This window comes from Eschrichtius robustus, chromosome 2, assembly GCF_028021215.1.
Source record: "Eschrichtius robustus isolate mEscRob2 chromosome 2, mEscRob2.pri, whole genome shotgun sequence".
NCBI lineage: Eukaryota > Metazoa > Chordata > Mammalia > Artiodactyla > Eschrichtiidae > Eschrichtius > Eschrichtius robustus.
The window spans coordinates 55477118-55584393 of NC_090825.1; the positions used below are offsets into that span (position 1 = coordinate 55477118).

The 107276-nt window shown below is 36.6% G+C and overlaps 2 protein-coding genes across 6 annotated transcripts; one reads left to right on the forward strand and one right to left on the reverse strand.

The window, feature by feature from the left end:
* Positions 1-5999: 5999 nt before the first annotated feature.
* On the reverse strand, positions 6000-9597 carry LOC137756790 (small EDRK-rich factor 1). The gene is made up of 3 exons (XM_068533322.1): positions 9400-9597; positions 8502-8610; positions 6000-6265 (listed from the first exon to the last, which is right to left on the reverse strand). Exons 1-3 carry the CDS (start codon positions 9404-9406, stop codon positions 6193-6195), a joined length of 189 nt encoding a protein of 62 aa, XP_068389423.1. The 5' UTR covers positions 9407-9597; the 3' UTR covers positions 6000-6192.
* A 4401-nt stretch (positions 9598-13998) lies between these two features.
* On the forward strand, positions 13999-99101 carry BDP1 (B double prime 1, subunit of RNA polymerase III transcription initiation factor IIIB). Of its 5 annotated transcripts, none has more exons than XM_068535473.1 (39): positions 13999-14398; positions 16658-16934; positions 18894-19003; positions 20536-20595; positions 22380-22508; positions 23839-23972; positions 24969-25063; positions 33887-33941; positions 36660-36803; positions 38972-39253; positions 40132-40279; positions 44417-44575; positions 47440-47599; positions 49260-49351; positions 50245-50440; positions 51365-51498; positions 53603-54647; positions 55356-55543; positions 55996-56218; positions 59042-59220; positions 59943-60147; positions 61453-61589; positions 63397-63598; positions 63856-64046; positions 64884-65271; positions 69453-69578; positions 74159-74195; positions 74679-74771; positions 76078-76303; positions 76656-76810; positions 81945-82095; positions 82304-82484; positions 84631-84685; positions 85080-85257; positions 86010-86214; positions 91044-91083; positions 92870-93134; positions 94754-95000; positions 98391-99101. In XM_068535473.1, the coding sequence occupies exons 1-39, from the start codon at positions 14187-14189 to the stop codon at positions 98520-98522; spliced, it is 7236 nt and encodes a 2411-aa protein (XP_068391574.1). In that variant the 5' UTR covers positions 13999-14186; the 3' UTR covers positions 98523-99101. The 5 variants fall into 5 exon arrangements, with proteins under 5 accessions (XP_068391574.1, XP_068391575.1, XP_068391578.1 ...); XM_068535474.1 differs by having other exon boundaries at positions 76081-76303; XM_068535477.1 differs by having other exon boundaries at positions 76141-76303.
* Positions 99102-107276: the final 8175 nt, after the last annotated feature.

The window sequence follows — 107276 nt, forward strand, 5'->3', positions numbered from 1 at the left end:
AGAACACTCTATGACATAAATCACAGCAAGATCCTTTTTGACCCACCTCCTAGAGAAATGGAAATAAAAACGAAAATAAACAAATGGGACCTAATGAAACTTAAAAGCTTTTGCACAGCAAAGGAAACCATGAACAACACGAAAAGACAACCCTCAGAATGGGAGAAAATATTGCCAAATGAAGAAACGGGCAAAGGACTAATCTCCAAAATATACAAGCAGCTCATGCAGCTCAATATCAAAAAAACAAACAACCCAATCCAAAAATAGGCAGAAGACCTAAATAGACATTTCTTCAAAGAAGATACATACATTGCCAAGAAACACATGAAAAGATGTTCAATATCACTAATCATTAGAGAAATGCAAATCAAAACTACAATGAGGTATCACCTCACACCAGTCAGAGTAGCCACTGTCAAAAAATCTACAAACAACAAATGCTGGAGAGGGTGTGGAGAAAAGGGAACCCTGTTGCACTGTTGGTGGGAATGTAAATTGATACAGCCACTATGGAGAACAGTATGGAGGTTCCTTAAAAAACTAAAAATAGAACTACCATATGACCCAACAATCCCACTACTGGGCATATACGCTGAGAAAACCATAATTCAAAAAGAGTCATGTACCACAATGTTCATTGCAGCTCTATTTACAATAGCCAGGACATGGAAGCAACCTAAGTGTCCATCGACAGATGAATGGATAAAGAAGATGTGGCACATATATACAATGGAATATTACTCAGCCATAAAAAGAAACGAAATTCAGTTATTTGTAGTGAGGTGGATGGACCTAGAGTCTGTCATACAGAGTGAAGTAAGTCAGAAAGAGAAAAACAAATACCGTATGCTAACACATATAGATAGAATATAAAAAAAAAAAATGGTTCTGATGAACCTAGGGGCAGGACAGAAATAAAGACACAGACCTAGAGAATGGACTTGAGGACACGGGGAGGGGGAAGGGTAAGCTGGGACGAAGTGAGAGAATAGCATTGATATGTATACACTACCAAATGTAAAATAGCTAGCTAGTGGGAAGCAGCTGCATGGCACAGGAAGATCAGCTTGGTGCTTTGCGACCACCTAGAGGGGTGGGATAAGGAGGGTGGGAGGGAGATGCAAGAGGGAGGGGATATGGGGATATACGTATACATATAGCTGATTCATTTTGTTATACAGGAGAAACTAACACAACACTGTAAAGCAATTATTATACTCCAATAAAGATGTTAAGAAAAAAAAACAACAAAAAAGAAAAAAAAAACCCCAAAACTGCAGGGCATGCATTCTTTTCAAGTGCACATGAAACACTGTCTAGGAGAGATCACATTAGTCCACAAAACAAATCTCAATAAATATAAGGAGACTGAAATCATATCACGCATCTTTTCTAACCACAACAGTATGAAACCAGTAATCAGTTATAAGAAGAAAACTGGAAAACACATAACATGTGGCGACTAAACAACTTTTTACTAAACCACCAATGGTTTAATGAAGAAATGAAAAAGGAAATAAAAAAAATACCTTGAGACAAATGAAAATGGAAACACAATTTTCCAAAATCTATGGGACACAGCAATAGCAATTCTAATTGGGTAGTTCATAGCAATACAGGCCTGCCTCAAGAACAAGAAAAATCTCAAATAAACAATCTAACTTTACATATAAAGGAACTAGAAAAAGAAGAACAAAGCCCAAAGTTAGTAGAAGTCAGGAAATAATAAAGATTAGAGCAGATATAAATGAAATAGAGGCAAAAAAAATCAATTAAAAAGATCCGTGAAACTAAGAGCTGGTTCTTTGAAAAGATAAACAAAATTTATAAACCTTTAGCAAGACTCATCAAGAGAAAGAGGGGCCCCAAATAAAATCAGAAATGAAAGAGCAGAAGTTACAATTAATACCACAGAAATACAAAGAATCATGAGACTACCACAATTACACCAACAAACTGGACAACATAGAAGAAATGGATAAATTCCTAGAAACGTACCATTTTCCAAGAATGAATCAGGAAGAACAGAAAATCTGAACAGACTGTTTACTAGTAATGAAATTGAATCAGTAACCAAAAACTGCCAACAAATAGAAGTCCAGGATCAGACAGCTTCACAGGTAAATTCTACCAAACATTTAAGTAACAGTTAATTAATACCTACCCTTCTCAAACTGTTTCAAAACACGGAAGAATAAGGAATGCTTCCAAATTCATTCCATGAGTCCAGCATTAACCGATCCAAACCAGACAAAGACACTATAAAAAAAGAAAATTATAGGCCAATATCACTGATGAACAAAGATGCAAAAATCCTCAACAAAATATTAGCAAACTCAATTCAACAATACATTAAAAGGATCATACACTATAACCAAGTGGGATTTATCCCAGGGATGCAAGGGTGGTTCAATATCTACAAATCCATCAATGTTATATACCGTATTAACAAACTGAAGAATAAAAATCATATAAGTAGATGCAGAAAAAGCTGCTGACAAAAATTCAACATCCATTTATGATAAAAGCTCTCAACAAAGTGGTTACAGAGGGAACATACCTCAACATAATTAAGGCCATACATGACAAACCCATAGCTAACTTCATACACAATACTGGAACGCTGAAAGCTTTTCCTCTAAAATTGAGAACAAGACAAGGACACTCTTGCCACTGTTATTCAACATAGTTAGACATCCCAGTCAGAGCAGTCAGACAAGAAAGTAAATAAAAGTCATCCAGGGACCTCCCTGGTGGTCCAGTGGTTAAGACTCTGTGCTTCCACTGCAGGGGGTGTGGGTTTGATCCCTGGTCGGGGAACTAGGACCCACATGCTGTGCAGCACGGACAAAAAACAAACAAAAAGTCAACCAAATTGGACAGGAAGAAATAAAACTGTCACTATTTGCAGACAACATTATACTATATATAGAAAACCTTAAAGATGCCAGCAAAAAGACTATTAGAACTAAAAAAAAAATTAGTATAGTTTCAGGATACAAAATGAATATACAGAAACCTGTTGCATTTTTATACCTTAATAATGAATTAGCAGACAGAGAAATTAAGAAAACAATCCATTTAGAACTGCATCGAAAAGAATAAAATACCTAGGAATTAATTTGCTCAAGGAGGTGAAAGACCTGTGCTCTGAAAACTGTAAAACACTGATGAATGAAATTGTAGGCACCTCAAATAAATAGAAAGCTATTCTGTGTTCATGGATTGGAAGAATTATTATGGTCAAAATGTCCATAACACCGAAAGCAATCTACAGATTCAATGCAATCTCTATCAAAATACCCATTGCATTTTTCACAGAAAAAGAACAAATCTTAACCTCAAATAGCCAAAGCAATCTTAAGAAAGAAAAGTTGAAGGTATCGTGGTCCCTGATTTCAAACTATACTACTAAGTTACAGTAATCAAAACAGTATGGTACTGGCACAAAAACAGACATATAGATCAACTGAACAGAATACAGAGCCCAGAAATGAACCCACACTTAAATGTACAATTAATCTACAACAAAGGTGGCAAGAATACAAAATAGGGGAAAGACAGACTCTTCAATAAGTGGTGGTGGCAAAACTGTAGTTATATGTAAAAGAATGAAACTAGACAACTTTTTTACACCATGTATGAAAATAAACTCAAAACAGATTAAAGACTTAAATGTAAGACATGAAACCACAAAGCTCTTAAAAGAAAATATAGGCATTATGTATGATATGTCACATCAGCATTAGCAGTATTTTTTTGGATCCATCTCCTCAGACAAGGGCAACAAAAGCAAAAATAAACAGGGAATTCCCTGGCAGTCCAGTGATTAGGACTCTGTGCTTTCTGTGTAGGTTCAATCCCTGGTCGGGGAACTAAGATCCCACAAGCCACATAGCACAGCCAAAAAAACCCAAAAAAAACAAAAAACAAAAATAAACAAATGGGACTACACCAAACTAAAAAGCTTTTGCATGGCAAAGGAAACCATCAACAAAATGAAAAGGCAACATCCTGAATGGCTGAATGGGAGAAGATATTTGCAAATGATATGTCCAATAAGGGGTTAATATAAAAAATACAGAGAGAACTTATACAACTCAATATAAAAAAAAAAAGAAACAATCTGATTAAAAAATGGTCAGAGGATCTGAACAGACATTTTTCCAAAGACATACAGATGGCCAACCAGTCCATGAAAAGATGCCCACCACCACTAATCATCAGGGAAATGAAAATCAAAACCATAATGAGATATCACCTCACACTTGTCAGAATGACTTTTATCAAAAAGAAATAACGAGCGTTGGTGAGGATGTGGAGAAAAGGGAACCCTTGTGTACTGTTGGTGGGAATGTAAATTGGTATAGTCACAATGCAAAACAGTATGGAGGTTCCTCAAAAAATTAAAAATATCTGAAGAAAACAAACACACTAATTTGAAAAGATTTATCTGCCCCTACGTTCATTGCAGCACTTACAATGGCCAAGATATGGAAGCAACCTAACTGTCCCTTGAGAGATGAATGGATAAAGGAGCTATGGTGTATATGTACACATATACAATGGAATATTACTCAGCAATAAAAAAGAAAGAAATCTTACCATTTGTGACAACATGAATGGACACAGAGAGTATTATGCTAAGTGAAATAAGCCAGACAGAGAAAGACAAATACCATGTGGTTTCACTTACATGTGCAATCTAAAAAACAAAACAAATGAACAAATGTAACAAAACAGCAATTCATTCACAGGTACAGAGAACAAACTGGTGTCACCAGAGCGGAGGAAGGTGGGAAAATGCACAGTATAAGGGAAAAAGATTAAGAGATACAAACTTAGCTATAAAATAAAAAAGTCACAGGGACATAATGTACAGCGTAGGGAATATAGTCAATAATATTATAGTAACTTTTTGTGGTGATGGTGACTAGACATTGTGGTGATCACTTTGTAATGTATAAAAACATTGAATCACTATGTTGCACACCTGAAACTAATATTCTAAGTCAATTATACTTCAACTAAAAACAATAAACATTAACATATCCACAAAAAAAAAAGGCACTCTTAGAACGCAAAGAGTGAATCCTAATGTAAACTATGTACTTTGGGTGATAATGATGTGTCAATGTAGGTTCATCAGTTACAGCAAGGGTACCACTCTGGTAGGGGATGTTCATAACGGGGAGGCTATGTATGAGTAGGGCCAGGGGGTAGATGAGAAATCTAAATTTTTTTGCAACCCTAATTTTGCTCTGCAAAATAAACTCTATTAAGAAAAAAAAAAGGCAGGGGCTTCCCTGGTGGTGCAGTGGTTAAGAATCCATCTGCCAACTCAGGGGACATGGATTCGAGCCCTGGTCTGGGAAGATCCCACATGCTGTGGAGCAACTAAGCCCGTGTGCCACAACTACTGAGCCTGTGCTCTAGGGCCCGCGAGCCATAACTGCTGAGCCCACATGCCACAACTACTGAAGCCGCATGCCTGGAGCCTGTGCTCTGCAACAAGAGAAGCCACTGCAATGAGAAGCCGGCGCACTGCAACGAAGAGTAGCCCCCGTTCGCCGCAACTAGAGAAAGCCCGCATGCAGCAATGAAGAACCAACACAGCCAAAAATAAAATAAATTTCTTTAAAAAAAAAAGAAATTCTTTAAAAAAAAAAAAAAGCACTTATTCCAGAAAATTTTAAAGCTGTAAGTAGAACTCTTACTGAGACCTCATTTAGTTTATGTTCATTTAGTTGCTATTCCAGGTGGTTTGTACTATTTTTTGTAAATTTTGCAAGCAAACTAGTTGATTACAAAGCAAAATTAGATAAATGTATCTCAAATTCTATTATACAATAAAGTTGACTTTAAAGATATACTTTAACAAAGTTTATGACAAAGATTCTAGATTTATATATAATATCCTGTTACCTGATCATATTACCTCTCTAATAAATTGTACAAATGCTCACTGGTGATAAAAAACAACGTTCACCAATATGTCACACGCATGGTTAGTGCTTTATTCTTTGAAGAATGGTTCTGAAACATCACACTAAGTCAGGCTGAAAGGTAACGTGTAAAATAGTTGTATAAGGATATAACATATGTACTGACTGTTCACGCTACAAAATCTTGATCATAGAGCTTATGATACACTTAGTTAGCAGCAGCACCCAGGTTTTCCAATAGTCATCATTTTTCTCTTGTCTGCATAGACTTCTTCTCATTGGCTGCCTTCTGCTTTTGTTGCATGATCTCAGAGTCCCTATATGGGGGAAAAAGGTTGTAAGTTGTTACAGAAAAACTGATTTTATGTTCTCATTTGTTTTCTATAATAATCCATTCAGTATATTAGAAAACAATTTAAAAGAAGATATAAACTTTCATGTCTTTCCATTTGCATGGACAGAGATAAAATGGGAAGGTGAAGAATGGAAAGGCTTTGAAGTCAGATCTTATTTTGAATACAGTCTGTACTGTTGTCATGACCTTGGATAACTAACCTCCAAGTCTTTTCAAAATTAGAGTAATACATATCAGGTTGTTCTGAGGAACACACACACACACACACACACACACACACACACACACACAAGCACACCATCTGACATGAGGCAGCTATATGTAGAAATAATGGCAATTAATCTTGGTTGTCAACAAAGTTAATTCACTATAAATTTTTTCGTGAATGAAGGGGCATTTCAGAAGTCTTCTAGATATCCTAAGTGGTACCTAGGATTAGGACATAGATGTTATGAATCAATTCAGTTTCTTACAAGCCAAAAAGCAGGATATTCAGGGCATTTTCTTAACCCTTTGTGTCTCTGGCTGAACCTTCACATACTGTGAACTAAAACCAGATTACTTGGGCTGGATGGTCCACGAGCCCGTATTAAAAAATATATTAAATGTCTATGTATTCAACACCTACTATGTGCCAGGCACTTTGCTGGCTCTGGATTAAGTCCCACAACAACCTTGAGTTATTGTCCCTATGTTTCAGATTAAAAAAAAAAAGTTAAAGGCTTAGAGCTAAATAATTTGCCCCAAATCACATAAAAACTAAGGTCTGTCCAATTTCAAAGTCCAGGCTCTTTCCTATGTTGTTATTGCATATATTTAGTATTAGATTTTAATTCAGGATGAGTAGCTCTGTCCATGTTAGTAAGACATTTCTGAGAGGCCAACAGCAAAAACAAGGAATGAGAAGAAAGGAAAAACAAGACAGCTACAAAAAAAATGAGGTGTCCTGAATAAAAACAGTAATAGTTATTTTTCTGTTTGTAACCAAACTCTGCTGTGCTTGCTGTATGATCTTAGTAATGTTATTGAAGTTCAGAGCCCCAGTCTCTCATTGCATGTATTGGAGCTAATAGCACTTTTCATGATTATGATGAATAGAGGTAATAAATATAGAGCATCTAGCACAGAGCTTTGTAAGCAGTGGGTAGTCATTGAGCAGTGACTATCACTGAGCCAAGCTACACTAAGTTTCCCAATAAAAATATTATTTCAGGGTTACTGATCTGTACCATTCCACTGATTGGTTCCCTTCTACTCCAATGTAAGTAAACAAATTTAAAGCAAAGCTTATCACTTTAACAATAAATGTCATAGAAAGACAATGTGAAGTGATAATTAAGGGCTTCAACTTCATTAAACGCTGACTGCATATCAGAATCACCTGGGGAGCTTTTAAAGTCAGGTTTAACTTAAGTATAATAAAATTTACCTAGAGCACCTTTTAATGTCCAACCCCACACCAATTAAATCAGGGCTGGGTGTAAGGCACAGGCTTGAGCAGACATCAAGTTTTCCCAGGTGGTTCTAATGTGCAGCCAGCCTTGAGAACCACAGAGAAGCCACGATGGAGCCTGTGTAGTCAATTCTTCACCTCGCCTCCAAGTTTCACATGAACAACAAAATTTGATTTTAGAATAAAATGAAATTTGGCTAACTTTTTTTTAGAAAGATGAATGTTTTTTTTAAAAAAATCTTAAGCTGTAGTCTCAAAGTATTGATATTTCTGTAGCAGTTTTGTATTGTCACTTGTATGTCAAGACAGTGCACCTGCATTCTCTCCAATCCAATGGATCTTCAGAAGTCAATATAACTACATACACTTTGTGTCTCTTTCAGAAGTTATCAATATAATTGGTGACCTGTCATCCAGACTAGTATGAGTAGGATGTCTGCTTGGAAAATGTTTACCCTCAGCACCTAACAATGTCTTGCACATGGAAGCTAAATGAAAGTCTTATGGTTGTGGTGGAGTTGCATGAGATTCTCTGCAAGACAAATTATAGCTTGAGAGCTTTAAATTCTTCATCCATGGGTTGGGATAATGACTACCGCTTATAATTTTAGTATGCCTGGCACACAACAGATATGCAGCTGTTACCCCTTCCTGCAGGCCTAGTTCTACTAAGGATTTAAAAACTGCTTTCCATTCTCCAAAATGAAAACTTCTGCGACTTGAGAATTCCTTTAGTATAACTCACCTCTGTTTCCTCTGAGAGGCACTCAAGCTATCCTCTTTTCTTTTTCCCTTACTAATTTCCTGGGATTTCTTCATGTTTTTCTGGCGGGCAAGTTCTCGTTGATTTCCGCCTACAAAGAGAAATAGTGATGTTATTTTTCCATCTTCAAAATTAATAATTCCATTCTAAGGGTCTTATTTAAATGCATCTGAAGTTTGCTTTTTAAGAGATAAGCCAGCAGAGTACTGCACTGAATGGTGTTCCGGGGATCTGACGACAAGGAGGAAGATTAAAGGTAAACACTGAAGTTCCTGACAGTTTTATGATACCAGTTAAGATGTTAACTGGCTATAAACACCAGATCTCTTAAAAGAGGCGTTCCAATCGTCTGCCTCTGTGGGCCAGTATTCCAAAATAAGTTCTGGCTTTTGAGAGGTGTGGGTGGAGAGAGAAAGATACACCACAGATTACACCTCGCACACGTTGGCCCACCATAATTCAACTGTTAAGCGAGCATTACAGATGCCTGTAAAACATTACCTTCGAGGGCCAAACAAAAGAACTAGAGAGGAGACTTACAGCTCCCTGTCCTCGTTAGGCCTCACGACCTTAAGTATTAAGTACCAGCTATAAACCACCTCCAGACCAGGATCCCTCCCGGGGCTCCACACACCTCACCACCGGGGAGGTGTTCCTTACCGTGTAAACTCGCACCCGAGGGGCAGGCACCTGCCCGACCCTTCAGGCCGGACCGGAGCCAACCGTCCCTCTCCCTCTGCTGACTAAAAACCGGGTCACCACCGCGCCGGACGGAAGGGGTTTCACCAGCTGGCCTCCGCCTGCCCGCCCGCCGCGCCTTGGAGCTCGACTTGCTCGCCGGACGCTCCCCGCCGCTTCCCCTACCCGTCCGCATACTCACGGGCCATGCTGACCACCGGACCGAGCCTGGAAAAGAGCGACTCGGAAAAGCAACGACTTGCTCGCACGCTCAGCGGCCGTCCCCACCCGTCGATCTGGAAGCCTAAGCCCGCGCGGGCCCTCAGCAGGGATATACGCCTGTGCTCGGTGGACGGCCCAACCCAACGAGGCCAGACAACAGCAGACGGCGGGGCCGGCGAGTGACTGCGCGTGCGTGGCCGGGAGGGCGGGGCGGTGCCCGACTAGGGCCCAGGAGCCGCGGCTCCGGGGTTAGTCATCCGCCCCCGGGGCCTTTCGGCCGTGCAATTTTGCTAGAGTCGAGAAAGCAGGCCCTGTGTCTGAGCGAGGCATAGACGTGTGTGGATTTTCCCTCTGTGTACCGGTCACTGGGACTTAACCAGCCCCTATTTTTTTGATAACGACGTTAAACGCTACAATATCTAACTTTTCGAAAAGGAACGTTAGCTTTTTTTCATCCCGTTGCAGAGGCGGGAAGGGGAGGAAGGGGACAGAACAGATTGAGGGTTAACTCTTTGAAAGCCAGTGTTGGCCCTTCATATTTTCCTTCTTTATTCACGCACCAAGCCTGCAAGGTAGACTTCATTGTTCTCATTTTATGAAACAGGCGGCTGAGACTCTGAGACCAGAAGCGCTGACCTAATAGGTAGGGACGGGTAGAAATAAGATTCAAATTTAAAACGGACTTCAAAGTCTGTTCATTTCCCGTTTGATCCCAGTGCGCTTGTCACTCGACAGTACTTTAGGAGTTCTGTGGCTCTGTGCCTGGGTTGTGTGATGGGGAGAGAATGCTAGGGAATGCAGTCTTACCACGAATTCAGAATAGCCCAGAATAACCTTAAACCTATGTAAAAGCTATGGAGCACCTGCCATTGCTAGAAACAGATGTGTAAAGATGCTTGATACTTATTTTCTTCGTCTATTCCGTTAATTATTACAAACTGAGAAATGTATAGAGTTAGTCTGGACACCCTGAAATAACCCTTTTTTTAAAAAAGTTTTTAATTTGGAAGATTTCAAACATATACAAAAGTATAGAAAATACTATAATGGACCTCCAAGTGTATAAGACCAAGCTTCAACAATTTTTATTTCATCTCATAAAAATTACCTGAGGGTTCTGGAGATGGAATGTCTGGGTTGAAAGCCCAGCTCTCCCAATGAGTAGTTATGTGAACTTGGGAATGTCATTTCATTGCATTAAAGCTTCCTTATTAGTAAAATGGGGAGGTAATTGTACCTCCTTCATTAATCAAGTTAATATATGTGAAGTAGTAAGTGCCCAGCACAGGATAGCACTCAACATATTAGCTATACTTGTCATCACTCTTTCAACCTCAGAGAGCCTTGCGTGCTTATCACTCTCCCTACGTCCCACCCCTCCTCCTCAATACTGCTTACAGGCCAGGTGTCTCCGCTTAGGGACCTCTTCTGCAGTAACTTGAGCAGGCGAAAAGATTGACTTTCTGGCCAGGCTCTTTATAAAGAGACCATCTAAAGAGGAAGGGAGGGAAGGAGTTTGGGATTGAACTTAAGTAGAGTTGTTTCTGTGTGTGGTCTTAAGAGTCTAATTGAGCTTTTTCTTTGCAACTGAAAATATAGTTTTTGAGTTGTAGGGTTACACATGATGTATGCCATGTATACAAGAAATGTTGGGTGTGTTTGCCAGAGAAAACTGGAGACTTTTAAAATTACTATGATGCCGTTAAGACTGTACAAACTAGGAGGAATTATGTGACCACCCAAGGTCACACAGCTAGCCGTGAGCTGAGCCACGATCAAAACGTGAGTCTCAGAATTATTTTAAAATGATGAATTGGGCGATTGGGATTGACATGTATACACTGATGTGTATAAAATTGATGACTAATAAGAACCTGCTGTATAAAAAAGTAAATAAAATAAAATTCAAAAATTCAAAAAAAAGACTGTACAAACTTGGGATGTGTAACAAATAGTTTATGATTTTATGTTAAATAGTAAAATTGAATCTGACTCTGTTCCCATCCCTTTACAAATGGGAAATTAAATCCTAGTCATTATTTACTTCTTTACCTGCAGAATTGTGGGAATACCATAGACTCTTAGGTGAAACAGAGAGTTTGGGGAAAGGCCTTATGTCTTCAGTCTATACCGGAATATGTTGTTTAAAGCTGTATGGTTCTGGCAGTAGCTCCAAGATTCCTGAGATATCTGCAGCAGGGGTTATTTTTCTCAACTCCTTGGGCTTCCTTAGGTGTGTTTGAGGTCCTATTCCCTCTCCAGAGTACTGGAGGGAGCCCACAGACCTCCATTTCCTTCCCAGTCTTGAAAGAATCTTTTCTCTCTGTACTTTCAGCCTTGCTTTCCTACTCTTAAAAACACTTGTCTCTCTTCTTTCTCCTTCTGGATGACCTAGCAATCTCTTCAGTCAGTTCGGGATTTTATTTCTTTGACATTTTGTCATTAATGTAGCAGGATGTTCTTGTAGAATTTTCTTCTCCTTCCAAGAAGGAAGTCAGGCCTTTGTTTTCCATGAATCAGGGGAATTGTATTACTGGTTCAAACACTGGCCCATAATCTCTAGAGTCAGCCTCATCTCTGGACATTTTCCCTCTCATCATAGAGGACTTCCCTAACCACCCTACATAAAGTAAGCCAGCCTCCCATTAACCTCTGTCATATTACCCTCTAAATTTCTTTCATGGCATTTAATAATTCTTAAATTATCTTGTTCATTTGTTGAATTTTCCTTTCCCACACAGAATGTCTTGCTTATTGCTCTGTTGCTTCCTCCTGAAGCAGATTAAGAATGCTCACGTTGGGCTTCCCTGGTGGCACAGTGGTTGAGAATCCGCCTGCCAATGCAGGGGACACGGGTTCGAGCCCTGGTCTGGGAGGATCCCACATGCCACGGAACAACTAAGCCCGTGAGCCACAGCTACTGAGCCTGCGCGTCTGGAGCCTGTGCTCCGCCACAAGAGAGGCCGCGACAGTGAGAGGCCCGCGCACCGCGATGAAGAGTGGCCCCCGCTCGCCGCAACTGGAGAAAGCCCTTGCACAGAAACGAAGACCCAACACAGCCAAAAATAAATAAATAAATAAATAAATAAATTAAAAAAAAAAAAAAAAGAATGCTCACGTTAATTCACAAAGTTTTGGGACTAGCCTGGTGGTCCAGTGGGTAAGACTCTGAGCTCCCACTGCAGCGGGCCCGGGGTTCGATCCCTGGTCAGGGAACTAGATGCTGCATGCATGGCACCAGTTAAGATCCTGCATGCCACAATGACGATCCCAAGCGCAGCAACTAAGACCCGGTGCACCAAAATAAGTTTTAAAAAAATAAATATTTTTAAAAAGTTCCATGTTTCTCCCCAAATGAGCCTAATAACATATTTTTAAAAAATTTTACCAAGTTTTAACCATAATTTTTTCCTTTTTTTCTTCTTTTTAAACTTTTGGCTGTGCCGCGGGGCTTGCGGGACCTTAGTTCTCTGATCAGGGATGGAACCCATGCCCTCAGCAGTGAAAGTGCAGAGTCCTAACCACTGGACCGCCAGGGAATTCCCATTAACTATAATAATTTTTGAACAGGTATTACATTCACATTAAAAACTAAACAAGGATATACAGTGAATGTTCTTTTTTCCCACGATGTGTTTCCTAGAAACGCAGTTCCCTTCCTAGGAGTTAACTATTATCACTTTCTTCACACTTTAATTTCTAATCTATGTTCTACTCATTTTAGAATTAAAAAAAAAATTATTTATTTATTTATGGCTGTGTTGGGTCTTCGTTGCTGTGCTTGGGCTTTCTCGAGTTGCAGTGAGCAGTGGCCACTCTTCGTTGTGATGCGAGGGCTTCTCATTGTTGTGGCTTCTCTTGTTGCGGAGCACGGGCTCTAGGTGCGCGGGCTTCAGTAGTTGTGGCACGTGGGCTCAGTAGTTGTGGCTCGCAGGCTCTAGAGCTCAGGCTCAGTAGTTGTGGCGCTCAGGGCTCGAACCCACGTCCCTTGCATTGGGCAGGCAGATTCTTAACCACTGCGCTACCAGGGAAGTCTCTCATTTTAGAATTTTTAAGCCTTAGGGACGTGCTGGTGAACAGGCAGTGTTCTACAGGACCCTCTTAAAAAAAAAAAGCCAGCAATTTGTTTTTGTTTGTTTTTTGGTTTTGCCAGCATTCTCCCCCCCACCCCCACCCCCACCCCGCCTCGCCGCGCAGCTTGCGGGATCTTAGTTCCCAACCAGGGATGGAGTCCGAACCACCCCCTGTGGACGCGCGGAGTCTTAACCACTGGACAGCCAGGGAAGTCCTACGGCCAGGGATTTTAATAGTTCCTGTAAAAGTTTGGGCTGAAGGACTGACTACCTCCTTCCGCTCTTTTGAATAAATCCTAAGGAGCCCTGGAGAGGTAAGAGTACACCGTCTGGTGTCTCAATTTCCGGTTCGCAGGTAACCCAGACTCCATAACTTGACGGTTACCATGGCTCCGGTGCTGTGCGTCATTCCGCGGCGCTGGATGATGACGCAATCAGTTCCGGCGCCCTCTGAGGGCGGGGGAATAAGGTACCGGGGGGAACTTAGCTATTAGTGTAGCAGGGTCATGAAGAAGAGGCGGCGGCGGGAGATCGGAGGCGGCGGCGGGGGCGTGAAACTGCGGTAGCTGTCCGCTGGGCTGCTGGTGTGGCTTTGTGGGAAAGGCTTAGTTCCTAAAGCCCTCTCCGGGCAGCGGCCGGGGCTCGGGGTTGAGAGCGGCCGTGGGGTCGCCTCCCCGGGCCCCCTGGCTCCGCCATGTTCCGCAGGGCACGCCTTAGTGTGAAGCCCAATGTCAGGCCTGGAGCAGGCGCCAGGGGCTCCACCGCCCCCAATCCACAGCGTGAACGAGAGGCTCCCAGGCCGCCGGAGCCTGCAGCGGCCTCTGTCCCGAAGCCAGCGGAATCCACAGATGTGCCCCCAGTGGACTGCGGGGAAGCGGAGCCCCGAGAAAAGACTCCCAAGAGCAGGTAAGTACTTGCAGAGGGGAGCATTTTCATCTGCCCCGCCTCTCCGGGCGTGTCACCTGGAAGCTGAGCAAAGAAACTTTACCGTAGAAGTACCCCCTCGCTTGTACTAAGCCTGACAGTTGAGGCCGAAGAACACACTGCTAACTGTAGTTGGTCCCTCTAACTACGGTGTGGCAAGTGTGGATTTTGTTACAGCGTGTAGATTCTCGGGGAGGGGACCATGTCTTCAAGTGGTGGTGGGAGGAATCCAGGTCTAGCAGTCCAAGAAAATCCACACGTGGTACTATTCATTAGAGCATTTAGATTACTCCAGTTTTCATTCTTTTGGAGTACTTTACGGGAGTAAGTTGTCTTTTTTTAAATCTTGAAAACATTTATTTTTAAAAGAAGTGCAGTGTTACTTTGATTCTGCTGATTTATGTCAATGGAAAGGAAGTCTGGTTACTTATTTTGATTTGAGGGTGTGCCCCTTTAACTATGGTGACCATGTTTTCTGAACAGAAAAGCATGTGTCATGTACCACATTTAGATTCAGGATTCTTCTTCTTAAGTTAACAATTTATGGACTTTGCCCAGGCAGAATGTACTCATCTGCAAAATGGGGATAATGTAACTCTTGCTTCGGAGAGTTATTGTGGAGATTAGAAATAACTGATATAAACTGTCTTGCACAGGACATGACAGAATAGTTGCCTACCTTTAGGTGTTTAAAGGTGATGGAGCAAAGTAGTTAAAGTTAAGACATGTTGAGCTAATAACGGCCTCTGTTTTTATACTATAAATGTGAGGAAACCAGTGAAAACCAACCCTATTAAATAACAGTGAGATGGTATAAATTTATACTGTGACAGGAAGGTGACAATTTTATTCTTTTCTCTTTTGGCTTGGCTTCTGTTGACCTCAGCTGGTGCTGAGTATAGAGTATTATTTTGATAGCTTAATGATGCTTAGTAATTTCCAAGTTTCTTACATGAATTTGTTTCAGAATTTCTCCCAACAGTGGAATAGAAATACCAGTTACTGTTAAATTAATAAAGTTCACAGAGATCCTGTTAACTACATGTGAATGTATGATTATTGATAATTTAGTAAATTACTTATTCTGTAGTCTTGAGACATTTAAGCTCAAGGATATTGCTTTCTTAGACTTGACATTTAGGGACTATACTTGGTTTTTTATCATGTGTTTCCTTTTTTTTTTTTGGTGGGTCTTTGCTAATTGTAAAAATCCATAGGGTATATGTTCTGTCCTTATGCATTCATCTTGATTGGGTGAAATGCAAATGGCACATGTATCACATTATAAGGGCTGAGATAACAATTTAAATTGGATACTTTTTGGAAAAATTATTCTATAGGTTTAGGCATTTTTTCACTTTTATATACAACTAATCATAACATATGAAAAAAGTAGACTGCTTTTAATTCTTGACTTATACCCTCTTAATTTGCTTTCAGGCCATTCCTGAAATATTTATATCCAATCTGAATTTGGATATGTAATTTGAAGTGACTGAGTACTTTTTTTGAGTGAAGAGTTTATTTTGATAGCTGAATAAGTAGAGTTATACCTGACAAAAGATAAATGATTTTTGCTTCAAACAGAATTTGATTTGATTAATGTAGCTAAATGAATGTCTTCAAATACTGCAATACAAATATTTCAGAGGTTTGATATTTTGTTTGGTTTAACTGATCTCAAGTTGATAATTAAAGTAAAATGCCAAAAATTTAGATCACTTTAGGAAGTGTCAATGTGGATTATAAACTTAATTTTATAAAACAACTCTCACTTAATGGTGTACAGTCTGTAAAAATACTGAATCACTATGCTGTACACCAGAAACTAATATAATATTGTAAATCAACTATATTTCAATTAAAAAAAATTTTTTAGAGCTATCAAAAGAAAAAAAACCTCTCAGTTATCGAGTAATTCAAATTAGGCAAATTAAACTTTGTTGTGTAACTTAGGTTTTTTGTTTGTTTTTTGAGGTACCTAGCATGAGCATAAAATTATGTGCTATAATGTTCTTAGGGATTTGAAGTTTGAAAAGGATCATCAGTCTTCATTAGAATTCCATATCTGTTAAAAATATGTACTGAACAAAAATTTTATTGCAACCACTGTTTAAGTCATTGATTATTACTAATGAGATTTTGCTCTTTTGGATTTTTGTCAGACTAGTTGTTAAGCCTCAAATATTTAAAAGAAGATCCATGGTGCCCTTTTTTTTTTTTCTTTTTAAATTTCAACAGTGATGAAAAGACTGATGGTGGGAAGGATGTTGAAGAATCCAGTAAATCTTCCTCTACCGTTTCACAGAGAAGAAAGCGAGTATCAAGTACTTTTAGTCCGGTTAAACCTAGTGTCAGCGTTCCTTCAGAACCTCATCCTTTATCTACAGTTAATCAAGAAGCTCCACAGCCAAACCCTGTTCCAACAAAAGAGAAACAGCCATGCTCAGACAGATACCGGATATATAAAGCCCAGAAACTGAGAGAAATGTTAAAAGAAGAATTGAGGAAAGAGAAGGTATGGTAGAAAAATCAGAATTCTGATTGTTGCCTGCTAGATTTCTGTTTTTATGTTAGGCATCATTTGGAGGAAGAACAAGCATCTGTAGCATTTTGATGAGGGAAACAAAACCAAGTAACAGCCCTCATGTTAATAGAATATCCCCTTTTGTTTGTTTGTTTGTTTTTTGCTGCCCAGATCTTTCCCAGCCAGGGATTGGACCCGTGCCCCCTGCAGTGGAAGCGCAGAGTCTTAACCACTGGACTGCCAGGGAAGTCCCACAATATCCCCTTTTGTTAACAGAACGATTGAGAAGCACCATAGAGTTAATAAGCTATTTTTTCCACGATATTAATTTTTGCATATTTTTTTCATCTATATTTCATTGTTTTTGGCGGAGGCCACAAATAGAAGTTTTACATGTGTGCACACACGTATACAGATACACGTACAGATGTATTTATAAACTAAACCTTCAGTGAGATTTTTCGTGAAAATGTCCAATTGACGCGAGTTATATTCATTTGAATTAAGACAAGTGTAGTTGAACAAAATGAATTGGTGATGTTTTCTAAATTGACAAATTTAGACTAGTGTCTAGCAAATAGTAAGAGCCCGACAAATGTCAGCTCTTATTATTAATTTATAGAATGCCCCCCTTTTTTTAACTAAGAGGAAGGCACTTATCTTTTTTTAAAAAAATTAATTAATTAATTTATTTTTGGCTGTGTTGGGTCTTCGTTTCTGTGCGAGGGCTTTCTCTAGTTGCGGCAAGCGAGGGCCACTCTTCATTGCGGTGCGCGGGCCTCTCACTGTCGCGGCCTCTCTTTTGCGGAGCATGGGCTCCAGACGCGCAGGCTCAGTAGTTGTGGCTCACGGGCCCAGTTGCTCCACGGCATGTGGGATCTTCCCAGACCAGGGCTCGAACCCGTGTCCCCTGCATTGGCAGGCAGACTCTCAACCACTGCGCCACCAGGGAAGCCCGAAGGCACTTATCTTGGTGCTTTTTTTGTTTGGCCGTGCCACACAGCTTGCAGGATCTTAGTTTCTTGACCAGGGATTGAACCCACGCCCTTGGCAGTAAAGCATGGAGTCCTAAGCACTGGACCGCCAGGGAATTCCCCCTTGGTGCTTTATATTCATTATCTCATTTAAATATCTCAACTGTGTGAAGTGGCTATCACTATTTACACAGGAGGAGGAGGAAATAAGCTCAGAGAGGTTATTTGCTTTGTATCCAACATCAGTGGAGGATATGGGATTTGAATTCATATCTTCTAAAATCTAAGCCTCTAAAAATGTTCTCTGTTTTATAGAATCTGCTTAATTAGATTTATTTGGGGGAATTAAAAATTAAACATTTGCTTCAAGAATTTTATAAAATATGCAGAATTCCAGTTCACTACAGGGCAAATAAAAGCTATGTATAAATTTTCAGTACACTATTGTAGTTAGTCAGCATCAGTAAGCATGATTTTATACAATAAGCTTTTATGTAGTCCCAGTCACTTTATTTATTTATTTATTATTTTTTGGCTGTGCCACATGGCACGTGGGATCTTAGTTACCTGACCAGGGATCGAACCCCGGCCCCCTGCAGTGGAAGCCTGGAGTCCTAACAACTGGACCGCCAGGGAAGTCCCAAGTCCCAGTCACTTTAGTGTTTTAAAATCCCTTTATGTGCTACAACTTTTTAATATTCAGTTTATAAATTTTTTCCTCAAATTAGGCATAATTGTGATAGGAATAATGTTCAAGCATTTGCAATGAATGCAACAATAGGCTGTATACTTAAATATATACATCTACAATTCTTTTTTAAAATTTTTTAAAATTTATTTTTATTTTTTTGGACTGCCAGGGAATTCCCCTAAAATTTATATATTTATAAAATAAAGTAAAATTTATATATTTATAAAATATATAAATAATATATTTATAAAATAAAAGTGTATCTCTGTGTGTTTGTGTGTCTAGAAGCAATGGAAAAACAAATATGCTGTAAATGAAAGTCAGAGGCCACCAGATCGTTCCAAAATGACTATGAGAGACTTCATATATTACCTGCCAGATAACAATCCAATGACGTAAGTAAACTTTATTTCTATTTTACTTTCTTTGAGTATATAGTGATTTAAGTAAGTATCACTTTTAGAGTACAGTTTCATGTTTTCCAACAACATGTTGACAAAATTTATAGCACATATGATGTTCTTTTGGATAAGAATTTTATAACAAAAATTAGTGGTATTTTGGACTTCCCTGGTGGCTCAGTGGTTAAGAATCCGCCTGCCAATGCAGGGGACACGGGTTCGATCCCTGGTCCAGGAAGATCCCACATGCCGCAGAGCAACTAAGCCCATGTGCCACAAACGAGCCTGCACCCCAGAGCCCGTGAGCCTGCGCCTCAGAGCCCGTGAGCCACAACTACTGAAGCCCGTGTGCCTAGAGCCCGTGCTCCGCAACAAGAGAAGCCACTGCAGTGAGAAGCCCGTGCACCGCAACAAAGAGTAGCCCCCGCTTGCCACAACTAGAGAAAGCCCGCACGCAGTGATGAAGACCCAACACAGCCAAAAAACAAAAAAAACAAATTAGTGCTATTTCAAGTAACTTTTCTTGGGATGGTAAAGATGCCCTTTACCTCTGAGATTAAAAAAAAATTTCTTTTGTTATATTACCGAGATGTAGTAAAACCAACTAAACAACTTTTCTCTAATCAAGTTTGCCATTTACATTTCTTACATACTATAAGGTGATCTAAAGGGGTGATCTAATTTTTTTTTTTTAAAGATTTATTGATTGATTGATTGATTGCTATGTTAGGTCTTTGTTTCTGTGCTAGGGCTTTCTCTAGTTGTGGCAAGTGGGGGCCACTCTTCATTGCGGTGCACGGGCCTCTCACTATCGCGGACTCTCTTGTTGCGGAGCACAGGCTCCAGACGCGCAGGCTCGGTAGTTGTGGCTCACGGGCCTAGTTGCTCCACGGCATGTGGGATCTTCCCAGACCAGGGCTCGAACCCGTGTCCCCTGCATTAGCAGGCAGATTCTCAACCACTGCGCCACCAGGGAAGCCCGGGGTGATCTGATTTTTATATCCTACCTCCTCATTAAATACAGTGGCATTTGATTAACAAATCCTCCAAGAACAAAGCTTCTTTAATCAAAGTTAACCTGGGGAGGCAGAGAGTTTATAATAAATCTCCTCACTGTGTTGTTGATGGTGTAGCAGGTGAATGTAGGAGTAATGGCATATTTTCAGTGTAGTCTTTTTCAGGCTCAGTACGTCTTTGGCTTAGTTAAGAGAAGAGCCAGAAACCTAGGTTTTGAGTTGTTTGACATCTAGGACTTGGAAACAAGCCACTTAGGTTGTTTCATGCCTTCACTGAGGAATTAGAGGGAAGAGTGTTCCCTACTTAGGGCCTAACAAATTGTTTATATTGATGACAGAAGTCTTTGACTGAAAAATGGAGTGTTGGACCACACCATCATTAATGGTAGTGTTATGGTATATCATAAAAAAAAATTGCAAGTTAAAATTATTTGCTTCTTCCTCAGATAGAATTGACAAAATGTAAATTGCTTACTTATTAAAAGGTATGTTTTGACTTGTGTTTAATAGTTCTTCACTGGAGCAAGAAAAGAAAACTGAAAAATCACTGACACCAGTCCAGACAAGAGAGTAAGCATCTCATCTGTTTTGAATATATTCTGTTATGGGTAAATTTTTTTAAAAAATGAAATCAAATGATGCTTCCCGTTTTAGTTAAATTACATGTGATAGGAATTTTTAAATGGAATCACAAGAATAAAAGTTACTGCTTGATTTAAGTCAACATGAAAGCCTCACACTCCTTGTGTATTACATGTATAAATAGAGTTATGACTTTAAATGAAAGCTTTTAGAATTAAAAAGGGTTTTGTTTCAGAATAATAATATTCATATGGTACAAAATTCAAAAGGAACAAACGTGTACTGAGAAAAGTTTTCCAACTTTGTTTTTCTGCCGTCTAGTCCGTCTTCCTGCAGGCCACAAATGTTACCACATTTTTAACGTATCTTTCTAGTTCTAGTCTATGTCTATCCAAGCAAACATAGTTTTTTTTCTATTTCCTTTTCTTTCCTTTCTCCTTTCCCCTTCCTTTTCTTTTCTTTTTTTAAAATTATTAGCACCTTTAATTATTATTTATTTATTTATTTTTTGGGCTGTGTTGGGTCTTCGTTTCTGTGTGAGGGCTTCCTCTAGTTGCGGCAAGCGGGGGCCGCTCTTCATCGCGGTGCATGGGCCTCTCACTATCGCGGCCTCTCTTGTTGCGGAGCACAGGCTCCAGATGCGCAGGCTCAGTAGTTGTGGCTCACGGGCCTAGTTGCCCGGCAGCATGTGGGATCCTCCCAGACCAGGGCTCGAACCTGTGTCCCCTGCATTAGCAGGCAGATTCTCAACCACTGCGCCACTAGGGAAGCCCCCCTTTTTTTTTTTTTAAAGTATTTTGTATACACTGTCCTTCAGTAGGTATAGTTCTGATGCCAGTTAGAGAGTCTCTTTTTGTGTACAAGCCTTCACTGTCATATATTAGTTTATTCCTAAGAAATCCCTCCAAGAGACCTCCTAGGAAGTTATTGTAGACTTGTAATTCAAGGTAGGGAATTGTGGAAAATTAGCAGAAACATTGGGATTTTCTGGTTGTTACTTCAAATAACAATCATTAAGTAATGATTACTTTTTTTTTTTTTTTGCCACACCATGTGGCTTTCCGGATCTTAGTTCCCCAATCAGGGATTGAACCCAGGCCACGGCAGTGAAAGCGCCAAGTCCTAACCACTGGACTGCCGGGGAATTCCCTGTAATGATTAGTCTTTCTTAGAATCCACATTGTTTTAAAGCAGAACTCACAAGCTTCAGAAATAGGTTATGTTTTTACAGATTTATAGGTTATGTTTCTTTCAATAAGACCTTAAGGAGATAATGTAATTGAATGAAAAGTATATGGAATTTGGAGTCATTATTTGGAAAACTGTGTTTGGCTTCTTGGTCTGTTCTTATTGTTGTGTAATCTAGAGCAAAAGTAATTTATCTTCTCCAAGTTTCAAATGGGCGTGAAAAACTAACCCCCAAGGGTTCTGAAGAGGTAATAACATGATCTGGAAACTAATGCTGTAAGGGTTATTTTTGTTAATTCCATAATATCTGGATGGTTTACTCTTATACTCTATTGAGATAGAAAAGATGAACATTTATTCTCTTTATTTCTCTTTAATAAAGACTCCTATTATATGCTACTAGATAAAATTTGAGAAAATCTTATAACCATGGCCTTAACAACACATAGTATTTTCAGTTAGGTTATAGGGAAAGTGGGAAATAGCTAGAAGGTTGAAAGTGCAGTAATTTGTTTTAGAAATTCATAATGTTCAGGGAATATTTCTCATAGCTGTATGAATTAACCTACCTTTACATTTGGTAGGCAAGAAGGTAAGAGTACTCCTGATGGTGAAGATAATGAAGAAATAGAAGAGGAGATGGATGATGGGCCATTGCTGGTTCCTCGAGTAAAAGTGGCAGAAGATGGTTCTATTATTTTGGATGAAGAAAGGTAAGTTAAAAAAGAGAGAGAGAGATAGATTGTGGTTTTATGAGAACAAACGAGCTGTGTCTAATGAGAGACATTGAGTGTCTGTATTTGTCACTGTCACTTAGACTCTAATGTTTATATTTGCATAATGGATGTTATAAATAGGAAGATGGGTTACATTCATTTATAATTTTTAGAAATTTTTATAATGCTGTCCTTTATATGAGAAGATGGTACTGCTGACCTGCCACCCACTAACCTACTACCATTGTTTTACTAATTTTACTGGTAATTGAGATGCGCTATTGAACTAATCACATGCTGTCCTCCACTGAGAATATATTTCGAAGATTGACTCAGCCTTGATGTCAATATTCAAGCTATGTATTATTAACTAATACCATATTCTGGTGTGTGGTGTTAACTATTGAAAATACAATGAAACATAGGTTTAACATATTTTATGATTTTTAATTGACTTTCTGGCTTAATTTCTTAGTTATAACATTAAATTTCTCGAATTTGGCATTGTGGAATTTAGTTGTCTTTCCAGTGTGTGTTTTTTAAAAAAAGAAGATAAGGGACTTCCCTGGTGGACCAGTGGTTAAGACTCCATGCTCCCAATGCAGGGGGCCCGGGTTCGATCCCTGGTCAGGGAACTAGATCCTGCACGCCGCAACTAAAAGATTCCTGCGTGCCGCAACTGAAGATCCCGCTCGAGGGTACGAAGATCCCGTGTGCTGCAACTAAGACCTGGTGCAGCCAAATAAATAAATATTTTAAAAAATAAACAAAGAAATTAAATTAGTAAGGAAATAAAAAAGAGGGATGGAAAGTCTTCTGACAGTTTTATTAGTAATGAATTGTTTTATAGTATGTAAATTCTATGATAAACGTAAATGTAATACTATTAATGATAATTGTTTTTGCATATTGTTTCCACTATTTGGTGATGATGATTTTATTGGTAATTAAATTCTTAAAAGCATATTTAACTGCTTTGTGTGCAGGAATATAAAATGTAAATATAAAATGCTTATATTTTGCAATATCCCCTGTTGGGTATTGCATGATAAGATAATATATATTAAATATAGGGGACATGCAGAAGTCAGTAAAAAACAATTATTTAGGTGGCCCAAAGATATTTTGTAAATTTTATATTGCTGTTAAGGATTTTGAAAAAAAGTTGACATTTATTTTTGCTTCCTAGAGTGAAAATCTGCAGATTCTTGGAAAATATGCATACTTCAAATGTATATTATACTTTTGATATGACTTTGCCACGGTAAATTTCAAAATATAGCTATTAAAATCTCACTTACTATTTGTTTCCTTACTTGTTTTTCAGTTTAACTGTAGAAGTTTTAAGGACGAAAGGCCCCTGTGTTGTTGAGGAAAATGACCCCATATTTGAGCGTGGTTCTACAACTACATACTCCAGCTTTAGGAAAAACTATTACTCTAAACCATGGTCAAATAAAGGTAACTGATTTTCATTTTAAGTTGCGTAGATTATTTATTGGAAATAAGGTGAATTATTTTCTTGGTTTCTGAATTAAACCAGGTCTCCCCTAAGTAAAAAAAAAAAAAAAAAAAAAAAAAAATGTGAACTAGCAAATTTTTCTCTCTAGCTAATTTTATTGGCACCTTTCCCCTGCCCCCCACGATGGAACTATATCTCTGACTTTATCTTAGAAATCTTTTGAGGAGTTAGCATTATGGTCATTTTGGCTGGAATATTCTTCTTTGTCAAATCCCTGTACAACAAATACCATTTTAATGAAAAATGAACAATATTTTTAATGCTTCTAATAATGTTCTACCTCACTATTGTGTAATACAGTCTTTAATGATAAAAAGTACACAGTTAGAGAAGTATATATTACCTATTGCAAGCTGTTGCTTAGTACTTACTTTTATTATAAAAATAATACAGTTTGTTTTGGGAAAAAAAATCAGACACAACAGAATAATACAGAATGAAAAGAAAGATTCCCTTTTTTGACTTCCCCAATCCTGTTCTCTTGAGGTTACTTCTATTAGCAGTTTCTTGTGTATTTTTCTAGCCTCTTTCTTTCACATACTACTTAGAACGTCTTCGTTGCTACGTAGCAGCAGTATTATACTGGTTATGACTGACAGTTTTCTTCAAGGCACTTGAGACCAGATAGGCAGAATGTCTTTTAAAAATTCCAGCTGCTTTGATTTGAACATGCAAATTTCTTAAACCATGTTTCTGTATAAAAGTTTAAAGAAGGTGTTTATAGATCCATGAGGTTCCTTGCAGTAAAATTGAGATATGTCTATGTACGTGTATGTAGAAATATTTCTATGATAAAAGATTTACTGGACTTTAATAAAAAACTTAAGTACTGTCAAATTTATTTTTAACTCAAAATATATACTTAGGTAAGATTTTTTTCCTCTGAAATATTTAGAAGATTATTCTCAGTCTTTCTAAATCTTTTACTTTTACAGAAACAGATATGTTTTTTTTGGCCATCAGCATGGTAGGAACTGACTTTTCTATGATTGGACAGCTTTTTCCTCACAGAGCAAGGATAGAAATTAAGGTAAAGTAAACCCATTATGTTTGTTGATCGAAAAGAGACTAAAAATTACTATTTTTTTAGCCTTTGGTTGAAATCTCAGTCCATCCTTTTTCACTACTGTGTTTTTGGTACATCTGTCCTTCTTTATAGCTCAAAAAGTAATGTAGTATTTCTCAATTCTAAAATGAGTACAGGGCTTCCCTGGTGGCGCAGTGGTTAAGAATCCGCCTGCCAATGCAAGGGACACGGGTTCAAGCCCTGGCCTGGGAAGATCCCACATGCCGCGGAGCAAGTAAGCCCGTGTGCCACAACTACTGAGCCTGCGCTCTAGAGCCCGCAAGCCACAACTACTGAGCCCACGTGCCTCAACTGCTGAAGCCTGCATGCCTAGAGCCTGTGCTTCGCAACAAGAGAAGCCACTGCAATGAGAAGCCCGTGCACCGCAACGAAGAGTAGCCCCTGCTCACCACAACTAGAGAAAACCTGCATGCAGCAACGAAGACCCAACACAACCAAAAATTAAAGAAACAAATAAATAAATAAATTTTAAAAAATAATAAAATAAAATGAGTACAATCTCTTTAACCTCAGTATTATATTTTCTTATTTATATCTTCCTACTTCTAAAATGGATTTGAGGGAGTACCAATAAAGCCAGTGAAACTAAGATAAAAGAAGAGTCAGGTAATGAAAAGGGGATATAAATGTACCAGAACTTTTGGGTTAAGGGTAGATTTTGAACACAAAATATATCTCTGAATTTCCTAGGAAGAGAACATGCTGAGTTATATAGTTCTCAATATCTGGTCTAACCATTGCTTTCCTAGGCCACCTTAACTTTGGGGGCAACCAGTGATACTATTTTTTTTTTTTTCCAGTGATACTATTAACAACAGCAATGATGTTAATCAATTAGTGCTTTAATATGCCTAAAAGAATGATCTTTCTCTATCTTATAGTTCCTTTTGCTGAGAAATTTCATTACAAGTTTCCTGGGTTGGAGTGCATTTGAGTGCACACCATGTTGCTCTAGTGCATTTCTAATTCATAGTGAGATTTTTATCCAACCATGGGCTTTTTCTTTCATTAATTAAAGGGACCATTAAGAAAGATTTTTTTTTTTTTCTTGAACTAGACTAGGCATGGACTGATTTACTGGGAACCAGTGTACAGTGTAATAGTCATTCTATTTCTACAAAAGATGAGGCATTTTTTATATTCTTTATGTTCCTTTTCAAATGTTGATCTCTGATATAAGGAGAACAGAATGTTCAAGTTCTGTGAAGGCTAGAAGTTGATCGTATAGGGGAGCCCTCAGATGTGACTAACGATAAGTTTGTCAGTAGACTATTTCTTTTAGAAGCAGTTTAGACTCTTCCATTAAAAGTTTAGGGTGGTCCCAGCAGGTCTTTGGGCAAAGTATAGAAAAGTAAAAATGGACTAGTGAATTACATCAATTTTCAATTTTTTAAAAAAAAATTTATTTATTTTATGCATTTTATTTTTGGCTGTGTTGGGTCCTTGTTGCTGTGCGCGGGCTTTCTCTAGTTGTGGTGAGTGGGGGCTACTCTTCGTTGCGGTGCACAGGCTTCTCATTGTGGTGGCTTCTCTTGGTGTGGAGCACGGGCTCTAGGCATGTGGGCTTCAGCAGTTGTGGAACGTGGGCTCAGTAGTTGTGGCTCACGGGCTTAGTTGCTCCGCGGCATGTGGGATCTTCCCGGACCAGGGCTCGAACCCATGTCCCCTGCATTGGCAGGCGGATTCTTAACCACTGCACCACCAGGTAAGTCCTTGATTTTCAGATTTTGAACCAACCTTGTATTCCTGTGATAAATCCCAATTAGTCATACTGTATTCTTCTTTTTATATGTTGCTGATTTTTGTTATATTTTCTTGAGGACTTTTTGCATTTTGTTCATGAGAGTATTGGTTCATAATTTTCTTTTAGTGTCTTTGTGTTTTTGGTACCAAGGTTATGGTGGTCATAGAAAATGAGTTGGAAAGTGTTCCCTCTTGTTATCTGAGAAAATTTGTTTAAGATTAGTATTATTCCTGCTTTTATGTTTGATAGAATTTACCAGTGAAACCATCTGGGCCTATGGTTTCCTTTGGAGGAAGGGTTTTTATTGTAAATGCAATTTCTTTAATACATATAGGGGTATTTATAGTTTCAGTTTCTTCTTGTGTCAGTTTAGATGCTAAGTTGTTGAATTTATAGGCATAAAAATTCATACTATTCACTTACCATTTTAACGTTTGTAGGATTTACAGTGATATATCTCACTGATTAATGATTTTTCTTTCTCTTTTTTTTTTCCTTGTTTTGCTAAAGGTTTTTGACTTCCAAAACTCTTTTAATGAGCCAACTTTTAGCTATGTTAAGTTTTCAATTGTTTGTGTGTTTTCATTGGTTTTTAAAAAACTCTTTAGCATTTCTTTCCTTCTTCAGGCATACCTCGTTTTATTGCATGTCACAGATACTGCGTTTTTTTTTTTACAAATTGAAGGTTTGTGGCAAACCATCTGCATTGTCAGATGATGGTTAGCATTTTTTAACAATAAAGTATTTTTTAATTAAGTATGTACATTGTTTTTTTTAGACATAATGCTACTGTACACTTAATAGACTACTTCACTGTAATGTAAACATAACTCTTGTGTGCACTGGGAAACCAAAAAAAAAAAAAAAAAAAACCTGTGTGACTTACTTTATTGCGATATTCGCTTTATTGCAGTGGTCTGGAACTGAACCTGCAATATCCTCAAGGTATGCCTGTATTTACTTTGGGTTTAATTTTCTCTGTTCTTTCCTAGCTTCCTTAGATGAAAACTTAGAACATAGATTTTAAACCCTTCTTTTTTAATGTAGACATTTAAAGCTATACATTTTCATCTAAGCTGTAGATGTATCCTATAATATTGATACAGTGTTTTCATTATCATTCAGTTGAAAATATTTTCTAGTTGCCCTTATGATTTCTTTTTTTTAAAAATTTTTATTTATTTATTTATTTATTTTTGGCTCCATTGAGTCTTTGTTGCTGCGTGTGGGCTTTCTCGAGTTGTGTCAAGTGGGGGCTACTCTTCGTTGCGGTGCGCCTGCTTCTCATTGCGGTGGCTTCTCTTGTTGCAGAGCACGGGCTCCAGACATGTGGGCTCAGTAGTTGTGGCGCATGGGCTTAGTTGCTCCACGGCATGTGGGATCTTCCCAGACCAGGGCTTGAACCCGTGTCCCCTGCATTGACAGGTGGATTCTTTTTTTTTTTTTTTTTTAAACATCTTTATTGAAGTATAATTGCCTTACAATGGTGTGTTAGCTTCTGCTTTATAACAAAGTGAATCAGTTATACATATGCAATCTGTTCCCATTTCTCTTCCCTCTTGCATCTCCCTCCCTCCCACCCTCCCCATCCCACCCCTCTAGGTGGTCACAAAGCACCAAGCTGATCTCCCTGTGCTATGCGGCTGCTTCCCACTAGCTATCTATTTTACATTTGGTAGTGTATATATGTCCATGACACTCTCTTACCCTGTCACATCTCACCCCACCCCCTCCCCATATCCTCAAGTCCATTCTCTGGTAGGTCTGTGTCTTTATTCCCGTCTTGGCAGGTGGATTCTTAACCACTGAGTCACCAGGGAAGTCCTTCCCTTGTGATTTCTTCCTTGACACGTCAATTGTTTAGAAGTGTGTTTAATTTCCAACATTGGGACATTTCTAAATATCTTACTGTTATTGTTTTCTTTGACATTCTGAATGTCAAAGGACATAATCTGTAAGATTTCAATCTTTTTGAAATTTGTTGAGATTTATTTTAAAACCTATCATACTTGTGGGACTTCTCTGGCAGTCCAGTGGTTAAGATTCTGCACTTCCACTGCAGGGGGTGTGGGTTCGATCCCTGGTCGGGTTATAAGATCCCACGTGATGCACCTCATGGCCAAAAAAAAAAAAAGCCTATCATACTCTCACCTTGGTCAGTGTGCACTTGAAATGAATGTGTGTTCTGCAGTTGTTGGGTGTGGGGTCATCTAGTTCTGTCAGTTACTGAGAGAAGAGTTGACACGTCTAACCACGATTGCAGATTTGTGTTTCTCTGTTTAGATTGATCCATTTTTTTTCCTTTCTTTTTCTTTTCTTTTTCTTTTTGGCACAGATCGTTTATTTTTATTTATTTATTTTTTAAATTGAAGTATAGTTGATTTACAATGCTGTGCCAATCTTTGCTGTACAGCAGTGACTCAGTTATATACATAGAGACATTCTTTTTTATTATATTCTTTTCCATTATGGTTTATTATCACAGGATATTGAATATAGATCCCTGTGCTATACAGTAGGACCTTGTTGTTTATCCGTTCTAAATGTAATAGTTTGCATCTACCAACCCCAGACTCCTAGTCCATCCCTCTCTCCACCCTCCAACCCCCCAGGCAACCACAAGTCTGTTCTCTATGTCTATGAGTATGTTTCTGTTTTGTAGATAGGTTCATTGTATCTACAGGAAATGTTCTTTGTATTCTTATGTTGCCCCTGATAAAAATAAAACAGAATGTCTGTTTTACATTTCTGTTAATAACTTAGTTCATTTATGTTTAATGTGATAATTGATATGGCTGTGTTTAAGTCTACCATCTCACTATTTCCCATTCATTCCATCTGTTTTTTACTCATCTTTTCCTGCTTTATTTGGGGTTAATCAAATTTTTTTAGTATTATATTTTATTTCTATTGTACCTTTTTACCCTTTACGTAATATCCTCTTAGAAGAAGAATTCTATTTACCTTCTATCCTTCATTCTATTACATGTTTTACTTCTACTTATAAACCCCACTACACATGAACTTATTTTAGCTTAGAGAGTCTTTTGTTTTTAACAGAAATTTAGTAGATTAAAGAAACTACAGTTAACCCTTGAATAATGCAGGGGTTAGGAGTGTCGATCCTCCTTGCAGTCAAAAATCTGAGTATAACTTATAGTTGGCCTTTCATATCTGCGATTCCTCTGTATCTGCAGTTATGTATCCATGGATTCAGCCAGACTCAGATTGTGTAGTACTGTAGTATTTACTATTGAAAAAAATTCACGTATTTAAGTGGACCCACACAGTTCAAAGTTAGGTTGTTCAAGAGTCAACTGTAGTCTTTAATATTTAGCCACATGTTTACCATTTCTGATGCTTTTCACTCCTTGTAGTTCTGAATACCCTATCTGCTGTTGAAAAATTCTTTCAGCTTTCATTTTTCTGAAAGACTTTTTTTAGTCTCATTTTTGCTAGGTATACAAGTCTGGTTGGATAGTTTTTCCTTTCAGTGCTTTTAAAATGTCATTCCATTGTCCACTGGCCTCCAGTGTTTCTGATGAAAATTCAGCCACCACTCATGTCATTCATGTCATGAATTGCTTTTCTTTTCTGTTTTTAAGGTTTTCTTTTTTTTAAAATTTATTTTATTCAAGTATAGTTGATTTGCAATGTTGTGTTAATTTCTGCTGTACAGCAGAGTGATTCAGTTATACACATATATGAATTGCTTTTCTATGACTGCTTTCAAGATTTTTTCTTTAACTTTGGTGTTCAGCAGTTTGTTTATGATTTGCCCAAGAGTTGTTTTTTAAAAATGTTTTTTCTGCTTTGTTCCCTGCTTCTGGTACTCCACTTGCCTGTGTTAGTTTGCATGACATTGTACTACAGATTACTAAAGCTCTGTCCATTTTTTTTCCCAGTCTTTTTTCTTTATTTCAGTTTGGTTAGTTTCTGGTATCATGTTTATAAGTTCACTGATCCTGTCTTCTGCTATCTTCAGTCTGCTGTTAAGGCCATTCAGTGAATGTTTCATTTCTGATATTATACCTTTCATTTCTGTGATTTCACCTTGGTTATTTTTCTTAGTTTCCATTCCTCTGCTAAGATTTCTGTATCTGTTCATTCCATATTTTCCTTTAAATCCTTGAACATATAACAGGTGCTTTAACTTTCTCATCTGCTAATTTCAACACCTGGGTCATATTGGGATCTGTTTCTGTTGACTCTTTTTATTTCCTTGACTGTGCATCACATTTTCCTGTCTTTTCTCATGTCTTGTGGATTTTTTTTTTTCAGTTGCATGCTGGACATTGTGGATATGTTGCACAGTGTCTGGATTATGTTTGTTTTTATTTTATATTTTTTTCCTTTAAAGAGTGTTTAGTTCTAGAAGGTGGTTAATATATTGCCAACTCTCCTTATTCTTCCCAAGGCTTGGTTTTAGGCTTTATTAAGACTGGTCCTTACTCTAGGTTTCTCATCTGAACTACAGAAAATAATTTGTGTTACTGTTTTCTAATTTTTTCTAAGGATGGTCATATTACACCATTCTAGGTGTACAGGAAAGAAGGTGATTCATTACATGTAGTATATCCCTTAGGACATTAGGGCTTAATTCTCATGCTAGAACCTCAATTGAGAAAGGCTGCTCTAGGGTGTGATCCCTGTCTCTAAGTGGTGGTTGTTCCGGTGTCTGAGGTGAATGTTTGGATGTTAACAAAATCTTTCCATTCGTGTGGGAAGAACCCTGTCATCTCACTATGTTACGTGACCTCTAGCATCTTCTTTTTGCTCCCATCCCTGTAGTAGCTGATGCTCTGGGCATATGGAACCCAGACCAACAGCCTATGGGATACTTATACCAGGCTTGTGAGACTCCTCTTTAAATAGCTCTCTTCTCTGTAGAACCCTGCCCCTAAAGATTGTCTACTTCCGCAGCTCAGTAGGATGTCTGTGCTCTGTTTGGCCTTTCTCTCTTTCATTGGTTAGGAAATTTAGCCCAGGCAGACAGCCAGGGTGAACGTTGGTACATCTTTTGTGTTTCCCTTCTCTCTGGGATTGTGGGATTGTAGTCTTGCTCTGCCTATTGTCCAGTGCTTGAAAATAGTTGATGCACTTATTTTGTTTGGTGTTAAAGTTATTTATTTTGGGTTGGATATGTGGAACAAGCTCGTTACCAGTTTTTGTCAGGGCCAGGGATGGAAATTATGGGATTTATTTTATAATCGTGGAATTTGGCCTACAATGGTTCCTGCCTGTGAATTCAATGACTAATATCAGGGAATTCCCTGGTGGTCCAATGGTTAGAACTCTGCGCTTTCACTGCTAGGGCCTGGATTTGATCCCTGGTCCGGGAACTAAGATCTCACAAGCTGTGTGGGGTGGCCAGAAAAAAAAAAATGACTAACATCAATACATTCTTCAAAAAAGTTTTAAATTATTCTGGATTATATTCTGAATTAAGTAAAATATGTTGTAGCAATGTTTTAGAATTGAGTAATGCCTAAAGCCTACTGGCATTTCTCTCAGGATGTTTAATTTAGTGATTGTAGTCTGTCACTTTTTATGTGACTTTTGTTACATGTGGACCTGACTTTTGTTAACTTTTGAGGAAATGTTTAAAGAATAATATGATCTTTTAAGGGAGAAAGATGATCTTCCTTGAAAACTTCTATATTACTTGGTAATAAGTTTTATGAAGAAAAATATAGAATGGAATAGAGGGATAATCTGTAGATTGAAAGATGTTAGTCACATGAAGTTTTAAAAAAATAGGAAAGGCTAAACTATAGAGCTAAGGATGCACACTTGGATGATAAACAGTGAGGAAATGTAAGAAAGTGATTGCTTTAAAGTCAGGTTAGGACTTCCCTGGTGGCGCAGTGGTTAAGAATCCACCTGCCAATGCAGGGGACACAGGTTCGATCCCTGGTCTGGGAAGATCCCACATGCCGTGGAGCAAGTAAGCCTGTGCGCCACAACTACTGAGCCTGTGCTCTAGATCCTGTGAGCCACAACTAATGAGCCCACATGCCGCAACTACTGAAGCTGGAGCGCCTAGAGCCTGTGCTCCTCAACAAGAGAAGCCACCGCAAGGAGAAGCCTGTGCACCCCAGTGAAGAGTAGCCCCTGCTCGCTGCAACTAGAGAAAGCCTGCGTGCAGCAACAAAGACCCAACACAGCCAATAAATAAATAAATAAATTAATTAATTAATTAATAAAAAAAAATAAAGTCAGGTTAGTGGGTAGTTTCTTTTGGAAGGAAGAAGGGGGCCGTGAAGAGGTTCTTTATTTTGTGTTATTTTTCTCTTTTTTTTCAATAAAACGATTTTTGTATTTTTAATAAAAGCTTTTAGACCACTCATCTGTAGAAGGGAGAGATTGGCTGATCATTCCCTCCTGCAGGGTGTGTTTGTATATGTGTATGCCCTCAGACTTTCTAATGACCTTAGGATTCATTGAACCCTAAACCTTAACCATCTCCATCTTAAAGGAGGTAATCTGGAGTGGAATTGGGAATGGGGCTCTTTGGTGCTCAGAAAAGCATGAGGAAATGTTCCTTAATATAAAGAAGTTTCTAAACATAAACTTGGCCTGCTTCAAAATTTTGCTTAGTTGTTTCTTTACAGTTTCCCGTGCATGCCATTAAAATCATATTAGAATAATAATGTAAGAGGTTTAACTTGATATGAATATACTAGTTTTTAAAGAGTTAATACTGGTTAGCTTAATTGATTACAGTTTGATCTGTTTCCATGCTAGTTGACTTTTATTTTTTTTCTATCCTCTGTAAATCCAGTTTCCATTGCTAATTCATGTTATTGATCATAAGGAGGAGCACAGAGCTCAGTATAAATCTTTCATTTCTATTTTTTACAAGCTAAGGGTTTAAGTAACTTGCCTATTAGCAAAGATGTGTTATTAGAGGATCATATGTTATAATAAGAATTTTATTTTGATGCTTTTTTTAAGACATAATCTGCACTTGTTTCATGGGAGAAAATTACCAAAGGGTTTTTGTTTTGTTTTGTTAACAGAATAAATTTAAGCGTGAGGAGAAAACAAATGGATGGAGAATAGACAAAGCATTCCGTAAGTATTAAGACCTCTTTCACAAGGAATCATTTGGAGATTCTAAAAAATGACCAATGTTTTGTCTTCGGTTCCGGTGTGTTTTAGATTTGTTTTATCCCTATATTGTCATAGGAAGAGTAAGACTGGAAATTTTTCTCTTTAGCAGTTCAGGTCGGGTGGTTGATACAGATCTATAGGCAAGGGAATAGCTAAAACATCAAGAAGCAAGTAAGCAGAGTTCTGAGTCCAAGAAATTAGGGGGACTGGAGATACTATTTCTAAGTGCTCTTTATTCTGGGGGAACTGTATTGAAGAAGAAGTTAATTGTTTCTGGAAGATATTACACTGTAGATGATTCCTTACCTACCGTGGTAAGTCTGTCATTCAGTCAGTAATACAGACCACCTGCTGTGTGCTAGTCACTGTTGTAGGCATGGAGGATATCATGGTGAACAGGGCAGATGGGAATCCTGCTTTTAGAGCCTTAAGTCTAATTGGGTGGGGGAGGAATATAATTGGTAAGCAGGATAATTTCAGATAGTGATTAATTTCTAAGAAGAAAAAAGAGGGAGTTAGGGGGTGGGTGTTTAGATTGGGTATTAAGGGAAGTTCTGTCTGAAGAGGTGACTTTTTTTTTAATAAATTTATTTATTAAATTTAATAAATTTATTTATTTTATTTATTTTTGGCTGCATTGGGTCTTCGATGCTGCGCACGGGCTTTTCTCTAGTTGCGGCGAGCGGGGGCTACTCTTTGTTGCGGTGCGCGGGCGTCTCACTGCGGTGGCTTCTCTTGTTGCGGAGCACAGGCTCTAGGCGCACGGGCTTCAGTAGTTGTGGCTTGCAGGCTCAGTAGTTGTGGCTCGTGGGCTCTAGAGCACAGGCTCAGTAGTTGTGGCGCACGGGCTTAGCTGCTCCACAGCATGTGGGATCTTCCCGGACCAGGGCTCGAACCCGTGTCCCCTGCATTGGCAGGCAGATTCTTAACCACTGTGCCACCAGGGAAGCCCCTGAAGAGGTGACTTTTGAATTTAGACCTGATTTGAAGAAATGATGTATACTTTTCAGCTTTTAACTAATAACCTCATTAAAATGAACATTGTTTCTTTTTAAGTCCAGAGAACTACATCAAGGGATCTGTAAAGAAAAACAGAATTAAATGTACTATTTAAAGTAGTTCCTTTATTCTTTGTTTGGAATATAATTACCAACATTTCATGATTAATAAGTGTATTCAATGTTCATTTGCCATAGTGCTAATCTTAGAAAAAAATTCTAAAGAGAGGTACTTAGATTGTATAGTATGTACATTTATTTTATGAGTAGACACAAAGGTAGATGAGTGGACCCTATACCTTACCAATGTGGTATTGAGTCCTCAGGAAAACCACTTCCAGGAATGGCTCCTGGAAGATCTGGAATATTTTAGTCCTCAACCCTCTCCATTTTAGAGAAGTAGTCTTGAAACTTTTCGTTATGTTTAATGCATTATAATCAGAAAAGAGTCCATAAATCTATAAACAGTCTTTATGGGGTGTGGAACCATTGTTAAAACCATTATAATAGAACCTTTAAAATTCACTGTTTGCTGCTTTGTAGTGGAAATTGTTAAAACAAACAAACAAACAAAAAAACCCAAATGGTGTTTTTTAGAACTTATATTTTTAATTCCTCTGAGAACTTTATGGATTATTTTAGTGCTGTATTTTTCAGAATCATTTGTGTGGAAGGTCAGAACAGATAAAAAGCTGGGTCCACAATAAAATAGGGCTTTCAAGCATCTCAGGTTTGGGCTTAGTTTCCTGAGGCTAATTTATTTTTGTTTTGGTATATACCTCTTTTTCTGAGGCCATCTTGTAATCATCTTGTAATCAAAACAATCTTGGAGCTTATGTATATAGAGCACCATTTTCCCTGTATTCATTTCTCTGTATTCACTGTATTTGTAGACATAGAGCTGAGGCAAGGATTGACTCCTGGAGTGGATTCATTCTGGTTTGTTCATACATTACTCTTTCTGATACAATACTGTTAATAGGTATTTAGTGAGAGTCGTCCTGATCAATATTCATTTACTATCCTCTTTGCTGATATTTGGAAGAGTAAGAGTTAATAGTGAAAGAGTTGTAATAAAGTGAGGACATAAAGTGGTGGATAGGCTTTTGAGGACTTCTTAATCATCCTAGCCTTTTAAAAAAGTATATTTATAATTATGGACAGTGCAATTTATAGTTTGAGTTTTGACAAAGAGTACACCTGTGTAACCACCACACAAAACAAGCCATGGAACATTTTCATCATTCCAGCGAGGCCACTTCTTTCCCTTTCTAGTCAATCTCCACTCCTAATCCTGACCCAGGCAACTACTATTTTCATTTGAATCATCATAGGTTAGTTTATCTTGTTCTAGAACGTCTTATTCATAGAATCATACGGTATATACTCTTTTGTGTTTGGCTTCTTTCACTCAGCATGTTTTTGAGATTCACCTATATTATTGCTTGTATCAGTAGTTCCTTCTTTTTATTTTTATTTTTTAAACTAATATAGTTTGTTCCTTTTTATTGCTCAGTGGTGTTCTGTTGTGTGACTGTACTATAGTGATTAGAGTTTTTTGTCCGTTCTGCTGCTAAGCCCATTCGCTTTTGATGTTATACTTAAGAAAAATGAAAACTTGAAAGTTCTTTTCCTTTTTTTAAAATAAAAACTTGAAGTTTCTTTTCTTTTTTTTAAACAGAGGAAAAGCGCCCTTTTGACTTCGATTTTTTTGCTCATTTGCTTCAGAAAGTTCTTGCTGAAGAAGAGAAAAGAAAACAAAAATCTGTTAAAAATCAGACTTTAAAGGAGAAGAAGTCCTCTAAATCACGGAAAAATGTAAAAGGTATTTATTTAAAAGAAAGTGTGTTATTTTACTTAATAATAATAGACTTGCAATATTGTCCCTCAAGTCTTAGGGTGTTCATATGTAGTTCAGGTAGTTGAGATCATCAGGACATCCGATTGGAGGGAATTGATTTTTCTTCAATCTTCTAGTTATCTGGCCCCAAACAGCAGCTCCCTTTTAAATTTTATAATTGGATGGCTGGGCTATTTGACATCTTTCTTGCATCGAGGGCATAGTTGTAGCTGATAAAGGAGCATCAGAATATTGGGGTGTCATGTTTGGTTACTTATTATCATTTTTCTTTGTAAAACAAATCTGGCACAAAAGTCTAAAAAAAAAAAATGGAACTCTAATACTTTGGGCTTGTGACTCAACTGTATTGTTTGAGCACACCTTATTTCTGAGGGTTAACGTTGACTTGTACCAGGTAGGAAATTGTTTATATGTGGGTATTTCTATTTTTAGGCTTATATTTTCTTAACTATTTGAATTCTGATCTGAGGACAATGTTTAGCTATAATCACATAATTTAAAGAATCTTTGAACTACAGGGAACCTTATATATTAGTTATACATTCCAGCCCCTTTCCTTTTGTTTTAATAACCCAGAAATAACCTCAGAGATCCTAGGTCATTTTTTCCTAAGGTCTCACAGTGTTAGTAGTGGTAGAGGCAGGACTCAAGCTAGGACTGTGAGAGCCTGTGTAGGGGGACCCCAGAGCACCCCCAGGTTCAATTATTTGCTAGGACTCACAGGATTCAGCATATAGTTGTACAGACAGCTGAGATTTATTACAATGAAAGTATACAGAGCAAAATTGGCAAAGGGAAAGGCACATAGGTCAAAGTCTAGGGAAAAGAAGTAAAGCTTCCAAGAGTCCTCTTCCAGCAGAGTCACACAAGATGTGCTTAATTCCCCAACAACAAGTAGGAATGAGGTATGTAAAAAGCTGTCTACCAGGGAAGCTTGTTAGAAAGTCAGCACCCAAGATTTTTATTAGAGGTTGGTCATGTAGACACCTTCTTCCTGGCATGTACCAGAATTCAAAACTCCCAAAAGGAAAGCATTTGTTCAGCATAAACCACATTGTTTGTTTAAACAATTTAGGTGTAGCGAGCCACTTTTGTCAGTTAGGCTGGTGGGAACTCTCCCCAAACCCACGTTTCCAGACACAGCCCAAGGGCCAACCTTTTAAGCAGGCCTTTCAAAGGAGAGCAGTGTGGCCTGCTTTGTTAACTCCTTCTGCACAGAGCCAATATAGAACTTCTTTTTCTAGAGCATAGTGCCCCTATCTTTTTAAAAGTAGTATTGATAACTGCAAAGTTATTTCATTCTTTAGTCATTTTTTTTACTTACATAGCCCTGGGAAATTAAAATAGATATATTAATCTATCACTAATCTTATGGTTATTATGTTACAGTGATAGCATAAGTAACTCACCGTATCTTATTTAATGTGAGAACTTTTCAGGTACTTTGTTACAAGTCTCAGAATTTAAAAATTGCTGATTATTATTTTGATAAAGAATAAATCCAGCATATTTTCTTAGTTTTAAAATCTTGTTTTGACTTTTTTTGAATAAAAATAAATGACATTTTATTATTTTTGTTTTTTAAAATGTAATTCATTATTTTCATCTTTTGATACAGTTAACTATTAATATGCCTTCAAAAAAGACACTAGAAATTGTTTAAAAATATTTGTTAATAAGGTTGTTCATTGAAAAACAAAGGATACAGAAAATAAAGTACTTGAACTCTCTCTTGTACCCTGCCCTCAAAGTCTTCAGCTTTCTTAGGGATGATTGTTAGTAAACTCTTTTCTATGCCTATATATGTGTATGTGTCTTAGAGTATATGTAATTGTTTTTCTTAAAATAAAAGTGTGGTGATACTGTGTATTGTTCTGCAACTTGATTTTTTTTTAAGGCAACAGTATTTTTTGAAATCTTTTACATGACTACATACAAACCTACCTCATTGTTATTTGCGGCATGGATTTCTATAGCATAAATGTATTATAACTTAGTTAGTCATTCTCTATTGGACAGTTTAGGTTGTCTTTAAATTTTCACTCAGACATCCTTAAGTATTTATCTTCTCCACCTTTAAGAATTTTTCTGTAGGTTGTTTTTATATTTATAACAATTTCTCTTACTTTAAGTGAAAAAAGTTGCCAATGAAAGAGTGAATGATAATCCAGATGAGTCTGTGAGCACTAGAATTTCAGACACAGAAGGATCTCAAAAGGATGCTCAGACAGTTGAAGAAGAACAACAGTCTCTGACTTTATCAGGACAGGATTCAGAACAGAATGCATTAGAACAAGATATAAATCAAAAGAAAAGGAGAAGAAAGAATCAGGATGAAGGTAGTGAACAAGAGGTAAATCTTTCAGGAAATGCCACTGTTCAGCCAGGCTCTTCTAAAGGAGAAAAACACAAAAGTAAGTGTATTACATATTTTAATAGCCCCTATATTACTTGTGAAGACATGTACACTAATATGATGTATAACTTAACTACTTTTCTTCTGGATAGTAGCAACTAATAATGCTTGTTAATTGGTTCTGTATTCTCGGTACTGTGTTAAACCCTTTTACTTTTAATTTAAAGAAAAAACGTTTATTAAAAAAAGAGTGAAGTGGGGAGATTTTTCTCTCAAGTTTGTCTCTGAGATGTGTTACCTCCTATGTACTAACATTAACAATTATTCTAAGTCACGTGCATATAATTAAATGTGTATTGTGTCTGTTAATAAATCACAGGTTTTCATGTTCTGCCTCTACAGAGCACCTCTATGAACCCAAAATAAGTTGTTTAATTTGTATAAAAGGTACTAGAATAAGTATTCCTTTCATTTTTCTTTTTTAAAACTCCCTAGAATACAGACATTTTGACACTTGTGAGTCACTAGGGAATGAGAGCTAAGAGTTTAGGGAAGTCTCGGTCTCTTTCTTTAAGAGTTCACATATAGATTACTTAAAGCAGATAACCAAGTAAAGAGAGGAGAAAAAGATAGTAGCAGACCAGAACAACCTTTCTGTAGAATTTAAGTTTTATGTGGTTCAACTTCACCAATAAGATTTTAGTATGTGAATCCTGATAGATAGCATAGTGTGATTTATAAGCATCATAATACACTCTTTGTGGCTTACTAGTAAAGACATTACATATAAAGCAGAAAAGCTCAACTTTTAAGAAATTGGACTTTGGGATAATTTCTTAATCATTACATTACAGTGTTATATGTAAATTCCTTTGTGCTTTAAATATATATGTTTTTGCTATCATTTTTATAATAATATGCATTTTGTATTAATAGATAAATGCCTGTCTTTAAGTCCTGAGATAAGTGAAGATGAAAGCAATAAGGAACAAAAGCTTCCCTGTGTACAGAACACAGATGACATTGTGGGTCTATCCTCTAATGAAAAGGCCGAGAAAAGAACTGACCCTGCTCTTTCACCAAGGTATTTTATGTATCTTTACTCACTTTGTCTACATCTTCTCTCAGTTACCAAAGGAGTGGGAAATCTCCACCTGTAATTGTGAATTTGCTTATTTCTCTTTTCAGTTCTATTTGTTTTTCTTCATGTCTTTTGAAGCTCTTTTGTTAGGTGTGTACATATCTAGGATTGTTGTATCTTCTTGGTGAAATCACCCTTTTATCATTTGTGTGATATCATTCTGGTATTGCTCTCTGTTCTGATGATTGCTATGCCACTACAGCTTTCTTGTGGTTCATGTTTGCATGGGTTTATCATTTTCTGTAAAGATTTTCTCTTGATTTTTGGTTTTCAGCAATTTGAATGTGATGTATCCTGCTGAGGTTTTTTTGTTTGTTTGTTTGTTTTTACTTGTGGTAAAAAACACATAACATGAGATCTGCTCTTCTTACGAGGTTTTAAAATGTACAGCGTTGTTAACTATGAGCACATTGTTGTACAGCAAATCTCTAGAACGTTTTCATCTTGCATGACTGAAACTCTATATCTGTTGAACAGTAACTCTTTATTTCCTCCTTACCCCAGCCCCTGGTAACCACCCTTCTACTTTCTATGAGTTTGGTTACTTTAGATACTTCATGTAAGTGGAATCATAAATATTTATCCTTCTATGAGTGGCTTATTTCACCTAGCATGATGTTTTCAAAGTTCATCCATGTTGTAGCATATGCAGGATTTCCATTTTTATGGTCGAATAAAATGGTCGACCATTTATGGTCCATTGTAAGTATATAGCACATTTTGTTTATTCATTTATCTGTCAATGGACATTTAGGTTGTTTCCATCTCTTGGCGATTATGAATAATGCTGCAATAAACATGGAACTAAAGACATTTCTTTGAGATCCTGTTTTCAGTTCTTCTGGATAAATACCCAGAAGGGAAATTGCTGGATCATATGATAATTCTGTTTTAAATTTTTTGGGGCTTCCCTGGTGGTGCAGTGGTTGAGAATCTGCCTGCCAATGCAGGGGACACGGGTTTGAGCCCTGGTCTGGGAAGATCCCACATGCCACGGAGCAACTGGGCCCGTGAGCCACAACTACTGAGCCTGCGCGTCTGGAGCCTGTGCTCCGCAACAAGAGAGGCCACGACAGTGAGAGGCCCGCGCACCGCAGTGAAGAGTGGCCCCCACTTGCCACAACTAGAGAAAGCCCTCGCACAGAAATGAAGACCCAACACAGCCAAAAAAAAAATAATAATAATAAATAAATAAATAAACAAACAAAAAAACCCAGCAACGTTGCTCTGAAAAAAAAAAAATTTTTTTTTGAAGGGCCTCCATACTGTTTTTCATTGTGGCCACATTTTACATTCCCACCCACAGTTCATAAGAATTCCAGTTTTTCCATACTCTTGCCAGCATTTATTATTTTCTGTTTTTCTAAAAAGTTAATATATATATTTTAATTAATACATATTTTTAATTACATATATATTTTAAAAAATTAATGTTAGTATAACAGTTCCTAACAGGTGTGAGGTGATACCTCACTGTGGTTTTGATTTGCATTGCCCTGATGATTGTGATGTTGAGCATCTTTATTTTATTTTATTATTTATTTATTTATTTTTGTCTACATTGGGTCTTCGTTGCTGCACGCGGGCTTTTTTTAGTTGCGGCGAGTGGGAGCTACTCCTCGTTGTGATGCGTGGGCTTCTCATTGCAGTGGCTTCTCTTGTTGTAGAGCACGGGCCCTAGGCGCGTGGGCTTCAGTAGCTGCGGCACGCGGGCTCAGTAGTTGTGGCTCGCGGGCTCTAGAGCGCAGGCTCAGTAGTTGTGGCACATGGGCTTAGTTGCCCCACGGCATGTGGGATCTTCCCAGACCAGGGCTCAAACTCGTGCCCCCTGCATTGGCAGGCAGATTCTTAACCACTGCGCCACCAGGGAAGTCCCTTGAGCATCTTTAAATGTTACTTGTTGGCCATTTGTATGTCTTCTGTGGAGAAATGTCTATTCAATTCCTTTTCCAGTTTTTTAATTGAGTTATTTGTTTTTCTGTTACTGAGTTCTAGGAGTTCCTTTTATATTTTGGATATTAAGCCCTTATCCAGTATATGGTTTACAAATCTTTTCTCCCATTCCATAGGTTGCCTTTTGACTCTTGATTGTTTCCTTTGCTGTACAGAAGGTTTTTGGTTTGATATAGACCCACTTGTCTATTTTTACTTTTCCTGCCTGTGCCTTTTGTGTCATGTCCAAGAAATTATTACCAATACCAATCTTATGAAGCTTTCCCCCATGTTTTCCTTTAGGAATTTTATACTTTAAGGCGTTACCTTTAATGCGGTGGGCCTGGGTTCAGTCCCTGGTTGGGGAACTAAGATCCTGCAAGCCACGTGGCATAGCTGAAAAAGAAAAAAATAAAAGGTGTTACCTTTAAATCTTTATTCCATTTTGAGTTGATTTTTGTGTATGGTATAAGATAAAGGTCCAGTTTCTCTTTTTTTGCATATGGATATCTAGCTTTCCCAACATCATTTGCTGAAGAGATTATCCTTTTCATACTGTGTAGTTTTGGCACCCTGTCAAAGATCATTTGACTGTGTATGCATGGGTCTTTTCTGTTCCATTGGTCAGCATGTACCCTCTTCTGAAAATTTTGATGAAAGCCATTTATTCTCATGTAGAAAAATACCTATATGCACCTGTGCCAATTTATTCATACAGTTCAGAAGATTAATAATTTCTTTGAAGCCAAGCCATAGACCTCAGGCCCTTAACTTGCTGGGTGACAGACATCTAAATTCTGATCTCAGAGACACAACTAATTTCATAGACTATGCACAAAACAATACTGATGACTTTTTTTAGGGGGGAAAACTACCCTTTAATGAATGTTAAAATACCAGTTGGTTTTGTAAAACAGTGAGCTGATTCTAAAATTGTTATATACATAAGAGCAAAGGGTCATGAATGGTAAAGACAATTTTGAAAAACAGCTCTAGAGAGGAAATGTATTAAGACTTATTCTAAAGCTAGAGTAATTAAAATAGTGTGGTACTGGAAAAGGACAAACAAATTGACTGAGAGGATAATTGGATGTAGAATCTAGGAAGAGAAATTTAGGCATCATTTAGATGGCAGAGGTAGCATTAGAAATTAGTGGGAAAGATTGAATTAACCATTCATTAAATGGTGCTTAGATATGAAAAAGATAATAGTAGATCCCTATTTTACCCTATGCACTAACTTCCTCATAGATTAAAGACTACATATATAAAGCAAATCTTTATAACTTTTAGGAGAAAATGTAGAAAAATATTTTTGTGATGTTAAGGATTTCTTAAGACATAAAAAGCACAAACTTTAAAGGATGAAATTGATAAATTCAACTGCAGTAAAATTAAATACTTCTGTTGACAAAAGGCTCCATGAAGAAAGTAAAAGGCAAGCTATTGATTGGGAGGTTTTATATGTAACATCTAACCAAAAAAGAATATAAAAAGAGCTCTGGGAAAAGACAAACACCCAGTAGAAAAAAAGAACAAAAAAACAAAGCATGGCTAAATGTGAATTTGTGTTGAAACTGAATGCTCGTTAGTACATGGTCATCATTTATATTATTGTTAGTTGAAGTATTTCCTAATACAGCAGTCCTCTCCTTGCACGCTACAGCATTAACTGCAACTTGTGCATGTTGCAGCTGTGTCTTCGATTTCCATGACTCTTGGGTAAGTAACACAGTACCATGCAAAGCAAAGACTGCCAATACAAAATTTTAATGGAAGATAATTCCTAAACATTGATTCCTAAACTATGATTTAGGAATCATAGGAACTATCATTCCTAAACTATGATTTTACACATACATTTGATTTGTGAACCCCATGTAGTTATGAGTTTTTCATTTTGTGACTTCTTGAGCACTTTACCTGTTCATTTGTGACTGTTATTATCTCCTAAGATACAGTGTTTTAATAACATGGTGCAAGGAGGATCATAGAGAAACCAAAATATCCATTTTGATTATTCCGTGATATGAAGGATCATCTCTCAGAGTTTTGGCTTTGTATATTTTTTAAAAATCTTTTAAATAATTTGTATAAAATGTGCATTACTAAGGGTTCTTTTCCCCTGATATATTTTCATTTCCGTAGTAGTCAACAAGATGCCGTATCAGTAGCAACTGAGACTTCAGAATCAAGCACTTCAGATTTGCCTTCATCAGAAGGTGGGATTAGAGCATTGTGTGAGGTGAATAATGCTGAGAGTAGTTGTACAGAAGAAAGAAATGGTGACCTAAAAGATAAAGCACTGTAAGTATTTTACATGGTAGGATTTTAAAATTTGTTTTCAAAATTTTGATAATTTATTACCATTTAAAAAATGATAATAATGTTGCTTCCTTTAGGGATTAGGAGAGGACTGTAGACCATTTAATATGTAATTGTACTGTGGTCTTAGTGACATTAAGGTTTTTCACTTTATATTTCATTATAGAAAGATTATCTTAGTGATACGAGTTATAGCAAACTGGTAACTTACGATGAAATTCTAAAATAATTTGGAAGCCTAAATATTTGCTATGAGATTTAACTTTTACTTGGTTTGAGTTATTTTTCATACCTGTTGTCAAAGTAGTAGATTTTGATATTGATGACTTTAAAGAGATTATGTATTATATTTTCTAGTATGAAAATACTGGTTAAATTAATATCTTCACTAAAAACAATAAAAGCACCACAAGAATCTCCCTTTGAAAAGATATCTCAAAAGTTCAGACTTCCTTTTTATCTCCTTCATAGCTCCTCATATGGGCTTAAAAGTTGTTTAGTTTATGAATTCTTAATTTTCAGTAAAGCATAGTCACATTGAGAATCGAACTTTTTTTTTTTAAAGATGATTTTTAAATTTATTTTTTATTTATTTATTTTTGGCTGCCTTGGGTCTTCGTTGATGCACACAGGCTTTCTCTAGTTGCAGCGAGCGGGGGCTACTCTTCCTTACGGCACACGGGCTTCTCATTGTGGTGGCTTCTCTTGTTGCGGAGCACAGGCTCTAGGTGCGTGGGCTTCAGTAGTTGTGGCACGCGGGCTCAGTAGCTGTTTCTCGCAGGCTCTAGAGCGCAGGCTCAGTAGTTGTGGTGCACGGGCTTAGTTTCTCTGCGGCATGTGGGATCTTCCCAGACCAGGGCTCGGACGCTGTGTCCCCTGCATTGGCAGGTGGATTCTTAACCACTGCGCCACCAGGGAAGTCCCAGAGAATCAAACTTATTTTTTTAAATAAAAATTTAAACTAGTCTTTGGAATAGGCAATATATTCCTGTGGTTCAAATGTCCAAAAGTGTGAGAAGGTATAGAGTGAAGTATCCCTCCTGTCATGTCCCCATTTACCCTAACAAGTAACCAGTGTTATTTATTTCTTAGTCTTTCAGAGATTTAAAAGAAAAAAAAAAACATTAAAGCTAATACAAATACATAAAGTTTATATATATTTTACTCTTTTTAAAACCCTAATGGTAGCATAGTATAATACCATTTTGTAATTTTTTTATCTTATATCTTCATATCTTTACTTAAAGACCTTTATTCTTTTTATAGTTGCATAGTGTTCTGTTGTATGGATGAATCACAGTTTATATTATCGGTGCCCTGTTGATGGCTATATATGTTGTTTTTACAAACAATGCTTAGAAACTTATACCTCTATCCTTTCATCTTTGTGCCAGTGTATTTGTAGGGAAAGTTCCTAAAATGAAATTGCTAGCCCAAAGGACACATTTGTATGTGAGTGTGTGTACATTTATACATTTATGATTTTGATAGATACTTCCAAAATGCTCTCCATAGGAGTTATTCTAGTTTATATTCCCACTAACAATGTAAGAAATGGCTCCCTACCAACAGTGTTATCAAACTTGGATTTTTGCTGGTCTTGACAGATTATAAAATAAAATAATATCACAGTATGGTATATATACCCCACTCCTTTTTTGACAGGGGTATGTAATTCTATTTTTTTTTTTTTCCCTTCAGTTGCTTACTTAAAAATTTTCTAACCTAAGGAAAAGTCAAAAGAACAATGAACATCTGTATATAATTCCGCATAGATTCTCCGATTCTTAATATCTTTTCACATTTGTGCTTGCTTGCTCTACTTTTTTTTTTTTTTTTTCAATCTTTTTTTTCTTTTTTCTTTTTTGGCTGTGCTGCACGGCATGTGGGATCTTAGTTCCCCGACCAGGAATCGAACCTGCACCCACTGTGTTGGAAACGTGGCGTCTTAACCATTGGACCGCCAGGGAAGTCCAGCTCGCTCCACTTTTAATTTGTACATTTCTTATTGGGAGTGAAGCTGAGCATCTATTCACATTTAAAACCTATTTTTATTTTGTTTTTTTGTGAGTTCATATCCTTTTTCCAGTTTTCTAATGAGTTACTGGTATTGTTCTGTAGGAGGGCTTTACATTTTAGAGAGGTTAGCCTTGTGATATGAGTTGTAAAACATGTTTTCTTGGTTTGTAGTTTGACTTCTGACATATGTTTTGGCCACGTAGAAGTTTTTGATATTTTTGTTGTCAGATCTCTCTCCTTTTTTTTTTTTTTCTTTTATGGCTCCTGATCTTTTAATCAAGTTTTAGAAAGGCTTACTCCACCTCAAAGTTACAAAAGAATTCATTCATGTTTTCTGTATGGTTTCACTTAAATCTTTGATCCATTTAGAATACATTGTGAGTACAGTGCAAGGAATGGAGCTAATTTTATTTTATTCCCCAGTATTACTAGTTTTCCCATCACCGTTAATTTAACATTTATTTTAAAAAATATATTATTTTTGTGGTCATCTTATTCTATTTTGAAATGCCAACTTTATTGTATACTAAAATCATGTAATTTGGAGTCATCATCTCAGTTTTCTTTTGTGTTTCATTTATCTGTTATTCGTGTGTTAGTACCACAATATTTTAATTATTGATGCTAAGTAGTATATTTTTAACATCTGATAAAACAAATTAGTTACCCTTCATTGCTCTTCTTGTTCAGTCTTCTTTGCTACATTTATTGTAAGTAAGCTTAAAGGAGTTCTTTTCTAGCTGCGAATGGATTTTTAAAGAATTTTCCAGAATTTCTTTTGAATATGCCTGCATGTTGGTACAATTTAAATAATGTTAATTTTCTAGGGAAACTGATCAAACAGAAAGTATTAAACCGATGACAAGAGGACGACTCCAGAGACCTAAACCCAATTTATCAAGGGCAGTTGGGAAGAAATCAGTTCTTTCACAAGGGAAAACAGATGCAGAGAACAAGAGTTTACATACAGAAACTTCGGTTGAAAAGGTATGGAGTAAGAGACTTAATGGAAATTAAAATTATAAAGTATTTTTTCTAAATAGTTGGGAATAAAAATGTTTAACTTGTAATTACAAAGTAATGTTACCAATAGTAAAGCCAAGATATGAGAACTTCACACATTAATATTAAATTTGTCTTACTAGTCTCATGTTGTATACATTTTCTTTAGAATATAGGATATATCATTTCGAACATCCTTAGTAGTAACAAATATGTCTTTTGTTTACTTATATAAAGTATTTATTCAAAATATTTTTTAAACCAGCTATAATAAAATTATAACCACAACCCTCTTATCTATACACAGAATATTCCTGTTTGTCCTTCATAAACTTTATTTCTCTTTTTATGGAAGTAAACATTTTTGTAGTTTTTAGCCATATATAACATTTAAAACTTTTTTCTCTGAAACTATCCATTTACACTTTCTTGGAGTTAATTGATCTTTTTAATATCTGCATCAGGTTAACATTATTATTAATTTACCTAACCATTTCTCTAATGTTTAGGTTGTTTCCATTTTTTTAACCCTTGTAAATAAAAGCAAACAATTTTGTAAATAGGCAAAGAATAAATTTCCAGAAGTGGTGGGATTAATGCGCCAAAGTATTTTAAATATTTTTTGGCTCTTGTTAGGCATTGTCAAACTGACAGTCAAAAAAAGGAATCTTGGGAATTCCCTGGAGGTCCAGTTGTTAGGACGCTTTTACTGCCTGGGCCCGGATTCGATCCCTGGTTGGGGAACTAAGATCCCACAAGCCCCGTGACCAAAAAAAAAAAGAATCTATTTACATTGCTTTAAGCATTAAATGAATGTTCCTGTTTCCTTATATCCTTGCCAGCATTATATTATTAAAAATGTTTTATTTTTGCTAAAATAATTTTTAAAATTTTAGTCTTTTTTCCTCTTATGTGAAATCTTTTTTATCTTAATAATATAACTGTAACTATATTATTATAATCTTATGAGATGTTTTTAAATTCTAGAAGATTGGGAAAATACAGATTCATGTAAAAATTAAAACAAAAGTTAATTTTATTATCTACATGCAACCAACCTTTTAGACTATATCCTTCCAGCTTTTCTTTTACATATTTGAGTAGTAGTATTAATTCACTTTTGTATCCTCTGGTATTTTAACATTTCATAAATATTTTTCCATATCATTAAATATCTTTTGAAAACATGGTTTTTAGTGACTTCATAATATTCTATCAATGGGTATAATTGAATTTATTTAACCGTTTATTCATTATTGGATATTTTGTCAGTTTACAGTGTTTGCTGTTTTGCATAATGTTCCAGTGAACATCCTTGTACTTAAATCTTTGTCTAGATATTTTTTTAGAGTAGAGTCGTAGAAATGATATTACTGGGTCAAAGAGTATGAACATTATTAAAGCTCTTGATTCATGTTGGCAAAAGGCTTTCCAGAAAGGATATACCAATTTGTGCTTCTATCAGTGATGTATGAGATTATATGTTTAAAAGGTTCTCATCTGCCTTTATGATTTTAACAACTCTCTTTTAATAATTAGGAGTACAAAAAAGTGAAACTTTATTGTTTTAATTTCCATTTATTTATTTATTACAAAGTTTGAACTTTATGTTAAGTAGATTAAATATAAAAAATTAAATTCGTAGAATCATATGGAAAAGGATAAAATGAATGCACTTGGTATTTCTGGAATGGAGAATAAAGAGAAAGAGAATCCAGAAGCTGACACTGCCTCTAAGTAAGTATTTAGGAAATAGAATAAAAATAGTAACTCTTAGGAATGATTGTAATGACTTATTTTCTACTTAATAATGTCTGCATTTTATTTTCAGCTAGTGTCCATTTTTAACTATAGGGATTGTTGAAACATTTTAATAATGCTCTTTATGCTTGGTATTGTAGAAATAAATTATAGTATGGATCCACTGGTGAGCAATTACGTTTCTCCCTCAACTTACGAACAAGATTTTAACAAAGTCTTGTTAGATAAATTAATGGTCAAGATATATGTTTCTGGATAATTTTATTTATAGCAAGAGGTTTCCAAAGGGAATATTTAGGGGAATTCCCTAGTGGTCCAGTGGTTAGTGCTCCGTGCTGCTACTGCCGGGGGCACAGGTTTGATCCCTGGTTGGGGAACTAAGATCTCGCATGCCGCGCGGTGTGACCAGAAAAAAAGGGCGGTGGGGAATCTTTAACTTGGAGTAGAGATCTAGAATAGGCCTTGCTCCAATATAAATCTGAACCAGTGGATTCTGGACTGTATGTTTATTCCATATTCTGTGTCCAGTGCCCTGGAGGTGTATGTACACAATGGTGTCCTGAGTGGGGAATAGTATTCCATGCTTGTCAGGTATAGATTTTTCCAATTTTGTGGTAACAGTTTGATTTTAAAATGCTTCTTTATAGTCATGCTTTTAGGACTATGTCTGTTCTAGAGGGTTAAGGTATAGAGGGGTGTGTATCTTTGAGGGTGTTCTTAAGGACACTTGTGAATTATTTTGTATTCCAAATGGTTTACTTATTTATACCTGGGAGAAGAGAATACTGAAAACAAGCATGTATGTGATATACAAGTAATTATGTGACTTCAGAATAACCATTGATTTTATTCCTTTGTAATTACTCTAGTTTGAGTGAAAAAATTTGTCTGCAGGAAGATGATCAACTAAAGGCTTTCAGACCTGCACGCCTAATGAGGGGCTTATTGCAAAGGCCAAAGCCAAATGTAGGTAAAGCTGCTGAAAGAAAAGAAACTGTTACATCACAGGAAAAAATTGGGGCCAGTGTAGAAAAGAATGAAAATGAGTCCTGTATTGATAGAGATGTAAGTACTCTGATGCCCTCCAGTTTTTTGTTAAACAAATACATAAGCCTCCTTTCATCCCCCTTTTTAAACAGCAATACTGTATACAATTATGTATATTGTTCTTTAAATTTAATGCCCAAATCTCATAGCCAGCAGCTTTGCTAATTGTGAAGGCACTTAGCTCTCAGCTCTGTGGATTTTAAGCATTTATATGATGAATCATCTGCTTTCACCTTACTCATGTTTGGACTTGCCTTCCCCCATCACTCAGCAGGTGTTTGAATTATACTTCCCTTCTGAAAATATAGCTAGGTATATGAATTTTAATACTGACTTAAACAAAATAAAATGTTAAAAGCTCCCTCCTAAAATATTCCAACAACAAAGATGATAAATTTTAGATTATTTACATAATAGCTGGTCTTTGTGATAAGAGTAAGAGTTGGCATGATTTGAGATTTGAATTTCTTCTGTTATGATTCCCAGGGTCTATAATGTGATTATAATAATCAAAAAGATTTAGAAAGATAGACCCCAAGGGATAATTTTAACAGATCAGACTGAAGCAGTTACTTGCTTTCTGATTAGGAGGAAAAGAATGGGGGCTTTGAGATGAGGTAAAAGGTGTGGCTTGTGAAATTTCCTATATCTAAAGAACAAACATTAAAAAGTGCCGCTTAGGGAATTCCCTGGTGGTCCAGTGGTTAGGACTCCGTGCTTCCACTGCAGGGGGCTCGGGTAAGATTCTGCAAGCTGCACAGCGTGGCACCACCCCACACCCCCGCCAAAAAAAAGAGTGCCCCTTGAATATCATTTTATAATTTTGAAATGTTTACCATTTTCCTTATACTCAAGTCATACATAATTTTCAATGAAGTCTTTTATAAATGTGTGTTACATTGTGAGACCTAAAACTTTTTTAAAAATGTGTTTGTTTTTAAGACTCCTGAACAAATAGAAGATCAGTCATGTAAAAATTTTGATTGTGAAGACATCACATCACAGTCTGAAAAAAAAGATACTTCTTTTCAAAATGTGCAGTCAGATGAGCCCAGGGCTCTTAATGAATGTCTAAGGTAAGCATCATCTTATTAATGACATAATGTTTGAATTATGTGTAAAGTTTTAGAAATTCTTAATCATTTTTTAAAAATAGCAAATCAGACTGATTTTGTTATCTGTATATCAAGTTACATAATATTTACAAGTGTAAATTCACCTTTCAAGGCAGTTTATGTCATTGCCTTCATGTTGATTTCTCTCTTATTGGTATTTTGATGAATTGATTTACCCATCGCAAATTAGACCTTGAGTTAACATGGATAGTATTATCACTTCACATGCATAGTAAATTACATGTTTATATCCAGATGTGAAAATGCTACTTACTTTCTTAATATTTGTTTCTTTGGGATTAGATTGATCACATATTACCTTTATTTAAGGTTTACGTAAATTTTAAGTAAAACTCATACTTCCCATAGCCACAGCTCTCTGAATTTGTTGTTTCCCCTCTGCAGGATATTAAACCAGATCAACGGAATTATTAGTGTGCTTTAAAAACTTTTTTCCTTTTGGGAATATTCAATGCACAAAAGTACTGAGAACAGAATAGCAGACTCCCATGTACCTACTATCTAGTTTCAACAATTATTTATAGTTTACCAATCTTTACATTTAAAGTCTGGCCTATTGTATACTTTATTACAGCTGTATGAGCCTGTTTAAATACTACCTAACCTGAGAGTGAAAGCTAGGTTTCCTGAACTACTCAAAAGATCTTTATTAGAAGACAGAAAAATTCCTTTATTCCTCTCTTCTTTCTCTATTCCTTTGTACCCCTTCCCTACACCCCCAACCTATTTTACTTCTCTGCCACACAAACTCTGGGTAGAAGCCTGTACAACTGCATTACTTGTTGCATATCTCTGATACAAATATTAATTACAGATATCTGACAATTTGGATATTTTGTTTGTATTTTTTTAGTTTAAGCCAGACTCCATTTTCATGTGGCTTAGTAGAAAACCAAGTTTTCCCTGGGTGGCCTTTGGGTTTTAGAACCCTGCTGGATTGTTCATAACTAATATCCAGTCTGATATCAACAACTTTCCTCTCCAAAGGCAGTGGCCTTTCTGGCCTTTGAATCTCCAGTATTCATAAAAACAATTCTAAGATTCTGTGTTTTATCAAATCATATGCCTGTTTATATCCAATAGGCAGTTTCCCTCCTCCCCAGTCTCAAACACTTTGAACTGTTCAAGATGCTATGTAAGAAACTGAAAGAAGAGAAATATCTACACAAGAAAAGGGCCTCAGAGGTCAAAATCTTAACCAGTCACTAAGTGCTCTTTCATTCATTTGTATATTTTTATTGGTTTTACTCTCTATTATTATGATAAAGCACAAAGCAGAGCATGCTGCTGCTTTTTTGAAGAACAAGGTGCTTATACAAGATACTGATTGTTGTGTGCCCAGTAGCATTCAACAGACTGCGAAACGTTGTTGTTTATTTACTCTTTTCTTTCATTCCCACATTGTATTATGAAATCACAAGCTTTTAGAGAAGTGACTGTACAGGAAATCTCATTTTTAATTGTTTTTAAAAAGTGAGGAGGGGCAGACCTAGTTTTTAGTCATAAGACTGTACCTTATTCAAATTATACCTCCACCCAGCTATTTGAGATCCTGGTTAGTTCTGGCCATATAAATGAGTTCTTTAACTCTTATAGCAAGACATATGTCTGGATAAAGGAGAGTAGGGGCGAAAAGGTAGGAATAGCAGACACAAATTGGTCTAGCTCCAATGTAGAGGACTCGGAGAGTCTTTCTCAGCCAGTATTTGCCGAGGTTGATGTGGATGACAATTAGAAAGAGACTATTTAGGCCCGATTAGCTGCTACTCTAATTGACCTTATTGACAGATTTCTCTGTATATATGTCTCTATATAATAAATATATTTAATTATTTAAAAAATTTACTGTAATTTCCAAGGATGGAATTTCTTCTCTACTTTAATTTTTAAATTTTGCCCAGAGATTCCTGGTGCTTCGTTATTTTTTTTTTTTTTTTTTTTAATTTGAGAGTTCCTGGTTTTTCAGTAGTGATTTCTCAACCATATCTCTTCAGTTGGCAGTCTAGTTTACAATTTGATTGTGTGTCTTTTTTTTTTTTAATAGTATTCAAGAGGATAATAAAGCAAATAAACAAGTTCAAATTCTAAAGACTCGATTTCAGAAACCAAAGCCAAATATAGGAAGAAGAACTGGAAGAAGAGAAATTTTCTCAAAGGAAGAAGAGGTACCAAAGGAAGTTCTTGCCTCCGAGGAGACGACAGCAGCTTTGAGAGAAACTGCAAGACTGGAAACCTCACCAAGGGAAGAGGTGCCTGTGGAGGCTAATATTGCTAAGGAAATGGAGCCAGATTTAAAAGAAACTGAAAGAAAAGATATCTCTCCCAGGGAGAAAATACCAGAAATGACTGATGTCACTGTGGAAATGGAGACAGATTTGAGAGAGACTGGAAGAGAGATTTTCCCAAGGGAGAAGATAACAAAGGTGACTGATGCCACTGAGGAAAGAGAGACAGATTTGGAAGAGACTGAAGGAAGAGAAATATCCCTACAGGAAAATGCCCCGGAGGAGGTCGATACTATTGGTGAAGTGAAGACAGGTTTGAAAGAAACTGGAAGAGAGATTTCCCCGAGGGAGGAGATAGCAGAGATGATTGATACCGCTGAGGAAGTAGAGACAGATTTAGAAGAAACTGAAAGAAGAGAAATACCTACACAAGAAAAGACCTCAGGGCTCAAAACTATAGATGATGAAATGGAGACAGATTTGAACAAAATTGGAATAGAAATTTCCCCAAGGGAAAATGTACTAGTGGGGATAAGTGCCACAGGGGAAAGGGAGATTGATTTGGAAGAAACTGGAAAAAGAGACATTTCCCTGATGGAGAAGGTATCAGGAAAGATGACTGCCATTGAGGAAACAGAGGCAGATTTGAAAGAAACTGGAAGAGAAATTTCCTTGAGGAAAAGCGGATCAGAAGAGATCAGTGCTTCTGAGGAAAAGGTGACAGATTTGGAAAAAACTGGAAAAATAGACATTTCTCTAAGGGAAAATGAACCAGAGGAGACTGGGACCTCAAGACAAACTGAGACAGATTCATTGCAGAGGGGTAGTGGTGACTGCAGTGCTGTGCCTTCACTAAATATTAAAGTATGTATTTTTCTGTCCTTTAAAAAATATTTTTTTGAATACTTTTTCAGAGAAAAACAAATCAAAATAATTCCAGGATTATTGCCCTTAAGTCCAACAACATTTAAAGTCTCTAAAAGCATAATGTCTTTCCCAGTCCTAAATTCTGTGTTTCTGGACCTTAAAGAAATTATATATTCTTTTTTTTTTTTTTAATAATTGAAAAAATTTTATAATTGTGGAAAAGTTACTGTTCTTAATGTCAGTTTAAAGTTGCTCTTAGATAAAAGGAATATAAGAGATTGGACTGAATTTGTGCTAATTCTAGTATGAACATACACTGGAATTATTTCTTTTGACCATATCTGTATCAGTTTTTCTCTTTATTTCCTGTCCCACCCCGGTTCACTCCACTTTTAAAAGTTCATCTTATTAAAAGTTTCCAGTTAATTGAAGTTGAAGCTATTCTAACATTTTCCAGTTTTCTAACTTTTTTTTGGATAGGTAATGGCATTTGTAGTTTGGAAAAAACATATAATAATATGCAATATAGAAAGAAGAGTTTTCCAAATTCTGTGTTTTAGCATTTGTAAATTAAATTTTATTTTACTTAAAAATTAAAAACCCCCAAACTTCTGCATTTTTAAAAACAGTGTGAAGAATATAGGCTTTTGTTTGAAATGTATGACATGCTTAAGGAATATTTTATATGTGCTGATTTATTTCCAGGACATTAGCAGTGAAGTACAATCCGTGGTGCATATATCTGTAGAAGAAAAAAGAAATTCTGAAAAGGAAATATCAAGTCAGTTGAGTCATTTGAACATTTCTTCACAGACTTCTGAGCTTGATAAAATAGAAGACCAGAGGATGCGATCTCCAGATGTTCCAGAGCAGTTTTCAGATATTAATTTAAGGTACAAGTATATAGGTCTGTGTGCTTGTAAAGAGAAAGCATATAAAGTTATATTTGCAGATTATGTTAAACTAAATAAGGTTTTAAGACATATCATCTATGGCATAGTGTTGGAAATTTTAAGCTGGTTTGGGGAAGACTAGGAGAGATTTGAGGTCCTTCTGACAGTAGATTGTAAGAATTACTAACATACAGAATTGTGTACAACACATACTTTTAAGTCAGTACAGGTGTGACAAACCTGTATTTTCTTTGTGCGAAGATGATATAATTCCTAGGCTTATACCTGGATTGTACCACTCATGTTTTTCAGGATCTACCAAATAGTCCGATTTGTTTTCCTGTTAAGAATTAGAATTAAATATTTACTGCCAGTCTCTAAGGTTGTGCTAAGACTCCGCTCCCACTGCCCCTTCATGTCATCCTAAAGCTTGATAATCCTTGTTCCAAAAGCAAATCTCTTCCTCAAGAACAGAAGCCACTTGAAGTGAAACCAGCACCTTTTGTGAGAAGTAGATTCAAAAGACCAAAACCAAACTTAGCAAGAGCAGCTTCAAAAAGAGAGACTATAGAAGCAGAAAAACACACACCTGGGAAGAAAGTGGAAGCTGATAAAAAAGGGACTGTTGTGATACAGCAGAATGGAGAACAAACGAGAACTCTCCCTTCTCAACGTGTGAGTGTTATTTAAGATGGAGGTTTTCTGTTTTAGTTATTATAATTACTAAAGTAAAACACTTGGAATTAAAAATTCGCAAATATTTCCTTATGTAATTTTTGCTGTGTGTGATATTGGTGCTGTCCTTAATGTACCTCATTGTTCCATGTGGTTTGTGTAAGAATCTTGAATCTCTGATGGTGGGCAAATGTGTCATGGGAAGGATTTTAAGAGGCCCAGGCTCTAGTTCAAGTTCTGACCTTTATTCATTATGTGACCATAGCCAAATGATGCAACTAGTTTCTTCACAGGAAAAATGAGAATGAGAGTCCATCTTTATTTCCCTCTGTTGTGAAGGCGAAATAAAAAGTTAAAAGCTTGATATGAGTTAAAGGAGATTATTTTATTTACTTGATTAACTTGGTCTATAAGAGATTAAGATGTGTGATACAGCATCAAAAACCTTGAAATGAAACGTTAACACTCATAAGTTGAGCGTTCTAAACATATGAAGTACTTTTTTGAATTAAAATTCTTCTTTTACATCTTAGCTCAGTTCTTACTGTGCTTGAACATTTGTACTTTTTCTTCCTAATCTTATGTTTAAAAAGGATAAATCATGGGAATTCCCTGGTGGTCCAGTGGTTAGGACTCTGCACTTTCACTGCCGAGGGCCCGGGTTCAATCCTTGGTCGGGGAACCAAAATCCCACAAGCTGTGAGGCATGGCCAAAAGAAACAAAAACAAAAAAACCACCACTTTCATTTATTTATTTATTTTATTTTAATTTAATTTAATTTATTTATTTTTTGGCCATGGCATGTGGCATGTGGGATCTTAGTTCCCTGACCAGGGATTGAACCTGTGCCCCCTGTGGTGGAAGCACAGAGTCTTTTTTTTTTTAAATTTTATTTATTTTTTGGCTGCGTTGGGTCTTCGTTGCTGCGTGTAGGCTTTCTCTAGTTGTGGTGAGCAGGGGCTACTTTTCGTTGCGGTGCATGGGCTTCTCATTGCGGTGGCTTCTCTTGTTGCGGAGCACGGGCTCTAGGTGCACGGGCTTCAGTAGTTGTGGCACGCGGGCTCAGTAGTTGTGGTGCACGGGCTTAGTTGCTCTGCGGCATGTGGGATTTTCCTGGACCAGGGATTGAACCCGTGTCCCCTGCATTGGCAGGCGGATTCTTAACCACTGTGCCCACCGGGAAGGCCCAAGCGCAGAGTCTTAACCACTGGACCGCCAGGGAAGTACCCAAAATCACTTTTTTAAAAAAAAAAATTAATTAATTAATTAATTTATTTTTGGCTGTGTTGGGTCTTCGTTTCTGTGTGAGGGCTTTCTCCAGTTGCGGCGAGCAGGGGCCACTCTTCATCGCGGTGCACGGGCCTCTCACTGTCGCGGCCTCTCTTGTTGCGGAGCACAGGCTCCAGACGCGCAGGCTCAGTAGTTGTGGCTCACGGGCCCAGTCGCTCCGCGGCATGTGGGATCCTCCCAGACCAGGGCTCGAACCCGTGTCCCCTGCACTGGCAGGCAGACTCCCAACCACTGCGCCACCAGGGAAGCCCCCAAAATCACTTTTTATTGATTATTTTAAATGATTATAAAAATTGCAGGGCTTCCCTGGTGGCGCAGTGGTTGAGAATCTGCCTGCCAGTGCAGGGGACACGGGTTCGAGCCCTGGTCTGGGAAGATCCCACATGCTGCGGAGCAACTGGGCCCGTGAGCCACAATTACTGAGCCTGCGCGTCTGGAGCCTGTGCTCCGCAACAAGAGAGGCCGCGACAGTGAGAGGCCCGCGCACCACGATGAAGAGTGGCCCCCACTTGCCACAACTAGAGAAAGCCCTCGCACAGAAACGAAGACCCAACACAGCCATAAATTAAAAAAAAAAAAAAAATTGCAAATTGGGAAACATATATCATCTAAAAAGTTAAAGTCCTTTATAATGTTCCATCTTTCTCTCCCAAGTTAGTCCATCTCTCCCTCCCAAGTTAGCAATTTTATATATGTCTACCTAAACTTTTCTGTATAGATACTTATTTATATAAATAATAAAATGTGCGGGTATTTATTTTCATTGTTTTACAAAAATGGCATCATATCCTGCCTTCTGATTTTTTTTCACTTAACACAGTATTGTGAACATTTTTTTTTTTAAAATAATTTATTTATGGCTGTGCTGGCTGTTCGTTGATGCACACGGGCTTTCTCTAGTCGTGGCGAGCGGGGGCTACTCTTCGTTGCGGTGCACGGGCTTATTGTGGTGGCTTCTCTTGTTGCAGAGCATGGGCTCTAGGCGCATGGGCTTCAGTAGTTGTGGGCTCAGTAGTTGTGGCGCACGAGCTTAGTTGCTCCGCAGCATGTGGGATCTTCCCGGACTAGGGCTCGAACCTGTGTGCCCTGCATTGGCAAGCAGATTCTTAACCACTGCGCCACCAGGGAAGTCCATGAACATCTTTTTGGATCAGTATATAGAAATTAAACTTCTTTTAAATGACTCTGTACTGTTTCATTGTAAAGAAATTATAATTTATTTAGTTCCATACTGATTTGTCTTGTTTCCAATTTTTTGTTTTTCCTTTTCTTTTTCTTTCCTTTTTTGGGGGGGCTATTATATTGCTGTAATAAATATCCTTGTGTATAATTTTCTAGATAGTTATTTGAGTGTTTTTATAAGATATATTTCTAGAAGTAGAATTGCTGGAAATAAAAATTCTTGATAGATATTGCCCTGTTGTCTACAAAGACTGTATCAGTTTATTTTTCTAACAGTTTATTAAAGTTTCTATTTCCCTATACTTTTACCAACCCTCGATGAAATTTTTTTTTTTTAATCTACCTTCTAGGATGTGGCTTCCCTAATGACATCAAGAGAAAAAGACAAATCAGATCACAGTCAAGAGGAGGCTGTGATATTACCATGTGTACAGACTGAAAAGGACCTTTCCCCTTTGAGTTCTTGTGAACCTATAGAGGAGTCTCAGTCTACACAAGCCCAGGAAAAGGAATTAGTTGTCTCTATGGGGTAAGCAGTAATAGTTTTATTAAAAATCTAAAATAGGAGAATTATTTCAAATAGTTCTTCATTTCTTTTTTTAAGAAATGTGTTAATGTATTTTGAAAGTGAGTATCAAGAATACTTGGTTTATTTTTATTCATATGGCCTAAAATACAAAATCAGGTTGAGTTCAACACCTTTTAACACTTGCCTGCTTATATTCACTGTTAGCTGCTTAAGATCTTATACAAAGCAATGCATTTAAAAGTATATGTATATAGGGTATGTATTCATTACCTTTTTAAAAATTGTAGTAAGATACATATAACATAAAATTTACTATTTTAACCATTTTTAAGTGTACAGTCCAATGGCATTAAGTACATTCACATCGTTGGAGACCATTACCACCGTTCATCTCCAGAACATTCTTCTTCCCAAACTGAAACTCTGTCCCCATTAAACAATAACTTCCCATTCCCCCTACCTCCAGTCCCTGACAGCCACCATTGTGCTTTCTATTACCATGAATTTGAATATTGTAGGTACCTCATATAAGTTCAGTACCTTTTGAGAATTGAAATAACTATTTTTTTGTAAAATGAGATATAATCAGAAAGTAATTTAATTTTCCTTTAATGTACAAAACAATTTTACAGAGTTTATTAGATTCAAATTTTATATTTTTATAGTAGTTTTCATCTTTTTACAATCAAGCTTTCTCTCTTTTCTCCTGTCCCCTTTTCTAGGACTTATCATATAAACACTTGCGAACAAGAAATGAAGGAAAGCGTTATCCAAACTGCTCCACCAGGAAGGGGCCGACTTCAGAGACCCAGTCCAAACTTAAGAAAGGTTGGACAGAGGCAAGTAATAGAAAAAAGTGAAGCCAAAGAAACAGTTAAGGAAGAAAGGACACTACAAAAAGATGAAACTAAAAAATTCCTGACTGTGGTGAGTTATTGCTATGTAATTAAATCAAGCCTTTTAATGCATATTAAAATATCAAATGGTAGCTCAGACTTGGCTTAGAATATAGGCATCTGATACTCCATACATAACGTGTCTAGTTTTGTTTCAGATTTACCATTGTGGATTTTTTTTTTTAATGAAAATAAATTTTTTTTTCCTAACTAATGAACCTATTCATTGTGAAAATGTTCAATCAATACAAAATAATATAATAATTACCCCTAGTCTCACCACTCTGAGGTAACCACTGAAAACCTTTTGACATATCTTACTGGATATATCTCCAGGCATGCATGTGTGCATACTCATGTAAATTTAAATAATAAAATCATTGTAATCATGTTATTTTGTGACTTACTGTTTTTCACGTATTATATTAAGTGGCTTTCCATGTCATGAAATATGGAGATACATCATTTTTAACTGCAGTGTAACATTCTGCTATTTGGAATGACAGTTTAACCAATCTCTTACTGATGGATCTTTTGATATTAGAAACAAATCTAAGTAGTTTAATGCCCATTTCAACAGATCTTGTTTTTCTTTCCTTTTCTCTAACAAGGGAAAAATCTACATTTAAAATAAAGTGATTGTAATCCTTATTTGAACCCCCCCCCAAATTAAAAAAAAACACATTGAACTTTTTGGGAGGGGGGTTCACAACAGATGGTTATTGTAGTTTTTAAAGCATTATGTGAACATATTACTGCAGTAATCTTTGAAACTTTCTCTGTACATAGGCAATTTTGTTTTGGGCAGCAAAACATGAACATTGCATACTCAAGTTTGAGACTTCATTTTAAAAAACTAAATACGTTTCTTTATTATTAATTAATTAATTTATTTGTTTATCGCTGCATTGGGTCTTCGTTGTTGCGCACGGACTTTCTTTAGTTGCGCGAGCAGGGGCTACTCTTTGTTGTTGTGCGCGGGCTTCTCATTGCGGTGGCTTCTCTTGTTGTGGAGCATGGGCTCTAGGTGCATGGGCTTCAGTAGTTGTGGCACACGGGCTCAGTAATTGTGGCTTGCGGGCTCAGTAGTTGTGGCTTGCAGGCTGTAGAGCGCAGGCTCAGTAGTTGTGGCACATGGGCTTAGTTGCTCCGTGGCATGTGGGATCTTCCTGGACCAGGGATCGAACCCGTGTCTCCTTCATTGGCAGGCAGATTCTTAACTACTGTGCCACCAGGGAAGTCCCTAAATACCTTTCTTAATGATTAAAATATTTTAGGAGGTGTGTTCTGTTGTTAAAAAAAAAACAAAACTAATATATTAAGTTTTGCATTTCAGCCAAATTCTCAAATTGCAACGGAAATTGAAGTTGTATCCTCCAAAGATTCAGAAGGCAGAATGTATGAAAACCAGAGTCACGTTCTTTTAGAAAACCTTCATGTTAACAAAGTAAATGTTTCAGATGAAAAGACGAGGTAAGTTTGCTTTTAATCAGAAAAGCATAAAACTTTTCAAAGATAAAGTTTGGATATTTGAATAATCGATTTTATGTAATTTCACATTTAGTAAGTTTTATGAAAGAAAAAAGTAATTATGAAGCTAGAATAGTTTCAATCTGCTGAACAGCAGAGGGGGCCAGTGTGAAACAGGGGAAGAGGGGAAGAGGAGTAGATATATGAAAGGTAAAGGCTGAGTGGGGAGAAGCGCAGATTATGTAGGACCATTGTAAGGATTTTGAGTTTTACTCTAAATGAGCCTTTAAAGACCAGTGACCTTTGAGGTCAGCCTTTCCTAATGCCTTCATTTATAATTGACTGTATGGATCTAGAGGATTTAAATGGCTTGCTCAAAGTAACATTGGCAGTTTAGTTTTTAAACTTAAGTTTTCAGGATTTATGACTTTAAGACTAGCAAATTCCTATAGTTTATAGGCAGAGCTTCCTGAAAGAAACTTCACATGTTTCAAGAGATTTTATGCTCAGCCTTTGCATTTTTAATGAGCAAGATCTAACTTTCAAATTTCCTGTATAGAAACCCATTACCCACCCACCCCTCTTTTTAAAATCTTTTCTGTTTATGAAGTTTGTTCAAGCTTTTAGCTTTATCATGACTGATACTTTCTTCAGAGTATATATTCTGTATAGTTTTAAGTTAGCTTATTCTTATGTCCAGCAGTTTCTTACCCCCTTTTAACCCCAGTAGCACATTGAGCTTATATATATATATATATATATATATATATATATATATATACACTTTATTCTTAAGTACCTTTGTAGAATCACACTTGATTGTAAGTAGCTTATACTTAAGTTAAATATAACACGTTTTCCCAAATACATTAGCCTACGCTGGAATGTATTAACCAGCATCATTACTTTGTTAGAACTTCCTGTGAACTTCCTTGGTATTTCACTGCTGGAAGAACTTAGCAGGATTGGAACATTTAGAAATGTAACTAACTACTTTCTCTTGTAGGTAATTTATTACAAATATTACTTAAGATTAGTCTTTAATACAGATCTTTCAGAGAACTTATGATCGATACTTACAGACCCAGTTTTTCTTTATAAGTATCCAGATTTATATTAGTTTTAAACTAGCTAATTCAGATCCTTGCCAGTTATTAAATATTTTCCAGGAAACCTTAAGGAAGCTGTTTGTGTTGCCTTGGGAGCTATGGCTACTGTATTGAATGTTAAAACCTTGTCTTTCTCTGATTTGGCAGATACAAATGGGTTATATTGAGATCCTTATGACACTGGCTGTCAATAAACCCTTTTCTATGAAGTGACAGGCATGTGGTAGGAGAACAGACTCTAGCTTTCAAGCCTGCTCTTGAACCAGAAGGACCAGGGTTGTTGTGACCATTGTATATTTGTTCATGCTTCAGAGCCCAGTTGAAGCATTTGTTTAAAGTGTCATTATGAAGTCCATCTTCAATTACTGGCATTTTTGTTTTGTATCTAGTTATTTCTCTGAAAATTACTTAAAGTAGCATACAACGACACACCAGAATCAATGAATGAAAGTAAAAAAAAGATTAAATATTATTGTGAAAGTATTCCCCAGGCTATATAGAAAATGGAAGTTATAAAAGCTTCTATGTTCTTTCTTTCATATCAGCATGTGTGGTTTCAATTTATATGTCTAGTTTTATAGACTATTTATATATAGTCCTTCGGACATAGAATTGGTTTGTGCCCCAAAATTGCTTAACAGCAGATACTTCAACAAGAATTCTGATTTTCGTTCTTCAGCATGATTTGTTTTTCATTCTAGACATGAACATAAAACGTATGTTCCTAGTCCACCACAAATGTTAAGAAGGCAATTCCAAAAAGCTAAGCCAAATTTGGGAAGAGCACAAGGTAAGAAAGAGGAATCAGACATAGAAAAAGACAGAGCAGATCAGAGTAAGGCAAGGAAGCCAGAAGATAATTTGCTGCAGTATGGAGATTCTGACACCCAGCTTCTTCAAAAAGTAAGTTTGAAAAAAATAATTTATTAGTGGGCTCTATTTTATCAATATCATGAAGGAGAACATTAAAAAAATAGTTTTGCCTTTTGTACTATAACTATTTTCATGAAAATTTGTTGACTTTCCAATATTATGAAAGTTTAGAGACCAATCACTTGTGTATATGTGTGTAAGCTTAGCGCTTTAGGCCAAACTACCAAACCAAATTACCATACAGATTGTTTCCATGGTAATATTAGTTGTTTCTTCTTAAATTTAAGGGAAAAGCTGAGTTTCTGACATCTCTGGAGATTTCAGCAAGAAAAGGTTCTGTAGGTTCCAAGGAGATTGGTTTGGCAAAAAAAGATGCTCAATCAGAAGTTGGGCCATCAGGAAGTGTTGGAGAGAAAACCGTAGGCGATAATTCTATGTGTTCAGTTGTCGAAGAGCAGTATGTCAGTAAACCAGCAAGGTAAAGTTTTATTTAACAAGTACTTTCAGAATAGTAAATACAAGTAACTTATTCTTAATGGATGTCCTACTCTAACTTATTGATAGAGTAAAAAGATGGTTTGTTAACAGAAGTATTGGTTGTTTTTTATTGGCAGGTCTGTTTCTTTCCCACTTTTGATTTTTATTTACTAAAATTTCCTTTTTTTATGATCTTCTCAGAAAGATTTTTCTTTCCTACATTTAAAATTTCTGGGTGTTGAGTTTGAGTATATTAGACATGAGCAGAAGCCTGACGAAAGAGTAGTACATATTACCTAAATAACTAGGGTGCTGATTCGAATTGGAGTCACAAACACAAGTGAAGGGTACCTTTCTTCCACAGTTTTCAAGGAAAGTGGAAGGGACCCTAAGTTCTAAAAAATGTTGCTCTGTTGGATTTCCTCATTCTGCTTTTTTCTTTTGACCTAATCTGTTTACCCAATAGGATAAACCGTATCATTTTTTGGTCTCATATTCTGTATTTATTGGTCCAGTGTTCTTGATCCCATTTTCTTCTAATAATTTCCAGTGTTGTATTTCATCACCACTTAAATAGCTAGGGGGAAAAATGGCTCAGATTTAAAAACTTACTGTGAAAAATTTGTAGGTAGATAACTAATATTTAACTTTGAGTGAGAAACTAAATCCTAACAGTAAATTCCGTTCATTCTCGTCATAGCATTAGTGTTTGATAGAATGGGTGGTGGGCATTTTATATTAATGGCTTGAATTGAGATTTCACTTTATAAGTTGGGTTTTCATTAAAATTATCCTTGTGCATGTAATGACTATGTTGCTATTTTGATTAAACCTCCAGCTCTCCACAGCTGTTAAAAGAATCACATTATTCTAAAATTGCTGTGGATCGAAGAACAGCTCTCTCTTCTGCCTCTGAATGTAAGATAGATCGTAGTGAAAGGAGAATGCGTCGAAAGATTAAACCAAACGTCCCCAAAGGGCGTGGATCAAAACGAATTCGGAGTAAGACCTCTAAGAAGGAACCTAGAGCTTCTAAGCCTGTGCTGGTGACTCTTCGAGCTTCCCAGGAAGAAGACGAAGATGATGCGGAAGACTTTGAGTCTGACTATGAAGAAGAAAGCTATCATCTTGCTCCTGAAGAAGTAAACAAAGCTCCAGTGTTTGTACCTGTTGGTCTCAGATCTCCTGAACCGGTTTCTGCTCAGATTGAGGAAACTATGGAAGAGGTAGTTTGAATTTTGAATCCTTGGAACTTTATCTTACTTGTTTTTTGCTTTTAGTGGATCATTATCTCTTCTCTTAGTGATTATTAGGATTTGAAGATTATTAGAGTAATTTGTTTGGGGCCTGCTGCATAGCCTAGGAAATCAGTAGAAGTAGGCTTGTGTGATCTCCTGTGTTTACTCAGCCCCTGCAACCCAGGCCCAGCACAAGGTAATCAGTATAACAATACTGAGCGAAATCTAATTTCACTTGTATCTGGGGGCTACTTAATCTCCTTTCTGGTTAATTAAAAAAAAAAAACAAAAAACTTGGCAGATGTTTTCTATTAACTCTTTGTGGTAAGCTCAAGTTAAGCTCTGGTTGGTAGAGAAGGTAGAAGGGACATATTTCTTTCTCTTTCTCTCTCTTTTTTTTAAATGAATTTATTTATTTTATTTACTTTATTTTTGGCTGCGTTGGGTCTTCATTGCAGTGCGTGGGTTTCTCACTGCGGTGGCTTCTCTTGTTGTGGAGCACGGGCTCTAGGCGCGCAGGCTCAGTAGTTGTTGCGCACAGGCCCAGTTGCTCCTCGGCATGTGGAATCTTCCTGGATCAGGTCTTGAACCTGCGTCCCCTGCACTGGCAGGTGGATTCTTAACCACTGTGCCACCAGGGAAGCCCTCTCTCTTTTTTTAATTGTGGTAAATTACAGGTAACATAAAATTTACCATCTTAGCCATTTTAAAGCCTACAGTTCAGTGGCATTAAGTGCATCCATCCACAGAACTTTTTTTCATCTTGAAAAACTACAACTCTGTACCTATTAAACAATAATTCTGATTATTCCCTCCTCTCTAGCCTGTGGCAACCACTTACTCTAGGTCCCTCATGTAAGTGGAATCATACAGTGTTTGTCCTTTTTGTGACTGGCTTATTTCACTTAGCATAATGCTTTCAAGGTTCATCTATACTGTGGCATATGTCAGGATGTCCTTTTTTTTTTTTTTTTTGGCTGCATTGGGTCTTCGTTACTGCACACGGGCTTTCTCTAGTTGCAGTGAGCAGGGGCTACTCTTGTTGCAGTGCACGGGCTTCTCATTGTGGTGGCTTCTCTTGTTGTGGAGCGTGGGCTCTAGGTGCGCAGGCTTCAATAGTTGCAGCACATGTGCTCAGTTGTGGTGCGTGGGCTCTAGGCGCGTGGGCTTCAGTAGTTGTAGTGCACGGGCTCAGTAGTTGTGGCGCACGGGCTCTAGAGCGCAGGCTCAGTAGTTGTGGTGCACGGGCTTAGTTGCTCTGCGGCATGTGGAATCTTCCCAGACCAGGGATTGAACCCATGTCCCCTGCATTGGCAGGCAGATTCTTAACCACTGTGCCACCAGGGAAGTCCAGGATGTCCTTTTTAAGGGCTAAATAATATTCCATTCAGTATATACAGTACCACATTTTGTTTATTCTTCTGTCAGTGGACAGTTGGGTTGCTTCCACCTTTTGGCTATTATGAAGAACACTGCTATGTACATGGGTATAAAAATATCTCTTCTAATCCCTGCTGTCAATTCTGCAAGTGGAAATGCTGGATAATATGGTAAATTGTAAATTGATGTTTAATTTTTTGAGCAACCCCCATACTGTTTTCCATAGCAGCTGCCTCATTCTACCATCCTATCAATAGTGTACAAGGGTTCCAATGTCTCCACATCCTTACCAACACTTGTTTTTTCTGTTTTTTGTTTTTTTGGGGTTTTTTTTGATAGTAGCCATCCTAATGGATGTGAGGTAGAGGAACATATTACTTCAACTTACTTTATTATGAAAGCTCCTTACTCTTTTGCCTCTTGGTCTAACTTTGTAACTTCAAAGTTTTCTGTTCTGCCTCCATTTTTAGTAACTTATTTTGCTTATAGAGCATCATATCTGAATCAGTTTTGTATTCATGGTAGATTCAAAAGCCATTTGAATTACAAATGAAATTCCAAACTCACCTTTTTTTATTCATTGTTAATAATACCATGCTAAATGTTATGAAGTTAGTTGGAATGGTTGAAGCTAAATAAAAATGATGTAAAGTGGTTTCTTGTAATTAAAGTTCAAAGTAAAAATAATGAATTTAAATTTTGGTTGAAACCAAGAAAAGGTAAAAGGAAAGTTAATTTTGTGCAAGGATGGCTGGTTACCACTGCATGAAAATTCATTTAGCTATATGTTTTGTATTTTACAATTTCTTTGGGTGAAAGGCAAATTGCTCGTGAAAACTAATATTAGAAATTAACTTCTGAAAATCAGGTTCTAGGATATATCCCTGAATTAATACAGAATGCCTTTTTTTTTTTTTAATTAATTTATTTAGGCTGCGTTGGGTCTTCGTTGCTGCACGCGGGTTTCTCTAGTTGCGGCGAGCGGGAGCTAGTCTTCGTTGCGGTGCGCAGGCTTCTCATTGCGGTGGCTTCTCTTGTTGTGGAGCATGGGCTCTAGGCACAGGGGCTTCAGTAGCTGTGGCACGTGGCCTCAGTAGTTGTGGCACACAGACCCTAGAGCACAGGCTCAGTAGTTGTGGCGCACGGGCTTAGTGGCTCCGCGGCATGTGGGATCTTCCCGGACCAGGGCTTGAACCAGTATCCCCTGCATTGGCAAGCGGATTCTTAACCACTATGCCACCAGGGAAGCCCCACAGAATGCCTTCTTAAATAGCATTGATTATAATAATAGAGCAAGGAAAGCTTAAATTGTATTCTTAATGGCCAGTTTACGAAGGCAGGGAAATTTGTTTATATGTTAGAAAAAGTCCCCTTTAAAAAGCGTTGAAATGCAATGGCATATTATTAGATCATAAAGGGATCTAAAATATTGATATATACTTCAGCATGAACCTTGAAACCTTGAAAACATTATGCTAAGTGAAAGAAACCAGTTATCAAAAAATCACATATTATATGATTCCATTCATGTGAAATGTCCAAAATAAGAAAATCTATAGAGACAGAAAGTAGATCAATGGTTGCTTAGGGATTTGGAGATGAGGAGTTAAAGGAGTCGGTATAGGGTTTCTTTTCTGAAGTGATGAAAATGTTCTAAAAGTAACTATGTTGATGGTTGCACATATCTGTGCTTCCATCACCAAAAAACATTGACTTATACAATTTAAATGGGTGAATTGTATGGAATGTAAATTATATCTAGATAAAGCTGTTAAAAAAATAAAGCTTTGAAACTGTGTAGTGCTTACAGAACCAACTTTCAGTTACCTAGAATATTCGCATTATCCCCCCAATCCCAGCTTTTCAGAAAATATTTTGTCTTTTCAAATCACTTGAACTTTTAAAATTCATCCCAGGCCTATAGGATATTAGCAAAGATGTTTCTCTAATTGCATCTGAGCAGACAGACACAGAACACATAGGTGTTACCATAATAAATGTCTCAAAGGTAGATTTTCAAACTTGACTGCTCAGTTTCTACTGAATCACAGTCTTTTATACTCATCTCTCTGTTAATAAGGGAATAGGAACCAGACTCCCTTCTTTATAGTCTAGGAGATAAATCTTAGTCTTTTTAACCCCCAGACTGTAAGGATCTTTGAAATAAGCCTGCTAAATGAAGAGTAAATGTGAGTGGACTCGTTATTTTACATGGCCATTCATCGCCATCAAGAATCATACAGGTTTTGGGGTTGTGGGAGAGGGTAATTGCCTTGGTGGGTCATGTGTGTGATAAATCTTTTTAAGTGCTTTCAACTCATCTGTATGATAGCACTTGGAACAGTGTATAGTTGATTACATGTCTGTTTTTCTTAGATTGTGAGTTCCTTGTGGGCAGGGACCGACTTGTCTTATTGAGCTTTGTATTCTTGTACCTGTAGCCCTCTAGTTTTTAGGAAGCATTTCATAAATGTTGACAGACTGATGAGAGAAACTGTGGGAAAGTAGGGACAAATTGGGGATAATGGAAAATGAAATGCTAGGTACTAAGTAGTTTAGCTCTGGAAGTTTTGCTTACTGTTTGTAAGAATCACAGACCCCTCAAAAACATTAAGTGTTTCACTTTTGCCAAGTTGATGTCAATCAGTTTAAGAATTACTATATTTCAGTTTTTTAAATCATGTATAAATGTGAATTATTTCTTCAGTTTAATATTTTATTTTATGATTCATTTTGTTTTTCTGTGATAGTATGCAAAAATGAATTAATGAAACTTTTCATTTTGACAGCTTGAAATACCCATGAATATCCCAGATGTAGGATGCATAGCTGTTGTTGAACATCAGCTCTCATCAAACATAGATTTGACTACTCAGGAAATGAAACAAGAAGAAAATTTGAATGCATTATCAATTGTAAGCATCCATTTTAATATGTTTTGTCTTTAATTCTTTGTTTACTTTCAAAAGACTAAGTTTATTTTGAAAGCTTTAGGTTTACAGATGGTTCTTAACTAGTATGATAGAAATTATTCTATTATTTCTAGGAGCTGTTAAGTATGAATGGTAGAAACTAGTGAATAATTCATAGATTTTATATTTAACTTGAAAAGCATAGATTCCTGTGTGTGGGAATAGCTCAATATCTTCATAGACTTATGTTAAAATTCTGATGCATTAAATATATACTAAATGTAAATTATTTAAAACATATTTAGTTGCCTTTTGCTTGGCACTCTTCCTTATTTAGTTGGTATTTATCTTGTTTTTGTAAATGAAGACTTACAACTTTTTCAAAAACAGTTTTATTAAGATACAATTCATACACTATACAATTCATCCATTTAAAGTATATAATACAGTGGCTTTTAGTGTATTTACAGCTATATGCACAGGCAAATTTAGAACATTTTCATCACCTCAGAAAGAAGTCTTATGCCCAGTGGCAGTTGTTCCCCCATTTCCTTCCAGCCTTTCCCAGGCTTAGGCAACCAGTGATCTACTTTTTGTCTCTATAGGTTTCTCTATTCTGGAGATATACACACAGTATGGTCCTTTGTGCCTGGTTTCTTTCACTTAGCCTAGTGTTTTCAAGGTTCATTCATGTTGTAGCATGTATCAGTACTTCATTCCTCTTTGTGGTCAAATCATATTCCATATGAATATACTACATTTCCTTTATTCATTCATCTGTTCATGGACATATAGGTTGTTTCCATCTTTTGGCCATTATAAATAATGCTGCTATAAACATTTGTGTACAAGTTTCTGTATGGACGTATGTCTTCATTTCTTTTGGGTACATTCCTAGGAGTATAATTGCTGTGTCGTATGGTAACTTTGTTTAATCGTTTCAGGAACTAGCAAACTGCTTTCCAAAGCTGCTGGACCATTTTATATTCCCACCAGCAGTGTATGAGGGTTCCAATTTATTCACATCCTGACAATATTTGTTATTTGATTTTTTGGATCTAACCATCCTAGTAGGTTTGAAATGGTACCTCATTATGGTTTTGATTTGCATTCCCTAATGATTAATGATGTTGAGCATCTTTTCATGTGCCATTATTGGCCATTTTTGTATCTTCTTTGGAGAAATGTCTATTTGGAGTCTTTGCCCATTTAAAAATTTTTTTGGTCTATTTGTCTTTTTTTTATTGAGTTGTAAGAATTTTTTTATATTCTGGGTACAAGTTCCTAATCGTATATATGATTTTCAGATATTTTTTCTCATTCTGTGGGTTGTCTTTTCATTTTCTTGATGGTTTCCTTTAGAGCAGGGGTCCCCAACCCCTGGGCCGTGGGCCGGTACAGGTCTGAGGCCTGTTTGGAACCGGGCCACACCGCAGGAGGTGAGCAGAGGGTGAGCGAGTGAAGCTTCACCTGCCACTCCCCATTGCTCCCCATCACTTTCATTACCACCTGAACCATCTGCCCTCCTCCCCCATCCGTGGAAAAATTGTCTTCCACGAAACTGGTCCCTGGTGCCAAAAAAGGTTGCAGACCACTGCTTTAGAGTACTTGGACTTCATTTATTTTTTTCTTTTGTTGCTCATGCTTTTGTTGTCATATGTAAGAATCCTTTCCCAAAGCCAAGATCCTGAAGATTTACTCCTGTTTTACATTTAAGTCTTTAATGCATTTTGAGTTAATTTTTTTTTTTTTTTTTTTTGGCCATGCCACATGGCTTGTGGGATCTTAGTTCTCCGACCAGGGATTGAACCCGGGCCCCCAGCAGTGGAAGCACCAAGTGCTAACTGTTGGACTGCCAGGGAATTCTCCCCATTTTGAGTTAATTTTTTATATGGTGTGAGATTAGAGTCCCACTTCATTCTTTTGCATATGACTATCTAGTTGTTGCACCATTTCTTTGAAAAAACTGTTCTTTCCCTATTGAATGGTCTTTTATTTTTGTCAAAAATTCGTTGGCTGCAGATATGTGGATGCTCAGTTCTATTCCATTGATTTATTTGTCTGTCTTTCTGCTGGTGAGGCTCTATTGATTTGTTGCTTTGTAATAAGTTTTGGAATTAAAAAGTGTAAGTCATCCTATTTTATTCTCTTTTTAGGATTGTTTTGGCTATCATGGGTCCCTTGCAATTCCATATGAATTTTGAAATCAACTTGTCAGTTTCTACAAAGACGTCAGCTGAGATTCTGGTTGGGATTGCACTGAATCTGTAGATCAGTTGGGGGAGCAGGTGTTGCCCTCTTAACAATGTTTGAGTCTTTCAGTCAATGAACATGGGATATTTTCCCATTTACTTAGCTCTTCTTTGATTTCTTTCAACAATGTTTTGTAGTTTTCAGAGTATGAGCTTTGCATTTCCTTAACTTCATTTTTAAGTATATTATTATTTTTGATGCTATTGTGAATGGAATTGTTTCCTTAATTTCATTTTTGGTTTGTTTATTGCAAGTTTATAGGAATACGTTTGATTTTTGTATATTGGTCTTGTATCCTGCAACTTTGCTGGACTCATTTATTAGTTCTAATAGTTTTTTAGTGGATTCCTTAGGATTTTCTACATATAAGATCATGGCATATGTGAATAGAGATAGTTTTACTTCTGTCTTTCTGTATTACTTTTGTAGGGTTGCTGTAACAAAGTACCACGAACTGGGTGGCTTAAAACCACAGAAATTTATTCTGTCATAGTTCTAGAGGCTAGAATTCCAAAATCAAGATGCCCCTGGTGATGGGTCCTTCTGGTGGCTCTGAGGTAGAAATCATCTTGGGCCTTTCTCTTACCTTCTGGCCGTTGCTGGCATTCCTTGTCATTCCTTGGCTTGTGGCAACACAAGTCCAACCTTTGCCTCCATTGCCACATGGTGTTGTCCCTGTATGCGTGTCTGTGTTTCTTTTCTTATGAGGACACCAGTCTTATTGGATTAAGCCTAACCCTAATCCACTATAACCTCATCTTCACTTGATTACATCTAGGAAGACCCTATTTCCAAATAAGGTCACCTTCACAGTACTGGGGGTTAAGACTTCAACATACCTTTCTGAAAGACATAATTCAGTTTATAACACATTCCAGTCTGGATGTCTTTTATTTCTTTTCTTGCCTAATTACCCTGTCTAGAACTCCAGTACAATGTTGAATAAAAGTAGGGGAAAGCATCCAGTCTTTCACCATTAAGTTTGATGTTAGATGAGATTTTTTTCATAGATGCCCTTTTTCAAATTGAAAAAGTTCCATTCTATTCCTAGTTTGTGTGAGTGTTTTATCATGAAAGAGTGTTGGAATTTGTCATATGCTTTTTCTGCATCTCTTGAGATGATCATGTAATTGTCTTTTATTGTATTGATATGATGTATTACATTGATTGAATTTTGGATGTTAAACCAAAAGTTGTATCCCTGGGATAAGTTCTACTTAGTCATGGCATATAATTTTTTTTTGATATTTATTTATTTTCTTTATTTTTTTGGCTGCGTCAGGTCTTCGTTGTGGCACATGGGCTCCAGGGCGCGTGGGCTCCGTAGTTTGTGGCTCTCTTGTTCAGGCACGTGAGCCCAGTAGTTGTGGCACGCGGGCTTAGTTGCCCCGTGAAATGTGGGATCTTAGTTCCCTGACCAGGGATCGAACTCCCGTCCCCTGCATTGGAAGGTGGATTCTTTACCACTGGACCACCGGGGAAGTCCCCATGGCATATAATTTTTATATGTTGTTGGATTCAGTTTGCTAGTATTTTAGTGAGGATTTTTTTGTCCATATTCATAATAGATACTGGCCTATTATCTCTGATGAATCTGACACCAGGTTCTTGTGGTATTAGGAGCTGAAAGCCCTCCAAGTGGGGCCTGCAGGGAGGAGGGACCCTGTTTTCCTGGCCACAGCAGTCTGAGGTGGAGTCTGCCTCACTGAGCTGGAAGGAGGGAGAGAGCAGTCTTAGCTCAAATACCACAGACTTTCACCTTTGTTACTGAATTTTCAACAATTTTATCGAATATATTTGCATCTTACGCCCTTAGGACCATTTCCAGAGGCTTTAAATGGTGGTTCTTTAATAAATTTTACCAGTTTCATTGGGGAGAGGGTCAGCAGAGCTCCTCATGCTGTCATGCTGGACATAGATCCTATAACTTCTTAATTTATTAATATTCATTTAATTTTTAAGCCACCTAGTAGTGTAAAAAATTTGTGATATTGTTCAGACCTTGGTTTCCATTGAGTCAAAACTAGCAGCAGATGTGACTAAAGTTGGATTATGAAATTGAAGAAGTAAGAAGGGCAGATGCTTGTTGCATATGATCAGAATTAAAATTTGCATATAATACAAGCAAAAGGTAAAAGAAGGAGCAAGAGATGAAAATATTTGGGTTTTAAATGATTTCTGTTCTTGTTTATGAAATTTTATGAATAATTATAAATTTCCACTCCACTGTAACCAAAAGCATAGAAAGACCTGTAAAATGTAGTGCTTTGAGATATAGAACATGTGTTTGGGAAAATACCTAAGCTATTACTTTTCTTTTCCTCTTTTAGGAAATGACCACAGGTGAACATTCCCAAGCAGAAACAGGTAACTGTTCATAAGGAAACAGCTAAAAATACTTGGTTAACACCAGCGAACAGAGTGATTTAATAGTGGTGGTAATTAGTAAATGAGTCAGTTTGCTGGAGAATTGAATGAAAAGATCCAGCAGTTTGAATATGTTATGTCTAGGAGAAACTTGGGTTCTTGGAATGCTACTTTAGAGAGTGATTAAATGTTTGATAAAGAAGTATTTATTTTCTCTGATTTGCACAGATGTATTTCCTTTGAAGGTATTAAGTTATTTAACGAGAAGGAGGCATTTTCAGTGAGTAAAAGTCAACAGTTGATGCTCTATTTACAGTATATAAGCTGAATGAAATACTACCCTAGTAAGGGGTTAGTGGTATGGAGGGTTTTGAAACTTGTTACTAGAGGATAAACACCTAAATTAAAATTCTTTTCTAAGCAACCAAACATAAATTTCCCGATTCATTCTTCTATTTTAATGTTGATCTGGTTTTTCACAAGGTACCAATGATGGAAGCACTGAAGCTGCCATAACTTTACTTACAATGGGAGGTCTGGTGTTGCAGTCAGAGATCAGTACGGAACAGAGTGACGGTAAGAATAAAAGATAAGTCCTACCAAAAAAAGAAACCTTTAAAATCCAACTTTTAAGAAATATACCCATATTTGAATATTAAGTGAATATCTGCCTTTTACATTTGAAGTTGGCATCACTGTGTTATTTTTCCAGAAAAGGTAATATGTATGCATTGATCCATCCTACTTACTTAGCCCTCTAATGGCCTCCATTTCCATATAGTGCACTGGGTTTATTAAGGATAATTTGTATTTGTAGAATAGTTAATCTAGTGAATCCTCTACCTTTATCATCATAAACATCATTGGTTAACTGAACTCCTTGATCACTGATCTCTTCATACATGTTTCTTTAGCGAAGGAGCCGCTGCTTTAGATAGTCTTCACAATTACGTGACAGTCAAATACAGTATGAAGGGGCAATAGTAGTCATTGAGATAATTTAGTTTAGACTATTCTGTTAGTTTGGACTGAGCCAAAAAATATGTCAACCCAGACTCTTAGTATTTTATTTTAGGCTATGGTCTTTACTATCAAAGTACCTTCTACCTTACATTAAATGGATAATCATGTTACTTATAATCCTGTTAATCATTTTAACTGCTGATGAGTGACCTGCCATTTGTTTTAAGTGTCAGATTTCTTGGCCCATAACTATATATTTATCAGGAAAGTCTCTGATTTGTGTTCCCTATAGAGCTCCTTTTTCAATGGCAGAGTATTGCATTGTAGCCTGTCACAAATGTCTAGAACGTAAAATACAGGTTTTAAAAAATTATAAATGAAGATAATCCTATCTGGAAATTCATCTGAGGTTATATAGTTACTGAAAGTAACAAAAAGATTTATTTTTAATTGTAATAACAGAAAAGTTTCAGTCTATATGAATTATTAAACTTAGAATATGTCAAATCTCTGGCATGAAATATGAGGTCATAAATTTCAAGTTGGAGGCAAAAAGAGCAGACTTTAAAAAAACATAGATAGTCAGTTTCTCAAATGTGTTTTACCCATTTTATCATTCTGCTAGTCCTCTCCTAATGAATTGAATAAATCTTTAACACATTGCTTACTCAAAAAAAAAAAAAAAAAATTAGGGAATTCCCTGGCGGTCCAGTGGTTAAGACTCCCTGCTTCCACTGAAGTGGGCACAGGTTCAATCCCTGGTCGGGGAACTAAGATCCTGCATGCTGCATGGTGCGGCCAGAAAAAAAAAAAAATTAAAAATAAAAATAACAGAATTCTACCATTGCTGCATGTTAAAGGATTTATTTGGACATCTATTTGTATTTGGTCAATTTTAATTTTCTGGTTTTTTCTGCAGTAGGAGTATGTGTACTTCCTGATGTTCATTCAAACGATAAAAGCCATATTCCGTTTTGCCCAGATAATACAAATCTCAAAATTGTTCATGAATGTCAGGAACCTTCTTCACCTATCCGTAGTACATCTCCATCAGTAGAAGAAAACAAGATTATATTGGATGAACAAAGTACTAAAGAAGAAATTGGTTTAATGGAAGAAGTAAAGGAAAACTCTATATCATCCAGGTTTATTTTGCTTTATTAAACTATTGTTTTTTGAGTTTTACAAAATAAATTAGTGTTCAATTAATAAATATATATAAACCAACCATCAATTTGGCCAATAGCTTTGAGTAACAAATAAATGTAAAGTGGGCAGTGCTAATTTTTCACTCTTTAAAGTAAGGTTTAGCAGATTTTGATTTTAGTTTAATAGTTTGCATATTAAAATGACCACAATGGGTGTTTTAAGCTTTAATGAAACAGTTTTATGTAAATATAGTCCCAGTTTTACAGACATGGTCCAGATTCTTACACAGAATCCTGAGAGAATTCTTACACAGTTGATCAATTTCTCTTTCTTCCCATCTCTTTCTAGGACAACTTCAGAAGTGACCAATAATTTGAGAATGAGAAGTAGATTTGCCAAGCCTAAGCCAAATCTTAAGAAAATTTTAGGGACCAGCAGGTTTGGTGCTCATCAGGAAGTTCCCAGTTTGTTTGTAACTATAGGAGAAGTGGAAATTCAAAGAGGTAAACTTTATTGTTCCCTTGAAAGTTACAAAATTACTTTGACCCAAGAAATTTCATTAGCATTTCAAATGGAATATTCAGTTGTTACAATTATTTTAACTGTTAAAAAGTTAAAACATACAGAAAGTAGAATGAGCTATAAAATAAATACCCATAAACCCACCAACTAGTTTCAGTAGTTATTACCCTTTCACTATATTTACTTGATCAAACTTTCTCTTCATATATATTTTTTTCTGTGTGTTTATACATGAATATTCAAGCAAACATTTCTTAGGCATACATGCATGTGGCAAAAAATAAGACAGTACCCAAAAGTCAAAAATTTTAAAACCTCCCTCTTTCTTGGTTCCCAGCCCCTAATCCCATTTCCAGTATCAGTTTTTATTGTAGACTTCTAAAAATGTTTTTTACACATAAGCATCTAAATAAGGGTGTGTGTATATACAGACAAGCACCCATATATATACATACACACATACATATATATGTATACACATGTATATTCCTTTCAGCAAGAACAAAAATATATGTATACTATATCATATATACTATTCAGCACTTCTTAAAAATAACAATTTTATTGAGATAATTCACATACCATAGAATTCACCCATTTAAAGTGTACAAGTCGGGATTTTCCTGGTGGTCCGGTGGTTAGGACTCCACGCTTCCACTGCAGGGGCATGGGTTCGATCCCTGGTCAGGGAACTAAGATCCCATAAACTGTGCTGAGTGGCCAAAAAAAAAGAAAAAAGTGTACAATTCAATAGTTAGTATATTCAACTTTTGCATATTATAAATAATACTGCTAAGAACAGTCATTTATAAGTTTTTGTGTGGACATATATTTTTATTTCTCTTGGGTTTATACCTACAAGTAGAATTGTTGGGTCACGTGGTAATTCTGTGTTTAACCTTTTGAGGAACTGCCAAACTGTTACAAAAGTGGCTGCACCATTTTATATTTTTACCAATATTCGGTGAGGGTTTCAGTTTCTCTGCATCCTCCCATACACTTGTTATTATTTGTCTCTTTGAGTATAGCTATCCTATGGGTGTGAAGTGCTATCTCATTGTGTGTGTGCGTGTGTGTGTGTTTTAATTGGGGTATAATTGCTTTACAATGTTGTGTTTTTGCTGTACAACGAAGTGAATCAGCTATATGTATACATATATCCCCTTGCTCTTGGACCTCCCTCCCACCCCCCGCCCCCATCCCACCCATCTAGGTCACAGAGCAACGAGCTGAGCTCCCTGCACTATACAACAGGTTCCCACTAGCTATCTGTTTTACACATGGTAGTGTATATATGTCAGTCCCAATCTTCCAATTCATCCTACCCCCCGTTCCCCCCCGCTCATGTCCACACGTCCGTCCGTTCTCTACGTCTGCGTCGCTATTCCTGCCCTGCAAATAGGTTCATCTGTAACATTTTTCTAGATTCCACGTATATGCATTAAAATATACAATATTTTTCTCTTTCTGACTTACTTCACTCTGTATGACAGATTCTAGGTCCACCCACGTCTCTACAAATGACCCAATTTCGTTCCTTTTTATGGCTGAGTAATATTCCATTGTATATATGTACCACATCTTCTTTATCCATGCATCTGTTCATGGACATTTATGTTGCTTCCATGTCCTGGCTGTTGTAAATAGTGCTGCAATGAACATTGGGGTGCATGTGTCTTTTTGAATTATAGTTTTCTCAGGGTATATGTCTAGTAGTGGGATTGTTGGGTCGTATGGTAGTTCTATTTTTAGTTTTTTAGGGAACCTCCATACTGTTCTTCATAGTGGCTGTATCAATTTACATTCCCACCAACAGAGCAAGAGAGTTCCCTTTTCTCCACACCCTCTCCAGCATTTACTGTTTGTGGATTTTTTGATAATGGCTATTCTGACCGGTGTGAGGTGATACCCCATTGTAGTTTTGATCTGCATTTCTCTAATAATTAGTGATGTTGAGCATCTTTTTATGTGCCTCTTGGCCATCTGTATGTCTTCTTTGGAGAAAAGTCTATTTAGGTCTTCTGCCCATTTTTTGATTGGGTTGTTTGTTTTTTTTGATACTGAGCTTCATGAGCTGTTAGTATATTTTGGAGATTAATCCCTTGTCAGTTGCTTCGTTTGCAAATATTTTCTCCCTTTCTGAGGGTTGTCTTTTTGTCTCGTTTATGGGTTCCTTTTGGGCAAAAGCTTTTAAGTTTAATTAGGTCCCATTTGTTTATTTTTATTTTTATAGTCATTACTCTAGGAGGTGGGTCAAAAAAGATCTTGCTGTGATTTATGTCAAAGAGTGTTCTTCCTGTGTTTTCCTCTAAGAGTTTTATAGTGTCTGGTTTTACATTTAGGACTTTAATCCATTTTGAGTTTATTTTTGTGTATGGTGTTAGGGAGTATTCTAATTTCATTCTTTTACATGTAGCTGTCCAGTTTTCCCAGCACCACTTATTGAAGAGACAGTCTTTTCTCCATTGTATAGTCTTGCCTACTTTGTCATAGATTAGGTAACCATAGGTGTGTTGGTTCATCTCTGGGCTTTCTATCCTGTACCATTGATCTATATTTCTGTTTTTGTGCCAGTACCATACTGTCTTGATTATTGTAGCTTTGTAGTATAGTCAGAGGTCAGGGAGCCTGGTTCTTCCAGCTCCGTTTTTCTTTTTCAAGATGCTCTGGCTATTCAGGGTCTTTTGTGTTTCCATATAAATTGTAAAATGTTTTGTTCTAATTCTCTGAAAAATGCCATTGGTAATTTGATAGAGATTGCATTGAATCTGTAGATTGCTTTGGGTAGTATAGTTATTTTGACAATATTTATTCTTCCAATCCAAGAACATGGTATATCTCTCTGTTTGTGTCATTTTTGATTTCTTTCATCAGTGTCTTATAGTTTTCTGAGTACAAGTCTTTACCTCCTTAGGTAGGCTTATTCCTAGGTATTTTATTCTTTTTGTTGCAGTGGTAAATGGGATTGTTTCCTTAATTTCTCTTTCTGACCTTTTGTTGTTCGTGTATAGGAATGCAAGAGATTTCTGTGCATTAATTTTGTGTCTTGCAGCTTTACCTCATTCACTGATTAGCTCTAGTAGTTTTCTGGTGGCATCTTTAGGATTCTCTATGTATAGTATCATGTCATCTGCAAACAGTGACAGTTTTACTTCTTCTTTTCCAATTTGGATTCCTTCTCTTTCTTTTTCTTCTCTGATTTCCGTGGCTAGGACTTCCAAAACTATGTTGATTAATAGTGGTGAGAGTGGACATCCTTGTCTTGTTCCTGATCTTAGAGGAAATGCTTTCAGTTTTTCACCATTGAGAATGATGTTTGCTGTGGGTTTGTCATATATGGCCTTTATTATGTTGAGGTAGGTTCTCTCTATGCCCACTTTTTGGAGAGTTTTTATCATAAATGGGTGTTGAATTTTGTCAAAAGCTTTTTCTGCATCTAATGAGATGATCATATGGTTTTTATTCTTTAATTTGTTAATATGGTGTATCACATTGATTGATTTGTGTTGTTGGATTCTGTTTGCTAGTATTCTGTTGAGGATTTTTGTGTCTATGTTCATCAGTGATATTGGCCTGTAATTTTCTTTCTTTGTGATATCTTTGTCTGGTTTTGGTATCAGGGTGATGGTGGCTTCGTAGAATGATCTTGGGAGTGTTCCTTCCTCTGCAATTTTTTGGAAGAGCTTGAGAAGGATGGGTGTTAGCTCTTCTCCAAATGTTTGATAGAATTTGCCTGTGAAGCCATCTGGTCCTGGACTTTCGTTTGTTGGAAGATTTTTAATTGAAGTTTCAATTTCATTACTTGTGATTGGTCTGTTTATATTTTCTGTTTCTTCCTGGTTCAGTCTTGGAAGGTTGTACCTTTCTAAGAATTTGTCCATTTCTTCCAAGTTGTCCATTTTATTGGCATATAGTTGTTTGTAGTAGTCTCTTATGAACCTTTGTATTTCTGTGGTGTCTCATTGTGGTTTTGATTTGCATTTCCCTGTTCACTAATGATGCTGAGTATCTTTTTATGTGCTTATTTGCATATCTTCTTTAGAGAAATGTCTCTCAAGATCTATGCTCGTTTTATTTTTTTTTATTTTTTAAGATTTTTTTTTTTTGATGTGGATCATTTTTAAAGTCTTTATTGAATTTGTTACAGTATTGCTTCTGTTTTGGTTTTTTTTTTTTTTTTGGCTGTGAGGCATGTGGGATCTTAGCTCCCCGACCAGGGATCAAACCCGCACTCCCTATATTGGAAGGCAGAGTCTTAACCACTGAACCGCAAGGGAAGTCCCTATGCTCATTTTAGAATTGAGTTATTTGTCTTTTTATTATTGAGTTCTTTATATGTTAGTGCTGTTTTTAAAGATTAATATATTGACAAAAAATCTTTCTGTATGGTTGCATAGTGCTCTTATTTCATTTTTTCAATAGCCTCACTATACTTTCCATGTCCCGTCCCTGCCAAGGTCCCAATCCCTTGGGGTACTAGTGGGAGCAGGAGAAGCAGTGTAAGTGGTGGGCTGCCTAGATCGTATTCAACCCCACACGTAGAAGATCTGGATAGTTAGCATCATCTTTTCCCTGTTTTGGGGGTCTTGCTCTCTGGGATTTTCTTTTCGCCAACAATTCCTGTGGTTCAATTAGTTAATTCATTACTTTGGCTTGAGCGGGACCCGGAAGGTCTCTCAGTGTGCAGACCCCAGTTACCTCTTTTATACAGACGTCCTTTTCTTCCGCTTTGTGACATTATTCATCACAGAACAGCTCCCTCCCCAACACTTCCCCCAAGGTGGAACCAGCCAGGCCTGATGTGTACCCACCTCTAAACCTCTTCTGTATGTGGGTTTCTGATCATACCTGCTATTACAGTAAAGTAGAGATACAATAGCTGCGGCTGCCAGGAGTGAAATGTGTGCAGTGCAGACTCATTAATTATCTCATTTATGTTAAAAAGTGTAATTGACCCAGACCACCTTCTTGCCATGTGAATAAGCTTGCTTTTTGGATTAAGAGAAGTTTGGAAGAGCCACTATGTAGTGATCTTTGAAAAAAGAATATGTTTCTAATATGGAGATTTTGACTTTACTATTTTGGGCTATATTTTAAATGTGTTTTTTATTTAAGAAACTGAGAAAAATGCTTCTAAAGGAAGAGAATTAGAAGATAAAAACCTTGAATCAGTTACAACAGCAGAGAGTAAGGAGCAGAGCAAATTGGCATCTGTACACGGTATTGAAGAAACCAGTATTTCACAAGAAGCACGCCTAACTGGAAGGTAAAAGAGGAAAGATATTCTGGTATTTGATTTATATTCTGTGTCAACTATAGGCATAAGCAGTAGCTGTAAGAATTTGTTCTGTTGCATTAAATCTATCTTAAAAGTTTGAAAACCATTAAATTAGATGAACTTTGACATACCTAGCTCTAAACATAGTTCTGTGGTTGTCTCCTTGATTTCAGATACATACTAATCTGTCTTTCAGAGATGAAGATGAAGAAGGGAGGTCTGCAGAGGTTCAGCTGTCTTCAGTTGCCCCTGTTGTTTCGTCTGAGTCAAGGCCCCACACACTTGGTTTGGGTATGGGTCTTGGTGAGAGTTCTGTCGAAGAGCCCCTGGGAAAGGACTCTAACGGAGACAGTGTGCTTATACTTCACGTGCCAGAGGTAAAAGAATGTAAAATATAACGGGGTGGCTAGCTGTTTATTCCTTATTTAAAATGTTAAGTTCTAATTTACACACAATAAACTTTGTCCTTTTTAGTGTTCAGTTCTACAGATTTTCATAAACGTATATAATCGTATAACCAATACATGAACAATTCCATCACTCCCCAACTTTTCCAGGGTCCTTTTTTAATTACTCCTTCTCTCCACCCCCCACCTCTGACAACCACTGATCTTTTTTTTTTCCCTATAATTTTACCTTTGCGAGAATGTACTGAATATGTTTTTAGTCTCTGGAACATAGAGATAAAATAACCAATACCTAGCTTTGTTGTAAAAGCTTTGAAAAAGGAGGTGTTTTGTACAGAGAGAACTCTTGCTTCTTAGCCTCTGGATCTGAGAAGTTCATTCTCAGAGCAAGTGTTTATTGAGATGTTGTGTGTGCAATACTGTGTGAGATACTTGGAATACAACCTTGTGAGGAACAGATGAGTAAATGAATGGTTAAACTCAGTCTGATAGGTGTTATGAAAGAGAGTTGTGTGAGACTCAGTTGGAGGGGCCCTCAACCCAATCCAGCAAAACTAATCTGGTGGGGGCAGTGGGCGGAGCCCAGGCATTAGCTTTTTTTTTTTTAAAGTTCCCCAGGTTATTCTAATATGCATCTAGCACTGAGCAAATCCTTGATCTGGAAGAACAAGTATGAATTAGCCAGTTACAGGGAGAGGAACATGTACAAAGAACAAGTGTGAAACAGTATGACATGCTCAGGGACTGTATAAGTAGCTGTGAGTGGAATATAAATGAAGAAAGTGCTTAGAGGTGAAGTTAGGTAGCCTGGGGACAGATCATAAAATGAATTTTTATGGCTTGCTAAGGAGTTTGGGTTACATCCAAAGTTATGGGATTTTCCCCTACCCCCCAACTTTTTACTTTTTACTTTTTATTTGGAAATAATTTCAAATTTAGAGAAAAGTTGCAAGAATCTTACATAGAAATCTGTGAACATTTTGCCTCATTTGCGTGCATACCTAGCTCTAAACATTATTCTCTCTGTGTGTTGCTCTCCATCTTGGTAGGTACTTTAAAACAACTAAACCATCTGAAAGTAAGTTCTAGACATGAGCCTTCATTCACAAATACTCCAGCTTGTATCTAAGACCAAGGACATTCTCTTACAGAAAAATGACAGTACTATTACCACACTCAATATTACCATACTACCTAGAATTGATTTAATAATAATGTGTAATATACAGTTGCAGCCAAACCTCTTACAGTGCATTTAGCTGTCATTTCTTCTTACTTTTTTAATCTAGAGTGGTCCTCTTGCCCTTTTTCCTCTTTTGTGTACTTGACATTTTAGTAGAGTCCAAGCTAGTCTATAATCTGGATTTCTTTTACTGCTTCCTCATTATTAGATTCAGGTTAAACGTTTTTTTTGCAAGAGTACTACATAGGTGATGTTTTGCTCTTCTTTTGCATCATATCAGGGCACACATAATGTTGGTTTGTCCCATTATTGGTGTTGCTGACTGATCACTTGAGTAGAATGGTACCTACCAGTTTTCTCCATTATAATTGCATCTTTTCCACTTAGTAAGTAATTTAGTATGCATTGATGATTCTTGCCTGAATCAATTACTGACATTGTTGGTTGCAAAATGAAAGTTTTAAGATCTTAAGCAGTAGAGAATTAAAATTGGAGTTTCATTTTAGAGAAAACAGTGTTTACAGTTTTGTGGAAAACAGATTGGAGGGAGCCATGCTGGGGGCAAGGAGACCAATTTGCTTCCATATACATGTCACCTACTAATGGTACAGTGGCTGCTGTGATGGGGATAGAGAGAAGGTTGAAGGGTTTGGATGTCCCTTTTCTGTTACTTCAAAAATCATTTCATAGCCTACACGTATTTAACAATTTAGTCATAATTCCCTTGTGTATATATATATATGTGTTTATTTAAATGAATCAAAATTTTATTGGTACAACAAAGTTTCAAAACACTTGAAAAATTCTATATATAGGTTAGATAAGTTGTTGAGTTTTGAAACAATAACTGTTCACAATATCACATTGTCAGGAAAACCTTTTAAAACTGAGATTTGGTTAACCTCACTCTTTCATTTTAATTTTTTATGGCAGTGTAGTATTCCAGAAGTCCAACAAGAGAATATAAACAATCCTCAAGACCTAACAGGTATGATAATCTGCTTCAGTAGAGTCTTAGAACCTAATAGTATGTTTTTTACTGCCCATTTGACTATGGAAAAACAAAGCAATTTTTGTTGGTCTATGATGGCCTTAAATTAAAAAAACAAACAAAAAACTTGAAGTATTTTGTATATAAGTTTTGTTATTCAGAATTATAAATCTTAAAAAAAAAAAGGAATTATGAATCTTCTCCATAGTGAATCATCTTTATCTTTTATGAAATTTTTATTTATTTGTTTCTTGAGGGGTATAATTTAGTTTTTTATTCTTCGGGATAAGTTGTCATGAGACTTTTTAGAAGTGAAATAAATTAATGATTTTCTGTCATTTCATGGTTCAACTTTTCATTACTAACTTTTAAACTTTGATAATGAATCTAGTTGCTAATGTACATCAAGAAGGTGAGGATGAACAAGCATTCATTTTAACTCTGGTGGAAATCCCAACCAGTGCAGTAGAAGAATTTGCTGATACTACTATGCAGTTAATGCCAAACCCTTTACTGCCAGCCCCCATATTGGTCAAATCAGTGAATACAGAAGAAAGGGGAGACATGAGGTAATGAATCAACTAAATTGTTTTTGCTAGGGGGAAGGGGTGCTTTATGAATTGAATAGTATCGATTGAACAAGCCATTCACCAACATTATTTGTAATTGTCGTGGAGATCTTATTTAGTAATTATGTGGTAAATTAGAGAAGAAATTACTGATTTTATATCTGATAAGGATGCCATTTAAATGTATAATATAATACTTTTGTATGAAACTTTGTTGGTATATTAAGTATTTTGAAAGCTAAAAAAATTTAGCAATCTGGATCATAAAATAGCATCTGTTAAAGGTTACTTTGTATACATTTATATATTTTTTAAATTCTGAAATAAATATACATTCACAGAAAGTTGCAAAAATAGTACAAAGGATACATTTAAAAATATTTTTGATATTCATTTTAATTCTTTGCTGTAGAATTCTTAAGTTGTATTTTAATAGTCATTGGTTAAGATGCTTAATTGTCTATCAAGTAACATTAGAAATTGAAGCCTTTTATATTAGGAAGAGGCATTTTAGACTAAAATTTAACTTTACTGGCAAAGAAAACATTATTTTTGTGCCTCAGATTTAATTCAATGTTATGGAACTTAAGTTGTGAGCTTTTAAGTATGAATGGAGCTCAAAACTAACATTTTTGTGGCCATGGCCATGTATATAATAGTTACTTTGAAGTTTTTTGGCAGTTTTCATTGGAATAGCTCAGGCTTTAACCTCATAAAATAACTAATTTAATGTGTGTGTATTTTCTATGCAGTATCAGTTTTCCAGTAACTTCAGCTGGTCAGGATGACATGTGTTTATCTAATTCTGGAAGAGATGATTCCGAAAAGCCTCCTGCTAATTTGGATCTTGTATCTAGGAAGAGATTTCATTGTAGGCTTGACGAAAGTGACCATGTTCCTCCTGCCAAAAAAAGTTCACTCACTTTAAGAGACGATTGTCAAAAATATACCTCTGAGGTAAGATGGTATCATTAAGCAAGTAAGACGGCCGTATTGCAACGGATCTATTTTTCTTTTTCCTTTAGACTCTTTATATAAAGATAGCTCTAATACTTTTTGCCATAAATAATCCAGATAAAACCAGTTTTGGATTTTTACTTTCAGCCAGTTCTAGGTGAAAATTGATGGATATTAATCAGAAAACCCATTCCCAGCTCAGTGTCATTGGCTAAAAATTAAGCTGAAAGCATCATACAGATGTGGATCTTGGCTTTACCACTTAACAGCTGTGGGATCTTAGGCAAGATTCTTCACTTCTCTGAATGAGTTCCCTACTGTGTAAAATGGTAATAGTGATATCATCACTACCATTATCATAATGCTTAAAGCTTCCCATTGCTCTTAGGAATAAAACCAGAACCTCTAAGGCACTGTTTTTGTTTGGCTGTTTTCTGTGTCTAATCTCATCCTGTGCTGGTCTCTGCCTCGCTAGCCATATTGACCATCTTTCAGTTTCTCAAATGCACCGTACTCCTCATGTCCCAGGGCTTTTCTTTTGCTGTCTCTTCATTTATGAAACATTCCCTTGCAAAACACAGACTTCTTTAGCTCAATCATCACTACCTTAGGGACGCCTGACAATACAGTGCAGATTCAGTTACCAGCCACTGTGTTGTAAGTTTCTTAAGCACCCTCTTGTTTTTGTTTCTGGTAATCATAAGTTACTACACTATAGAACAACACTATGGAAAAATTAGAATCTATATTCTCAAAGGGACAGTTGAAGACCAATAGTCCTTAGATGATAGTAGACAACAGAGGCGGTGTATTCTGCCATATCTGATAGGTTAAAAAATGGTATCCTGGAATAGTTTTTAATTTCTCTTACTATGAGTAAGGTTGAACATCTTTTCACATGCTTAAGAACCAGTTGTATTTCCTTTCCTTTGACGTGACTCTATACTCTTTACCCATTTTTCAATTGGGTTTGTTGATCTTTGTCTTGTAGATTTGGAGGAACTCTCTGTTTTTTATGTCTGTGATATGAGTTGCAAATTTTTTTTTCTCAGATTGTTGTCTTTTAACTCTACTTTTTGTGATTTTCTCATACAGACTTTTTTTGCTTAACTTTTTTTAAAATTTATTTATTTATTTACTTTTATTTTTGGCTGTGTTGGGTCTTCGTTTCTGTGCGAGGGCTTTCTCTAGTTGCGGCGAGCAGGGGCCACTCTTCATTGCGATGTGCGGGCCTCTCACTGTCGTGGCCTCTCTTGTTGCGGAGCACAGGCTCCAGACGCGCAGGCTCAGTAGTTGTGGCTCACGGGCTCAGTTGCTCCGCGGCATGTGGGATCCTCCCAGACCAGGGCTCGAACCCGTGTCCCCTGCATTGGCAGGCAGACTCTCAACCACTGCGCCACCAGGGAAACCCCTGCTTAACTTTTTAATGAGAAAGTTTTCAAACATTTAAAAAGGTAGACTGGCTAGTATAATGTATCCCTATGTATCAGTCATCCTGTTTCAACATTTTGTCAGCATTCCATGCAGACATTGTTTCATTTTATTTTAAAAGTATATTTAATGACATGGAAAAAAGATCACAGTACATCACTACATGCAAAACTAGGTCACCAGTTTAAAATAGGCCATTTAAAAAATGATAGATATACATTTGTGTGACTCAATATATAAGAAAAGTATGTATAGTGTCTCTTGGGCCTGTTTGTGGCTTTTATTTTCTAAACTGTTTTCAGCATTTTAATGATAAAAAGTTGCTTATAAATAGCCGAATTTATAATTTTAAATTCTAGAATGTATATACACCACACTCAGATAGACATGCAAATACTTTTTATTTTTCTGTAATCAGATATATCAGTCTTTTGGGGAATTCCCTGGCATTCCAGTGGTTAGGACTCGGTGCTCTCACTGCTGGGACCTGGGTTCGATCCCTGGTAGGGGAACTAAGATCTCGCAAGCTGTGGAGCGTGGCCAAAAAAAAAAAAAAAATTTTTTTTATGAGTCTTTTTTTTTTAAATTTATTTATTTACTTATTTATTTTTGGCTGCATTGGGTCTTCATTGCTGCGTGTGGGCTTTTTCTAGTTGCAGTGAGCGGGGGCTACTCCTCCTTGTGGTGCACGGGCCTCTCATTGCAGTGGCCTCTCCTGCCGTGGAGCACGGGCTCTAGGCATGCGGGCTTCAGCAGTTGTGGCACGTGGACTCAGTAGTTGTGGCGCACAGACTTAGTTGCTCTGCGGCACGTGGGATCTTCCTGGACCAGGGCTTGAACCCGTGTCCCCTGCATTGGCAGGTGGTTTCTTAACCACTGTGCCACCAGGGAAGTCCCTATTATCTTTTTATGTATAGCTTATGGAGTATGTTATATATTGAAGGTCTACCTTGAATTTAATATAAATTCTTTTAATTAATATTGATTTGTATAGAATTTATTTTGGTTTTAAGAAGAGTGGAACCAACTTAATTTTCCCCAGATGCCTATCCGTTTGTCCCAGCACCATTTATTGAATAATTCATCTTTTGTCCGCTGATTTAAAATTCTACTTTTGGGGACTTCCCTGGCGGTCCAGTGGTTAAGGCTCTGAGCTTCCACCACAGGGGGCATGGGTTCAATCCCTGGTCAGGGAACTAAGATCCTGCATGCTGCACGGTGTGGCCAAAAAATAAAATAAAGGTGTATTTTTTAAAAAATAAAATGAAATTCCACTTTTGTCAGATATTAAATTCCCATACATATTTGGGCATATTCCTGAACTTTCCTTTCTTCTTCATTGATTTACGTATTTGTTCTGGAGCTAGTATCACACTGTTTTAATTATTGTAGCTTTTAAGTGCTTTACTATCTTAAAAAGGGATAGTCTGGGGGCTTCCCTGGTGGCACAGTGGTTAATGCAGGGGACATGGGTGCCAATTGGCGCAGTGCCAATGCAGGGGACACGGGTTCGAGCCCTGGTCCAAGAAGATCCCACATGCTGTGGAGCAACTGAGCCTGTGCGCCACAACTACTGAGCCTGCGTTCTAGAGCCCGTGAGCCACAACTACTGAAGCCCTCGTGCCTAGAGCCCATGCTCCGCAACAAGAGTAGCCCCCACTCTCCACAACTAGAGAAAGACCGCACACAGCAACTAAGACCCAACGCAGCCAAAAATAAATAAATAAAATAAGAAAAAAAAAAAAAGGGATAGTCTGTCCCTCTCCCCAACCACAATACAATTTTCTTCTTTTTCCAAGTTTTTCCTAGTCGCTTATGTTTTTTCTTTTCTTGGCTGTGTTGGGTCTTCGTTGCTGCATGCGGACTTTCTCTAGTTGCATCGAGCGGGGGCTACTCTTCATTGCGGTGCACGGGCTTCTCACTGCGGTGGCTTCTCTTGTTGCGGAGCACGGGCTCTAGGCATGCGGTCTTCAGTAACTGTGGCTCACAGGCTCTAGAGCGCAGGCTCAGTAGTTGTGGCGCATGGGCTTAGTTGCTCAGCAGCATGTGGGATCTTCCTGGACCAGGGCTCGAACCTGTGTCCCCTGCATTGGCAGGCGGATGTCTTAACCACTGTGCCACCAGGGAAGTCTGCTTATATGTTTTAAAGTTTATATTAATTTCAGAATTAGCTTATTCAGAGCTTAAAAAAAAAACAAAACCCTATTGGTACTTGTGTTAGGATCATACTAAGTTGACAGATGAACATAGAGAAAATTGACATCATAAATGTGATGTTGAATCTTCCTGTCCAGAAACACAGTGTGTCTTTCCAATTGTTTAAGACTTCTTTTGTGTCTGTCTCTCAGGGGTATTTTAAGTTCTTCTTCATATAAATCTGGTACATTTCTTATTGGATTATATCTAAGAATTTTATCTTTTTTGTTGCTATTATCATTGAATTCTTTTTAATCTAGAGAGCTTTACTGAATTACCCTCATTTTGTGTAGTAATTTTTCACTTGGTCTCTTGAGTTTTCTTAGTAAACAGTCATATCATCTGCAAATATAATTTTAATTCTTCTCTTCTACTTTTTACACCTTTAATTTCTTTTTTTCTAATTATATTGGCTAATACAACTTAAAAAAAATCAGAAAATAGTCCTAATAGTGGACAACTTTTTCTTATTCCTGATTTTAATGGGAATACTTCCAGTGTTTATGAAGCGGGATGCTGCCTTTCGGATTGCAATAGTTGTATTTTACGGTGTTAAAAAAATTCCTGTCTGTTCAATTTTACGTTTTTTTAAAGAATGATATTATTGGACACTTTTCCTACAAATAGAGAGATGATATTATTTTTCTCCTCAGATCTGTTGATTTTTATTAATATGTTTTATAATATTAAATCCTCTTTGTATTCCTGAAACAAACTTTTTTTTTTTTTTTTTGGCTGTGCCTCGAAGCTTGTGGGATCTTAGTTCCCTGACCAGGGATTGAACCCGCACCCTCAGCAGTGAAAGCGTGGAGTCCTAACCACTGGACCGCCAGGGAATTCCCAAACAAACTCTATTTGATCGTGATGTTTTAGTCTTTTGATGTGCTGCTAAATTATGCTTGTCATATTTCACTTGATATTTTTGCACTGATTTGAGACTGGTTAGTTGGTATCATTATTATGCTTGATTTATAAAAGGCATTTGGAAGCTTTCCCTCTTCTGCTATGCTGTGGAATAATTTAAATAATAGTTGCAGTGTGTTTTTCATAAATGTTTGGTAGAATTCCCATAAAACATGTCTGACCCTAGCGCTTTCTGGGAAGTACAGGTTTTCTTTACTTAAGAAAGAAAGAAGGAAATAAAATTAATTTTATTTGACAAATAGATTTCTAATTTTTTTTTGTAAATTTTCTTAAAACAGGTGTGTTCAAAGGAATTAATAAATGTTTTGGAGAAAACAGGTGAGTAAATAAATTTTAATGTGATTGCATTTTGCTAAGTACCCCTGATTATTTTTGATATATCTTGTTTAAATTTGGGATTGAAGCAGAGTTTTGCTCATTTTTCTCTAAGAATCACGGCTTTATTATTAGAAGTTTTTCTTCCCTTCTGAGATCTTAGATTTGGCACTTTGGTGGCCATGAAAAGCTACTTTCATCCTGTATTTAATAGAAAACGGTATGGCTCCAGGATTTCCTGTAAAAGCTCAACAACTACATTTAAGGAATTAGAAAGCTGGGTATTAAGGAGTTTTTATAGGTCCTTAGCTTTACCCTTTTTTGTTTTTAATTAATTTTTATTGGAGTATAGTTGATTTACAATGTTGTGTTAGTTTCTGCTGTACAGCAAAGTGAATCAGTTATATATATGTATAACTGATACATATGTATATGTATAACTCCACTCTTTTTTAGATTTTATTCCCATATAGGTCATTACAGAGTATTGAGTAGAGCTCCCTGTGCTATACAGTAGGTTCTTATTAGTTACCTATTTTATATATAGTAGTGTGTATATGTCAATCCCAATCTCCTAATTTATCCCTCTCCCCACCCTCCGCCCTTTCCCCCTTGGTAACCGTAAGTTTGTTTTCTATATCTGTGACTCTATTTCTGTTTTGTAAATAGGTTCATTTGTACCATCTTTTTAGATTCCACATATAAGCGATATCATGTGATATTTGTCTTTCTCTGTCTGACTTAACTTCACTCAGTATGACAATCTCTAGGTCCATCCATGTTGCTACAAATGGCATTTTTCGTTCTTTCTTATGGCTGAGTAATATTTCATTGTATATATGTACCACATCTTCTTTTTTTTTTTAAATAAATTTATTTATCTATTTATTTATTTTTGGCTGTGTTGGGTCTTCGTTTCTGTGCGAGGGCTTTCTCTAGTTGCGGCGAGCGGGGGCCACTCTTCATCGCGGTGCGTGGGCCTCTCACTATCGCAGCCTCTCTTGTTGCGGAGCACAGGCTCCAGACGCGCAGGCTCAGTAGTTGTGGCTCACGGGCCCAGTTGCTCCGCGGCATGTGGGATCTTCCCAGACCAGGGCTCGAACCTGTGTCCCCTGCATTGGCAGGCAGATTCTCAACCACTGTGCCACCAGGGAAGCCCCGTGTACCACATCTTCTTTATCCATTCCTCCGTTGATGGATATTGAAGTTGCTTCCATGTCATGGCTACTGTAAATAGTGCTGCAATGAACATTGGGGTACATGTATCTTTTCGAATTATTGTTTTCTCCAGTTATGTGCCCAGGAGTGGTATTGCTGGATCATATGGTAGCTCTATTTTTAGTTTTTTTAAGGAAACTCCATACTGTTCTCCATAGTGACTGTACCAATTTATATTCCCACCAACAGTGTAGGAGGGTTCCCTTTTCTCCACACCGTCTCCAGCATTTATTGACTGTAGATTTTGTGATGATGGCCATTCTGACCTTAGCTTTACCCTTAATTAGAAAGTGATCACTTTTTCATTTTGCTAGTTTAGGAAATATTTATGGAGAAAGCTTTTCTAAGTCAAAATATATTGATATGACTATTTTACATCTGAAGGTAGAAGCTGTTGCCATAGCTTTTACCCATTGTAATATTCCTAATAGTCCACTAATTTTTAATTTAGCTTACTCTTGTTAGGGTAGGTTCATGATAGAACATCATGGGTTTCTTCTTCAAATATTGCAATTTAATTGGATGTATTAATTTCAATATGTGTGCTTACCATTTATTTTCTTTTTTGAAGGAGAGTCTTACAAGGGACAAGGTATCTTCCCTACCTCAGGAAACACACATACAATTCCAGAACCTCAGAAAGAGCAACTTGAACCAACTTTTCAGAGTATCAGATCTAAACCTCTTGATAAAATAACAGATACACAAGAAAAGAATACATCTCAGTTACCTCAGGATGAGATAGTGGTGTCTGATAAGGAAAAAAGAACTTGTGCTGCTTCTAAGTCTGAACAAATGGATAGCATCACATCGTCTTCAAAAACCCCACTATCCAGGTATCATGAGAAAATCTTTAATAAATGTTTCTCTCTCTCCATTTTTCTCTCTCAGTGGATAAATATTACCTATATGGAATAGGTGTAACATGTATAACGACTAAGTCCAGTACTAAGGGTGGTGTTTTGTAATCATACCCCTCTGTCAGAAATGTAAAGGGAAGGGGTGTCACCAAAGGAAATACAGTAAGGTCAAACACTTTCGGAGGACATTGCATATGACAAGAGCTTAACTTTAAGTGCTGAAACTTTGATTTTAGATAGAAAATCTTTAGAATTTAGTATTGCACACTTTCTTTTCCAGATTGTTCATGGTTATTATTTTAATAATTATTCTACCATACAGTAGCTGCCAGTGCAGATGTAGATGGTCTGAGACATAGGGCTAACATCAGAAGTAGCTCTGGGGGTTGTTTTATTGAAGTCCCAAATACTGTGTGCATTTTTCTCTCTTGTGGCATACCGAAGAGGTAAACCCTGGCTTTCTCCCTATAAGACTAAGTGTGGAATTTAAGCCCAAAGCCAGCCTCTCCCACATTATTTCCTCATACTCTAGAAGTGAGTCTTCTGGGTTATGGATAACTATTGGCTTGTCAGCAGCATTCAAGTCATTAACGTGGAGTTGGTGAGTTGGAGAGGGAAGACATGTACTAGCCTCCACTAAAGGAAAGTGGGGGAAAGGACATGTATAACTTGAAAAGACATATTTAACGAACCTGTTGTTTTTGTTATATAAACTACATCTTTTCTGGCGTAGAGATGTGCTGAAAATAGAATGAGGGTAGCATCGTGGGGGTTTGGGTTAAAACAGTTGAGAAGCAGTATTCTAGAACAAGGGTCAGCAAATTTTGGGGGTAAAAGATCATGTAGTATATATTTTAGGCTTTGTGGGCCATATATCTCTGTCGCAACTACTCAGCTACTCAACAGATATGTAATCACATCTTTTTACATATATGGTTACATATTACATATGTGGTGTGTGTATATATAATATACCACATATGTAATATGTAACCATATATGTAAACAGATGAGCATGCTGTGTTCCAGTAAACTTATTTATAGAATCAGGTGGTGGACTTCGCTTGGCCTGTGGATCATAGCTTGCTGACCCCTGCTCTAGAGCCCTTCTACTCAAAGTGTGGTCCTGGCACCAGCAGCAGGGACATCATTTGAGAACTCAGTAGAAATACAGGACTCAGGCCCCACTTCCCCACCAACTCAGTCAGAATCTTCATTTTGATAAGATCCCCACGTGATTTGTATGCCTTTCAAGCTTGAGAAGTACTGCTCTAGAGTAAGCTTTGACCTTTGTCACAAATATACATCATGGCAGAGTGATATCAGTACTTAGTGTATCAGTATTTAGTAGGTGTGCCACTCCTGTGGTATCACATGTGCCATTTTAGCATTCATGGAAAGAAGTTGGCATTAAGAATGTGTCTTCCTGGGACTTCCCTGGTGGCTCAGTGGTTAAGACTGTGTGCTTCCAATGCAGGGAGCATGGGTTCGATCCCTGGTCGGGGAACTAAGATCCCACATGCTGGGCGGCATGGCCAAAAAAAAGAATGTGTCTTCCTGGATATTCTTGAATATCTTTACATTTGCATTTCTAGACCTGGCAGAAGACCCCTGGGATTTTTGTCTTTAATATGTTCAAAGAATAGTTTGGAGTCTGATGAACCTACTCAGGTTCATAGCAAGAAACGCCTGAAACCTCTTATACCTGTATCAAGACAGAATCTGAAAAGATCTAATCCACTCAATACAAGCCAGGAAAAAACTCAAGAGTCCTCTGATCTTCCATCTCCAAGTGTTGTTGTTAATACTCAACCTAAAAATATTGATAGTTCAGCAACTCAGGTATGTGATAACTACTCTTTGTTTATTTGTATAGAATGGGTTGGATATCAGACTCAACTAGGAAAAACATGGCAATTGTTATTTTCATCTGAATATCAGAAATAATTGCAGAGCAACTCCACTCCATCTCCTCCCTATCCTACCCCACTGTACTGGAAGAAGATAAGGTGTTGAATTAGAAAGTTACAGCTAGTTTAATATAGAGCCATTGAACTAACCATAAATGGACACTTAATTGCCATTCCTTTACTGCAAAGACCCTTCTGACCTGTGGAAGCAAAACAAAGCAGTGCTTGCATTTTATTTCCTTTGGGGCAAATGTCATGACACCTACAAAAATTCAAGGAACAGTAAAATTAGAATTCGTTTGCATGTTTCATTTCTGTGCACTCTGAAGCTGTGATAGCAAGTACTGGGGCAGAAAATTTTGTGAACTTGTATCAAAGACTTTGGAAGAATATTGGAGTGACTTCAGATCTCAACAAAGAAAAGGCTGGTGACCATCTATTGGATAGCATGAGCCTCAAAGGAAGGAGTCCTTTTGTAAAGAACATTTTTAACGTTTTAAAAATATTTTAAATTATTTCTTACAACTATATTCTGAGACCAGGATTGTATGAGTCTTTATTATTATTGCCAAATTACTTTGGAGAATAGTTGTAATTACCAGCAGTGTAACAGTGCCAGTTTAATCACATTCTTGCCAGCCAGAGATATTACTCTTCAAAATACATTTGTTTTTCTTATTTAATATAATGGTAGGGGGGTGGTGGAAATGTCATTTCATTTTTAAAATTTGCATTTCTTCAGTTATTAGTAAGTTGTGTTCTTTCCCATATATTTACTAGATTTTCTGATTTTTTTTTTTTTTCTTTTTTGTTCCTATCGTCTGCTGATTTATAGGTTTTGGGATCTTACTGGTTTTCTTACCAATTTGTATGAGATCCTTATGTATGTAAATAAGCCACATACCTTTTAGCTCTTTACTGCAAGTATTTTTTCCAAGTTTATTTACTTTTTTTAAATTTGGAGGAATTTTTGTTATACATAACTTTTCAATGTTTAGTCAAATCCATTACTTGTTTCTTTGCAATTTGTTAAATTGCTTTTATAATGAAAAGTTTTTCTCCAGAGGTATAAAATTTTAAAACTTTAACTCTGTTCATGGTTATTGACTTTGGTATGTAGTGTGAGGGAAGAATTTAAACTAAATGTTATTCTCAAATTGCTACTTCATTTTTTTGAGTAAGCAATATATTCCACATGTCTTAAAATTCATAACCTACAAAAGAGAGTTTATAGTAAAAAGTTTCCCACATCTGTCCTTTAGCTTCCTAGTTCCTCCTTTCCACAGGTATTTGGTATTATCAGATTTTGGTTTACTTTTCCAGAGACATTTTAATATACACAAATATAAACATTTTTCTTCTTTTTTACATAAATAATAGCATATCGGTCTCTGCTTTGCTTTTTTCACCTAATAGTATGTCTTGGAGACCTTGCAAAACAGTAGATAAAGGGCTTCCTCCTCTCTCTTGCTCTCTTTAAAAAATTTAAATTATTAACTTCTTATTTTGAGATAACTGTAGATTCACATGCAGTTGTAAACAACTATACAGAGAGATCCCATCTACCCTTCACCCAGTTTTCCCCAGTGGTAAAAAACTCTCCTATAATATCATAACCAGTATATTGCACTGCTACAGTCAACATACAGAACAGTTCCATCACCACAGAGATCCTTTGTGTTGTCCTTTTATAGACACACCTACTTCCTTCCCGCTCCCCACTCTCTCTTTATCTTCTGGCAAGCTGGTTGCCATTAAATTCATCATTGCAAGAATGTTATATGAATGGAATCATATATTTGGGATTGGCGTCTTTTCACTCAATGGTAGTTCCCTAGAGAGTCATCCAGATGATTTTATTTGTTTCTTTTTATTGCTGAATAGTATTCCATAGTATGGATGTACCAGTTTTGTTTATTCATTTACCCACCAAAGGACATCTAGTGCTTGCTTTTATGAATAAAGCTGTGAACTTTTGTACACAGCTTTTTGCGTGGACATAAATTTTCCTATTTTCAGGGCTAAGTGCCCTCATTATTTTTAATGACTACATAATATTCCATTGTTTGGATGTACCATAGAGTGATACTGGCCTCACACTGGTAGGCATTTAGGTTATTCCTACTTACTTGCTATTTCAAACAATGTGGTAACAGCTAACTTATAAATGGACGGTTTTTCACATTTATAGGTTAAATTCCTGGAAATAGAATTGCTGGTCTAAAGGAATGATTATTCTTTTGCCAGACACTGCCTGATTGTCCTGCATAGGGATTATATAAGTTTCTGTTCTTATCAGCAGTGTATGAGAGGGCCTTTTTCCTTACATTAGCGTATTATCAATGTTGTTCATTTTTGACATTCTTCATAGACATATGTCTGTGATACAGGTTGTAAATTTTTTTCCCTCTATGGCATTTATCTTTTGATTTTGTGTATGGTGGTTTGTGCCATGCAGACATTTTTTATTTTTACGTATGTGAATTTATTGATCTTTTATGGCTTCTGGCTTTCATGTCATTGCTTCACACTCTCTCTCCCCAACTCTAGGATTATAAAAACATTTTCCCATGGTATTTTATAGTAGATTTTTAAAAAATGTTTTTACATTTAAGTTTATTGATTCATCTAGAATTTATTATATATTGGTGAAGTATAAGTTTGACTTTTCCTTTTTGTGAGATAGTTATACAGTTGTCCAACATTATTTATTGGATCATCCAACTTTTCTCAAATTTTTTTGGAGATATCACTTTTATCAGATACTAAATTTCCATCCATATGTGTTAGGGATATTTCTAGTCTTCTATTTCATTGATATGTATGTCTGTTCCTTTGCCTATACCATGCTGTCTTCATTTTTTCTAGATTTATAAGTATGCTAATTTTTGATAGGATTGCTTTAATTTCTTATATTTCCTTATGTACTGTTCTGTTTCATGGGTCCTTCTATTCTGGTCATTAAAATGTTTTCATTATTGATTTAATAATGTTATGTTTTTCAATATTATTTTTTTTCACAGAAATTAGGGTGAAGTAATCATGTGTAAACTACAGTTAACCTAATCATGTTTAGTGTTGTATATTTGTTGATTTTAATTTTATTATTATAGCGAATGCTACAAAGGTTATCTCTTACTATGTTTAGGATTATTTCCTTAATATAACAGCATAGAAATGAAATTATTGGGTCAGTGAGTATAAACATATTTAAAACTCTTAATATTTATTGCTATATTGCTTTTCAAACAGATATCGATTTAGAATACCACTATCAATATATAAATGTTATACTGCATACTTATTTTTATTATCTTTTTAGGTTTCTTGTAATCATCCCTTACCGAAAGGAGAATGTAAAGATGTCCAAAACCGGCAACCGGAAGAGGAACCAATGACAGTCTCTGAATATTTCTTTAGTGATATCTTTATTGAAGTGGATGAAACAGAATAAAAGTCTTCTTTTTTTTCTTTTTTTTTTTCTAAGGCTAGGATTGCCACAGTCAGTTATATCAACAAAGCAGTATCTAGCAAAAAGCCTCACTGGCAATTTTTCTTTAGGTTGATTTTGAATATTTAATAGGCTTGATTTGAAGCTTTTATAATCAGTGAAAAACATTGCTGAGGTTCCTTTCGTTCTGATTGATTCAGCATTTTGGAAATACCAAGCAATTAAGACTGCTTTCTCAGACAGAAATAACAGCTCTTGTTTACATTTTGACTCTTCCTGTGTTGAACACACATGGACATCTTGGAATGTTGTGGATAAATGTCTCTGTATAAATCACAGTGCCGACGTATTTGGAGATGGATTGTAGTTAACATTTAGCAAACCTTTTGTGAAGGTTTTTTTCTGTTTGTTTAGGGTTTTTTTGTTTTTTTGGATGGTGAAGGCCTTTTCAGTTGCCTCTAAGTGTGTGAAAGGAAATTGTGAAACTCCACTTTAGTATGGTAAATGTTAAAAACTTTTCTATTATCAGCTATTTGACTGAAAAATGTGTATTTTTCTAATTCGTGTTGATGTAACATTAGTCCTAATTGAAGAACTAGTATTTAAACTTACTATTTATAAAGATAAAACATCAAAAAGCTTATTTATTTTTAAATTTTTTATTTAAAAGAATATTCAGTTTTAATTATTTTTACCCCTGAGATTATGGGTAAAGAAATCATTAACAAATTTATGTTTGTCTCCTTTCCCTCTTTAATTTTAAAGGTATTTAAAGTGATAAAACTAAATTGTTTGGCTAGTATATACATTTTGAATACATTTTTTTCTCATAGTTTAGTATATTGACTTTGTACTGTGAATTTTTTGTTTTTCTTATTTCTTGGATAATCTCAGGATTTGTATGGGGAAAAAAACCCTTAACTTTATTTATGAGGCAAATTTCCATACAAAACTCTGTCTCCATTACACACACATATGCTCACATACACACATTCCTTCTTTAAAAAACAATTTCTTGGTAGTTTTTTTTCCCCCATTAAATTCTCCATAAGGAACTAAGTACTTAGACCTTTATGCACAGAACATAATTGTGATGTTAAAAACAGAAAATAAGATAAGACTTTATTAAGTCAGTGATTATCTTCAATATGAATTTAAGGGTTGGTTTTAATTTTGAGATTTTGTGATTTACATAGGTAATTCTGTTACCCACCCAAGCAAATCTTTGGTGGTTCAAATTAAACTTCTGAAAGAACAGATTTATTCTTTTATTTGAAAAGCCTTCTGGGTTGATAATACATTAGATCAGGAGTCAGAAACATTTTCTGGAAAATATTTTCGAGTTTGTGGGCCAGATGCCCTCTGTGGTAACTACTCAACTCTGCCATTTCAGTATGAAAACAGCTACAGGCAATACTTAAATGATGGACATGGATGGGTTGGGTTTTTAGTTTGACCCATACATTAGACAGTAGTTTTCTTACCTTAAGGTGCTGATGTCATTACCTATGAGATATTTGTCACTGGAGTTATGAGTTGTGCCTGACAACTTAAACCCTTGATTGCATTATGAAATCAGTATTTCAGTTGGGAAGATATTTTAATGTCTAATTATGTTTGTAATTTGAAAAAAATGGTGGCTAGTTTTCAAGTTCATTAGTAAAGTTGGATTTGGCTTGGCAAGTATAACAGTAATCCTAATTTATGAAAACAATTGATATTAGAGCATTTCTTATTCATTGCTTTATAGTGAAATTTGCAGTTTAAACTTTTTTGTCATAAAGGAGGATCTATAAGGAAATTCTCTATAGATATGCAGTTATTTATTTCATGGGATTAATATGTCATAGAAATCATGGTAGCAAATCACATTGCTATTTTAATGCCCTGTTTTTATAAATTTTAAAAATCTCATATTCTGAAAAGGCTTCTTTCATTTAGTTCATGTTAGTTTGGGTGTTAGGTTGTCATAGCTAAACTATTATTTTATCCCTTGTTCAATGTTACATTTTAACTTTGTTAACATCTGTCTCTTGTTCACCTACCATGAGTTAATTTTATGGAAGATGTAACTTCTTACCGTATAAAGGATAATTTTATCTTTGGGCATTCATTGTGTTAGAGAATCAAGTCAGACAACTAAATTATCCTACTATTATATCCTTAAAACTACTCTTGGAAAAAGAAACTTAGTCAGTGTATTTACCTTACAAGGTGGAAAGACTTGTTCACACCTGTGTTTAATGTGACTCATGTAAAGATGATGTTGTGAAGAATTTGTATTTTATAAATCTTAAAAGAAATATGTTTAAAGGTCTTTATTTTTTTCTTGACTTTTCCTCCTGAACACTTACGTCTTAGCAAGTGATCAACATGATGGCTTCAAAGCCTAATTGTTGGTAAATGATTGAGGCACAGATAAAAATATGAATATCCACTGTTTACCACCATGTTTTTTGAAATAGAAGTGACCATGTATACTATCTTGCTTGAAGAAGTCTTTGACAAAAAGCAATATCTGTCATTGTAAATTTTCTTGTTCTAAAGAAAGCAGTTATATTCTATAGATGTAAATTATGTAAATAAAAGTTATTTTATATTATTTCTGTTGTGTCCTCTTTTTTCAAATGACTTAATAAAGATATTAATGTGTTAGTGAGCAAAAAATAGTTTTGTAAGTACAGCTTACCCTTCCTTCCTTCCCTCCTTCCATGAGAGTATAGTATATTTGGGAGAATTAATTTTTTCTTATGTGCATGCTCTGAAGGATATTATTTTGATTTTGTAAGAATAAAAATAGACTTTCCCCCACATTTGGGACATATGAAGAGTTGCTTACTTTTTTACTTGCTCCTTTTGCAATGAATTTTTGGATAAAAGAACTCAATCTCTTTTACTCTTTTTTTTCTTCCCACTTTTTTTTCTCTGTAGAGAAAGACAAATGGGAAAGTTTAGTTATGGATATACTGTAAACCTGGACTTTTTACATGGTCAGTTGACCTTTTATTATGGTATATAAGGATTTTACTTTCTTACAATTCTCACTCTTTTCCTGCTTTCTCCCAATGTTAATCACAATTTGGGGTTAATCCATATTCAGTATTTGCACTGTTTTAATTGTAATTTTTCACTGCTGTACCACCTAATGAACTAAGATGACATTTCCTTTCTGGTACAACTTTTTGTTTTTCTTGGAGTTAAGAATTGTTTCACTTTTTCATTTGCTTTGGGTTTGTTTTTGAACCTGTGGCTTAACTTTCAACACCCTCTGGCAAGTCTGTTTATACTTAGTTATAAATGCTCTGTTTATACTTTTCACATGGTCAAGCTGTCAGATGAACTGTTTCCTTCTCTCTTTTTTTTCCTGGAAAACTTTATGGAGCTCTTCCTTCCTGCTTTAATCTGGACTGAGGCTTCACAGGTCTCCATGTGCAGTGCAGCTGCCATACTGGGACTTCTCTGTGAATTCCCTACCCATCTTTTCTGGTTTGGATTCCCTATTCTGGAGCCAATGTCATTGTCTTTCTTGAGGAGAAGCACATCTTCCACTGTTTACTGCAAAAGGGTGCATGGATGATAACATAACTTGAGACTTTACATGTCTGAGAGTTCTTTATTCCACTCTCTCACTTAGTTGGGCTCTGAATAGAATTCTTGAATAATTTGAAAATAATTTCCACTTCATTTCAAAGCCATGCTCTGGTTATATTCTGGTTTTCAGTGTTTAAAAATCTTTTGCCATTCTGATTCTCTATCCTTCGAATGTGGCCTTCTATTTACATATTCTTTGACCCTGGTATTCTGCTCAGTAATGTGCACCCACCCTTTCCTGCCCCTACATTCATGCTCCTGGGCATGTCATGGGCCTTTTTAAATATGGAAACTCATTTCCTTCCCTTCTGGGAAATGTTCTTGCATTATTCCTTTGATAATTTCTCTCTTTCATTTTCACTGTTCTGATATCTGGAATTCCTATTAATCAGATTTTTTAATCTCCTTTACTTGTTCCCTAAGTTATCTTTTCTCTGCTATTTTCCATTTCTCCATCCCGTTCTCTCCTTATTTTTTTGTTCCCCCCTTTTTTTGCAGGGGGAGATTTTCTCAATTTTTACTTCTACAACTGGAGAAAAATCAAGTGTCAATTCCCTTTTAGAAGTAACTGTTAGTCACAAAAGCCGTAGAGAGAAGGCTAAGAATCTTGATACTTCTGATTAACAAATGAGCAGAATCAAAGTCACAGAATGTGAATCATCCTTTGACTTAGTTCATAGTTTTGAATCAGCACAGTTTTCTGCAATGAACGTTTTTAAGGCATAATTTACATTTAAAAAAGTACACAGATCTTAAGCTTTTAGTTTGATTACTGACAATGTATACACGTGTGTACCACCCCACAAGACAAATAGACAACATTTCCATCATCCCAGAAAGTTCCTTTAAGCCCTTTCCCCACTGCCACCCACAGGTTAGTTTTGCCTGATCTTGAGCTTTATATATATATGCAGTATATGAACTTTATATTATGTATACTTTTGTATCTGTTTACTTTTGCTCAACACATTTTTGGGATTCATCCATTTTTGTAGAGTGTTAGTAGTTCCTTGTTGCTAAGTTGTATTCCATTTTATCCGTATACCACATATGAATATACCATAATTGCTATCTATTTTCCTACTGATTGTTTCCGAATTTTGGCTCTTTTGAATAAAGACACTATAAATATTGTTGTACAAATCTTTTTGAAGACATGTTTTTATTTCTCTTGTGTAAATGCCTAGGAGAGGCACATCTTTTCTTAGATTTATTTTTTAAGTACTTGATGTTCTCTGATGCCTTTATAAATGGTGGTTTTTAAATGCTTATTTTCATTTGTATGTTTATTGCTGGAACATAGAAAAACAGTTGATTTTTGTATTGCAGTTAAGATTTTAACAAATGGGGAATTCCCTGGCAGTCCAGTGGTTAGGACTCCACACACTTTCACTGCCGAGGTCGTGCGGCATGGCCAAAAAAAAAAAAAGATTTTAACAAATGTACTTTTTTTTTAAAATTAATTTATTTTTGGCTGCATTGGGTCTTCGTTGCTGCACGCAGCTTTCTGTAGTTGCAGCGAGCGGGGGCTACTCTTTGTTGCGGTGTGCGTGCTTCTCATTGTGGCAGCTTCTCTTATTGTGGAGCACGGGCTTCAGTAGTTGTGGCCTGCGGGCTTAGTTGCTCCGCGGCATGTACCATCTTCCCGGACCAGGGCTCGAACCTGCGTTCCCCGCATTGGCAGGCGGATTCTTAACCACTGTGCCACCAGGGAAGTCTGCAAATGTACTTTCTCTAACATCCTCTCACAGTCTAGCCCTTGGAGCTATTAAGGCAAGACTTTTTTTTTTAAGTATTATAGGAATGCTCTTTGTTCTTAGCACACAGACTTAGAAACTGAATTATAATGATAAGATAAACAGGATAAATATAAACAAGCAAAATTTTAAGTAACTATAACATTAAGTATAAAATGTAATGCCAATGGGAAATATTTGCTAACCTCTCATTTATTTAATAAATGTAAAGACTAGTAGAGTATCTTATCTCCTTAGAACATCTGTTTTCCCATCCTTTTAATAATTTCTCCCTAGGAAATTCCCTGGCAGTCCAGTGGTTAGGACTCCCTGCTTCCACTGCAAGGGGCACGGGTTCAATCCTTGGTTGGGAAACTAAGATTCTGCATGCCGGGTGGCACAGCCAAAAAAAGAAAAAGAACTTTTCTCATTAAATGGCTAATTAAACTCTGTAACCTCTAGCTTTTGTTACATTTTCTGACAAGGAACTCTTTTTTATTTATTTATTTGGCTGTGTTGGGTCTTAGTTGCGGCACACGTGATTTTTTGTTGCGGCACATGGGGTTCTTCGTTGCAGCACATGGTCTTCTCTCTAGTTGTGGCATGTGGGCTCTAGAGCGCACAGTCTCCGTAGTTGTGGCGCACAAGCTCCTTAGTTGCGGCACACGGGCTTAGTTGCCCCGTGGCATGTGGGATCTTAGTTCCCCAACCAGGGATCGAACCTGCGTCCCCTGCATTGGATGGCTCTTTCTTAACCACTGGACCACCAGGGAGGTCCCCTAGCCAAGGAATTCTTGATTTTATATTTTTTTCAAAAGCTTTTTAAAATTTTTTCATAATCCTGGTCTTTGATGGATGCAATATATTTTCATTTCTCCAAGGATGTTATATTTTCTTATGTTCCTTGCACTGATGGTTTCTTTGGAGTTTTTTTTGTTTTTGTTTTCTTGGTGGTAGTGGGTGTCTTTTTCTTCTCCTTTTCCTTTTTAAAATTTCATTGTGTTTTTTTTTTTTTTCATATTGAAAGCGTTCTTCAGAGTCCAGAGTGTTAACCATTATGGAACTGCAACAGAAAGCTTTCTTCAAATGCCCATTGATCCTTGGCTATCCATGCATATGTTAGAGAAAGTGTCTAAAAAAGCTGATTAGGAGCTTTTACAAGCTATTGGAGGGTAGGTAGGATATGTCTATTTGTAGGTTACACTGTAGGTCAATTTTCTTTTTTTTTTTTTAAATGTTGCTTTTTTTTTTTTTTAATTGGCTGCACTGGGTCTTAGTTGCAGCATGCGGGATCTATTTCCCTGACCTGGGATTTAACCTGGGCCCCCTGCATTGGGAGCAGGGAGTCTTAACCACTGGACCCCCAGGGAAATCCCTGTAGATCAATCTTCCAGGGAGCTTTTTCACTGGAGAACCTCAAATGTCACTTTGTAGATCTTTTCTGTAAAATGGTAAGGTTTCTCTAGACTCCCTTCTATATAAACCTGGTAGCCAGCATTTTGGAACTGGGTGGGAAAAGAGACTTGGGGGGAGGGGGCTCTCTTGATTTGGCCTCCAGACTGTCACTTAACCTCTCTGGTCTCAATTTGGCACTTCACTAGTGCCCAGTGTCCCTAAATTTGGAACATTTCAGATTCAGTTTCTCCAGGGAATATGTATCTCCTGGACAGACTGGGGGGTGGAAACCTGGGGTTTTAACTACTTCTTATGCAAATTTTCAAGTAGTTCCACCATTTCTTGGTCTCTACCACCTTTCTCCACTTCCATGCACATATTTCTCTGTACCTGGTACCACCAATTCCTGGTACCACCAATTCTGAGAGGCAAATTGACTTGTTACTTGTTTGTATTTTCCACTGCAAGCACTTAGATTTCAACTTCCTTTATTTTGCTAAATTTATTATTCCAATTTTTGCCTATAGTCTTCATATATCCCCTAGTTTAATTGAAGGCGGGATATGAATTATTTTTTGTACTCCTTTGTTGCTCTGGGATCATTTCTGAGAGAAGGAGGTAAAAAATATCTTTATTTTCATGATAAAAGTTGAATTATTGTATTCCCTTAAAAATGAAAATTAATAAAGAAAAATGTAAAAAGTAAATCTGAATACTATGAACAACTGAACACCAACAAATTGGATTATCTAGATGAAATGGACAAATTCTTAGAAACAAAACCTACCAAGACTACATCACGAAGAAATAGATAACCTGAATAGACCTATAGCTAGTAAGAAGACTAAACAGTAACCAGAAAATCTCCCCACAAAGAAAAGCACTGAATATGATGGCTTCACTGGTGAATTCTACCAAACATTTGAAGAAGAACAAATACCAATCTTTCTCAAACTTTTCCAAAAACTTGGAGAGGAGGGAATACTCCCTAACTCATTCTATAAGGCCAGCGTTATCCTGACATGAAAGGACAAAGACGCTACAAACAAACAAACAAACAAACAAAAACTATAGACCAATATCCCTCATGAACATTGATGCAAATATCCTTAATAAAATACTGGCAACTGAATTCAGCAGCACACCAAAAGGATTATACATCATGACCAAGTGAGGTTTATTCCTGAAATGCAAGGATGGTACAACATAGAAAAAATTGATCAATGTAGTTCACAACATTAACAGAATGAAGGAACAAACTTCACATGATCATCTCAATTGATGCAGAAAAAGTAGATGACAAAATTCAACACTTTTTCAAGATAAAAATATTCAACAAACTAGGAGTAGAAGGAAACCTCCTTAACATCATAAAAGCCACATGTGAGGGACTTCCCTGGTGGCACAGTGGTTAAGAATCCACCTGCCAACACAGGGGACATGGGTTCAAGCTCTGGTCCGGGAAGATCCCACAGGCCACGGAGCAACTAAGCCTGTACGCCACAACTACTGAGCCTGTGCTCTAGAGCCCACAAGCCACAACTACTGAAACCAGCTCTCCACAACTACTGAAGCCCATGCACCTACAGCCCGTGCTCCGTAACAAGAGAAGCCACCACAATGAGAAGCCTGTGCACCGCAATGAAGAGTAGCCCCCACTCACTACAACTAGAGAAAGCCCATGTGCAGCAATGAAGACCCAATGCAGCCAAAAAAAAAAAAGCCACATGTGAAAAACTCACAGCAAACATTACACTCAATGGTGAAAAGCTGAAAAGTTTTCCTCTAAGACCAGGAACAAGGCAAGGATGTTCACTTTCACCACTTCAATTCAACATAGTACTATAAGTTTTAGCTGGAGCAATTAGGTAAGAATGAGAAATAAAAGACATTTAAATTGGAAAGGAAAAAGTAAAATTATCTCTATTCACAGATGACTTATTACAAAGCCCTAAAGATTACACAACACACACACACGCACACACACACACAACCTGTTAGAATTAATAAATGAATTCAGCAAAGTGGCAGTATA

What these genes read in the sequence shown, in the direction of transcription:
- LOC137756790 (XM_068533322.1), bottom strand. An exon ending in GCCTCTCAGAGGAAACAGAG is followed by an intron (nt 6,266 to 8,501) that starts GTGAGTTATACT and finishes TCCCCCATATAG; the next exon opens with GGACTCTGAGATCATGCAAC.
- BDP1 (XM_068535473.1), top strand. Translation starts at nt 14,187, where the DNA reads ATGTTCCGCAGGGCACGCCTTAGTGTGAAGCCCAATGTCAGGCCTGGA. An exon ending in ATCACGGAAAAATGTAAAAG is followed by an intron (nt 36,804 to 38,971) that starts GTATTTATTTAA and finishes TCTTACTTTAAG; the next exon opens with TGAAAAAAGTTGCCAATGAA. An exon ending in TGCCTTCACTAAATATTAAA is followed by an intron (nt 54,648 to 55,355) that starts GTATGTATTTTT and finishes ATTTATTTCCAG; the next exon opens with GACATTAGCAGTGAAGTACA.